General features: G+C 39.7%; 5 protein-coding genes and 1 non-coding gene across 13 annotated transcripts; 1 reads left to right on the top strand and 5 right to left on the bottom strand.

The window, feature by feature from the left end:
* Window positions 1-10,475: 10,475 nt before the first annotated feature.
* On the bottom strand, window positions 10,476-11,078 carry LOC124212263 (uncharacterized). Its single transcript, XM_046612148.1, has one exon. It carries the CDS (start codon window positions 11,076-11,078, stop codon window positions 10,476-10,478), a length of 603 nt encoding a protein of 200 aa, XP_046468104.1.
* A 20,382-nt stretch (window positions 11,079-31,460) lies between these two features.
* On the bottom strand, window positions 31,461-32,375 carry LOC138190384 (uncharacterized). Its single transcript, XM_069133166.1, has one exon. The coding sequence runs from the start codon at window positions 32,373-32,375 to the stop codon at window positions 31,461-31,463; it is 915 nt and encodes a 304-aa protein (XP_068989267.1).
* Window positions 32,376-41,769: 9,394 nt separating this feature from the next.
* Window positions 41,770-43,206, bottom strand: LOC124212262 (uncharacterized). Its single transcript, XM_046612147.1, has one exon. It carries the CDS (start codon window positions 43,204-43,206, stop codon window positions 41,770-41,772), a length of 1,437 nt encoding a protein of 478 aa, XP_046468103.1.
* Window positions 43,207-58,873: 15,667 nt separating this feature from the next.
* Window positions 58,874-114,612, top strand: LOC124211850 (sodium/potassium-transporting ATPase subunit beta-2-like). Of its 2 annotated transcripts, XM_046611336.1 has the most exons (8): window positions 58,874-59,213; window positions 105,391-105,531; window positions 105,868-105,984; window positions 106,863-107,044; window positions 107,666-107,767; window positions 112,966-113,137; window positions 113,861-113,974; window positions 114,374-114,612. In XM_046611336.1, the coding sequence occupies exons 1-7, from the start codon at window positions 59,057-59,059 to the stop codon at window positions 113,971-113,973; spliced, it is 984 nt and encodes a 327-aa protein (XP_046467292.1). In that variant the 5' UTR covers window positions 58,874-59,056; the 3' UTR covers window position 113,974; window positions 114,374-114,612. The 2 variants fall into 2 exon arrangements, with proteins under 2 accessions (XP_046467292.1, XP_046467296.1); XM_046611340.1 differs by lacking the exon at window positions 105,391-105,531.
* On the bottom strand, window positions 66,947-76,483 carry LOC124211851 (uncharacterized). 7 transcript variants are annotated; one of them, XM_069133596.1, is made up of 7 exons: window positions 75,377-76,483; window positions 72,978-73,051; window positions 70,470-70,683; window positions 69,587-70,000; window positions 69,268-69,524; window positions 68,910-69,066; window positions 66,947-68,697 (listed from the first exon to the last, which is right to left on the bottom strand). In XM_069133596.1, exons 5-7 carry the CDS (start codon window positions 69,415-69,417, stop codon window positions 68,579-68,581), a joined length of 426 nt encoding a protein of 141 aa, XP_068989697.1. In that variant the 5' UTR covers window positions 69,418-69,524; window positions 69,587-70,000; window positions 70,470-70,683; window positions 72,978-73,051; window positions 75,377-76,483; the 3' UTR covers window positions 66,947-68,578. The 7 variants fall into 7 exon arrangements, 5 of the variants coding, with proteins under 5 accessions (XP_068989697.1, XP_068989698.1, XP_046467297.1 ...); XM_069133597.1 differs by having other exon boundaries at window positions 69,268-69,431; XR_006881528.2 differs by having other exon boundaries at window positions 69,268-70,000; window positions 73,000-73,051.
* Window positions 114,613-129,469: 14,857 nt separating the features above from the next.
* Window positions 129,470-129,542, bottom strand: TRNAK-CUU (transfer RNA lysine (anticodon CUU)). Its single transcript has one exon. It is a non-coding gene; the product is annotated as a tRNA-Lys (tRNA).
* Between the last annotated feature and the right edge of the window lie 9,125 nt (window positions 129,543-138,667).

Genomic DNA, 138,667 nt, shown 5'->3' with positions numbered 1-138,667 from the left:
ACCAGACGCGAAATGACAGTCAACGCTCACAACAATGTAACACACCAAATCCTTCACGATCGAACTTCAGGGTTAATTACGTAACACAAGACTACTCGAACGAGAATTGCGATACAGGAATCCACCCGGAAGTTTCATACGAAGCAAAGCAACATCGCGAATATTCAGGCAACGCGAGCCATTTAAACGAGTTCAGGGATGGTCGCGCGGACGCATCGACCTCCCTCAAACCGGAGCAGCGTCCAAACCAAACGTCAGCTCCGTACAAATAGAATCTGGCCCTCCACAGATTCGAACACAATGCCCGCAGTCTTTGAATGGGTACGTGACACTAATAATAGATACTGGCGCTAATATTAATTTGTTAAAAATCGATAAAATCGACCCAAGAGTCCACGTCACAAAGACGGACATTGGGCAGATTTCAGGGATAACGGAAGAATCCATTAGAACAATAGGAAGTCTCTACATCGAGTTAGCTAATACACGCCACGAATTCCATCTTGTCGATAACTCCTTCCCTATCATCGATGACGGTATACTGAGTGCAGACTTTTTACGTTCGGAAAAGGCGACTATCTGTTTCAAAAACAACTACCTTATCTCTCGCGAAACCGGCGTTATTCCCTTCAACAAGCATAGAACCAACACAAAAACACCACCGCGTATCCTCATAACATCTGTCACACAAACACCGAAGGTTCGAATAACCACCGGTGAACTCACACGACAACCCAGCACATTTATAGTTGACACCGGTGCTGACGTAAACATAATTAAACTCGGAGCAATACATCCGCATGTTCCGTGTTAATTACTCGAAGGTCAGATCCACGTTACCAGTGCTATACATGAGCCAATAAAAGTAGTAGGAACAACTAGCATTCGAATCGGTGACAACCTTTATATATTCCATATAGTCGACGATCTGTTTCCGATACAAGAAGACGGAATCTTAGGATCGATATTTTTACGGAACGAAAATGCAACGATATCTTTCGAAACAGAAAAAATAATACCGAACAATACTAGCAAACCATTCAAACTCCTAAACGAAGACTACATATTGATACCACCACGAACGGCTCAGGTGATTGCACTAAAAATTTCGAATCCCTCGGTAAAAACGGGATTCATAGAACAGTTGGAAGTAGGCGCTAACATATTCCTAGGACAGACCCTGGTTACCAACCAACAAGGGTTTGCTTACGTTTATGCAATAAATTCCAACGAATCAGCAGTGGAAATAAGAAGACCAGTCGTAACACTAGAAGAAGTCGATGAACTTGCGAGCACCGCCACGCTTAGTGCAAAAACACACCTAACGCGTACAAGTACTGCAAGCAGCGGACAGGTCTTACTAGCACAGGTCTTACACGAAAAAAAAAAAGGATCGAGAATCGCGTTCTTCCCACATCCCCAAATTACGATTCGAGACGCCTTGAGATTTTGAAAGAAAAGTTACGATTGGATCATTTGAACGACGAAGAAAAACAATTAATAGTTAATCTTGCTATCAAATTCAACCATTTATTTTTCCTCCCGGGTGACACCCTGGGACATACAAACTCAGTCAGCCATACGATCCCTACTACCAATGACGCACCAATTCATACCAAACAATACAGACACCCAAGAGTACACAAAGACGAAATACAAAAACAAGTGACCAAACTCCTTGATCAGAACATTATCACACATTCTTCATCTCCTTACAATTCTCCGGTTTGGATCATCCTCAAGAAATCAGATGCTAGCGGCGAAAAGGAGTGGCGAATGGTCATTGACTCCCGGAAACTGAACGAAAAAACCATTGGCGACGCTTACCCGCTACCAAATATCGTCGATATCCTAGATCAGCTAGGCTCCGCAAAATATTTCTCAACGTTCGACCTGGCTTCCGGGTTCCACCAAATTCCAATGCATCCCGATCACAGCGCAAAGACCGCTTTTCCGACTCCTCACGGCCATTTCGAGTATACTAGAATGCCATTTGGCTCAAAAAATGCCCCATTCACCTTTCAACGTCTAATGGATCAGGTTCTATCGGGATTACAGGGTACAGATATGTTTGTCTATTTGGATGATATAGTCATTTACTCCCGATCCTTGGAGGAGCACGAAACCAAATTTCAGAAACTCATGAAGAGATTGTCTGATGCAGGACTAACCCTGCAGCCAGACAAATGTGAATTTCTGCGTAAAGAAGTAGCATACCTAGGTCACGTCATCACTCAAAATGGATTGAAACCTAATCCCAAGAAGATATCAGCAATAAAAAACTACCCAGTTCCCAAGAATCCTAAACAGATCAAACAATTTTTAGGCTTGATAGGCTACTACCGAAGATTCATTCCTAACCTTTCAAAAATTGCTAGACCTATTAATAATTTGCTAAAGAAGAATAGCCCTTTCCTATGGACAGCAGAACATCAATTTGCGTTCGAAACACTACGCGATAGTCTGTGTCGAGAACCGATACTGCAGTATACAGACTTCGAAAAACCCTTCATCCTAACAACCGACGCTTCAAAGTATGCAATAGGAGCAATACTTAGTCAAGACAAAGATGGCGAGGATTTACCAATCGCGTATGCATCGAGGGTGTTACAAAAGGCCGAAATCAATTACTCGGTGTCCGAAAAAGAATTCTTAGCAGTCGTTCATGCCGTCAAACATTTTCGTCCTTACCTTTACGGTAGAACCTTCACCCTGGTAACAGACCACGAACGACTGAAGTGGATAAAAAACGTACGGGACCCGACTTCTCGTCTAATGCACTGGAGACTGAAGTTGGAAGAATATTCGTACGTCACAAAACTTGAAAAAGGAATAGCGAAGTCCAACGCAGACGCGCTTTCCAGAAATCCACCTGTCGACAATTTCCGAATTCTACCTATTACCTCAAAACGGCCACGACCCGATACAGAATGCTCATCTACTGACGCCCACAAGCGCGCCAAAGTAGCTCACCAATACCCAACACGTGCTCGCGAATCAGATACGCTGTCTTCGTCTACCAGCGCTCACAAACTCACCAAAATAGCTCACCAACATCCAACACGCGCTCGCGAACCGGATACGCTATCTTCATCTACCGGCGCTCACAAGCGAATGAAACATGTAGACCAGCACCCAATACGAGCGCATGGATCTGCACATGAATCCACCAGCCCTTCCCCACGAAGACGAAACAAAGCATTACAAGACACTTCGAGTTCTACTGTTACCTCTGACTCAAGTGCCAGTATGACTGACAATAGCAGCGCAACGGAGGCACCGATCGTAGTCGATAAAACGATCAAGCAAACTACGGAACGAGTTCAACCACTCACCTCATCTAAATCACACTAAAACTCCGGTAAGCCCCAGGGTCGTAGTGTTAAAATACGTGAAGAACAGTTCGACACACTGAATAAGCCGACACCCGAAGCCACTACCAGTAAAGCACGAAATTACGCCCCTCGATTCATGGAATTCGTAACAGATCTCAACCACCTACCATTAACGCATAGTAAATTTATTCAAGAGATACGCGCCAATCTCCTCGACAGACAAGAAAACCTAGCCCACTGCATCTCGGCAGACTGCAAGACATCACGAGGAGTCGCGGGACGACTAATCAATAGGAAAATAATCACCCAAGATCAACTACAACAACTAGACCCTGAAGTAACGAACGTATTGACACTGCCACATGATAACCGCCTCATTTACAATCTAGTAACCAAAAAATACCACTACCAGAAACCAACTGAAGGAACACTGTTCAACGCCCTAGTAAATCTAAAGAATTGTTTAGAACAAGACAAAGTCAAATCGCTCTCGATTCCAAAACTAGGCTGCGGCTTAGATACGTGTGACTGGAACCTTGTTAATCGGATGATCCATTACATATTCAAAGACTCCGACATAACGATCACCATTTGTAATTATCAAAACCCGACTTATGACTCGACATCTTCTGAATCTGAAGCAGACGCATCAACACCCAGAATCCCTGCTCCCCCTTTAACTCGTCGGCCAATGCGTCGGACCGGCACTAGATCAGCTCCAAGACATGCTCCGGTTTCTACTCCCTTGCGCTACCCAACTGATATCTCGGAGAGTGACTCCGTGACAAATGATCCAGAGTCAGCTGTTGAAAACACGGATAGCGATGCCTCCGTTGTACCTACGCCAACGCTACCACCTTTAGGCTCACAACGTCGCGACAATCCCGAAGAGCGAAAACCGGACCGCCCCCATATTGACAATGACAACTTTTGTTGCTTAGATTACTTCATACAAAATCAAAATGACATATTACCAACACCCAACGTAACCGAAACTAATGACGGACTTTTCATGTTGTGCGATAATTACGCTCATTTCGTATCAGCTAATTGTGGTTGGACAGAAGGACTAGAAAAACAGTTGATGAACGGAAATCTAATAAGCATGGAATCCTCTCAAAACCAGAATCCAGAAATATCCGACGTAATTAAAACTCGGTTGGAAAACAACAAATACATATTTACCCTCGTAGTGAAACCACGTCAATCAGACCCGGGCAGACTTGACGACATTTTCTACACGTTAGTTAACTTGAGGATTATCTTGTCCGGACTAGACATTCGGTCCATATAATTCCCCATGTCAGGACCAGGAGTTGATGATATTCTACGATCTATCTTTAAAAAACTCATTTATCACATTTTTGCGGATTCAGACATTCGAGTAACACTTTGTAGAAATACTACAATTATACCAGACGAACGATTACGCGAAGACATGATCAAAGAGTACCACGAGTCACTGATCGGAGGACACCAAGGCGTTACAAAAATTTTCAATAAAATAAGAGCAAAATATTTTTGGCCAAATATGAAAAAGCAAATTCAAAATATCATCAGATCTTGCGGCAGTTGCCAGAGGAAAAAACTAGTCAGGATCAAAACAAAATTACCCATGGCAATCACTGACACGCCCGCAGAGGCCTTTGACAAAGTAGCTCTAGATTTGATTGGTCCACTCCCTGTTACGAAATCGAATAACCGCTACCTTTTGACGATCCAGTGCAATCTGACCAAGTTCTTAGACGCCATTTCAATTCCCGATGCTACGGCAAAGACGATAGGGACAGTATTCGCTAAAGAATACATCACGCGCTATGGATCTCCACGAACTATACTCACTGACCAGGGACGAAACTTCATGAGTACCGCTTTCAAAAAAATATGCAAGCTCTTCAAAATTAAACGACTACGAACAACCGCCTATAGACCGCAATCAAACGGCTCATTAGAAAGAAGTCACCTTGTAATTACCGAATACATCAAACATTACACCAACGAAGATAAAGATTGGGATGAATTCATACGTTTCGCCATTTTCTGCTATAATACAGCGAAACACGACAGTACACATTATTCACCTCACCAGCTGATCTTCGGCTCGGAAGCTGAACTACCGACAGATGCGATACTAAGCAACACATCCACGCATACATACGATACATTCCTCCTCGATCTAATAGCGAATCTCACAGACATCCGTAAACGCGCCGCGTTGAACCTGAAACAAGCTAAACAGAAAAGTAAAGAACACTACGACAGAACGATTAACCCACAACGATTTGAAGTAGGACAAACTGTCTACCTATTAAACGAAACAAGGTCAAAATTCCAAGATCATTATAAAGGCCCGTATGTAATCAAACGAATCATAGATGACGTTAACGCCGAAATATACCTCACGCTAAACAAAACAAAAATAGTTCATCTTAATAAACTGAAAATCGTACATACATAGTAAAATCCGACATTATCCCTTCAATAGCAAACACAGTACAACCAACAAACAGGGTATGGCAATCCAATCGAGCTAAATATTATCCACCCACCTACTTCTTCTGTCCTACCCATTCCCAACGAAGTAGAAACCCATCATGCAGTTCCTCACACATCACCTCCGCTTCCTTTAAACCCACCAGTACTTAAAACCTTACAAAAACCTTATTACAAGTAGGCAACTACTATATTGCTACCAAGATCTGCTGTTGCGCTGTCAAACAGACATAAGTAAAATAAATACTTGTGTACACTACTGCACTGAAATGATTGTAATGACGATCTTATACCCTTAGTTTACAATTAGCCCAAAATATATCTACACTCATAAACGATATCATTGTACGAATAAGTCAAACTCTGTATCTCGATATACCAGAAAAAAAAAAATATAGTATTACTTAGTACCCAGCGAATCAAAGAAATCATTGTTGTTTAGTCTTAAGTGTACTAACCCGCTTCCATGCGCATTAACCCTAGGCGCCTATCTTTAAACAACATTATGTAACCATAGTATTATAACTATATGCCTTACGCTCATACGTAATCCAGAATATAAACCATACTATCTCAAACATAAACTTACTATTACAAACACTTACCCTCAAATATCCAACTAATTTTGCTAAACGCATCAATCAATATTCAATCTACATTCGTACTGCGACTACATACTTGTAAACACACATCAATTATCATTTTCATATATACGGACAACATATTATATTCAGATTATAAATACCATACACTACCTATAATAAGAAAAATTATAAAATTAATTTTAAGCTCATACTTTGAGATCATGTTTCACTACTGTATATGACATTTCCACCTTCTTGCTTCCCATATTCGGGACCATATCTACCGCTATGCTCCCTCTGACGGAGGGGGTGTTACGTCCAGCATACCACTTCCCTCTATTTTTCCTACTCGCTAACTCTCTCACAGTTCTTACATTAATCTCATGGCCTCTGTCCTGTCCTCTTATCTCTACGCAGTCTCACGCTATTCACTATCGCGCTTGCTCTGTGACGTTGCACCTAGAGTGCAAGTCACAACAAAGCCCAAACCCGCGGGGAAGAGCCGAACGGGTGAGTCCCGGCCCGTCGGGAAACACCCGAAGCTACCCGAAGCCCACCGACGCTCGGCTGAGCCGAGCGCCAGCCAGCAGTACGACCGCGTCTCGCAAAAAGGAACGACGTAACCCGGCACGAACCCCCAAGAAAGAAAGAGAGAGAGAGAGAGAGAGAGAGAGAGAGAGAGAGAGAGAGAGAGAGAGAGAGAGAGAGAGAGAGAGAGAGAGAGAGAGAGAGAGAGAGAGAGAGAAGGAAAACGGAGCGATAAGCAGGACGTCCCCCTCCACACAGCCACCCAGCCACACCGACCGACGACACCAGGTTAGCCTGCGATCTACAGCCGATCTGCACCTCCCCCCTATTCCTCCCCCCGCAATACCGACCCTTCCTCCCTCACACTCCCCGTCACCCTACACCGCCCCCCCCCCCCCCCCCCGCGCGCACCACTAAGCTAGAATTAAGCAACGCTAAGGGCTGAGGCGTGATCAGCCACATCTAACGTCTACAACCACTTTATACCTATCTTTTATAGTTTTAAGTCGACTCCACCCCCCCGATCTCAACACATCTATTCTCCCCGGAAATACACACACAAAGTTTTACCTATTCACTCAGTCTGGACTTTCTCGCCCCGTCTCTCATTGCTTCTCCCTTCCACATATTTAGTGCGAACTCAAAACCCGTGACAACTCATCAAATTCCATTCCCTACTCCAAGTATTGTCACACCTTTTCTGCACCCGTACGTTTCACTTCTCGAGGAACACTCCTATTCTAACTCTCAACAACGTCACATCTAGACTTCTTACATAGCTTCATACAGCACACTTCGTTTTTACCGCCATCTGAGCTTCCTCGAAATAAATATATAAGTAATATCTCAAACAATCCCTACGTTATTCAATCCTCATCCTGATTTCCGGTTGACCTGGAACGTAAAAGCGAAGCCAACCAGTTTACTCTTACCGCTCAGGAGTAACTCTACTTACGGACGTAACAATGAAAAAAAAAGTTCACCAAAAAATAAAATGAGCATAATCGTATCGAAAAATTATAGATTTTCATTATTATTATTATTATTATTATTATTATTTTTTTTTTTTTTTTTTTTTCCGAGGAGTTGCGGAATCCAAGTTACGGATTCGCGCCAGTCATACGGGCTAGCGCGGATGTGGGACTCCAGGGTGGCCTACCCACTAAACCGCCACCTCCTGTGCAACGCTCCCAGCCAGGAACTATGGTGATATTACTTCTAGCTGTGAGCTCTGTCGGTGTGTGTCTCGTCAGTCTGTCCGTCCGTCCGTCCCGTGCCGGCAGTCCGTCAGTTGCGTTACGTCAGGCAGCCGTCCGCGTTCTTACGTCGTAGGATTGTCTCTGTCAGGTGGCAACAAGTTGCCACCTTTCTGTACTATGGAGCATCACCCCGACAACGTTGTCGGGAGTGATGCCTCCCACGACCGTCTCCAGTCTATGTCTTAGTTCTGTCCAGCGGTCACATTCGAAGAACGTGTGTTCCGCGTCGTCTCGTTCGTGTCCGCAGTACGTACAGTTAGGCGTCCGTACTCGGTTCATGTTGTGTAGGTAGCGTCTGAAGTAGCCGTGGCCCGTCAGAAGCTGGGTGACGTAAAAATTCACATCCCCAAACCCCCTCTGGATCCACGGTCTCAGGTCCTTAATGAGTCGTCTCGTCCAGTTTCCCGTTGTTTCTTCCGTCCACCGTTCCTGCAACGTCTGTATCGTCGCGTCTCTTTCCGTCGTTGCCGCGTCCCGTCGGGTCACGTCCGCGTCTCTTCCGTAGACCCTCTTGCGCTCGAACGCGAGAAGGTCTATGGGAATCACGCCTGCCACCACCAGAACGGCCCGTGCTGAGACCGTCCGATAGGAACAAGCGATCCTCAACGCGCTTCGTCTCTGTACCGTCGTCATTGCGTGACAGTATTTCTTAGTCTTCAGGGAGTCTGCCCAGATCTCCGCACCGTAGAGGAGGATCGAGTTCACCGTCGACAGCAGAAGTCTCCGTTTCCCTGGTCTCGGTCCGTTCGTGCTTGCCATCAGGCGGCTTAGGGATGCTATCCTTTCAGCAGCCTTCTGAGCCGTTCGTCGTATGTGAGGCCAGAAGGTCATCTTCGTATCCAGGGTCACCCCCAGGTACTTGACTTCCCCTCTGGTCTCGATCTCGTCCGTCCCGACCGTCATGCGTAATGTCGTCGGTATTCGTCTCCTGGTGAGAAGCACCAGTTCTGTCTTTACCGTCGCGAGTTGCAGTCCGTGGTCAGTCATCCACCGTCCGACTCGTCTCATCGTCTGGTTCAGTGTGTATTGTGCCAGATCTGGAGTTCGTTCGACTATCACTGCCGCCACGTCGTCAGCGTAAGCGACCAGGCGAACGCCGAGTGGAAGCTCCAGTCTGAACAAGCTGTCGTATATCCCGTTCCAAAAGTCGGGTCCTAGTATGGAACCTTGAGCGACCTTCGCGGTAATCTGTCGCGTCACTTGGCCTTCGGTCGTTTCGTACGTCAGTCGTCTGTTCCGAAGGTAGTCTTCAACAACCCGGAGCAGGTAAGGCGGGACCCCGAAGTCGCCTCTCAGCGACCCTAGGATATCCACCCACCTGGCCGAATTGAAGGCGTTCTTAACGTCAAGTGTCACCAGCAGCGCGACGGATCGCGCAGCGTGGCAATGTCTGTCTGTCGACCGGAAGGACTCTATCACCTCTTGGATCGCTCCAATCGTTGATCGACCCCTCCAGAAGCCGAACTGCTGGTCAGAGAGGCCTCCGCCGTCCTGGATCGCGTCCGTAAGTCGTGGTCGCAGAAGCTGTTCGTACAGTTTCCCTGTCGTGTCCAGTAAGCTCAGCGGCCGGTAGGCCGACGGCGTGCTGGGGTCACCCCTACCCTTTGGGATAAGGACCAACCTCGCCACCTTCCACCGGTCGCTGAATGTCCCTGTCGTAAGGCACGTGTTGTAGAGGTCGAGAAGTATCTCCGGCCTCAGGCTCGCCATCAGCCGAAGAACCTCCGCCGGTACCCCGTCCGGTCCTGGCGCCTTACCCCTCGTCATTGCTTTGGTCGCTCCGACGAGCTCCTCGGCGGTGAAGACGGGGGGCGCCGCCGTCCCGTCGTCGTTCGTCGCGTCCGTACGCGTCGGGTGCGTCGGGAACAGTCCGTCGACGATCCGTCGTGCGGTTTCAGAATCCTTGAGTTCTGGCGGGATCCGGGCCCCCAGCCTACCGGTCACAATCTTGTAACCGGCACCCCAGGGGTCGCGGTCCACCTCCTCGCAGAGCTTCTTCCAGCATCGCGTTTTGCTGTCTCTGATGGCGTACGTCAGTCGTTTCCGTTCAGTCTTGTACTCGGCCTGATGGGTTTCCCTTTCGGGTCTCCCTCCAGCCGTCGTAACCCGTTGTCGTTTTGCCAGGCAACTCTTCCGCAGCTCGGCTATCTCGTCCGTCCACCAATATTGTGGTGGTCTGTTACGTCCGTACCGTCGTTTTGGCATTGTGCTGTCGCACAGCCGCGTCGTCAGTTTGGCCGTCTCGTCCGCTAGTCTATCCGCCCTTTGCCGGCCAGTCAGCTCTGGGGGGACGCCAGCTCCGCCGAGAACTTCAGTACGTCGAGTTTGTCTACGTTCCACCGCGGGGGGTGCCGGGTCCTCGTCCGTGTCGTCCTTGTCTCTCCTGCCAATTCAAAGGCGATGTACTGATGATCGCTGGCCGTGTAGCCCTCGAGCACCCGCCACCGCCCTATCCGTGGCAGAGTTCTGTCCGTCGTCATCGTTACGTCCGGGATGGAGTCTCCAAATCCCAGCCGTCTGTACGTTGGTACGTCTCCCGTGTTCGCCACAACTAGGTCCAGCCTTGCGGCCATCTCCAGCAGCAGCCGTCCGCGTCTGTTCGTTGCCGTCATGCCCCACTCGACCGTCCTCGCGTTGAGGTCCCCCGCGACCACGAGGTCCCCGGGCAGGTCCCTGAGTCCGTCCTTGAGGAGCGCAACCTTCGCCCGGAACTCCGCCGCAGCGCAGTTTGGGGTCAGGTAGACGCTGACATAAGTGACAGCGCCCACCCTAGCCCAGACGTAGTCGTCCCCGACACCACGAGCGGTTATCCGGGCTCGGGCAGCGCCCCTCACCCAGATAGCCGCCGTCTTGGTCTCGTTCGTAATCCAATCCTGCATTTGTTGTACGGCTTGCACAGGATCAGAATGTCGGCGTCGTGTTCGTCTGCTATCTGTGGTAGTAGCATGTCTGCTGTCCTACTACGGTTCAGGTTGCCCTGAACTATCCTGTCCGTCTTCCGGCCTGCTTCTTGCACTCCTCCAGCGCAACCCGCTACACCGCGCACCTCCCGGAGCTCGCGACATGCGCCGCATCGCCGTGTCCCACCTCGGCGCACAGTGGGCAGGCCGGTCTGTTTTCACAGTCCGTGGCGTAATGTCCTGTCTCGCCACATTTCCTGCAGCACTTCGTCCGGTCTGTATTTTTGCATTTTGCCTTCGTGTGCCCGTATCCCAGGCACTTGTGGCATTTCGTCACCGTCAGTCGTGGTCAGACGCGGCAAGCTACCCATCCAATCCCGATCCGTCCCCGGCCGAGCAGCGCTCTGGCTTCCTGCGACTCTAGGTCGCATATGGCCATAAACTGCTCTGCCCGGTTCGGACCGAAGATATGGACCCCAAAGTCCGCGTCTCGTCCCGTCTCCCGTCGCAGTGCCTGTATTACGTCGTTTCTCGTCGTGACACAGTCAAGATCCATGATCTCCAGTTGAGCCCTGGAGGTCCCGGTCCTGACGTTGCCTGCGTCGCCGACCGCGTCCTGCAGGACGCGTCGGAAGTCGTCTCGTCCGTTGGCGTCTGTCTTTATCTTCAGGAGACACAGACCATTCTTCGTCTTCCTGAGAGTCGTCACTTTAACGTGACTCTTCGCAGGGTCGACCGTGGTCCGTATCTTCCTGACGATGTCAGAGTACGTCGTGTCGTTCCCGGGTTTGACGAGCACCGCCGTCCCCCAGTGTTTGGGAGCCGCTCTGCGCCCCTCAGCCCCGGCCGTCGTGTCCGTTGTCGCGTTCGTCTCGTCCGTCCGCGTCTTCCGTTTCTTTTTTTCCTTGTTTTTCCTTGTGACTGTCTGCCAGTCAGCGACCGGTTCCACGACCGTTGCCCTCTTCTGAGAGGATTCCGGAGTGGTTCCAGTCGCCTCCCGTTTCTGTTTCGTCCGCGGAGTGTTTTGTGTCCGTTGGTCAGTCTCAACGTCCGTCTCCGTCGTCTCGTTGTCCGTCTTGTGGTCTTTCGGGGCTGCTTTAGCGCGCCTGTTAAGCGCAACGTCGGCAGCCTCGAGAATAGTCTTTATGCCCAGTTTGACGGACATACTCATGTTTTTTTGGATGGCCGCTGCCTCGGCCATCCTTGTCGCCGTACTGTGGATCAGTGACAATAGGTCCGTCAGGTCCATATTGTCTGTGATTCGTGTCTTCGTGCCGATCGTGGATACAGCGGAAGCGCAACTCGCTCCGCTGCCCTCGCTCGACACGCTGTCCGTCCTGTCTCGTCGTTGGTATCCCAGTATCGTCCTGTCCACTGTTCCAGTTTTCGTGTCCGCTGTCTTTGTTGCCGTCTTTGTCACCTGGTCCTTGCACAATTTGCGGCCCTCAGAATCCGTGCCGCTGCCATGGGCCACCGGGGCTTTCACCCGATCGGAACCCAGGGTGGATTTCCCCTGTGCTGAGGCTACCACCCGAGGTATGTCGTTGTTTACCTTGTGCATTTCCATAAAAGTTCCCAAGTGCTACGGGTCTCTCGGGGGCGCGACTCCCCGTAACGCGCCAGAACATAGCACGGCCCCTGAGGTCGCCTCGGGGGCCTTCCGTCGGACTTGTGCCGACTTCCGTCCCCTCCGACTTACTAGAAAACCCCGGGGTCGTCACTTCTCGAGCAGACCAGGTTTTTACGCCCAATCTGCCTCCTGAGGCCGCCTCGGGGGCCATCTGTTGGGCCTGTGCCAACTTCAGTCTCACTTGACTCACTCGATGTACGCGGGGTCGTCACTTCTTGAACGGAGGATTCAACCCCCCCGCCACCTGCAATAATTATTATTGTTGTTGTTATTATGACAATTATTAATATCATTATTTAAAGGCCTTTGATCATGGCAGGCGATGGTGGAGGTGCCCCCTGTCACTAGGATCAGGCGCTATCGACACCGCCTGCAGCCCCTCTCTACTGTCTAGGAGGACCTCGCCCCTGTGGTGGTGGTGGCAGCGGTGGCGGCGGCGGCGGTGGCAGCGGTGGCGGCGGTGGTGGCGGTGGCGGCGGTGGCGGTGGTGGCGGTGGTGGCGCTGGTGGCGGAAGACGGACAGGATAGTTCAGGGTAACCTGAACCGCAGTAGGACAGCAGACATGCTACTACCACAGATAGCAGACGAACACGACGCCGACATTCTGATCCTGTGCAAGCCGTACAACAAATGCAGGATTGGATTACGAACGAGACCAAGACGGCGGCTATCTGGGTGAGGGGCGCTGCCCGAGCCCGGATAACCGCTCGTGGCGTCGGGGACGACTACATCTGGGCTAGGGTGGGCGCCGTCACTTACGTCAGCGTCTACCTGACCCCAAACTGCGCTGCGGCGGTGTTCCGGGCGAAGGTTGCGCTCCTCAAGGACGGACTCAGGGGCTTGCCCGGGGGCCTCGTGGTCGTGGGGGACCTCAACGCGAGGGCGGTCGAGTGGGGCATGAAGGTAACGAACAGACGCGGACGGCTGCTGCTGGAGATGGCCGCAAGGCTGGACGTAGTGGTGGCAAACACAGGAGACGTACGAACGTACACACGGCCGGGATTTGGAGACTCCATCCCGGACGTAATGATGACGACGGACAGAACTCTGCCACGAATAGGGCGGTGGCGGGTGCTCGAGGGCTACGCGGCCAGCGATCATCAGTGCATCGCCTTCGAAGTATTAGGAGAGACAAGGACGACACGGACGAGGACCCAGCACCCCCCGCGGTGGAACGTAGTCAAACTCGACGTACTGAAGTTCTCGGCGGAGCTGGCGGCAGCGCCGGCCCCAATTACCGACGTCCCCCCAAAGCTGACTGGCCGGCAAAGGGCGGAAAGACTAGCAGACGAGACGGCCAAACTGACGACGCGGCTGTGCGACAGCACAATGCCAAAACGACAGCACGGACGTAACAGACCACCACAATACTGGTGGACAAACGACGACGGGTTACGAGGGCTGGAGGGAGACCCGAGAGAAAAACCCTGCGGGCCGAGTACAAGACTAAACGAAAACGACTGACGTACGCCATCAGAGACAGCAAAACGCGATGCTGGAAGAAGCTCTGCGAGGAGGTGGATCGCGACCCCTGGGGTGCCGGTTACAAGATTGTGACCGGTAGGCTGGGGGCCCGGATCCCGCCAGAACTCAAGGATGCTGAAATCGCACGACGGATCGTCGACGGACTGTTCCCGACGCACCCGACGCGTACGGACGCGACGAACGACGACGGGACGGCGGCGCCCCCCGTCTTCATCGCCGAGGAGCTCGTCGGAGCGACCAAAGCAATAAAGAGGGGTAAGGCGCCAGGACCGGACGGGGTACCGGCGGAGGTTTTTCGGCTGATGGCGAGCCTGAGGCCGGAGATACTTCTCGACCTCTACAACACGTGCCTTACGACAGGGACATTCAGCGACCGGTGGAAGGTGGCGAGGTTGGTCCTTATCCCAAAGGGTAGGGGTGACCCCAGCACGCCGTCGGCCTACCGGCCGCTGAGCTTACTGGACACGACAGGGAAACTGTACGAACAGCTTCTGCGACCACGACTTACGGACGCGATACAGGACGGCGGAGGCATCTCTGACCAGCAGTTCGGCTTCCGGAGGGGTCGATCAACGATTGGAGCGATCCAAGAGGTGGTTGACTCCTTCCGGTCGACAGACAGACATTGTCACGCTGTGCGACCCGTCGCGCTGCTGGTGACACTTGACGTTAAGAACGCCTTCAATTCGGCCAGGTGGGTGGATATCCTAGGGTCGCTGAGAGGCGACTTCGGGGTCCCGCCTTACTTGCTCCGAGTTGTTGAAGACTACCTTCGGAACAGACGACTGACGTACGAAACGACCGAAGGCCAAGTGACGCGACAGATTACCGCGAAGGTCGCTCAAGGTTCCATACTAGGACCCGACTTCTGGAACGGGATATACGACAGCCTGCTCAGACTGGAGCTCCCACTCGGCGTTCGCCTGGTCGCTTACGCTGACGACGTGGCGGCAGTGACAGTCGAGCGAACTCCAGATCTGGCACAATACGCACTGAACCAGACGATGAGACGAGTCGGACGGTGGATGACTGACCACGGACTGCAACTCGCGACGGAAAAGACAGAACTGGTGCTTCTCACCAGGAGACGAATACCGACGACATTACGCATGACGGTCGGGACGGACGAGATCGAGTTCAGAGGGAAAGTCAAGTACCTGGGGGTGACCCTGGATACGAAGATGACCTTCTGGCCTCATATACGACGAATGGCTCAGAAGGCGGCTGAAAGGATAGCATCCCTAAGCCGCCTGATGGCAAACACGAACGGACCGAGACCAGGGAAACGAAGACTTCTGATGTCGACGGTGAAATCGATCCTCCTCTACGGTGCGGAGATCTGGGCAGACTCCCTGAAGACTAAGAAATACTGTCACGCAATGACGACGGTACAGAGACGAAGCGCGTTGAGGATCGCTTGTTCCTATCGGACGGTCTCAGCACGGGCCGTTCTGGTAGTGGCAGGCGTGATTCCCATAGACCTTCTCGCGTTCGAGCGCAAGAGGGTCTACGGAAGAGACGCGGACGTGACCCGACGGGACGCGGCAACGACGGAAAGAGACGCGACGATACAGACGTGGCAGGAACGGTGGACGGAAGAAACAACGGGAAACTGGACGAGACGACTCATCAAGGACCTGAGACCGTGGAACCAGAGGGGGTTTGAGGATGTGAATTTTTACGTCACCCAGCTTCTGACGGGCCATGGCTACTTCGGACGATACTTACACAACCTGAACCGAGTACGGACGCCCAACTGTACGTACTGCGGACACGAACGAGACGACGCGGAACACACGTTCTTCGAATGTGACCGCTGGACAGAACTGCGACAGAGACTGGAGACAGTCGTGGGAGGCATCACTCCCGACAACATTGTCGGGGTGATGCTCCATAGTACAGAAAGGTGGCAACTTGTTGCCACCTACACAGAGACAATTCTACGACGTAAGAACGCGGACGGCTGCCTAACGTAACGTAACTGACGGACTGCCTGCACGGGACGGACGGACGGACAGACTGACAAAACACACCGACAGAGCTCCCAGCTAGAAGTAATATCACCATAGTTCCTGGCTGGGAGCGTTGCACAGAAGGTGGCGGTTTAGTGGGTAGGCTACCCTGGAGTCCCACATCCGCGCTAGCCCGTATGACTGGCGCGAATCCGTAACTTGGATTCCGCAACTCCTCGGAAAAAAAAAAAAAAAAAAAAAAATAATAACAATAATAATAATGATAATAATAATAATAATAATGATAAAAATAATGACAATATGCAATTTTGTCACACGATTATTACACATTTTATTTTTTGGAAAACCTTTTTTCATTTTCTGAAAACTTTTCTCGTGGTGAACGAATAAATATCAATAAGTGCTTGATATATGAATAATAATAAATAAATAATTAGTAAGTATATGAGTTCACATTTTCAAATCCATTAAATTTCGTATTGATGGTGAAACGTTTCCGCCCGATGGTGGGTCGTCCGAGGCGTCAAACATCAAATATTTACATCAATTCTACGTCCACAGTTTTATCATACAGCTATTGGGGGGCTGGGACAAACCCCCAAGATACGGTGTCGGTCTGTCTGGGTATCAATTGCCGCTTGTCATCCAGCCAACTCAGAGCCAATTTTTTTTGTACGATCGTGCTTACTTCGTGTTTTTTGCTGCGTATTAAAGACTGTGGAAGAGTCAACTCTTGGTAAGCCGTCAGACAGCGCTTATAATCATCAAACGTGATGCTATTTATCGATGAATTTCTTACACCCTTGGCGCGATTACTCACTTTTACGCCACTGTCATATTTTTCCTCATCCTCACCCACCGTAGTAAACTTGTACAGCTTTGCTCGCAGTCACACAAACTATGTCATAATTTTACCGTTATTTCCATTCTTCATTAACCCTAGTCGTTTCTTGTTTCTAAGGGGAATACCACACACATTGTCGGGCGGATAGTCCGAGGTATCAAACATTGTATCTACATCACGTTTGATGATATCGTAGATATTAGGCATACTGAATTGATAATTAAGGCTGTCTGTGTCGGTATACATCAATATAGCTTGTTTGTTCGAAAAGTTGGTTTTAATATAATTATAGTGGAAATCGTAGAGAAAAATTTCAGACAGATCTAGAACTGATGCGCCAACGTCAATAGGTTTGGCAAAGTGAACTTCGACACGATTCATTTCAATGATAACCATATCAGTGCCAAATACGGTGCAGCTGTGAAAGTTTGCTCGGGCAATAAACATTCTCGCACCACCTCTTCCCTCCCATTTTGTGACCAATTCAACATCTTTATGATTTCGCACATTCTCCATAGTCTTGCCGAACACAGCGTTGTTCATTAGTTTATACAAGTTTTTCTCAAATTCAGTTCTAGACTGCTTACACATGTCTGTGTTGAGAGTGATGTACGGCTCGAGCCGTGGAGATTGTGCAAAATTCAAAATTCTATGCACTTTCGTTAATTTCAATTCTAAACTCAAATACTGTTTCAAATTTCTATAGTGCAATATATATTTTGTTTTGGGGTGAAGGGTGGTCGCGAGTTTGGCATTTTTACCACCTGGAGGAGTAAAATGTTCGGGGCAAAGAGGTGAGTCTTGGTGATCCTCGTGGAGTTCCACAGGATAGTCCAAATCTATCTCCAGAAAGTAACCGATCGGCGAATCGTCCGGATGGTTTGTTATATCGATGTGCTGATACTCCCACCCAAACGAACCGATTGGTGAATGCACGCTCATAGCTGCACTGTACAGGTTATTCACGTCAAAATACGTGAGATACGATTCGGCTTTGTTTAGATCAAAATCTGTTCCCATGAATCTATTATTGGCCCGAGCGTGCCCATTAGAACATTGTGCTACGCCGCGTCAAATGGCTCTTTCGATAAATAACAACATTTCAGGGTTGTCTAAAAGTTGCAAATTTACATTAGTATGCTTGAGCATCGCGTTAAAGGCAAGTCCCGGTGCAGTGTAGTAGTGCAACGGATCTAAATCGTATGTTTTGAAGCAGCTAGCGCGAAAATTTTCTAAAATATCGGCAAGCAAAAGAACATCAGTCTTCAAATATAAATCTGAATAGTCCCCCAATGACTTTAAATGAAATTCCCTCCAAACAGTTTTTACGTGCTCGTAATCGGTGTCTGAAATATTTGCATCGCAGAGGTGCGAGTAGAAATGCTTCTTTGCAGGTAATCGCGGTTCATCGAGTTTCCCCCAACAATCGACGTATTCATAGGGAAAAACGCCTTTGCGGGTCATCAAACTGAACTGAGTCGGGTTATTATAAAATTTGCGTGTTATGCGTTTATAGGTATCGGTCAAATATGTGGAAAGTTTATCGATGCTGCTAGCCATAAATCGGAACGAATCGATGAATCTCAAGTGCATCATTGTTCCATCGACGCGTTTCGTAAAGGATATATATTTTTCCTTATTTATGGGTAGTAGTGTAATTTTACCAGGAAAAGTTGACGCGAGGGATTTTATTAAAAAGTGAGAATCGTAACCGGACAAATTGTGGAAAACTATTGGAATTGTGTGCGACTCTCTAAAATTCAAATTACACCGATTATGAGCAGGACCATGATATTTACCCGTGAAGTGACAGTGATCGTAACACTTTTTCTCTTCAGGGGTAAACGGTTTTTCGCAAATATAACAATTCTTTGCGCGCATGTGACGATCGCGTTGCACTTGAGTAAGAGACTTCATCGGAATTATGTTTTTGATGCGTGACTCTACTTGAATTGATAAATCCATAAGCTGTTTCATAAACCAATCTATGCAATCGACACCGCGTTCACCGTGAAACTCCGATAAAGTCTCATCGTACGCGCAATGTACATAGTACGCTACACTGTGCGGGATATGCTTCTGAATTTCACAAGTCTTACGAGTTTCAAATTCATCTACAGGTTCAGGGATTAATATACATTCGAGATCGGCGTATACGACAAATGGAACGGTGCCTTTGTTTTGAAAATTGGAAAATACTCAATCTTGACACTTGGGAAACTCCATGCGTACTTTATTTAGCATAATACAATCTTGTCGATGATTGTCGTAGACGTGTTCTACGCTAAAGTGGCACAAACAATTGTCACATAAAAACAGTCGACCATCATGATTAGACAATTGTTTGCTAACCAATCGGGAAAGATCTTTAATCCAAGCAAAGTGGAATCTCGGTGCAAACTCACCAGTCATATCGTCTTTCGGATTGCTTTCAATTATTAGAAGATAGATCGTGTCAATGCTTATGCTATGCAAATTTTTACTAAAATAAATTGGCACGATGACGCTTTTATTTGATTTTGCATGATGCGAAAAAGTTTGAGATTCTATACCATTTCCATTGATGCGCAAATTATACAATCTCTCAAGCTTTTTCACATCATGTAGAGTAGCAGGGAATTTGATACCTGTACAGTCCAACTCGGAAATATGGCGACGATAGTTGTGAGTCCTATCGGTGTTGATCTTGCCCGGGTGAAGGGCTGCTATGTCGGACCAGAAAAGACATCTTTCGACCTTGTTCCTCACGTTCACCACCGCTTTCTTCCATTGAATGTCTTATGGCAGCTCGATGAATGTTGAAGCTCCCGCGGCGAGAGGCTGATAGCGATTGATATTCACAGCGATGTTGAGGATCTAAATCATACACCAGCCGGAATCACGTTGCTCGAAATCTTTTACCTTTGATAGCAGATCACCCCGTGCACGTGTAAGCCGACCATTCATATCGCTCGATGGGAGAAGAATCGCTACGTTGGAGGTGTTGAAACTCTTAACTTCGGTGGAGATCTCTTCGTGCTTGGCATTTTCGAATTTGCACGATAATATGAGGTCAACCTTCACATTTCCCTCCTCGCGCAGTATCAGCTCCAACTTCTCGGTGACGACGCGCTGCACATCGTACAGAAAGGCGTCCAAATTTTTGTGACGGAGATTTGTGACAACCTCCGTTCTGATTCGGCTGTTAAAAACACTATTCACATCGTCCTACTGTACACCCGCAGAAGTACCGATATTTTCACCCGTCACCACTGTGCGCTGCTGCAACTGTTTGATCTTTGTCACCCAAGATTGCAGGAGTGCGATCATATGTTGGATCCGTATTTTCGCACCAACAGTCGTTCCTCGTTGCATAAAAATATCCCGTAGAACTTGGATATTCGCAATTCCAATATCAGCCCAATGATTGATGACAGCGTCATTATCTTCTCCGGGTGGTTGCTCTCTCAGCAAATTGTACATCCCCTCCATCTTCTCCACAAGTCCCATATACGCTTCGACAGTCATAACTTTAACGGTTATAGGCAACAATTGTATGTCAGAGAAATGAAAATTATAGGCTTTTTACTTGCACGTATCGTGTAAGACTGATGAGTCTGCATCGGATGCGTTGAGCCTATATACAGGATGTCCTTAAATTGGGGGACACGGACCAGCCAGCGTAATACCTGACTGAAATGCAACCGAGCATTTCTTTACCGGAAGCTCGTCCGACGCATAGTTTTTGAATTATAATCGATAGCGCTAGGCCAATCAGAGTGCACCATTTTATCTGGATTTGCCGCCACGGAAATTGCTCTTTTGTTCGTCTGGGTGAATTATTATTATTCGTTGACGAATTGAATATCGGCACCTCCCCTCTCTCGCTGTTGTACCCCTTCTTGAGCGCTGACCTCGGTATTGTTGCCGCGGCACACGCTGCCGGCCGCACACCCACGGACGCACACTCGTGTGTGTGAAAATAAGCGAATGCCCAGCTACACAATACTACGAAACACACATCTACGAGTGAAAATAAAAATAAATCTCGAAATAAATCAGCGGATTTAAGATTTAATGTTATAAAACACTTCCAATCATCGATGTATGCATAAAACTAGAGATTTTAGATGATTGATATGCCGTTAGGGTTCATAATTAGTCATTCAATCAATCTGAATTATGCTTTCCGAACATTTTTTTGTGTCTTTGCAACATAACTTTTCCACTAGTTTGAAATTCATCATTGACATCCGATTTTTCAATAATGCGAGGGAAAAATAACTCGCTGAATTGACGTGTCAATAGGTTTGTAAATCAATTACAATTCACCTGAGTTAACACAAAATAACTGAGTAAATGAGAATTCACTGAATCACTAAAAATGATAACTGAAATCATTGGAATTATTTGAGATATAACTGAATTAGGAAGAGTTGTGATAAGTCAAGTTACTTTGAATAACTTTAGATTCGTGCCAAAATTTTATGTTTGGAGAGAAAACCAATTAAATTCAAATAAAAAAGGAATTTTAAATCAAGAAGAAGAAAATTTTCAAATACCTGAATTCAAATGAAGCAATTTGAATTTAATAAATCTATCCGAATTTGAGGAAAAATAAAAATTATTATTTGGACCAGAAAAATGAAGTCAAATTACATGAATAAAGTCAATTAATTCAACTTAAAAAAATATGGTGTCATTCAAATTCCCAGTTATTCCCTCGTCGATTCAATGTGGGTCTGGAGTGGCAAGTAACGTTGAAATCGTTGAGATCAATGCTAGTGATGGCCACTTATCTGAGAATAATCAATGTATCGATTAATCGACTTCAACAAAATAATCGAACACGGCTCGATTGAATTGACAAAAATTAATCGATTTGGTAAATTTCTGCGTGTAGTCATAATATCAGAAGAGATATTTTGATAATTCATAGTCTTATTCAAAATATTTTTAAGTTTGATAAATTTTGAGTAATTAATACTTAAACCACATACATCGATACTGTATTGCATCGTTCGTATGAGTAAACAAGCGGCTTGAGGCTGACCGTGAGCCAGCGCTCGAACGTCCCGTTTTCACACTGCAAATTCAAGGTTCATGGAACAAATAAATATTAATATCCAATTCCAATTTTCCAACTACGAATTCAGAGTCGTGATTGACGATTCAAAAGCCCTCGCATATCATATTACATAAAAAAATATTACGATTTTTTTCATTTTGAACCACTAATAATGGATCGACCATCATAAATTTTGGAAATCTGACCTTGGATCGGTTACTGATGACCGGAAAAATCTCCATTTTCCAATTTCCACCAAAATCCGAATATTTTAAGATTTTTTTTCACCATGTGAGTTCGCCATTTCGAATTTTTCAAATCTAACCCCAGATTCGTGATCAGCGACCCCAAAATCCTCATGGTACCAATTTTCATTCAAATCCGTGAATCCATTCTCAATAATATGTAAATTTCCTTTTTTAAAAATTACCTCAATCAAAGACCCATCCGATGAGGGGGGATACCAACAAGATTTTTCATAGAAAAAAGAACATCTAAACATCGAATTTAAAAGCGAAAAGCGATGAGTCTCAGTATCCCTTCGTGCTTTTGCAGCCTATTTTGCGACGAAAAATGTATTTTATAGCCAGACAAATTAATGCTCGAATTAAATGGGATTTCGTAATTTCGACAATGCTTCATTTTACATGGAAACATCTTTTCTTATACCCGGACATTGCCAAATTTTCGAAAGAAATTTCGATTATGTAGACAGAGAGAAGCATTTTAGGGCATAATATTCTTTCACGGCAAAGAAGGAATGAATTCAAAGACACGAAAATTTAGATAAACCAACTGACTGATAAGTGAGTTATACTATACATTATTTCACTGAATAAATTATTGATAAGTCGGAAAAGGTTAATTTTGTTAAATTCATGTTACATAGATTTATTTGCACTGTTTTCGGCAACACTCAATTGTTCCATAAATCAGTTTACGGCGCTACAAATGTTATTGGATAAAAAAAATTCTCATGTTTTTCCCATTAGAAGTCACAAAAAATCAATGTACTCCAATTTCAGAAACATAATTTCAATCGTGTACCATGATTCTGTGTTATTATTACTAGGAAATGAGAAACATCGTACGGCACTCTGTTTTGTTTTCGGTGTTGACAACTAATCGTTCCATTCAGTATTGATTTGCGGCTTCGAAAATGCGGCTTTTCGCTTATTCCTACGGCAGCAATTTCTCCTGCAACATTCGACCAGCTGACCGATAACTTTTCGACCGACGTCCGGAGTAGCCGTTGTCGTTACCTTCACGATTTTTTTCTCCAGGGCTTCATAGAAATAAGGTGGATCCTTGTATGTACTTCTGAGTCATGCTCTACACGAAAGAATTTAACGGATTAACATCCGCTGATCGTAGTGGCCAAGCGATCGGCGTCTACGGCGTATCTTATACCTCTCCTGAAATCTGTCGTTCACAAATTACCATGATCAACGAATATCTGTGCTCTACGTTTAAGTAGACGATTATTCAGCAGATCTGGAAGCTTGATTTTCAGAAACTTCAGGTAAGTTCTTTAATACCATCTTGCGCGTAAAAAGCAGAGACCAATCTGTCGTACGAATAACCCCGCATTGATTGAATGTATAATCAATCCATAATGCTCGTTGAATCATTGATTGGTCAAATATTCCATATGAATTTTTCCGAACAGTCATAAAACAGGTCTCCACTTATGAAGTTCAAAATCAAGCCAATGTGATGATAGCAATTTATGTCTGTATTGAAGAACTATTAAGCAAGCTTTTGTAACAGATCCATTTGTTACTATAAAATAAATACTCATGAACTTATCTTTCTTTCTTTATTGGTCGTTTTACATTGTTGAGTCGGCCCCGGGTTCCTTTATACTTGATGCTTCCCTCACAGGGTTCGTCGCTTTTAACGTAAACGTAAAATATGCTCGTTCGAAGGGATACACGATGATATACATTAAATCAGACAATGTTGCGTTACCAAGCTTATATGTCTTATTCCTGGACCGGCGGGTGACCGACTGACTCTTACCACGGCTCTCTACTGAGCCGTCACACTTTCCAACTCGTCATCCAACATGCTGCAAAAACACATTGATAATCCATCGAACTTCATGGCTCGACTTACGAACATTGCGTGGATTTCATTTGGCCCAGTGATAAACGTTGTGGACGTTTAACATTCCGTCCAGATCGAAATTCTACTTACGTGCAAACAAAATATGAAACATGAACAGCGGTTCCGCTTTATGCTGCTGTAATGCGTTGTCGCAAGAATTTATTCTTTCCGCATGGTCTGACCCATACAGTGATTGAACCTTTGCCAAGAATGGAAGACTAACTGATTAAACCCAGATTATTCAGAAATAATTCTTCAAGTACTACTTTCCGGGTAACTAAGAATCTCAAATGAAGCTGATTGGCCGCGAATTCAAAGTTGCAGTGCACAGAAAAAAGAAGAACGGAAAATTCACAGTTTTTGATGTAACGTAGCACTTCGAAAGCTAACTTGAAAAATCAAAGTTTCAGGTGTAAATTTTGCATTTTCTGTCGAAATTACATATTAAAAATGTGAAATTACATTTGTAACTGTAAGAATTCATTTTTAAAATTGAATTCATAAAAATGTTATCTCAAACTGTAATTTTTCCAGTTTTATTTACGAAGCGCCACTTATTACAATTGTAATTTTTCCATTTTTTCCGTGTAGTTACTCATGATTCAGATCATAGATTAACGACTTTCAGACATTTTCAATATTATGCTGCTGAAATAAGTTTAAAGTCTTTCGTTTTCAATCGAATTCGTATCTATTTTACACCCGTTGTGTACGGAAAGTAATACGGCTGCATAGCAACTCGAGAGTCAATTGTTATAAACAACGCGCTTTGACTGGCAACTGGCAAATTTTGCTTATATTGTCTTCAGCATCGCTCGAGTACAATTGTCTTTACGATGGATTTTTCAAATCGCGAGATGTACGATATGGTGCTGATGATGGGAAGGTGTGACAACGTTGCGGGGGACGCAGCTCGCGAATACGCGGACCGGTATCCGTTGAGGCGGCATCCGTCTGCGAAGGTCTTCCGCCGCTTGGAGCGAAGCCTGTGCGAAACTGGCAGCTTCGTCTCGGATCGTTCTAACGCTGGACGTCCGAGGTCCAGACGGACGGTACAGTTCGAGGAACGTATCCTCGACGATGTTGAGAGGGCGCCTACTAAAAGTACTCGGGTTTTGGCCGCGGAACACGAGACTGATAAGTCAACCGTACACCGGGTCTTGCAAACTAACGAGCTGAAACCATTTCACTCGCAAAAGGTTCAAGCACTGCACGGTCCAGACCGTGTGGCAAGAACCGCTTTTTGCGAATGGATATTGGAGCAGCATCAAGCAGACCCGATGTTCGTATTTAACATCTTATTTACGGATGAGTCGAATTTTGATCACGACGGGGTTTTCAACAGCCACAACATCCATCATTGGGCGGAAGAAAACCCGCACAATGTTCGGGAATCAAGCCACCAAGTTCGCTGGAGTATCAACGTGTGGTGTGGCATGCGAGGCGATGAGTTGGTAAGCTTGTTTGATAATGCATGGAAACAGATATAATTTGAGTAGATAAGCAAGGCCGGTTCTGGATAGAAACACCTTCTTTACCGACCAAGCCGACCAGCGGTCATTTCGACGGCAGCCATTTTTTTTTGATGGCAGCCATTTTGATTTTTTTCGATGGGCGGGCAATTTTGACGATGGCCATTTTGACGGCGGCCATTTTTGATGGCGGTCATGATTTTTTCGATGGCGGCAATTTTGACGATGGCCATTTTGACGGCGGCCATTTTTGATGGCGGTCATGATTTTTTCGATGGCGGCAATTTTGACGATGGCCATTTTGACGGCGGCCATTTTTGATGGCGGTCATGATTTTTTTCGATGACGGCAATTTTGATTTTGTGATGGAGGCCATTTTGACGGCGGCCATTTTTGATGGCGGTCATGATTTTTTCGATGGCGGCAATTTTGGCGATGGCCATTTTGACGGCGGCCATTTTTTGATGGCGGTCATGATTTTGTGATGGCGGCCATTTTGACGGCGGCCTTTTTTTTTTTTTTTTTGATATATAGCCAATAGTTTGCCCCAGGCGAAAAATAATATTTTCCACGTACTTCGAATACATTCTTTTACGTTAATGGACCGGATGGTGACATCGCGATTAGATAGACAGGGAATGCCGATGACGATCCGTAAACTTTCACGCTAATAGTACGTACTTCGAATACATTCTTTTACGTTAATCGACCGGATGGTGACATCGCGATTAGATAGACACGAAAAACAATATTTTCCACGTACTTCGAATACATTCTTTTACGTTAATCGACCGGATGGCGACATCGCAATTAGATTTCGCGCTAATAGTTTGCCTCAGACGAAAAATAATATTTTCCACGTACTTCAAATACATTCTTTTACGTTAATCGACCGGATGGTGACATCGCGATTAGATAGACACGAAAAACAATATTTTTCCACGTACTTCGAATACATTCTTTTACGTTAATCGACCGGATGGCGACATCGCAATTAGATTTCACGCTAATAGTTTGCCTCAGACGAAAAATAATATTTTCCACGTACTTCGAATACATTCTTTTACGTTAATCGACCGGATGGTGACATCGCGATTAGATAGACAGGGAATGCCGATGACGATCCGTAAACTTTCACGCTAATAGCCCAGAGCGGAAATTTCACATTCGAAAAAAATATTATTAGAATTTATTGTAAGCCAATAGTTTGCTCCAGGTGAAAAACAATATTTTCCACGTACTTCGAATACATTCTTTTACGTTAATCGACCGGATGGTGACATCGCAATTAGCATAAAAGAGACCGGGTCAGCGTAGAGCGGTCATTCTAGAGGAAGCTTCGCAACTCTATCTTTGTCAAGTGTGTGTGAGATCGAAAGAAGAAGAAACATGGATTCCGAAAAGTGTTTGAAATTAATACAAATTATGGAAACGACGTTCAAGATTTTATCTGAAAAATCGTCACTGGCAGAAATTGCAAAATGGATTCGATTCGGAACCCAAAATACCAGGCTTTTGAATAAAATCTTACGCAACAACGCCTCAACGATCGGGGAGAAGACAAGAATTTTGACTACAATTGGAATTCTGAAATCGTTGACAGTCAAATTTCAACAATTTCAAAAAGTGGGTGACGGATTACGTGCGATAGGTGTCTGTCTCATTTTAATTTCGAAAGATGTTTGATCAAGCACCGAGTTGATTGCATGAATTTGAATAAAACCAAAGTTATCTTGCCAACAGAAGAGGACAAGATTCTCAAATTTAAAAATTTCAAGCACAAAGAAACCGTTCCGTTCTGCGTTTACGCAGATCTAGAATGTTTACTGCAGCCCACACATGAAAGTTTTGGGGAAAATAGAACAATTTATCAGAAGCATCTTCCGTATAGTATAGCTTACTATCTGCATTGTGCGTTTGACGATTCGCTTTCAGAATTCAAAATTAATCGCGGAGAAACTTGCATCCAATGGTTTGTAAACGAGTTAAAGGAATTGGCACTTTCGTTAGAGGGATATTACAAGACTGTTGTACCGATGGAACCACTAAATTTCAATCAGATCAACGAATTTGATTTGTCGGCGGTCTGTCATATTTGTGAAAAACCGTTTACGCCCACAGACGTGAAACATCGGGATCACTGTCATTTCACGGGAAAGTACCGTGGTGCTGCTCACCGCAGCTGTAATCTAAATTACCAAAATTCGCACACCATCCCAGTGATATTCCACAATCTTTCGGGTTACGATTCGCATTTTCTGATCAAAGCCCTGGGTACGTCATTCGAAGGTACTGTTAAACTATTACCTGTCAACAAAGAAAAGTACATTTCCTTCACTAAATTCGTTAAGGGAACGGATGTAACGTTCCGTTTCATAGATTCGTACCGTTTCATGCCTAGCAGCCTCGATAAATTATCATCGTATCTGGACGATTGCCGAAAAACAATAACACGTAAATTCTGCAGTAGCTTGAACAAATTTCGGTTATTGACTAGGAAAGGTGTCTTCCCGTACGAATACATAGACAGTTGGGAGAAGCTCGAGGAGAAACATTTACCAGCCAAAGAACAGTTTTATTCAAAATTAAACGACCGGAATATATCAGACGACGATTACGCACACGCGTGCGACGTATGGCAAACTTTTAACGTCCAAACTTTGGGAGAGTATTCGGACTTGTATTTACAGACGGACGTGTTTTTACTGGCTGACGTTTTTCAAAATTTTCGACAGAATTGTTGGACGACGTACAAACTGGACCCGTTACATTACTACACAGCGCCCGGTCTGTCGTTTGATGCAATGTTAAAATGTACAGGCATCGAACTCGAGCTTCTCACCGACATAGACATGGTTATGTTTATCGAAAAAGGTATTCGTGGTGGTGTATCACAGTGTTCGAACAGATATGCAAAGGCCAACAACAGGTACATGGGAGAGGAATTCGATCCTGAGATCGAAGAATCTTATCTCATGTACTTTGACGTTAATAATTTGTACGGTGCAGCTATGAGCTTTGCTCTGCCATACAGTTCCTTCGAATGGGTATCAGACTTCAGACAATGCGACGTTCTTACCATCTCGGACGATGCAGAGTTTGGTTACGTGCTGGAGGTAGATTTGGAATATCCTGCGGAACTGCATGAAACTCATAAGGATTTACCATTGTGTCCGGAGCACTATGTACCTCCGATTTCGACCAATAAACAGTCAAAATTGACGCCCACGCTATTTTCCAAGAAAAACTACGTTGTTCACTACAGCGTTTTGAAACAATGCTTACAATTAGGCTTAAAATTACTTTAAATTCACAGAGTTCTCAAATTCAGGCAAACCCCGTGGCTCAAAAAATATATAGATTTAAATACCGATTTGCGAAAAAAATCTGACAACGAATTTGAGAAAAATTTTTACAAGCTAATGAACAACGCAGTTTTTGGCAAAACTATGGAAAACGTGCGAAAGTACAGAGATGTTCGATTGATCACCGAATGGGATGGACGGTACGGTGCGAGAGCTACCATAGCCAAGCCTAATTTTCACAGCTGCACCGTTTTCGACAAAGAGATGGTTATCGTCGAAATGAATAAGACGAAAGTCAAATTGAATAAACCATTGTATGCAGGTTTCTCCATCCTGGATCTATCTAAAACATACATCTATGATTTTCATTACAATTACATTAAGCAGAAATTTGGCAACCGAGCAAAATTAATGTACACGGATACCGACAGTTTGATTTACAATTTTACCGTCCCCGACATATACGAACACATGAAGGAGGACTTGCACAAATTCGACACGTCGGATTATCCTCTTGACAACGTTTACGGAATACCTCGAGCAAACAAAAAAGTTCTCGGCTTGATGAAAGACGAGAATAACGGGAAAATCATGTCGGAATTTGTAGGGTTACGAGCTAAATTGTACGCATTCCGAGTCTTGGGAGATGAAAAAGACAACAAACGTGCCAAAGGTGTTAGAGGATCAGCGTTAAGAAAAATAACCTTCAACGATTATTTGGACTGTGCGTTGAAACGTGAAAATCTATCCTCAAATCAGCATTTGATCATGAGTCGAAAGCATGAGGTATATACCGTAGAACAGCAGAAAGTAGCACTGAGCTGGAATGACGACAAGCGGATCGTGTTTCAAAACACGACCGATACGCTTCCGTGGGGTTACAAGCCTGCACCGTAGCTTTATAAATTACCGTAATCTGTGTAAGACTTAATTTATAACTGTACCATGATGTATTATTATGTAGAGCTTAATTTTTTCAACTGTACCATGATGTATAAAATATTATTATGCAGGATGGTTAATAAGAACGCTCCGAAGTATAAAAAAAATTTGTACAACGATGCATATGTCTGTTGATTGTCTAAAAAAACAAAGATGTATACTTGTCATGTGTCGGGTATAAAATAAAGAGACACACACGTTTTTACAAAAAAATTCATTTATTCAAAAGTTACATGTCCGATTCGTTTATCCAACTGTTGTGTGTATTGTCAAAACCTAACCATTTAACGTATATTTTTCTTCCACGCTTCTTGAGCACCTTCTCCACCAGATAGATATCCGGATGCTTAACCTTGAGGAGCTCTTGTTCGTAGAAACCACCAGCGATGGGTTGATCTCGGTAGTCTTTGAGCTTGTACGTCACAGGATGAGTATTTTCCACTCGACTTATCGTGAATATTTCAGTCGTCCAATTGGGAGTGTAACCTTTTCTCGAAGACATTTTTGAATTTGCTGATTCGAACTTTTGTCGCCAGATTTGAATTTTTGCCGATATGGTAGGTATCGCTCGAAGCCCTCCGTACGCCTGACGTAATAACAGCCTCTCGTTTGCAACGGTGACATCCGACGGTTTCATTCTTATGGTTCGGTGTTTGGTGTTGTTGTAAGCCGAAACCAAATCAGATAAGATATCGAGCCACTTGAAGCTTCCTTGCATGCTGAACCGTGTCCACATTTTAACTTTCAGCGTGCGATTGAAACGTTCACAGATCGAAGCCTTCAAATTACTGTACGTGGAGTAAAGTTTGATTCCGTAGCGTATCATAAGCGATTCGAATTTCGAGTTGTAAAATTCCGTTCCTCTGTCGACGTGTAAATTTTTCGGCACCCGTCCTTCGACAAGCACAGATTCCATTGCCTTCGTAACATCATCTCCAGACTTGCTCTTTATCGGTACAGTCCATGCATACTTTGAAAAGATATCAATGACTGTGAGCATGTACTTGTAACCTTTGTTTTGTCCAGCGTACGACGTCATATCAACAAGATCCGCCTGCCAGGTCTCGTCGATGCCGCGCACGTCTACACGTCGACGTGGGTAATTCCGGCGTGCAGGTTTATGCAGTTCCGTCACCAGTGCTTGCTTTTTCTCGTTCATATTCCAACGCTATTAGTCTGGTGTCCAATTTGGAAATGATTTCCGCGTTTCGAGTCGACAAGTCTCTGTCTGTTTTAAGGTCTGTGTAGAAGGTATCCAAGGCTTTCTCCGTGGTGATCTCCAAAGTTTTGGTCATTTGATCGAGGTTGTCGATTTGTTTTTGCAGCACGTTGAATTTTCGTCTCAAGATTTTTAAAGTTACAGCACTGTTCGGTGCTGTGGGTTCTGCGACGTTGCACAGTCTCTTGTTCCATATATCGTCATGCCCATCCGCTGTTATTTGAAACCCGACACCCGGAGGGCCGCGAGTGCTCGCAGCTGTGTTTTTATTCAGCTGACGTCCAAACACGTCGATGCTCATCTCGTAAATGATTGCAGAGTCGACGAGAATTGGCTAATAAATGATTCCGGCTTCCCGCAATTCTTCCAGAATCGACATAATTTCATTGTTGTGACTTGTATTCCCAGCTGCTTGAGATGCCAGGAGTAAACGAAGACGTTCTACCAGCTCGTTAGCGTCGTCCCAGAAAATATAATCTGTTTTAACACCTTGTCGAGTAACCCAAGCCTGAGGTAGCAGAACACCTTTGCCCGTACGATTCGACATCTGTGACGATGGTGATACGTCTTTGCCTGACGTAGAAATATTCAGCAGCTCAGCAATTAAATGTTTGAATTTGACGCTCTGAGCGTTTCGGATAGGCTCGGTGGCGCTATAGTACTTTCTGTGAGCATTTGTTGCGAGAAGGATATTTCTATAATTCTCCCTGTCGTTGCGGGTAACGTGAGCGCTGTTGGGCGTCTTATTAAACAGCAGCTCCAGCAGTCCTTGAGTTTTCGGATAGAGCGTGTTGCCTATGCGAACGGAATCGCGCTCGAAGCTTATCGGCGAATCACCAACCATCAGCCCGGCAGTAGAAAGACTCCGTACCCCGTACACGGTATCCAACTCCTGCTGTCTTTGTTTATCGTTGAGCATCTCAAGATATTCATCCTCTGATCTCACCGACGATTCCGTGACGGTTTGATCCTCTTCCTCCGCAGTTGCAAAAGAATCTTCTATTTCGTTCTTCGGCTCATCCTTCGTTTCAGTTTTGAGTTCTTCCTTCACCTCTTCCTTGACAAGTTTCGTACCTCGAGAAACATTGACTAATGCCTGCAGCGGGGTTACCACAGGTTTGAAGACATCCTTCATTGTTTCCTGCAGCGACTCTTTTCCCGTCTTGAGGATTCTGTGCTTACGACGAATCGCATTACTCGCTTGAGCGATACGATGCAAGACTTCTTTTTCCTTACGAATTTCCTGCATGTTGACACAACTAGTTCTGGAAAGCTACTGTTCCGTCGTCTTCGAAGATCGTGTATTTTATTCTTTTGTCATGTTTATGAAATTGTCAAAACCTCTCCTATACCGACCATTACCGAGCTCTCTATCCTTGTCGATCACTACGAAGCCATATTTGTCACCGTTCCAGCACGCCGCACACAAGTCTTTAAACTCTACGTACGACATATCGGTGTTTACATGATCGTTGTACACATGTCTCAGATTCATCTCGTCTTGTTTGAATAAGACCAGCAAGTTGGTGTTGTCGCGCACGAGATGCTTAGGGATTCGAGCGTACGTCTGACAAAGATAGAAACAGTCTACGTCGTGATGTCTACCCATACAAAAGTACGCGCGTATGTTATCCTGCTTCTCGCACGCTACGTCATCGAATATCATGATCGAGTTAGGTTGCGCCTCGTTCGGTGCAATGACGTGCTCATGCTCGTTAAAGGGGTAATACTCAACACCGTCGACATTTTCGAGCACTTGACTCAGAAACTTGTATTTCGGCTGATTGAGAGATTTGGAGTAAACGTACAGGTTTTCGAACCTCAAGCCGTTCGGATGCGTTATAAGCGCAAATAATGCGTTGGTTTTGCCGCAGTTGGATGGTCCGCAGAATACCGCACGTACACTACTCGGCAACAATTCGCCATCACGTTTTTTCCGTTTTGTACTCTGCTGTGTAAATTTGTCAAAATTCATCACGGGCAGCTTGGCCGATTGTGTCTCGAACCTCATCTCAAACGTGACTGACTGGATTTTTCCATAAATGCATCGTTTATAACAACTTTCTCTCAGTCGCGGAGCGGACATGATTGTGCACACACGTGATCGTAAGCGATCGTCAAAAAAGCGATCAAGTGGGAAAGGTTTGGTAAATAGCATTATCAACAAACTTCCGATCGAGTTGCATGTTCCCGGTTACCAGTACTGCGGTCCTGGCACCAAGTTGTCGAAAAGACTCGCGAGAGGCGATTCCGGTATCAATCCTCTCGATGCAGCGTGTAAGGAACACGATATAGCGTATTCGAAACATCGTGAGAACCTTGAAGCTAGAAGCGTTGCGGATAAAATATTAGCTGAAAAAGCTTGGAAACGGGTTCTCGCAACGGACGCAAATTTGGGTGAGAAGGCAGCCGCTTGGGCTGTAGCTAACATGATGAAGGTGAAAACAAAGTTAGGCATGGGGTATCGAAAACCTAAGAACGTTTTCTTGAACAAAATCATACGAGCGGCAAAACAGTCTATGATTCCAAGCTATGACGCAAAAACGAGCATCAAGTCTGCACTCAAAGGTGCTCGAGAAGCTGTGAAAAAAGAAGGTGGTAAACATGAAGTTCGATCACCGCGCGTTCTACCGGTACCCTCAAAAGTTGGCGGATTTCTACCTTTTCTCATACCTATTTTTGCCAGTCTCAGCGCTACGGGTGCGTTAGCGGGAGGTGCTGCGGGTATAGCAAAGGCTGTAAACGATGCGAGCGCGGCTAAACGAGAATTGGAGGTAAGCAAACGGCATAACAAAACGATGGAAGCGATCGCTTTAGGTAAAGGTCTCCATCTCAAACCTTACAAAAAGGGTTTTAGTCTTCATCTTTCAAAAAACTAAATGTCAAGCTACCACGCCGAGCGTTGACCAACTGGGATTTGCTGAAGTATGCAAAAATCATGAAAATTCCATACTTCCGAGGTGTCTTTATGCGCAACGAAATGCCCAAAACCGGGCCGCGTAAAAACGAAACAGCTGTAGTAAATCTCGACAATAAAGATGGTCCTGGGACACACTGGGTTGCGTATAAGAAACGCGGCAGCGATGTAGTTTACTTCGACAGTTTCGGTCATCTTCAACCGCCGTTAGACCTCGTGAAATATCTCGGTGTTGGTAGCGTTAAGTACAACGACGAAAGGTATCAAGATTACGGTACATTCGATTGCGGACACTTGTGTCTGAAATTTCTAAGCGATAAGCTATATAAACATGACACGTAATTTAATAACGTCAGTCGAGCACTCGCAGTCATGGATGATTCGTTTACATTAACGATATCGGGAACGTCGTCGATTCTCGAAGCGCAATATTTTCCTCCGATCGAACTTGCTCTGAACAAAAATTATGTTCTCGGTCTCGTTGAACTGTTAACCTTCAATTCCATTCCCAACGTCGATGTCGGTCGCAATAAAATTTACGTAGCCGACAAGGTAGTCACTATATCCACTGGCAGCTACGAAATTGAGGATATTGAAAAGTATGTTCAAGACGCGTTAAAAAATACCGACATTGAAATCAGTATAAAGCCTAACAATAATACGTTACGCAGCGAAATCAAATGTAACCATATCGTAGATTTGGAACCTGAGGATTCTATTGGTCAGCTTCTCGGATTTACACCGCGCGTATTGGCAGCTAATCAAACTCACCATTCGGATATGCCTGTAACTATTCTCAAGGTCAACGCGTTGCAAGTCGAATGCAGCATTACAACGGGTGCCTACGTCAATGGACATAAAGTGCATACTATTCACGAATTTTTCCCTATCGTTCCACCGGGATATAAGATCGTGGAAGTACCGTCGCACGTCATTTACCTTCCGATCACCGTCAAGACCATAGATCACGTACAGCTTCGGTTAGTCGATCAAGACGGAGATCTGGTTAATTTTCGCGGAGAAGTTATAACTGTGAGACTGCACATCAAATCGCAATAAAAGATGAGTATTGTATATAACAGATTGACCAAAAAGAGTTATATCAGTAAGTCAGCATGTCCCGATCAAGTCAGTCATCGATCGATTCCCGAACCGCTAACACGTCGAAACGTGGAGTTCCTGATAGCTCTGGGTCTAAAGCTGACACCTTTTGGAAAAGGAATTTCCGGCAAATAAAACTGCGATTCTGCTGTTTCGTTGTATGCTCCGTACCATGGAGGAGGAAATATTGAGCATTCAAACACCTGTCGTCTTTGACGAATCAATCGCACACCAAGAAATACACGCACACAAACCGTACGCATCGTCAACTTTCAACAACAGCGATGAGATTCGAATCACCGTTCAGCATCAGGATTTATGCGTATTACCGAGCAAGAGTTCGCTGCATATCTCTGGAAAATTGCTCAAATCGGACGGCACCGCAGCAGCGATCACAACTTTGGTCAATAACGCCATCTGCCATTTGTTCGAAGATGTACGGTACGAACTCAACGCCGTAGAGATTGATAAATGTAAAAACGTTGGTCTGACCAGCCTGCTGAAAGGTTTCGCTTCGCTCAACCCTGGTCGAAGTTGGCTTATGGAAAATGCTGGATGGCTCGATGTTCAGGAAACGAAAAAATTAACTGATGCCGATGGTAACTTTGACGTAGTTATTCCCTTGAGCATGATATTGGGCTTCGCTGAAGACTATCGCAAGATCGTCGTTAACGCGAAACACGAGCTGATTCTTACAAGATCAAAAAGTGATTTGAATGCCATCGTTCAAAATCAAGACGAAGACTTTAGAATCGTGATCGATCAGGTGGAATGGTTAGTACCCTACGTGAAGCTCTCGGATCAACGAAAAATCGCACTGTTGAATTTCATTGAGAAAGATACACCAGTCTCCATGAGCTTCCGCAGTTGGGAGTTGTACGAATATCCTTTGCTACCGGCAACCACGAAACACGTTTGGACTGTGAAAACGTCCACCCATTTGGAAAAACCGCGATTTGTCATGCTCGGTTTTCAAACGAATCGAAAAAACAAAGCCGGCAAAAATGCCAGTCATCTTGATCACTGTAACATTACTGACGTCAAGCTCTTCTTGAATTCCGAGTATTATCCGTACGGTAACCTGAACTTGGACATGAGTCACAATCGCTTTGCATTACTGTACGAGATGTACGCAAACTTTCAAGCCACCTATTACGGCAAAGAACCCGAGCCTCTGTTGACGAAGAGCAAATTTCTACAGTACGAACCTTTGATTTTCATCGACTGTTCGAAACAAAACGAGGCTCTGAAATCTGGACCGGTAGATATTCGTATCGAATTTGAGGCGAAGAATAACTTTCCTACCGGTACATCTGCCTACTGCTTGATTTTACATGATCGTATAATTGAATATAACCCGCTGAGTGGTGGGGTGAGAAAATTGGTATAAAAACCTTGAACGTTGTGACAATCGATTCAGTATTTTTTTCACGATGGAGTTCATAGTCGACGTACAAGGATTCAGAAGACAGGGTTCCGGTTTTACACCAAAAGAGTTGGCAGTTGTGTCACTCGACGAAGAGGCCAACCCGTCAATTTTTCTCTTCGAACCTCCGTACGATTGGAATTGTTTACGTGCTCCGTTCAAAAGCGACAATTTGTGGCTGTCGCGGAATTATCATGGACTATCCTGGGAAGGTGGTGATTTACCTTTCGAGAAGCTCGACTTCGCCATCGAATGTACGCTGCTGCGTAAGGCTTCAACAGTTTACGTCAAAGGTTTGGAGAAGAAAAGTTGGCTGCAGAAACTTCTGGGTGAAAAAGTTGAAGTCGTTGAAATGATGGATTTGAGTTGTCCGTCGTTGCAGAAGTTGAATGAAATGTCGGACACGAATTCAAACTGTACGCATCACGCTATATTACGTCCAAACTGTGCAGCCCAAAACGTATTGTTACTGCGAAATTTTTTACTCAAACACAAAAGACAATCGGTATCTCCTCGAACAGTTATTCATTCTCATTGTCTAAAGCATGGATGCGATACCGTTGAGTAAGAACACTCATACATTAGCATTACGAATTTCATGTAAAACTGTAATCTTGAGTTGTTTTTTTCAATAAAATATTTTTTATCGTCAATAACAACCGTTTATTCAGAACCTCTGTCCCGCTAGTTAAGAGTTTATTTCAGAACCTTCCAGAATTCAACGCCGCACCGCAATCTGTTGTCCGCAGGCCGCTCGCCGTCAAGTCGAAACTCGTCGAACGATTCCGAGTATTGTTTGTCTCAAATTCAACGTCGCACCGAAATCCTTTGACCGCGTGCCGCTCACCGTCGGACGATTCCGATACAATAAATTCTATTAATATTTTTTCGAATGTGAAATTTTCGCTCTGGGGGTAAACTATTAGCGTGAAAGTTTACGGATCGTCATCGGCATTCCCTGTCTATCTAATCGCGATGTCACCATCCGGTCGATTAACGTAAAAGAATGTATTCGAAGTACGTGGAAAATATTATTTTTCGCCTGGGGCAAACTATTGGCTATATATCAAAAAAAATCATGGCTGCCGTCAAAATGGCCGCCATCACAAAATCAAAATTGCCGCCATCAAAAATGGCCGCCGTCAAAATGGCCGCCATCACAAAATCATGACCGCCATCAAAAATGACCGTCGTCAAAATGGCCGCCATCAAAAAATCAAATTTGCCGCCATCACAAAATCATGGCCGCCATCAAAAATGGCCGCCGTCAAAATGGCCATCGTCAAAATTGCCGCCATCGAAAAAATCATGACCGCCATCAAAAATGGCCGCCGTCAAAATGGCCATCGTCAAAATTGCCCGCCCATCGAAAAAAATCAAAATGGCTGCCATCAAAAAAAAATGGCTGCCGTCGAAATGACCGCTGGTCGGCTTGGTCGGTAAAGAAGGTGTTTCTATCCAGAACCGGCCTTGCTTATCTACTAATTTGCTACAGTTTTATTGCTTTACTTGGAAAAATTTCATTAAAGACGTGTTTCATTGCCTTTGATGAAAATGACTTTGTTGAATTACTACAGCCAAGATATTTTATTAATAATTATAATATTTGAGCAATCAGTGATAGAGCAAGGATTATGGTTTAATTATGCAATCACACAATACGGGGTAATTTTTGACACAGATTGGTCCCTGCGTTCTACCGGCAAGATTGGATGGAAACTCGTACCGCGAGTTTCTTGAAAATCAGCTTCCGGAACTGCTAGAGGACGTTCCGCTTGATCGCCGAGCCGCCCTGACTTTCCAGCATGATGGTGCACCAGCGCACTTCAGTGCGCGTACGCGGCAGTTTCTCAACGAACGGTTTCCGGGGAGGTGGATGGGCCGTGGGGGTCCCATCGCCTGCCCACCGCAATCACCTGACCTGAACCCTCTGGATTATTGTCTATGGGGCTTGATCAAAGAATTCGTGTACAAGGACCCACCGAATTCTTTGCAAGCTCTGGAGGCTAAAATCGTGGAAGCGACAGCGACGGTGACTCCGGAAATCGTTCATGGAGCGATGAAAAATTTAGTTAGACGCTGCAGGCTTTGCATCAAAGTAGGCTTCGCGGCCATTTCGAGAACCTGCAGCCCCTGTAACGAGTCGTCACACTGACCCGATGAAAAACGGCACTTTTCAGAGCCACCAAATAATTTCGCAAAGAACGATTAGTTGTCAACACCGAAAACAAAACAGAGTGCCGTACGATGTTTCTCATTTCCTAGTAATAATAACACAGAATCATGGTACACGATTGAAATTATGTTTCTGAAATTGGAGTACATTGATTTTTTGTGACTTCTAATGGGAAAAACATGAGAATTTTTTTTATCCAATAACATTTGTAGCGCCGTAAACTGATTTATGGAACAATTGAGTGTTGCCGAAAACAGTGCAAATAAATCTATGTAACATGAATTTAACAAAATTAACCTTTTCCGACTTATCAATAATTTATTCAGTGAAATAATGTATAGTATAACTCACTTATCAGTCAGTTGGTTTATCTAAATTTTCGTGTCTTTGAATTCATTCCTTCTTTGCCGTGAAAGAATATTATGCCCTAAAATGCTTCTCTCTGTCTACATAATCGAAATTTCTTTCGAAAATTTGGCAATGTCCGGGTATAAGAAAAGATGTTTCCATGTAAAATGAAGCATTGTCGAAATTACGAAATCCCATTTAATTCGAGCATTAATTTGTCTGGCTATAAAATACATTTTTCGTCGCAAAATAGGCTGCAAAAGCACGAAGGGATACTGAGACTCATCGCTTTTCGCTTTTAAATTCGATGTTTAGATGTTCTTTTTTCTATGAAAAATCTTGTTGGTATCCCCCCTCATCGGATGGGTCTTTGATTGAGGTAATTTTTAAAAAAGGAAATTTACATATTATTGAGAATGGATTCACGGATTTGAATGAAAATTGGTACCATGAGGATTTTGGGGTCGCTGATCACGAATCTGGGGTTAGATTTGAAAAATTCGAAATGGCGAACTCACATGGTGAAAAAAAATCTTAAAATATTCGGATTTTGGTGGAAATTGGAAAATGGAGATTTTTCCGGTCATCAGTAACCGATCCAAGGTCAGATTTCCAAAATTTATGATGGTCGATCCATTATTAGTGGTTCAAAATGAAAAAAATCGTAATATTTTTTTATGTAATATGATATGCGAGGGCTTTTGAATCGTCAATCACGACTCTGAATTCGTAGTTGGAAAATTGGAATTGGATATTAATATTTATTTGTTCCATGAACCTTGAATTTGCAGTGTGAAAACGGGACGTTCGAGCGCTGGCTCACGGTCAGCCTCAAGCCGCTTGTTTACTCATACGAACGATGCAATACAGTATCGATGTATGTGGTTTAAGTATTAATTACTCAAAATTTATCAAACTTAAAAATATTTTGAATAAGACTATGAATTATCAAAATATCTCTTCTGATATTATGACTACACGCAGAAATTTACCAAATCGATTAATTTTTGTCAATTCAATCGAGCCGTGTTCGATTATTTTGTTGAAGTCGATTAATCGATACATTGATTATTCTCAGATAAGTGGCCATCACTAGCATTGATCTCAACGATTTCAACGTTACTTGCCACTCCAGACCCACATTGAATCGACGAGGGAATAACTGGGAATTTGAATGACATCATATTTTTTTAAGTTGAATTAATTGACTTTATTCATGTAATTTGACTTCATTTTTCTGGTCCAAATAATAATTATTATTGATTATTGTTATTCTTGGATATGAAGGTCACAACTCAAAACACTTTTTTATCGTGTTAACGTTTCGGCCCTGGTGGGGGCCCGCCTCAGAACATTTTATTTAAATATCTGTCACGAACAAAAATAAAATAATGTACAACTAGGTTTTAACAAAATTAGACATAGTGGTATAAATAATATGCAAGGATGTTTGAGCACGTATAAAAGAGGAATTACCTAGTATGAGATGACACTTCCAATTACATAGAATGCGTGTTGGTAATTAATGAATAAATAGCAACAATAAAAAACAATAAACAAAAAAAAAAAAAAACCAATAAAAAACAAAAACCGAAACACACTATATTCGCGACACGTAATTCCCACGAATTCGTATTTGTTATTAGTTTGGTAAAATGAAATAAAACACACCGCCGTTATAGGTTGAGTCCAGAGCACATAAGCACAAGTGGAACGTCCAGTGTGTAGTGGGGGGAGATCGATCTCGATAGTTATCAGAGCAAACGCAGAGTCAACGGGTTAAAAGGAAACCAAAATTTTGTTAAGGAGGTAAAATCGAGAGCAAGCTCAGTCGGTAATGGACAATTACAATGGTCGTATCACAGAGGTGTAAATATTACTTAGATGTTCTATGTCTTGTTTACGGTTGACAGAATTGGGATGTGCAACAATATTGCACATTTCTAACAGTAGCCTATTGTAATACAACGGTTCGACGTCAATAATGCTGGCTTGAGAATAATTAAAGGAGTGGTCGAAATCGATGGCATGTCTCGTCAATGCAGTAAAATTATCCTCGTGTTCATGGATATTGCGTTTATGCTCGGTTATCCTAGTGTGTAGTTGCCTACTAGTTTGGCCTATGTAAGACATGTTGCATTGGTTGCAAGGTATTTTGTAAACTACACCAGAGTGCATACCCAGGGGTAAGGGGTCCTTACCCGAATCAAACATCGAGGATAGATCATGTGCACATTTACCCACAAATTGAATTTTGTACTTAGAGAATGTTCTGTTGAGTGACTCAAACAACCCCGCGACGTATGGGATGGAAATATAGCTTTTTTGATTGGTTTGTGTAGTAGTTACATCGATATTATTGTTAGGGCTGGTCGATGACAAGATGGAATCGTATTTGAACTGTATATGTTTGTTGAGCAGGCGAGGTGGATGGTCGTTTTTACTTAGTACCTGCTGAATCAAGGACAAATTTTTTTTGTGAAATTCTATACTTGAGAGTCGGATCGCTCTGTCAACTAAGCAATCAATCGTTCCAATTTTGTATGATCTGGGATGGTGAGAATGGTAATTTAAATACCTTTGTGACCAAGTAGCCTTATGAAACCAATCAGTTTTAATGAACTGGTTATCATTGATGATCAGGACATCTAAAAAGCTAATTCGGTGATTAGACTCTAATTCAGAGGTAAATTGTAGTCTCGGATGGAAACTGTTGAAGACAGAAAGCATTTCTGCAACTGTATCCGAAGGGACAGCTTAATTATGTCGTCTACATAGCTGAAAAAGAATGAAGGCTTGAAGTCCAGTTTGTTGAGACAATATTGTTCAAGATCATCCAAAACCAAATCCGCCAAAATTGGAGAGAGCGGTGAGCCCATCGGTAAACCATAAGTTTGAGCATATATGTTCTGATTAAATTTGAATATGGCAGCCTTAAAACATATGTGCAATGCTTTTAAGAGTTTGTTAAGTGGGACCGGAATTTTGTCCACCAACTGATGCCAGCGCTGTTTAACAGCGTTGATTGCAAGATCTTGTGGAACATTTGTAAACAATGACACAACATCCAGCGAAACTAAAATATGATCAGGTGGGAGACGAAAGTCCCTAATAGCATTAACCAGAGCAAAATTATCTCTTACACGTGACAAGGGAGGTACGATGTTGTTACCTATACATTGACTGAGGAAACGAGCCAGATTAATAGTCAGACTATCAGTGAACGAAACTATAATTCTTACCGGTGTATCCGGTTTGTGAATTTTCGGTAGCCCGTAGGCTCTAGGTGGTAGGCAATCAGTTTTTGCAATTTGACGTCTAAGTTGATCAGAGATGAGTTTGCTTTTAGACCGATCCGTTGTTAGTTTTTTGACTTCTTGTTGCAAGGTACAGGTGAGATCGTATCTAACAACTTTGTAAGAGTTGTTGTTGGAGAGTTGTTGCAACATTTTATCCTCGTCTATTTGTTTGTTCATCACAACAGTCGTGTTTCCCTTGTCAGCCTTCAAGAAAAGTAAGTCCTGGTTGTTATTTTGAAAGATCTTAGTTTCTTTAATTTTGTGAAGGATATTCTTGTCCGCGTGAAGGGGAGAAGGGGTGTTGATGAACTTTTTTATAGTGTTGGTAAAATCTTGGCGGGCCGTATTACGAGAATCAGAAGGAATGAAGGAAATCTTTGATTCGAAATCAGAGATAAGTTTGTTGGTTGGGATGCAGTGAGGCTCAAAAGGAATGCCATATTTGGGTCCCTTTTTTAGCACGTCGGTAACATTGACAGAAATATCCGTATTGCTAAGGTTCACGATCCAATTTTCAAAGGTTGAGTCAATTGGATTAGAAGTGGGACGTTTTTTGTTATTAATCAGATTAGCTAACTTGTTGATGTTAGCCGCCTTGTAAGCATTGAAAGCCGGTTCCAATTTCAGGTGTTGTGTGTCGAAGAATTTTTTTGACACTTCAACAGGTAATTCAATTAAAATATCATTCTCAAGCGACAACAAAATATTTTGATATTTGATGATGGTCGCGTGAGCGTCACTGATCTCGAGATTAAGTAACGACCTTTGAAATTTGTGTACATTATGTTGGTAAACAGTACGCGACTTAGACATTTTAAAACTAATAACGTTCGAGATAAGCTTAGGGAATTTTAAATGGGTAGGTGAAATCGATCGTTTCTTGCAGTTTAGAAGAAAGATGCGGTGGTTTTCAAGCTTCAACAGAGACTCGGATATGGTGGCCCAACGTCGCAGCTTCCCCGCCAAAGTCTTTCCATATGCAAGAGAGATATCATGAAAAGACCCCATGGTTCCCACGTTTTATTCCGTTGATATGATGAAGACGATTTATCTTGACCTTGAAGATTTGTTGATTAATGTTATTCTTGGATATGAAGGTCACAACTCAAAACACTTTCTTATCGTGTTAACGTTTCGGCCCTGGTGGGGGCCCTCCTCAGAACATTTTATTTAAATATCTGTCACGAACAAAAATGAAATAATGTACAACTAGGTTTTAACAAAATTAGACATAGTGGTATAAATAATATGCAAGGATGTTTGAGCAAGTATAAAAGAGGAATTACCTAGTATGAGATGACACTTCCAATTACATAGAACACGAGGATAATTATACTGCATTGACGAGACATGCCATCGATTTCGACCACTCCTTTAATTATTCTCAAGCCAGCATTATTGACGTCGAACCGTTGTATTACAATAGGCTACTGTTAGAAATGTGCAATATTGTTGCACATCCCAATTCTGTCAACCGTAAACAAGACATAGAACATCTAAGTAATATTTACACCTCTGTGATACGACCATTGTAATTGTCCATTACCGACTGAGCTTGCTCTCGATTTTACCTCCTTAACAAAATTTTGGTTTCCTTTTAACCCGTTGACTCTGCGTTTGCTCTGATAACTATCGAGATCGATCTCCCCCCACTACACACTGGACGTTCCACGTGTGCTTATGTGCTCTGGACTCAACCTATAACGGCGGTGTGTTTTATTTCATTTTACCAAACTAACAACAAATACGAATTCGTGGGAATTACGTGTCGCGAATGTAGTGTGTTTCGGTTTTTGTTTTTTATTGGTTTTTTTTTTTTTTTTGTTTATTGTTTTTTATTGTTGCTATTTATTCATTAATTACCAACACGCATTCTATGTAATTGGAAGTGTCATCTCATACTAGGTAATTCCTCTTTTATACGTGCTCAAACATCCTTGCATATTATTTATACCACTATGTCTAATTTTGTTAAAACCTAGTTGTACATTATTTTATTTTTGTTCGTGACAGATATTTAAATAAAATGTTCTGAGGCGGGCCCCCACCAGGGCCGAAACGTTAACACGATAAAAAAGTGTTTTGAGTTGTGACCTTCATATCCAAGAATAACATTAATCAACAAATCTTCAAGGTCAAGATAAATCTTCTTCTTTCAATAATTATTATTTTTCCTCAAATTCGGATAGATTTATTAAATTCAAATTGCTTCATTTGAATTCAGGTATTTGAAAATTTTCTTCTTCTTGATTTAAAATTCCTTTTTTATTTGAATTTAATTATTTTTCTCTCCAAACATAAAATTTTGGCACGAATCTAAAGTTATTCAAAGTAACTTGACTTATTACAACTCTTCCTAATTCAGTTATATCTCAAATAATTCCCATGATTTCAGTTATCATTTTTAGTGATTCAGTGAATTCTCATTTATTCAGTTGTTTTGTGTTAACTCGGGTGAATTGTAATTGATTTACAAACCTATTGACACGTCAATTCAGCGAGTTATTTTTCCCTCGCATTATTGAAAAATCGGATGTCAATGATGAATTTCAAACTAGTGGAAAAGTTATGTTGCAAAGACACAAAAAAATGTTCGGAAAGTATAATCCAGATTGATTGAATGACTAATTATGAACCCTAACGGCATATCAATCATCTAAAATCTCTAGTTTTATGCATGCATCGATGATTGGAAGTGTTTTATAACATTAAATCTTAAATCCGCTGATTTATTTCGAGATTTATTTTTATTTTCACTCGTAGATGTGTGTTTCGTAGTGTTGTGTAGCTGGGCATTCGCTTATTTTCACACACACGAGTGTGCGTCCGTGGGTGTGCGGCCGGCAGCGTGTGCCGCGGAAACAATACCGAGGTCAGCGCTCGAGAAAGGGTACAACAGCGAGAGAGGAGAGGTGCCGATATTCAATTTGTAAACGAATAATAATAATTCACCCAGACGAACAAAACAGCAATTTCCGTGGCGGCAAAACCAAATGAAATGGTGCACTCTCATTGGCCTAACGCTATCGCTTATAATTCAAAAACTACGCGTCGGACGAGCTTCCGGCAAAGAAATTCTTGGTTGGATTTGAGTCAGGTATCACGCTGGCTGGTCCCTGTCCCTCAATTTAGGGACATCCTGTATAATAGTATGAACCCGAATATTTGAAACACGTTTTTAAAATTGCTCCTATCGATTGTTTACATGTAACATTAATTATTTTCATTGACACTTTGTAGGCGCAAATTTTTTTGCTTGGAACTTGGCGCGAGCGTAGAGTTTGAAATAATATATACCTAAATGGTCTGCCTTTGGAAATGCAGCGCTCTGGATGTCTTCCTCTTCGATTTTCTTCGTTTTTGGGATGATTTTGACCACAGTCCAAAGGACAGACATGATCAAATAATTTACCACACCTTTTTTTTTTACATTTTTGAAGCCATGCAACTCAACAAGTCAGCCTTACCATGATGGCAGACTATTTTTTTGTGGTTTTTCACATTGTCTTTAATCGAACAATTAAGGTCTGCTGAGTGTTCATTTCATATACACTTTTTCAAATCATAAAAAAAAATTAAAAAGTCGATTACTACTAAAGTTATAGGTCTGTATGTCCGCCTCTTCGATTTTCTTTGTTTTTTGGATGTTTTTGACCATCAGTACAAACCGCAGATATGATCAAATAATTTACCACACCCTTTTTTTTTACATTTTTGAAGCGACGCAACTCAAAAGGTCAGCCTCACCATGGCGGCAGACGCGGTCCTTAATGTTTCCTATGATACAAACATCGATATTAATAACGTCTGCCACATGATCAGATCATATAGAAATTTTTGCACCCAGCTCCCTAACTAGAAGGGATTTCTTGTAGTGTTAGTCAGGGTCAAACAGAGAGTGTGAAAAGTAATCCAATAACCACACGTCGTTGTCGAGAAATTAGAAAACCAACCTACCTAAAAAACAATTGCTTCAAGTTAAAGTAAATAGATCAGAGCGTTTAGTACATGCGAGAAATTTTGTACAGCTAAAATCATCTATAATCAGCAATGAATTGGAAAGGAATCAAAATAAGCGCAAGTAGTCGAACTTTGACTCGCAAGTTGATGGATGGAGCGGGAAAAGTACATGATTGTTGTAAGTACGATCCAATGTAATCACGTATTTTCAATGTTCGTTTATCATACTGTGAACTACAAGGTTGCAATGGGAAGTCTGAAAGACATGCATAAACATTAGTAGAAAACTGTAATATTTATTTGTTGAAACATGCGGCTAATTAATTATAATTTTGAATACGCAAATGTGTGTCTACTCCGGACAGTTCATTTTGGTCCTTAAATTGTATATTATGTTACTAACGCTAAATTGTCATCCGTTAGCATTTTTTACTGTTGTATCTTGAGACATATTGTTAGTAGAGCAAGTTATTTTTAGGAAACTGTAAAAGAATATTTTATACTAGAAAAAAGAAAAGGATGTTGTATATGTGTGATCTATGTATGTGACTAGAAAGGGCCGTCGAATGATAAGGCAATTGGTGCCAAGATAGCTGAGAGAGAGTTTGTATATTATATAAATCACCCTCTTGTAATAAAGTACAGTAATTAATACTAGTAACTTACATCAATTATAAACATTCCTTTCAAATATTACAGGAAGGAGTTCGCCATGGGGAAACTTTATTGGGGATTTGTATTTGAACTATTGTAAGTGGACAATTACCTAATTTACTACTATGAGATATTTACATGATTTTCAATCATCAAGACACTCAATTCGTAATTCTTATTCATAAAAGCTTTTGGATTTTTATAATGTTTTGATTTATTCATTCATTTGTTTATTTTACTAGAGCTTTTTTGACCTCAAAAATTCGTTTTTTTTTTATTTTCCTCATATCCAATGTGACTTGTTTTTACTGTTAAATTTTTCAATTCCCATTGAATAATTGCGCTTTTGCAGCTTGTACATTTTTTTTACTTTTTATATCAATCAGTTTATTATTCTACAATTTTAATCGTAGATTTTTACATAATTGTTACTAATTTTTCAAGCAATCTTTGTGAGTAATAAATTTTTTTGTACTGATTTATTTTTTATTTTCCACTATTTTATAGTCTGGTTGACCAATGGTACCAATAAATTTACACCCTATGTGTTACTAAAATAAAATACTTCAATTAATGCTAAAAATACAAAGTTAAAGGTCCGAAATTATATTTCAATCGTCTATAACCAATATCTGTTTCTCCGTTAGAATTATATCTAAATCGGCTATGCAAGCCTTTTAAAAGAACGCATTTTTTGGTCAAAGTACAGTTTAAGTGTTGTGGAGGTAAACACATGCTGAATGAAGTACACATATTTACTTGAAAGATTTGGTCAACGCGTCAACAAACTAATTGTAAGCGTAGGGGAGCCCAAGCGGGGATTTCGGGATTTACTAAAGCGCGGCAGATTAATATACAGTGGGATACCTTGTACCCGGTTAAGTACCTCCACGAAACATGAGGCCCATATATAAGGCTGCCCGTGAAGGATACAGGATCAGATTAGTAAAAAAAAATTGACCATCAGAAATTCTCGAGCGCGTCAGATTAAGGTAGGGTGAGTTAATTACATCCTAAAAAGTATATATTCCACTAATCTGACAATTTGAGAGTGACGTAAAGAAAGGGGAGGGCAACAAAGTTGTAAAAAAAAAACGTTATCTCGACATTCTCGAGCGTAGCTATTTTTTTATTTTGAAGGAAATAATTCAAGAATAATGAAAAATATATAATCTGATGATTTCCGCAAGCCGAAATAACAAAAATTCGTCGATAAAGTTAAATGCATGCAGCTGCGTGATGCCTACATTTCCTTCTCCGCGTTTCTATTCCTCTCTCACTCTTTCTCTATCTATTACTCTCTCACTCCGTCCCCACTCTGGTTTCTGCTGCCATGACGCCATCACAGCTGATCATAAAGACTCGTTCGTGGCATACTGTTTACAACGTGTTTCCAACGTTTTGGCTTTTTTTGCTATTTTAATATTATTTGTGTGAATTAAAGTTTATAAATATTTAATATGAGTAATATTAATTTAAAATGTGTATTTTGTGGTGAAAGTACCTTACAAAAAACAATAAAATTTACGGTAAAAACATTAAAAAAATGTGTAAGTGTTTTGGAATATCGTCGGAGCAAGCCGGTTTTCCGACAGTCTCGAGGAACATATGATGACCTCGAATTGTCGATGGAATCATCATTAATTGATTTATATCACGCACAGTGCTATAAATTATTTACTGCAATTAAAATACCGCGAGACTTTTAGTATTTACAAGATCAAAGTGTAGTGGAACATGACAATACACCGGAAGTTTCGGGAAATAGCTCCAAAACACATGCTCCTGATTCTGGAGAGTGTTCCGAAGCACATCGTACTGTAGATTCTTGGTCTACTGAGGTTGCTGGTACATCGACAGATGAGTAAGTGCTAATATGACTTCATTTATTAAATATTTATAATACTGAAATTGAGAGACATCTGATAATTTTTAGAATTTTCTTAACAACAAAATTTTAGTAAGATAATGTTATTAAAAAACTTCATTTTTAGAAGCTCTGAAAAATTATAAATGAGATTTTTATAAATAATTTTCTATGTCTAGTTTATTTTTAAAGAAAAATCAAACAATTGTCAAGTGTCTGTTAATTTCAGTCTCAAGTATTTAAAGAAAATTTTTTTCATTGAAAAAAATTATTTAGTTAAACTTTTATACAAAAAAAAGTGGTGTGTGTAATCATGTACACGCGTTAGAAGTTGTACTTCTTTGGCACATAATAAAATATTGGCACACATAAAATCATTAATTATCATATGAATTTAATTCAATATTATTTAAGATTTTTTTAAATCAACTAATTTTGGAGCTGCAAAGTATCAATAGTTTACAATCGATAATTATAAAATATTTAAATTAATATGAAAATTAAGTTCGCTGACATATAAAAATTTTTAGAATTTTTTTTTATTGAAAAAATGATTACAAAAGAATAAAAAAAAAATTTCACTTGTAAAAAAACTTCAAAAACTGTAAGTGCAATTTTTAAAAAATATTTTTTTGTTCTAATTTAATTATTGAAAATAAAATCAAAAAATTAAAAACGTCGGCTAACTTTAGTATCATTAATTATTTATTTAACATATATGTTTCTGCTTCCAACAAAGTCCCGGAAAATTATTAAAATGTTCTATAATATTAATTAAAAAAAATATGGATAGAATTACTATATTCGATAAACAAAATGATTAAGTTTGTATTAAAAAATTATGAACTCAATAAAAAGATACCTAAATATAATATTATATAGGTACTACAATATTTATATTTAAGTTCTAATATTTTAATTCATGAAATTACTAATATTTTTGAAAAAATATTAATTTAAAAAAAATTATTATCAAGTTAAATAAAAACTAAAATATTTAATTGACCATTTTTTACAATTGATTATTAATATAAATAAATTATTTCATATTAAATGGTATTTCTATCGAATTTGAAATTTTTTACTAATATTTTTATTTTATGTTATACTTAAATTATTGTTATAAAATTTTCAGAGCAGGAGAGTCGAGCAACGTTCAGGAAGGCTTTGAGGATTCTAATAATTCATTCAGTACAGATGAGCCTGTCGCTCACGAGGATTCAGCATCACAAACGTGCTTCATTTGCCAAAAACAGCGTAAACGGCATAATGGTCGTGAAGTTCATTTAGCTGTCAATAGATTAAATACTATTGAGACTTTGAAAGACGCGGCCACGGAACAAAATGATGTACTAATGTTGGAAAAGCTCAGTTCTTTCTCTGATGATACCAAAATTCCCTACCATAAATGTTGCAAGGATCAATACGTACGCGATGTTTATAAGAATGATAATAGCGAATTTCTAAGGAAAAAAAGGTTACCAACACTGCGTATACTATTCTTTGTGAAATGTTAGAAGAAACAGTGGTCAAGAATAGTGAATGCTTGTTTTTTGATTTCGTAAAAAAAGAATATCAAAAATTGGTGGAGCAGCAATGCAGTTTATTATCTAATTCCATCAATATTTCTTCGTTCTCAGACCGTCACTTGGAAAGAAAATTGATGGAAACTTTTAACCGTAAGATACTAATAATTTACGCTGAAAAAAAAAGTTTCTTGCTCCATTCTCCACCACTGTTTTAACTTACACGGATTTATTTAAAACGATGGCAGTAAAAGAAACTATCCGTTCGGTTGCAACACAACTTCGTGAAGAAATTCTTAACTCAACCAGAAGAGAATTGCCTGAAAATTGTACAGCTGAAGATTTGATATTGGGAGAGTGCGATTACGTGCCAGAACTTCTTGTTTTTTGGAATCTTTCATTTGTGGTGATGTTTCTCATCTATCTCGAAAAGCACGTGAAAATAGAAAAAAAAAGAACTTTCTATTTTTTCCATTGGGCAAGATCTGATTTATGCAGCTTTTGGTCACAAAATTAAAACTTCGATGCAAATTACCCTAAGTCTGGCTGTGAAGAGCTTATGCAACAGTAAGAAAGTTGTTAACATACTTTAAAAATATGGGCACTGTTGCTCCTACACAACTTTAGAAGAGCTAGAGACTGAGCTGACATTTTCAACGGTAAATAGTGATCACGTATGTCCTGAAGATATTCAACGTCGCCCGGACTTGAATACTGGTGTCGCATTCGACAATTTCGACCGCTTCGTAGAAACCCTCAACGGCAAAGATACTTTGCATGATACGGTGGGAATAATTTATCAGGATATCATGCAGAATCCGGATCCGGTGTCATTGGAATCTTTTAGCCCTTCTGCAAATGAAAATTCAACAATCGATGAGATTGTGCACGGTAGTTTTCCAGAATTTTCCATTACTACGCCAAAAACTAAAAAACGAAAACGCAGGGCTTTTGAAGAAGTTACTTTTGAAATGCATCCATTTACTAAAAAATTAAAAATTACTACCTGGAGTCAGCTAGACATCTCAGAGCTTAATAAAGTTCCAGACAATTTAAGTATGTCGAAACAGCTGGACGTTACGTGGATGTTATTACATAAGTATAAAATATCGAATGTTCCAATGTGGGGAGGATTTCACAGCAAGATTTTGATTGACGATTCACGAGTTCAAAAAGTTTTATATCTTACTCCTATTAATGAATCTCCCACCAACAATTCAACTGTTTTGAAAACTCTAGAATTGAGCCAGGACATTGCAAATGAGTGTCAAGCTCCCTACATCCAGATCACCTATGATCTAGCTATTGCTCGCATTAGTTATTGTATTCAAGCACAAAAATTTCCAAGATTTGACAATATTTTTATTCATTTAGGGGCCTTTCATATTTAATTGGCTTTTTTTAAGGCAGTTGGCACTTTTATTGAGGATTGTGGACTGAGCAATATCATGACTGAATGTGAATTGATCGCTAATGGTTCAGTGCCAGGTTTTGTTAGCGGAAAAAATTATAACAGATGTAAACCGTTGCATTCTCTCATGGCGTTGGCATTGCAACAATTACATTTCGAAGCATTTTTGGAAAACAAGCAATTGACAGTTGACGAATCAGTGTTCGAATATCTCACCTCATTTTTGGCTCATGAAGATGTCTCTCCTCAAGTTCAGCATGCAGAAACACAACGTCTCATTCAATCTTATGAAGAATACACAGAAGACACATTAGACGGCAAGCACGGAAGAACAGCGCAATTTTACGCAATGTACATCGATTTTATAAATCTTTACCACTTATTCATTAAAAGTATTAGAGTTGGAGATTTAGAATTGTACATATATACCATTGCGAAAATTGTCAGCTTATTCTTCTATTAGTGAAGAAGGCTAGTGTACTACATAAATTTACTGCAACATGTAGATAACACACATCCAGGCCTCCGATCTGAAATGGCTAAGGGTTCGTTTGGAATCAGAAGAACCAGCAAGCCTTTCTCACGAATTCCTGTGGATTTCACGCTAGAGCAGACGATAAATGGTGATGCTGCTCGTCGTCTTACTGGAATCGTTAACCTCACAAATTCAATTTCTGCTAGACAACGTTGGGCTAAAAATCATGGAGCGCGAACCAGAATCATATCTCATGTGCTTACTCGTGCAGGGCTTGACAGAAACTACCATGATATTGCTGCTGATCTACACCCAGATCGAATGAAAAATCAACACATCCAAATTGAAGCTTTTTCGAACATTGTCCTGCAGACCATCAATCCATTCTCTTCTTCAATTGATAAGGATCTGTTGTTTAACATTTCAAGGGGGCAAGCTGCTTTTCTAGAAATTACAAACTGTTTACTAAATACAGTGTCTGGAGGAACATTTCTGCGCGTTCAATTCATAATGGAATGTAATTTAAATTCAGACAGGTTTCACCAGCCAGTAAAAAAAAATAAGGTGCTAAGTTTTGCAAGCCTCAAGAAAAAAAAAAATGAAAATTGGTGAAAAAGTGCACGAAGTTACATTGCAGCGGGATTTATTCGGACGGTTATTAGCTCTATCTCTTGACACGAGTATAGACTTGGAGAAAGTACTTTGTTTTCCCATAACTCCTATGCCGTTATCACTGTGCCATATAGATGGTTCTTTAAACAAGACTGATAAGTCAGTACTAATTCACGAGTTAGAGAAACAAGTTGAAGATATGGACCAACCGCCACCCCAAGTTGACCTTGTAATTATAGATGGCTTCTTTTTTTTAAATACTTTTAAAGAAATGCCCCGTAGTTTTGGAGGTGTGTCAAAGAAAATATTACAATGCCTTGTCAATAACGCTGCAAGTAAAGTTGCCATTGTATTCGATCGCTACTTCACACCCTCTATCAAGGATTATGAGCATTCTCTTCGAGGTAGTGTAGATGATAAGGAATTCCACATTTCCGGTCCTCAACAAACACGAACAGCAGAATTTACGAAAGACTTAAAAAATATAAAGTTTAAAGAAGCTATTGTTAAGTTTTTGATCGATCATTGGGCTGATCAGGAGATGGCACCGATTATCGGTAGTAAGGTAATTTACATAATACATGATTTGTGTTATGAATATTCTGTTACTAATAATAAAGTAACACGCATCATTAATAATGAGTTGTCATGCCCTGATCACGAAGAAGCGGATACGAAGATAGCATTTGTTGCTTGCCAACAAAATGAAGATTATACCATTACTGTCAGAACTTCTGATACTGACATAGTGGTCATCATGTTAGCAAATATGGAACACCTGCAAGCAAGAGTAGAAGTTTGGATGGATCTTGGAGTTGGCAATGCCCGCCGATGCATTGACGTATCCGCTCTCTACAAAAAATTAGGTTCAAAAGTTTCGAAAGCGCTTCCAGCTTTGCATGCATTCACTGGTTGCGATTTCAACCCAGCATTATACCGACGAGGGAAAAAGAAACCATTACAATTATTAATGAATTCAGAAATTTTCCAAGAAGCATTTCTGGATTTGGGATCAAAGGAGCATAATGTGCAGGATTCTTTCAACATTATACAGTCTTTTACTTGCCACTTGTATAGGTTGAAAAAGTTAGACGATGTCAATCAAGCCAGGATTGTCATCTTCAATAGGACATACAAAGTAAGAGACAAATCGCAACCCTTCTCCTTGAGTGTCCGGAATTACGATGCGTGCAACTTGCCACCCTGTGAATCGGAGTTACTCCAGCAAGTGTTACGCACAAGATTCATTGCATGCTTATGGAGTAATGCCCATAATGCAAAAATTACTGATCTTTTACCAACGGACTACGGATGGAAAATTGTCGACGGGAAATACAAAATGATCTGGTTTGCAGGTGACCAATTGCCGAAAGCGTACGAAGATGTAGTCATAACACCTGATATTCTTGAAGATACTCCAGAATCAGGTATTTCTTTTCTCCAATAATTAAAAAAACACGTTGTTCACAAAAAAAAAATTATTTAATATTTTAATGACTTTTTGTTACAGATACGCAATCTGAGGATGAAATAGAGCCAGAAGAGGAAGATGATTCTACTGATGAAGATGATGATTAATCAATTAATTATAAAACATTAAATTTTTTTAAGCTTTTTTTTAAGTTATTTTTTTATAAATACATGTATTCTACTAAAAAAGCATACACTTATTTATTTGCATGCTATTTCCTGAGCTTTTCAACTAATTAAGTTCAATGATTTAAAAAAATGAAAAAAAAAATTTTCTTGAAAGTGGTTTTTTTGGAATAACTTTTGAACGGCTCTACCGATCGATTCCAAAAACTAATCAGCTCTTAATATCAAAAAGCCACGTCGATTGCCACCAAGCTGGTCAAAATCGGTTGATTCGTTCGAGAGATATCGTGAACGAAAGAAAACCGAAAAAAGTGTTTTTTCGGGATTACTCCGAAATTTTCGGTTCGATCAATGAAAACCTGAAAATCGCTTATGAGGATGATAAAACTGCGTCGAATGGTGCCAACCGCGTGAAAATTGGTTGATCCATTCAAAAGTTATTGCGGTTTGAAAATTCCAAAAATAGTGTTCTATTATGAATCTTCTATCAGACTTTCGAGCTGAGAGAGCTCAAATGCATAGAAATATTATTTCTTTGAACTCAGCGAGCTCAAAATATCACATAAATTATATTTTGAGCTCAAAAATGTCATAAGTACGATTTTAAGCGCCCAGGAATGGAATTAGCGGGAAGTTGCAGGGATGGCCTTTAAGGTGAACCGTTTTTCTAATTTTTTTTTGTCAGATCAGTCGAATCCCTCTAGATAATCGTCAGATTATGAGACAGTACGTTTAGAACATGAAGATGAACCATATATATCTTAATCTGACGCGCTTGAGTATTTCAAAATGGCGAATTTTTTTTGCACATTATGAAAATGGCCGCGAGTTTGCGTCCCATCGAAATCGTCAGATTAGTGAATGAGAGCTTTTTTTTGGTGCACCCAATAGATCTTTACGACGCTCGAGTAAATCCCCATTTAGCATCGTGGGCTCCCCTACTCATTGCGTCATGACTATAAAAGAATGAAAAATATCGGTTTTTAATTTTTTTAACAATGACGCACCTTTAGGAAAAATCTAAAAAAATCACAGAAAATCACACAAGACTTGACGTTCAAGATGTCGAAAAGAGAAGGTGGTCACTTATTAGTATCCACCGGATATCAGCAATCTAAATGTTCAACAATTTTTAGACTCTCGAGTTTGCTACCGAAAAAACTGAAAAAAAATCCTTCACACGTGTACAGATGTCTGCTAGATTTGTGATTTGTTTCATAATTTTCGGAGTTAAGATGGCGGATTTAACGCGAGAAGACTGAAAAACGCGTGTTTTTTTATGATAACTTCGGGTAAAATGGAGTTAGAAAGCTTAAATTTGGTATGGGTCAATCATTCATCAGCAGAAAACTTGCACTTCCATTGCAGAATTCATTCCGAGCGGGGGCACTTTTGACATGCTTACCCGGCTATGCCCTTTTCCATTCGAACAATTACGACATAATTAGTTGAAACATTTTGTTTGCGGACATTTTTTCTCAGTATTTCCCAAAATCAAATAATAATGAATCGCAAAAAATTTTTAACTATTCATGTCGAAATTACAGCGAAAAAAATTTCAGTAATGCAATTAAAAAAAAAAAAAAAAACGATATCTTACCCTCGTGTTGGTTTTCTACTCGTTGTTTCAAATTACAGAATTCGTATTAATTTTCTCAAAAATTAGAATATTGTTTTCCAGATGGCTTAAACGACTAAAAAACCGAGTTGATAAATAAATATGAAAAGAATCTCTCAGGAGTTTTTTGAGTGACGAGTATCATCAAAAATGAAAATAAAGTATACATAATGGTCAAGGTCACAGGCGGTGTTATTTTGCCTGGAATGCCCTATATGTATTTCGTTCAGCACGGAACTATTCGACCAATGCTTAACTCCTTTTTTCAATATTCTTGATATATTGCTGAAAATTATTTCATTTCAAACATTGAAATTTGTTTTTACATTTATGTAATAAATGTTTCAAGAAATAAGAAGGTATCCAATAAACATTTCGAAGGTGCGCGAAAAAAGTCGTTCGATACTCGAATCTATTCTATCATCTTAACATTACGAGGTCTCCGGGATACACCTACTTGAAATTTATTATTGTATTATCTATGAAATGTTATACATAAAATTGAATTATGAGCAATTGAGAGAGAATAGCTTGAATATGTTTACTAATTGAAAACATAGAACTATAAATAAAACAAAATAGAACCTAAAAAAATTAGACAAAACCATTCGTTCGATCGCAAAAATTTTGATGTATTCTGGAAACGGTAAATTAGATAATTTCTTCAATAAAATAATTCTCGTATGTATACAAATGGCTTACTAGCATTAAAACTTCTCCACACTCGTTACGTTGATCGTGTACATTATCGTATAGTGTCTGCAAGCTGATTATCTGTATGCGCAAAATTCGCGTGAAGAAATGAAAAGTATACGGGGCACTGAACTTCTAAGCGAATTATGATAATCCCAGCACTAACGTCAGTGTTTGTGAGGTTATAAGGAAACTTCACGTAACCAGTTCATTTGCTGGCTCTTATACTACATATAGCGAGAATTTATCTTGATTTACAATGCTTTTGAATAATTGAATGTTCATTGTAAATTATTAAAAATTATTATCGTGTCCCCTAACAATATATTGATTGAAAATCACAAAAAAGAATTCGGTTGTAACTGAAAATTATAATTCATCTAGTTCTGCATTCACGAATACTCGGCAAGACAATGATGCAATTCGAGAATTAGAGAATACTAAATTCGGTATCTAGCAGTCAGAGATTTTGAAACAGATGCCATCGTTTCATGTCGCGAATGGAATAGTAACTATTCGCGATGGCCACTGAGTTAATGTGAGAATAATCGTTACATCGATTAATCGAGTCCAAAAAAATAATCAAACATGACTCAATCGAATCGGTAAGAATTGATCGATTAATCTATTATTTCGTGTTTGTTTAAAATCAATTTTGAAACCAAAATTTCGTAAATTTCAGCATGTAGTCTGAAAAGAGGAAATTTTTATTTATTTTTTCTCATAATTTATAATTTCATTCAAAATATTCTTTAATTTCAGGTAAAAATATTCATTTATTTTTCACTTATTATAACAAATAGGTACCTAGTAAGTAAGACAATGATAATAATCGATACTTTAATCACGTAAAGTGATATTGTATCGTTCGTTGAAGTATAAAACAAAAACCGATTGTGAGGAAAAACTACCCAGTCAGTTGATTAATGGGGATTGAAAAATAATCGATTACACTCGATTAATCGGGAAAAAATAATCGATTAAAGGGGAGTGGGCAGCGAAAATAGGTCGAAACTGGAATAAAATTCAAATGTCATTTGTGAAGAACGGAAACAATATGTACATATATTTTATTTTCTACGATATTTTTATTGGAGTTTTGGCTATAAAATTCAGTGGTTGCAATTTTAAAAATATTAATGTTTATGGGAGGTATGGGCGGATAAAGAAGACCACGCGTCTCATGCGCTGCTCCTTTATTTCCACGATTCTGAGTGAACGCTAAAAGTTTTCGACAAATTTAAAGCACCATTCTTCTTCAGGGGATGTTCCTCTACAGACTGAATGTAAAATTTTTGAAAAAACATGAAAAGCAAACAATTGGCGGCTAAAATTTAAAAAAAACATTAAAAAATTAATGACCTTTTTGTAATAACAACGAAATTTAAAAAAAAAAAAAATGACATAGACGTTAGCTCACTTTGTAGAGATAGTTGATATCTTCATATAAAAGAAAACTCAAGGCGATATCTTGAAGCGTTTTTGAGTTATCGTGGCAAAACTAATGACAAACTTTGATTCGAGAAAGACGCGTGTAAATATGAACTGCACTCGAACGCACGGTTGTCTCCAACGCTCGCAATATCTTGCTTTATTATTAATATTTTTTTACGTACACCACTGATTTTCACCGACAAAAATGTGACAAACAAGTTAGAAATAATAAAAATTGCGTATGTTTTTTCAATTGTTCATAAACGCGAATTGAATGGTCAACCCTTTTTGAAACGTCAAAGCCTTTATAGTCCCGCTGACGTGAGCTTAACTTTGCGAATTTTGCAGTTTTTCTTACCACAAAATGTTTGGAAGAGATTGTAGTAACGTAATCCAAAAAAAAAAAAAATGAATTTTTCGATGCCTACTCCCGTTGATCGAAAATAATAATCGAATAATTGGAATAATCGAATAATCGAAAATCGATTATTTATGGTCATTCCTAGTAACTAGAGCCTGCCCTCTCGCGTTGCTTGAATACGCTGTCGGCTTCAGAGAAGTGTCCGCGACCTACAAACTCTATGTACGAATTTGCAGCAGTGGCCTGTGGCAGTCAGTACGTGTTTGGCAACCGTGGGGCTTACGTCCGATAGTGGTGATTTTCTTACTATTGCTCAAAACGCGATATTGGCAGATGTTAGTGATGTCAGAACAATTATTCATTTCAAATTTTCGATGATTGACTATCGCCGTTGAACATTTCTCATCAAAATATCATAGCCCAAACTTGTGCACCAAATTGACAATTAGTGTTATCATGAGTCACCAGGTGAAAAGGTCTGAGAATGAAACTTTCAAGACAGCAGAGCGTAGCAGACGTTCTCGGGCCAAAGTCCCTCGTTGGAAAGCATTGCGACTAGCTATATATGATCCATCGACAAAAAAATTTCTAGGAAGAACAAAATCTAGCTGGGGTAAATATAATATACGAAGCTTCATTTAATTTTTATTTTACTCTTGGAACACGTAAATGTAACTCGATAACATATCAACGACAGCACAAAGTATTCATTCAAGCATCAGCATGAATAGAACAACCGCATCTTTAGGCTTACCGTGAGCCAGCCCTCGAATTCCCGTTTTCACACTGCAGGTTCCAAGATCACACAACAAAAAAATATTGATATTCAATTTGAACTTCGAATTATAAATTCAGATGCGTGATTAAAAATTCAAAAACCCTTTGATACCTTATTACATGAATATATGACGGTTTTGTTTCAATTTCAAACCACTGTAATGAATTTACCATTACAAATTTTGGGATTTTGACCTTGGATTCGTGATCAGCGACCCAAAAAGCATACCGTACCAGTTTTCATTCAGATCCATTCTCGATACATCATTTTTATTTTATTTTCACACTAGGGAAACGGGAAGTTAAAAACATTGTTCCGACCGAAATATTGTAGGATGATATTCCAATGTTTTAGTTTTACTTTTTTAGGTAGATTGTTTCATTCTCAGTACGTCAACCTACTTTCCTTTACGTCAACAAGAAAAAAAATGTCACTGACAATAGTGCAGTTTGACTTATTACGGTACATGTCATTTAATTTACTCGGACACTCATTTGTATCATTAAGAGTCGACCTTTCCAGATATTTTTTATTATGATACAAAGTTACACCTATAATCATTGAAACTAAAAACGTGTGTTATTTTCTTGAACTGCTGTACTCGTACACCGTTTTACCTCAGTTGGAATATACAGCTTATTAGGAACATACCTTCACTCTCAGAGTATGCTGGAAAATTCTTAACAGAGATTTGGTTGTCATATTTTCTTGATTTTCCCTGGTCCCAATAACAAACTTTGGAATCGCTTTCTTGTAGAATTCATACTTCCATAAGATGTTATTTTTCGAAAATTTACTCACAATGTCACCGTAATATTGAAAATGTCATTACTAATGAAATTGATCGGCAGCTGAATGAATTGAGTTCAGTGACAGTTCATTTTCGTTTGAAATTGTAGATCAGTGACATGTAATGCAGTACAGCACTTGTGGATTTTGGTGGTACAGGAAGACACATTGGAATATTTTACTGTAGCACATTATTGTTATAAATAAATTATCGCATTATGTGATAGCTGGGGGCTTAAGTTACAAGATTCAACAAATCGGATGAGGTGCAATATACCAAGGATATTTCTTGTATTGCATCGTCTGTTTACAGTTTGTTGTATGTGGCTCATTCCATGTGAATTCTACCTGGGTCTGACTCTTGACCTTTCTGATTTAAACATTTTTGTATGTAATACCAGATTTAAAAAAAATTCGGATTTTCGGAAAATATTTTGAGTCTTCAGGTTGAAAAAATTGCAAATAATCAATTAGTTTGGAAACATTTTCAAAAAATTCTAAAAAATGCAGTGTTATATGTAAAATTGTTTGAGCAGCCGTTCACAGTAAACTAACTTTTCATTTTATTTTTTTGTTTGTTTTGATAAAAACTCGAAAAAACTGAGAAGGAAGCGCTGGTTCACTTCAGCCTGAAGCTCAATTTTTTTTTTATTTGACAAATGATTTTTCAGAATTGTTTCGGATTTTTAAATTGTGTCGATCAGTACGTTCATTTTTAAAAATTGTCATTAATTCAAATAGATTCGAAAAATTAAAAAAAAAATTGAATGTCTTTGAGAGTCAAAACAATCACCCAAAAAAATGCGAACCAAATCCGAAAGGTCAAGAGTCTCAGGTCGAGTTCGTATGAAACACCTTCATACGCATCTGAAAATAGTTAACCGTATTACTTATTTGATAAACGCTACTGAAATGCAACAACTTGTCAAGGGTACTTTTTTGTGATTGATTCGGCAAATATAATGTGTAACCCATTCGAATGATGTCTTGTCGTTTGACTATTTTTATATTTTACCATATAGAAAAATATAGTTCGAGGTACAAACTGAAAATCAGTTACACACGTCCATAAACTACGAAACGCACTTATGGAGGGGGGAGGGGGCGCGCATTTCCCGAAAATACAATTACGTAGCTTGCGGATGGCTTCATGTATGTATGTGTTTAGAGAGATTACAATAGAGACTGGACCATTGACATGGGATCCGCGAATTAGTGATGGATGACTATAGCGAGGAAGCGGGATGATCGATGACGATAGATTATATTTGATTATCAATATAGAATACTTTATTCGAGGAAGATACAGAGGTGATGCGATCTGTATCGCAAGAGAAGAGAACGATAACTGATGATTTACAGTCGAGAATACAAATTGATGATACACATACACGATTTTGAGACAGTAGACAATACATGAGATACAGCTGATTTGTTTTGAGTCACGACACGGGCCAGCGGCGAGATTTGACGCAGAAACGGCAAGTAGACATTGCACGCGAGTGTGCGTCCATGCGTGAGGACGATTTTGAGTGTCGCGAGACACACATTTATCTGATTCGACACTTTGCTGAAACAGTATGTGTTACGATTCTTTTTAATTATGTTTGCTCGTACGATATTTTCTCGTGAATATTGTGGTAATTTGATTTTGGTGCAACGGTGAATTGTTTTAAGGCCTTATTGAAGTGAAGAAACTTAGTCAACTAAACAGACAGACTTAATTTGCAATAACCGGACAATGTAGTATTGACAACTATATAATTATACTAAATAGTTACTTATACTACATTCTTGTATAATGCTATCAATATTTAAATTGTTGTTGCATCGGTACTCATTTTACTATAATGTTTCAGTCACCGTAATACAGGAAGTTACTCCTATTGTATTAATTGATCTTTCATATTTGAATGTGAAAATTGAACATAATTTTATGGTGTTAACTACAATCAGAAAAAGACAATTAAAGACATATGACTGACAATGAGTGATTTTTTAAAATCTGGATTGCCTGTTATACATAATTCATTGCCGTAACCTGAAATATATACATTTAAATTCATATTTCGTGACAAATAATTTCACCACAGCAATGTAGTACGTAAATAATGATTTTCGTTATTTTACTTTTGAGCAGAATATTTTTACCCTATATTTCAGAGCTATATTATACAAAAAAAGTTGAGATTTCACTCGATTGCATCGGGTTGAATGATTTGAAGTTATAGAATGTTAGATTTATGGGAGTCGAGAAAAAAGTACCGTTTCAAACTTTCAAAAGTGTAAATTTGCTAGCAAACTGAATTTGGATACGTTCATTGGGTGACTCCTCTAATTACCACCAAGAACGGCAAAAAAGAAATATTGCGGCCAAACCTTCGTTAGAACATTAAGACATATTCTTTGTTATACCGATCAATATTACGACACTTGAAGTGTGTTACGCAACTACCTGTGGCAGTATTCGGTAGGTTATTTTTAGTTACTGAACACGGTCACGATGGTGGCATACTCACAGAGGCATCACGTAACTTTAATGCAAATTATCCAACTCCAGGTTACCTGCCGCTTTCAACCAACTGTCACACAGTTATGAGAGCCGAAAAATCTATTCGGTGGAAATTAGTACCAGTGTGGTAATTAGGTGTTCAATTTCATGAATTCTTCTTCTCCTTTACTTTCATGGTAGGTTTCGAATTAATATCTTTTCACATAATGTATATTTAGTCTGTACACAGATGAATAGACGTTACCTCACTGCAATTATATGTAGAATGAAAAATAAAAATGTTATCATCACCAGTTTTATGTAAAGCTTCGGTGATCTCAGAAATCCACTAACACTAATTGGTGTGTCTATGAGAATATACCTAATATGTAAAAAGCGGCATTCATTAATCATGTGATACCTTTCTAATCAATTTTAGACCCCCTCCCCCCACCGTGATCATCCATAAGATTTTGGTAAACCTTTTGGTTCGCTACCCCCCTAGCTCATTACAAAGTGATTTTTCTCACCAATAGCAATGATGATAAATATGTATTCGGAAAATATAAATCGGATGGTTATTAATCCAGGGATTCTCGTTGCTTTTTTTTACACTGACAATTAAAGCTGTGCTGTCTTCATTTTGAAGGCAATTTCTTTCAAGTTGATCAATATTGTTATCCTGTATATCATTTGGCTCGGTTACCTCATTTACTCCTTCGCTACGAGCTGGGTTAACGCACGTTTTTTTGTTTACCAGTGCATAGAAGTTTTGTGCATTGAAAGCTTTTTTAAACTAAAAGTTCAACCCACATTCTTTACACGTTCTGTTTGCAACTAATTCAGGTTTCGATCTTAGACTTGGATAGTGGATATCGAAATGAAAAAAAATCTCTCAATATACTTGGTGTTTTGAGAAAAAATTCACTAAAAATATACTTGATATTGCCTGAAACCCCGCCCTACTCCGATGTGATCAATCGTGATATTTTCAAGTACCCCTCCCTCCCATTGTGAGTCTCACGTGATCAATGGGTGCCCTCAACGGGCTAGCTCAAAAAATGAAACGCACAATCGAAGCTGAGATGAATATGATAATAAAATCATAATGTATCAAAGGGGCACTATTCAACATATTCCCTAGATCTAACCTGACTACCAATGAATATGCTAATCATTACTCATTGGTCGTGATTCGTTATTTTAAAAAGGCGTTTTGAAAGAGGTTGCGATGTTAATTTGTATTTTACTAACAGTCTTAGGTTCTTTAGTAACTCAGCTCGTAGTTGAACATACTATAGGTAGTACAAATTAATTATTTACAAAGACAGTATAACACTTTTTTGTATTAAGGATTAATCGATGCTAAAACTTCAAAAGATTTAGAATTCCATAAGACAATTATGATTTCAAATTCCAAGAACTTTTTATCGCATGAAAAAATGAGTGCATGATAGGATGTGAGATATCGTGGTGAACTGGATTACTGTGAAACAGTCGAGGAATATCTAAAATATTGAATCAATTATTTCACCCGCAAATACCCAATTAAATTAGCATTGGTCTAACTTACAATAAGGAAATGCTTCGGCACGCAGACTCGTTGGTCTAATGTCTTTCGCCAGAGTATTCTATTCCTGACATTATAACTTCAAGAAATTCCCATGATTCGTTGACTTGACTCGGATTTTAGTTATATTGCCGTGTTCTTCTTCGTATTACTTTGTCCTGTTCACGTATTGTTACTTATTATCACAAGTAACTAAACAGAAAACACAATTGGTGCATTCATATCACCGCAACATGGCATTGTGAAATCACTGATACATCGATGGACTGTTATGCGTTGGCTTTACAAAACGTGGGTAGCTATGTTTCTTTTTTATGGTTTATTAAATGTTGGACAATACCAATGTTACGAATTAACGATTTTTCCTCAACATGCATCGTTGCAGTAACGTTACTAACTTCAACTTCGTCTGTGAATTATAAGCATTCGTAATTATTGTGTAACCGAGTGACACTAGAATCGAAGTGTGTAGCTGATGTCTGGTTTATACGTAAAATTGACGTCACGGAGTATTAACTGTTTCCCACAAAATCAATGTAGTGCTCAAGATGAGTAAAGTAATACAGGCATATCGCATTGTTATATAACCAGGGAGGCACAATTGGTACTAAATGCATTTTATATTATAGTATTCCATGAAGTATCGATCAAGATAAGGAATTGATATTTCCGATGGATCCAACAAATTTCCTATAAAACTACTGGTCGAAAAATAATGCTCCGCCCTTTTTCAAATTTTTTCAACCACTAGGGGCTTCGCCCCTGCGCGCTTCGCGCGCCAACCCTACCTCGGTGCTACGCGTCTCGTTGTTCGGCGCTTCACGCTTCACTACTTCCTTATACAGTGTCTGTTAGACAGGCGAATTTATTTGTGCTGATTTGATGACAGGTCCGCAACTGTTGATCGGTTGTTTCCGATCAACCCGACATTGCTATTGGCTCCATATGCAGGTCTACTCAGATTGTTTTCGTAAACGAATCCACTCACATGTACAAAACCCCCGACGCCATGCATCCTCAATTGCATTTGGCGACTTATTTTGCCATTGTTATTATTTTCCCCATAGTAGAAGAAATTCATAGCTTTGCTATAAGTAGAATTTCTATGGCTTTAGACAAATTGCAAACTCGTTATGATATTCGAGCCAGTGATATAAAATCTAATCCCGGATATTCTGTCTGGCTCTTTTAACCTCGAAGACAGAAAAGACGATGTCTGAAACTACAAAGAAACTGGGAAGGCCCTTACTTAGTGGTTAACCGTATCAAGGATTTACAGGATATAACTCTCCTCGAGTTCTGTTTCATTACTTCTACTGACGTGTTTGCCAGTATGATTTATTTAAAACGATACTTAGTCTCACCTCTGCGTGTCGATCTTGAGTGCCGTATACACAATACGCCAGCGCGCGAAAACGACAATTCCCGTCGGAAATCATCTTGATAATTCTCGTTTGCATGTTTATTTTTTGCGTGTCAGAAACAGATACCTACAAAAATATATTTCAAAGACTGTCATAAACAGCCGATGACAGCTGTCAAAGGAAGTTTTGTTTGCTAGATGCTTTTTGTTTTGTTTTTGGCATCTCACCCCACCTCCAACTTTATGCGTATACTATTGTTATTATAATCTTTTTCATACTATTGTTATTACAATATTCTTTATACTATTGTTATTATAATGTTTTTTACCTGTTCATTTGTTCAGAATTTTTTTATTAGATAGAGAGATTTGTTATGTTTCCGGAAAAAGTCTACGAAAGATCTTCGTTTCGGTGCTTAATTCAGATTTATATTCGATTCACAAATTTTTTTATGTCCATGCGTACGAAGTCTGTTTGGTTTGTTTAGGTTTCTTTTTCAGCTCGTCACCATCTGTGAATTTGGTTATTTTGGATTGTGGGCGATAGAAATAATTCTATTAATACAACACTGTGATTCAAAATACTCATTTATTACCAAAAAACAAGTTCATCTGATCAATTCTTAACGTTAGGTTGTAACAACCCAATAAACATTGCTGGTAAATAAATCGTAAGAAATTCGTCGAAAAATAACGTTGTATATAGTTGAATAATCGTTCAGCACATACGTTTTTTTCTCATGAAAAATGTCCGCCCTGATATAGGTTTTTTCGACTGCGCTCATCAACGTTTTCTGTTAGTGATTATGATCCGGATATTCCACGGTTGAAGTAAACGTCGAAATTACGGTTTTCGGAAACGTAATGAAACAAGTATGAAAGAACGCAATTTAAATGTTAACGTAGACGTTTAATATATACCTGTTATAGCCACCATTTTTCGTGGTTCAAACACGTTTAATAAGCGTGTTCATTGGAAAATTTTTTTATAATAATACACGTACTTAATGTGTGTTGATTAAACGTAAAAACAATATCCGTAAACAATTATTATACGTTTAATTGAATACACTTAATCGAATATCACGCGGTTCCGATAAACGTGTAACAACCAACTTGAGAATATGTTTTCGGTATAATTTTTCATGTACTATATTAATACACAAGCTGTTAAAAGCTTCTTGTATGGTCAATATGGACGTATCTCAGGGGTTAGATGATACAGCAACGCTCACATTCTTAGCTATTTCAGTAATGGTAACTTGCACCAATTAAATGATATTAATTATTTTACATCCACACCTATGTATTCTTATGAGAAATACAGGACAACTAAATGAGATAAAGCACACACCTTTGCGAAACATGATATATATTTATTATAAGGTACTTTCATCCAAGGCAACAATGACAATAGTTACATTGCACACGTATCGAAATATCCGCTTTAACAATGTATCCGAAACATAACAGTAGTTTTTTATATACCAGTTTGTCTGTATCGTTGATGCGGACATTTTATTATGCCAACGATGTAACTGTGTGAATGTTGACTGGGATGTATAAATAAACATACAGTCTTTTACATATACGCATACCTCAATTGTACAGATGTACTCACAAGAGTATAGAAGTATAGCAAATAGTAAAATTAAGTAAACATGAACAAACAAAAACTTATATCCGATACAAGAGGTTTGATAACAAATAAAACATGAAACAAAATAATCATACAATGATTATACCCTAACGAGGAAAATTGTTAACTTTCATCTCGGGACTAGGTAAAAAATCACAATCCTGACAAAGTAAAATAATAAAAAGTATTGGCACATTATTTCAACACAGAACACAGATGCTATAGAGGGCGTCTTCTAGGTACGCAGTACGCAAGTTTTAACCAATATTGGACCGCAGTTGGAGTATTAACTTTCCTGATATCACTGCTAATCCGTGAAACTTGACTGGGATGTAATATATACACAGTCTTTTACAAATACCTACATTGCATAGATATACTCACAAGAGTATAGTAGCTATAGCAATTGAATAGTAAACTTGAGTAAATATAAATAAACAAAAACTCGTATCCGATACAAGTAGTTTGATAACAAATGAAACATGAAACAAAATAATCATACAATGATTATACCTCAATAAGGAAAATCGTTATCTTTCATCTACTCCGGATTTGAGTATAGAAGTACAACATACAATCAACAGTACAGTAGTATTAGTAAATCTAAATACACAAAAACTTGTATAGGATACGAGTGGTTTGACAACGAATATAACACAAAACAACATAATTATACAATGGTTACACCTCAATGAGGAAAATCGTTAGCTTTCATCTCGGGACTAGGTAAAAAATCATAATCCTGACAAAGTAAAATAATAAAAAGTATTGGCACATTATTTCAAAAAAGAACACAGACGCTATAGAAAGCGTTGTCTAGGTACGCAGTACGCATAAGTTTTAATTATTATTCGACCGCAGCTGGAGCATTCACTTCCTCGATATCACTGCTAATCCGTCAAAGTTGACAGGGATGTAATATACACACAGTCTTTTACAAATACGTATACTTACATTGCATAGGTATACTCACAAGAGTATAGTAGCTATAGCAAATAGTAAACTTACGTAAATATAAACAAACAAAAACTTGTATCCGATACGAGTACTTTGATAACAAATAAAACATGAAACAAAATAATCATACAATGATTGTACCTCAATGAGGAAAATCGTTATCTTTCATCTACTCCGGACTTGAGTATAGAAGTACAACATACAGTAAACTTAAGTAAATCTAAACAAACAAAAACTTGTATCGGATACGAGTGGTTTGACAACGAATGAAACATAAAACAAACTAATTATACAGTGGATACACCTCAATGAGGAAAATCGTTAGCTTTCTCTTGGGACTTGAAAAAAAATCACAATCCTGGCAGAGTGAGTTAGAAAAAGTATTGACACATTATTTCGAGGAGTATCGCGATCGAGCGAGTTTCAACCAATCTTTAACTGCAGCTGCAATATTCGCTTCCTTGATATCGCTTACTAATTCCTTACCATGGAAAGTAGCTTTAACAGCATCTGAAAAAAGGCAAAGTCACCAAAATGTGACATGAAAACTTTAACTGCAATAAATTTCAACAATACATAAATAAATATTATTAATGTATATCATTTACACTGTACGTACACTTGGTTTGTATATCAATGAAAGTTTTTGTTCTATATTTATTTGAGAGTACCCTATAAGTAAAGTCGAAATTTTTATGGAAATCAAATTATTTTTGAATTACCGTAAATAACTTGCATCACCAGTGTCTTTTGGAAAGCAATTTTATCTCTACCAGCCCAATTGAACTGCATGGCTAATTCGTTTGTTAGTAATGACTTGAGAACAGCCAATACGCATTGACGGCCACTTGTGCCTCCAATAGAGGATAGTTTTTGTGTCTACAAAGAAATTCAGTAGTTACCCATCTCAATCAAGAAGTATCTCGATATTCTGATATGACTTTTTATATGCTGAGACAGATTGCACATCAGATGTATTCCAGATTCTGGAATAATGAGCTCACTCAGACTAAATATTTGAAATAATATCCCCATTCATACTAAATTTTCATAACCGTGCATTCCATAAGCACTACTCACCAGGTATATTCGATGCTCATTCGATTTGAGAAGTTCTTCGAGGTTCGCAAATTCTTCCATTGTTTCAATTGGAAGCGTTGGAAATACCTCTGGCCTTTGTACGCTGTCCACGTTAGTTGCTTGCTGCCTCGATATGATTTTCCTCAGCATGAGTTGATTCTGGTCTACACAAGATTTTATACGTTCCAAATATTGTAGAGCTTTCTCGTCAATGGGCCTCAGTGGATTTCGGGATGCAACTACAGTTGCAGCTTCAGCTACCAAATTCGAGGTTGAGGCTAAAGTTTGTGACGTTGATAGGTCATATTCAGTTACCGACCTTGTCAAACTGTGGGCTGAAGGGCGAGCTGTCCCATTTACAGAAACGATAACAGGTGATGCATTGGATATGTTGAAATTCTGTCGTGGGTTCGAAGTGGGATGGTGTGTTGGTGGAGAATTTTCATCAACTGATGATGTATCATCTGCAGTATCTGAAGACGTCTCACGTTGACGCTTTACCTTCTTTTTTTTTTGCTCTTCTTGGATTTCTTTGTATGTTTACGCTTTTTGGATATATTTTCACGTACGACAGCTTCATCATTGCCCTCTTCATCTTCATCATTGCTCTGCGACTCTCTTTCATAACAATGCCCTGTGGATTTCTTACTAATGGTGTAAACTGTGCCATCTTCCTCGGATGTACCGTGTTCTATGATGTGCGTCATCGTCTTTTGTAGTGCGTCGAAGCTTTCTGTTCAGGAAATATCAGTTATGAAATACATTGGTATATATATTAATAATTAAGAAATATCATCTTAACAACACACCGCAGTGAAGAACAGTAACACCAAATGTGATACAAAAGACATGATACGAAATCGATAATTGATGGTCAATTAGAGATGAGCACGACACAAAATTGAAATGAATATCATGTTGCTCGTTTTATGTGCCTTATAAATCATGCAACATATTGAACAAAATTAATTTAACAGCCTGAGACATGTAATTGTGTTTTATATATTCATTTTGAAAACAAATATCATGCAATTTTTGATGAATGACTCACTATATACATATATATACACGAACATAAATTATGTACTTATCAGTATTATATTAATATCACTTTGAATATGAATGAATGAATAATATCAAATCAAAGAAGTAAGGAATATGGCATCAAGCATCAGTACTAGTGAATAAGTGTTAGCAATCACCTCCAGTATGCAGAACGTTGTGAACAGGATACTTGGGCCATGTTTTCTGATATATTGCCTTTGATTTGACTAATTTTAGGAAATGCTCCTCATTCTTCGTGCGTGGCCAGTAGCAGATGGTATTATTATCCACCAGCCACAAAACTGGCACTAATGCACATTCTCGCTTCTCGCCAACCACGAATTCAACAATAGCATACATCGTTTTACTGCCCTGAATACAAGTGTTGAAAGTATAAAATTTTATGTTTGGTGTTATAATCAGCTATGATTTGTAAGTGATGAGATCCACGACCTTTCATATTAACTGATTGTTAAATTTGATTAATGTATTAGAAATGATGAATTTTTGTAGAACACGGGCTAAATCAGAAAAAGCTAACTTTTGGATTATCATTGCTTATATTCTTTCGTGTAATATCGGGATAACAGTAAAGCCATCTTTAAATGGGAAACAAATGCATTTGTGGGATATCTCACTTACAGAAAAAGACTTTGCACGATTAAAGCTTCTGACAAAAAAAATTCCCAGTTTCGACGATTTTATAGGTTTTTTGTAAAAATCCCGCTTATATTTGAAAGGAGTACCCACTATTCTGTAGTCTCCATGAATATTAACAATCGATTTTACAACGAGTATTTCTTTACCACAGACCACTATATTATCCGGTTGTTTTATTGATATTTTGAATCTGCTAGTTTGCAATGACTGACATTCCTGCGAGTTGATTGAAGATTTGAATTTGGCAACATATTTTTTTTGGGATCTAGTCTCACGTACGCAATTCAGTTCTGCGAGTCGATTACCTAATTGCTGCAGTGGAGACCGTTTTGACCGAATAAGACGCTTCAAATGGCCTAAATAATTTTCATATACAAAGCAACTATATTCCTCTAGTGGGCCAAACCGTTTAACATCATCTATTACGTGCAGCAGAGAATGAACATTGTATACGACAAAGTGAGGTCCGTATAACTTAGCACCCTGAGCGACAAATTTTTTCAGTAACGCTTTCGCGATTTTACCGAACTTTGAAAACAACTTTGCATTTGACAGTATGTATATAGCGACAGACAACGACAGAAAATGCTTATACTTTTTTGAGCTTAGCACGTCTCGCACAAGAACCGGTCCGGAATATAACACGAAAAAGCGAAATTCTGTTGCTTTCCATCTTTTCAATTCTTTCAATTCTCGGGGCTTCCGAGGAAACTCCGCAGGAACATATCGAGCCAACTTTTTTATCAAACGTTCAAGAATCGATATAACTTGCTTGGATAATTTACTATCACGTGAACCCTCGACCCAATATTTGAGAATCAGTCTTTTTACAACTCCCAAATAGAATAAGTGCATGGGATCTAAAACAAATTGCGTCACTAGCGCTAGGTATAAACGTAAGAGAGGTGAGCGTCCTTTTATATGACGATTGTGTTTACGCGACGAAAAAAAGTGACGACCTTTTCGCCTCCGAAATTTCTTACCAACAGGATAACAGAGCTTATTGCCAATACGAATAGCACATATCTTACATCTCTCGCAAGCAGTCTTACCGGAATGACCTAAGCACATTTTCAACATAGATCTTGCAGGAGCATCGCACGCAAAAAGACGAACTTGCAAGACGTATTTTTTACCATTAAATTCAAATCCATTTTCGGTTAAATGTAATGTCTCTTGAATAAAATTTTCCAAATACGAAGATAACGGCATAGGTTTACCCATCCCATAAAAAACGGCAATTACAAACGGACTATCGTCGATCAAATTGACACTACGTCCCAAAATCGGCCAGAAAGACGTTCCGCTACCTTTGAAAACAGGAATACCATCGATATTAAAATCGACTTGCAATACATTTACAGGCTGTATTTCATTTTTAAGACCTCCTTCAAGTTTGCTCTTCAAACCATTCTCTAATCCGAAATAACACATTTCACCGTTTTCAAGATGTAACGTACTGGTGCAAGCTGGTGTTTGAAGGAGAGTTCTCGCAGTTATTGGTAAAACAGAGTGCATTGGTTTTAATAACACAAGCAATTGATCTATTGCGGTATGCGTAATGTTATTCACACATGCCCAGGTTCGTAAATTTTGAACAAAATCGCATTCATTATTACAACGTGATTCGTCACTTTCACAGCTCGAAACATTTTCAGAACTGAGTAATGATAATCCAACGCTTTCATTGTCACTAAAATAGCTATCTGACTCTACACTACTGTGATCATGATCCACGGTTTTTCTATTATCGTTATTTTCAACAACGCGAACAACATTATAATCATGACAAATAGCTGCACCTTCAGCTTCTTCGGTATACATAGCATTCCTATCCAAAAGGGTTTCATGAGATTCCGATGTTAAAATGTGTTTTTTCGCGATGTCATTGTTCGTGAGATCAAGAAACGCTCTATTTATATTTTCGGCTTTTTTCCGACGCAACTGTCTTTTGCTTAAGACTTTCAAATCAAGAGGCATATTATTATATAATGATCTGTACTTACATACACCAAACTAAATTCTTACGTTAAAATGTACCAGTCAGTCTCGTATTATATCCACTTATATTTGTGCGCCCCTGTGAACAATAGAAAGAAAAGAACGTTAATAATCAGCCTTCAGAAAATTCACCATACTTTTAGGCTGACAATGAACTCATTGTACAATCACATATATCTACAATCTACATATAATATCCCAATAATTCAACCAAAGTTCTATATATATATTCAATAACCGGTTACGCAATAGTGGTAAAGTCGTGTGAATAAATCAAATTCAATTTTACATCGAAAAGATGTTTGCACAATGACGAATTCAACGGCATTAAAACGTTTATGAAACCCTCAACAGTGTTTATTTATCCGGTAATTAATCCTCCGTCTGTACACTGGGTCTTTGAGGAAACTGTAGAAATTATGATCCTAAATTTCTCATGCATTTTTGGGAATATTACAATTTTGATGAACAAAAATTTTCAATCCCGACAACTTTTAGATAATGTATAGTAGACATACTTTGAGAGGTAACCCCAAATTTGTTCTGATTTTGCAAAATCCTGAAACATATGGAAAATCTGGCTGTTCCATAAAAGACCCCGTGCACAGACGGAAAGTGGGAAAAATAAGTTAATCGTAGGGTTAATTGCGTAATCCCGATAAAGATAAACCTCCCTAATCAGGGCAATTTCATTCTTTTGGTATGTCAATTTTTTTCAAGAAAACTTTCTAACATCTGAATATGAAAATTATTTGACATTTCACTAGAGATGTGAAACACTATCTCTGAAATTTTTTGGGAGAATTTCAAGAAACGTAAAGCACTGAAAAAGTTTGAGGTCAGCGAATCGAACTTGAAAGCATTACAGTATTGTAAAAAAAAAAAAAAAAAGCGGCTACCACACCATATCACGTTCATTGCTGAGTATTTACGTATAATATACGCAAATTTGATTAATGTAGAACCCAATAAACACACGTACGTTGAATAGACGTTTAAGAAACGTGACCGCTGTGGAACTGAAGTGGATGTCGATAAATTATTCGTGTCCCACACATCACTTAACCCTTCAGGACATGGGTTATGAGATTTTCTCTCATGCTCAACGTAGATCTCAAATATCTTTTAAAATTCAAATGGAAAGACTACTTGAAAATTTTTGTATCTTCCTATAATTTAGTTTTCTAGATACACATTCACTAAAAATTGTTTTTTTTTAAATCAAAATTGCGAAAAAAAATAATTTTTTGGAGAACATGAGATTTTTTCTCATGGCCAGAGTATTAAAGGGTGAGAGATTTTAGCTTTCGTTTCTTTTCGGCCTAGTTCGGGTCGTTCCGTAGTATGCGTCCGCCATACTTGTTTACATGATACATATACCTAAAGAATAATTGTGCAATGTTGTGCTGTGTTAAATGTAAAATTTATAATTTAATTGTTGATATTCATTAAATGAATATTATTAAGAGGACTGTTAATCTTGAAAAATAAAATAACTACTACTTTTAATTTCAAGTAACACAATAAAATGATAATTATTAATAATATTTGTTTCTATTATTTTTTTTTTAATTGATATTACTTTAATAATAAATTTGAGCAATTATTTTACCTTAAAAAACATTGAAAATTAGAAATAAATGATATTTCTTAAGAAAGCTGTATTTAAAATATACTGAGCGCATGCGCAGAAGCCATGAGATTTTTCTCATGGCCAGAGTAAATAATGGCAATCAAAACACCCATGTCCTGAAGGGTTAAATAAACGTATCTGTATATACGTAGAAAACACGTGAATATATGCCGGTGAATTCCGCATTGGACGCGGAATAGGCGTATAATTCACGGGAATTGTACGAATTTCATGAACTACAAGAATCCCGTATAACAGGCGGATATCGTACCTGAAAATACATAGTATTTAACACCTGTATTCTAGGTAGAATAATCTTTATGTGCCATTTCAACGTTCTCTCAACGTGTCTTGACAGGTCTATTATATATCATTTCAACCACTGTGTGTTTATTGGGAAAAGATGCAGCCACTAAATGATCGTTCATTCGTACATGATACGTATGTGTTAGCGATCTATTTCACTGGATAACCTTATAAAAGAAAAACGATGCCTGCACAAGTAAGAGTGAAGCTAACAATAAATATCTGCGGCTTCTATTTGCAATCAGTATATATTCCATACCATACACATGCTTCTTATAGCATTATCTACAAGCAATTCTATTCTGCCTACATCCTTTCGGCGACGTTCAAAAGCAAGTACGACGCAATCACAAAGTATTTGTTTCTTCTTTTTATTGTCAGGTTATTTACGCCTGTATTGTCATTTTCGTCTGTATTGAATCATCGTGATAAATTTTTCCAAATAGAAAATACATTTGTACTTACCAGCTTATGAAGGCTCACATAAACACGGACGTGCACTGACCTCGGAAGTTGGTCAAATTAGACTGATTCACTGATCGCGTGAGCTGAGAGCCTTCGCGAACGGTCGTGGGGGGGCATTCTGGCGCGTCGTCCTCGGCTCTCAGCGTGCAGGAACCGTACGAGTTACAACACGCTGACCTAGCGAGCCAATCAGAGGCAGAAGAAAAGGCGCGAGTATTTCACGCTAGGACATTCTCGATTCTTCGCGACCGCTTGTCGTTTGACACATGCGCTCATTATACGTATATGTAACATCCATGGTACACGAGCTTCATCTACGGCCACTCGCTTTCCTAGCATGGGTTATTCCAATATATACATTATGGTATAGGAAAACGTATGTTTTACAATTAATAAAGACGCCGCGAAGGGATGCACTTATATGCTCAACTACGTAATTTCTTGGTGACCTTTGTAAAAAAATCTGTTCATCGATTTTTCAACTTTTTTTCCTATGTTGGGGAATTAACAATAACACAAGGAAAAGAATTTGAAAAAATGGAGGTAACATATTGTTCTACTTTACAATATTACGTAGAATAAAATTATCACTTCTAGTGTTATGTCACCTGAATTTTTTCATATTTTTGATGATACTTACTAGTTTATCGAATGAAAAAAAAGATTGGAAATCGAATGACCAGTTGTTTACAAAATTTAAGGTAATCAGAAAAACGTGCTGAGGAGGATAACAAAACGTTGAATTTTAGTCACTGCTAACATGAGAAAAACTTGAATATAATGATTATAGTTCCAAATTCAAACATCGCAATATGTAAGTAAATGATGTAAAAGTTGATTCCTGCCCTCACTATGTTGAAAAGGGTAGTATTCTTGGATATGAAGGTCAGAAAGGTACGAAACAAATCTTGTTTACGTTTCGGCCCGAGTAGGTATATAATTCTGTGTATCGATATGACAAGTCTATGTACGACGTAATTTTCACGTATTACATGTGATCAGTAGATCAAAAGTGTATTGACTTAATTATTAAACAATTAATGAGAACATATTGGCAAGGTATGGTAACTATACGAAACGTTAAACTTGTGTTACTGGTGAAGGAATAAAATATGCATATTAGCTGTTCATGAGACTAGAAATATAATGGATTTTACCACACGTTTATACTACGGATCTCGCTTACCACAATAAAACGTTGATGATGGAACGCAGAAATTTTGTATTTTAATACCTACAAATATACCGATTTTTAACGAATTTAAATTGACAATTGAGCTAGTAAACAAAACGTTGATTATTAGTCTAGAAACCGTTGTTTAAATGTTGTAGAAAAGCAGTGAATGAAACGTTAAACTTGTGTTACCGGTGAAGGAATAAAACATGTATATTAACTGTTCATAAGACTATAAATATAAACGGTTTTACCACACGTTTATACTACGAATCTCGCTTACCACAACAAAACGTTGACGATGAAACGTAGAAAATTTGTATTTTAATATCTATAAATATACCGGTTTTTAACGAATTTAAATTAGCAATTGAACTAGTAAACAAAACGTTGATTATTAGTCTAGAAACCGTTGTTTAAATGTACGTGTAATGAAAATCGTATAATATTTGTGGAGAGACAACGATTAATATTTTACTGAAAAATTACCGTATATCGAACACGGTAATATTTTCTACCTATACCATAATTATACGACCTTAACGTTTCTTCAACCACATTTTAACCGGCTCATGTTTACTGGAAAGGTCTTATTCACTCGCAAGGTTGTTTAATTATGGTTACAGTAGCAATACTTGGACGTCGGAGTTTCTGAATCTAAGAATTGTTTAATTTTAGTTTATTAACTCTGCACCTGTATTTGGAATTGGTTTTAATTGTGTTCTAGATTTAATTTAGTTGTGTACTGTTCGATCTTGAATTATGTTCTTTATTGTCCGATATTTAATTGTATTCGTTATTGTTTGATGTCTAAAATGATTCTTCTTTAATTTTGTGTTGTACTATTCGATGTTAAATTTCATTCTGCTTTCTGAGTTTGAAAATGAGCTCTTTGATGGTGAACTAGGTATTTAGATAAGTCGACACAAGATGATTGGTTTATATTGTCTATTCACGTTTTTAGGAATAGAGAATATTGTAAAATGCTTATGAATTTCCTATCTCACCATCTTCGTGTTTCATTTTGCAGGTTTAACTTATCTGTATTATTGTGTCTAAAATCTGTTGTAATATACATAGTATACTGTTTAGCAGGGCACAGCTACGAGCTTGGTTTTGCTTAATAACGTATGGTATGGTGCATAAGAATTCAGAATGCAAGAATATTGTACACTAGTAGTTAGGGAGCTGGCTGCCATTTTGGTATATGATTTGTTCATGTTTCATATCGATAGGGATGAAAGTTTAGATCAATGTGAATCGATTTGGTCCAGTTAATGAAGGTCCTACATCGCTGCGTTTTTGAGTTACCGCGCTTCAAAAATGTAAAAGAAAAAGGTGTGCTAAATCATTTGTTCGTGTCTGCCTCTTGGACTGATGGTCAGAATCATCCTCAAAACGATGAAAATCCAAGAGGCAGACATGCAGGGCTCTGCATTATCACGGGACGTAGTTGTAAAAATGTAAAAAAAAAATCTCTACTAAATCATTATTTGTTCATGGTTCTAGTTGCGACCATTCGATTCGTTAGAACTACACGAATACAAAAAAAAGTTGGCAGACATTTTGGTCACTGATTTTGAGTTGTACCATTATTTGAAGTTCACGCAGAATCAAGGGAAAGCGGGTATTACGACTCATTATTGTTAGTATTAATAGTTGTAGTATAATTATATTGTTTAATGTTTATATATACATGGGTATGTCCAATACTTTTTGACTGCAGCCTGCGGGCTTGGGTCAGCGATTCGGCTGCTGATTTTTTTCAAGAAAGTAGGTTATAAAAAAAGACAATTCTCCAAATTTGAGCTTAATGTAAGAAAATCTGGTGGCTGTAGATATTTTTGAAGTTTTTAATAATTCAATTTTTTAGTTATTTTCACGACTTTTTCATGCGAGCTCTATGGGACTTAAAGACTCGAATTAAACGGCATTAACCTTCTCTGACCTTGTAGTTTGAGGAAAAAAATATTTTTTTTACTCCAAAGCAAAATCCAGTTTAATTAGGACCCTTTTCATGAACTACTATTTTAGCAAAATTTCGCATAAATTTGAAACGCTGCCAATTCAAGAATTTCCCAAGTAGACGGCCAATCGACGGCTCAAATTTTTCGTCTAGGTTTACTTTATCACTACCTACACGAATTATTATTAATTACCACGTTCCTTTTTATATACGGCCTCGCAAAACCATCTGATTTTTGAAAAATCGCTGTTTGCAGATGGCTGTAACTTTTTTCTATCAACTCGAAATCGCTTGAAATTTTCAGGGAAGATACTCCATTCTATCCCCAAACAACGCTGAAAATTTCCAGCTAGGAGTCGAAGTTGTTAACGAGCTGTGAATTTTCAAAATGCTCAAGTTTCCCACATAATATTTCGTATTTCATGACATTATCACCCGTATAACAAGTATTGAGTACGACTTCATGGGACACAAAGAAACAAATATTCAATTTAAAATAAATAATTACGATATGAATGATAAATGAAATTATTTTATACTGCTATAAATATCCTATTCTCGCAGTCAATGAGTTTTTTTCTTAAAGTGATACAAATTATAGAGATGTAAGCCATATTTTTATAACATTACTTCAGTATGTAGTTTTGCAAGGTCTTCATTTTTCTTTTTTTTATTTAAGTTAATAATCGACAAGTGTAAATTTTCCACGCGCAATTCAAGAAGTCGTTGATAATGCCATGAAATACGAAATAATACGTGGGAAACTTGAACATTTCGAAAATTCACAGCTCGTTAACAACTTCGACTCCTAGTTGGAAATTTTCAGCGTTGTTTGGGGATAGAATGGAGTATTTTCCCTGAAAATTTCGAGCGATTTCGAGTTGATAGAAAAAAGTTACAGCCGTCTGCAAACAGCGATTTTTCAGAAATCAGTTGGTTTTGCGAGGCCGTATATAAAAAGGAACGTGGTAATTAATAATAATTCGTGTAGGTAGTGATAAAGTATACCTAGACGAAAAATTTGAGCCGTCGATTGGCCGTCTACTTGGAAAATTTTTGACTTGGCAGCGTTTCAAATTTATGCGAAATTTTGCTAAAATAGTAGTTCATGAAAAGGGTCCTAATTAAATTGGATTTTGCTTTGGAGTAAAAAAAATATTTTTTTCCTCAGAATACAAGGTCAGAGAAGGTTAATGCCGTTTAATTCGAGTCTTTAAGTCCCATAGAGCTCGCATGAAAAAATCGTGAAAATAACTAAAAAATTGAATTATTAAAAACTTCAAAAATATCTATAGCCACCAGATTTTCTTACATTAAGCTCAAATTTGGAGAATCGTCTTTTTTTATAACCTACGTTCTTGAAAAAAATCAGCAGCCGAATCGCTGACCCAAGCCCGCAGGCTGCGGTCGAAAAGTAATGGATCTACCCATACACATATTTATAATGTACACGGTAATACATTATATATCTATGTATAGGTAAGCCCCAACTGTCCACGGAGTTATAACGTTCTCTCTTCTCTTTAAGAAAGAAAGACAAACTATACTGTTACTCACGGTCTTACATACAGGTCTTGCGACTCAATAGAATTCCAATGGTAGACAGTGGCTCCTCTGTTGAAGAAAAATCCAGATGGAGCTGCGATCGAGGGATGCATCAACATAACCTACAATGTTTGAATAAGCCTTTGACGACTGATTCCACGCCCATGTGACGTGCGAGCGCGACTATCGTCATCCTTGTCGCACCGGGCATCCCTCGATCGCAGCGACGCTAGCGGCTTGACACGTTAAGAGGCCCACGTCGAAACTCAGAGTCGCAAGACCTGTATGTAAGACCGTGCTGTTACTCTATACCTGCGGGACGACAGGTAACAGATTTAGAACCCAAATATTTGAAATATGTGTTACGTCCGTGAGTAGAGTTTACTCCTGAGCGGAAGGAGTAACCTGGTTGGCTTCGCTTTTACGTTTCAGGTCAAGCGGAAATCAGGATGAGGATTGAATGAACTTGAGTATGTTTGATATATCGATTATATATTTACTGTGTAGAAGTTGAGATACTGGTAGGAATGAATTGTGTTGTGCGAGAGATATATAAGAAGTCTGCATGTGGAGTTGTCGAGAGTTAGAATAGGAGTGTCGCTCGAGACTTGAAACGTACGGGTGCAGAAAAGGTGTGACACTGCTAGAAGTAGGGAATGGAATTTGATGAGTAAGCGGGATAGTGAATAGCGTGAGACTACGTAGAGATAAGAGGACAGGACAGGGACCATGAGATTAATGGAAGAACTGTGGGGGAGTTAGCGAGTAGGAAAAATAGAGAGAAGTGGTATGCTGGATGTAACATATATTTTTAAAATCGCTCCTATCAATTGCTTATATGTAACATTAATTATTTTCTTTAACATTTTGTAAGCGCAGAATTTTTTACTTATATATTCAATTTCACATTATATTTAAATTGTCTGCCTTTGGAAAATCAGAGGTCTGGATGTCTGCCTCTTCGATATTCAACGTTTGTTGGATAATTCTGACCATTAGTCCAAGAGGCAGACATGAACAAATGATTTTGCCACCTTTCTTTTTTAAACTTTTTTGAAGCGCCGTCAATTGACAACGCAGGCTCGCCATGGTGGCAGACGCAGTCCTCAATGTTTCTTATGGTACAAAAATCGATATTAATAATGTCTGCCACATGAACAAATCATATAGAAATTTCGGCAGCCAGCTCCCTAACTGTAGGATGGTAACTGTGCAGATCGATATGGATTTAGGAACTTACGGCAAGAGCGTGTAAGATGTTGTTATGGTAATTGCGAGTCGGTAATTAGCGGCTCAGAGAAGACGCTACCGCGATTCCCGGCTGGCACGTAACACAGTCGTGACTGAGATATTGCCATTTTGAGACAGCGCGGTCTCTAGAATCTGAAATAATTCAGAAAATTTTATGGAAATGTCTAAACAATTTTTAATCACATTCAAATAGATAAATTTCATCACAGGAAAAGTTGCATTTCGAAAATGATTCGACTTAAAAACGTTTTTATATTTTTCTCGAATCTTCTGAATTTTTCAGATTTTAGAAATTTCGCGGATTTGAAACAACCATATCTCGGTCACGAATGGTTATAACAATTTTAAAAAATCGAGGCTTTGGTTTTCGACCAGTAGTTTTACGGAAAAAAATTTGAATTAAATCGGAAATATCAACTTCCAATCTTGATAAATGCTTTGTGGAATACTGCGTGACAGAGTGTTACCCTTACGGGAAGAACCCCTAATTTTACCCCCAAAATAACCCCCAAAATAACCTTCAACCTCTAAGGGGTAAATTCGTACCCTTTAATTCAGGGTTAACCTCGAAGTCAAGGGTTAACCCCCAAGTCAAGGGTTTACCTCCAAATTGAGAGTGAACCTCCCAATCGAGGATTCACTTTGAAAGAATTCTCTAGTCAAGAGCTTATTATATCATTTTATTGGGGTTATAGATGTAACGGTATTACAAAAGTGCATTACGCACCATTAGTAAATACGATAGAAACTGATTAATCAAGAAGTTGTCTGGTTATTTCTCATTTGATTATTGTAAAAATTTTGAAAATTATTATTAATATTATTAAATTCTTGTATATCTAAACGAATTCGCGTTTAACACGTTAACTGCCACGCGTGTTTACAGCGAAATCCCCGTCAGGCCACCCGTGCCACTGTAAGATGCATGCTCTGCTACCGCATGTCTGTTTGCATTTCTTTCGGTACTCTCACCCTGATATCTGCTACGATCCTCACTTATCACGTTATTACTCTGCACGAGCAGTTGTAATCTTTGCCGTGTACTGATCGAGTAGTACTATTTAAAATCTCTATTCATAATTTTTCAATGGTAAAAAAAAAGATGAAAAAGTCAGTGTGCAGTAATTCACATCGCAGTGAAAGGAAGATTAGTCACGCTAGTTGCTCAAACTCGGATAGCAGCGATGAGGAAGTGATCAAATTTCCTAAGAGAAGAAAAGTAAATCGAATCATATCGTCAGATTCTGATACGGATACGGATAAATGCAATCTTAGTGATAATGAATGTTATGAAGATACTATTGACGAGATGTTACGAGATTTGGTCGTGGAAAAAAGGAGCAACGTTGATGATACTGAGGAAGTTCCAATTCAACAGAGTGAATGGAGTGAATTTAGTGGTCGGCAAAAATCATTTTCTTATCAAGAAACAGGCGGTCTGAATACGCAATTATCTGACGATATAAATCCGTGTGATGTGTTTACGTTGTTCGTCGATGATGAAATCATAAACTTGCTGGTATTAGAAACTAATAGATATGCACAACAAAAACTAAATAAATCGACGCTGATTCTAGGTTCACGAATGCATAAATGGAAACCAACAAATCCTGAAGAAATAAAACAATTCTTGGGATTATTGTTGTGGATGGGACTTGTAAAAGTGAGCCCTATAGCCAATTATTGGGCCAAAAACGAATTGTACAATTTCCGGCTACCGCGTCGAATTATCTCACGGAACAGATTTGAACTATCATTGTGCAACTTTCATTTTGTCGATACTATGTCCATTGCCCGTGATGACCGGCTTGGTAAAATACTTCCATTTTTCAACAAATTGCACGGAAAGTATCAGGAAGCTAACACGCCTGGAGAAGATATTGTTATCGATGAAACGTTAATTCCATGGCGTGGAAGACTCATCTTCAAACAATACATTCCAAATGAAGCGCACAAGTACGGAATCAAATTATTCAAATTATGTTCAAAGGAAGGATACACACGGGCAATGAAAATTTACTCTGGTAAATCAGCAGAAGGTATTAGAGAAACCGTATTGGCACACAATGTGTGTCTACAACTGGCAGAGAAACTTTTCGATCACGGAAGAACATTGTACATTGACAATTTTTATACAAGCTATGAGTTAGCTATATCATGTCTAAGACGCAAGACTCATGTAGTTGGAACACTTAGATATAACAAGACATCTATTTCAAAAGATGCTCTTAATTGCAAACTAAGAAGGGGAGAAATGGTAGCTAAAGAGGATGATAACGGGATTGTGATACTCAAACGGAGAGATACACGTAACGTGAGAATATTATCTACGAAACACGTTCCTATCATGACACAAAGCACAAAAAACATTCATACTGCTTCTTCACGCCGACAGCCATTCGCAAGACTCAAACCTCTGGCTATCCTCGAATATAATAAGGGTAAATGTGGTATAGATTATTCAGACCAAATGGTTTCCTATTCCACGACGATGAGGAAAGGAATCAAATGGTATAAAAAGCTTGGTGTTGAACTTCTGTTGGGGACGTCCATTGTAAACGCTTTGGTCCTTTACAATATTGCGACAACAAAAACTGTGAATATTACACGATTCAGAGAACTGATTGCTGCAAAGTTACTAGGACTGAGTGAAGATTTAACCGTGCCTTCTGATCGACTAAATACGCATTGCATCGCCGTTCGCAGAAATAATTCGGGCAAAAACCTTAGACGCACATGCAAACGGTGCTACGCAAATAAAAGAGAAGAACTGGAACGATCAAAGGCACGAGCAAATCTCAGAAAACCTACTTTTTGTCCAAGGTGCCTGGACAACCGCAACTTTGCAGTGAATGCTTAAATATTTTTCACTGTAAATAATTTTGTTAATAAGCGATTTAAAAAAAAATTCAACAGTATTATTATCTCCTGTTAAATATTTATCTAAATACGTTCGAAAATCCTTTGGAAAGAGTCACGGAAGTACGGGGGAACCGGCCCGATGAGAACTCTTGCTGTCACCCGAATACGGGTGACGTGGCCTGATGAGAACTTTTGCTGTCACCCGAATACGGGTGACACGGCAGTCAACGTGTTAATATAGAAGGAGGGTATAATGTATCCCCACGCAGAAGAATAGTCGAAAATGAAATTTAATGTACGTATATATAATTCATACAGACAGGAAGAATTATTTATACCTAATGCATTCCATTCATTAATATATTATAATGAAGATATATGCGTGCATGTAGATACACTATATGAAAATATATAAAATATATAAAATATTCAGATTCGATAATTTTCAGATAATTTCCGAGAACTATCATATAAAAAATCACTGAGAAAATCGAAGAGGGTCAATGTTTTTGATTCACCGAGTTGACGTGGGAATCCCCATATATAGTGTAGTTTATGATTTCTAATTTCAACCCTGAAAAAACTAAGTAGTATTCTTATAGAGCGTTGCATAATGGCATGCAGGGTAAGTAAAATGCAATATTGTTAGAATGGTTGGGAAAAAATGAGGCTCCAATAATTCTATTGGTATATTTATTATATAGAAATACGTTAAGAGTTAATATTTGAATATTCGGGACAACACCAGACATTCGAGGCGCTTTGCCTGCGATCTTGTTTTCGACTCTGTTCGACTCTGTGTACAGAAAAACAACACTCTTGCTTTTCACACACTCACTCGGTATTAGAATACATACGTGTAGGTCAGATTCGGTTTCCTCAATGTCAGTATACAATACAGAGTGTAGATATATGTGTGTACAATATAAATGTATAGTAATAAATAAATCCTCTTGGGAACTTGGACAGAATTGATAAGATTCAACTTATCAAAATTTGCAACGTTTCGTTGGTTTATTTATTTAGTGAAGTGTTAGTTATTAGTTATTTAAGTTATTTAAGAAGTGAAGTCATAGTAATTATTTTCATTTTACTTAGAGTTTGAACTCTCGCGCACAATATGAACAGTACTAGTCATAGACAACAGAGTCATGTTGACAATCATAGATAATGCGAGCTCCACACGTACTATCACACTGTGTGAGAGGAGTACAGTCTGTGATTTAAGAGTCACTACGTTTGACATGTGTATTTGTCCATCATTGTTTATATTTGTCCATTTTATTTTATTTAAATTGACTTATTGGCACAATGAATTTATAATTTTTCATAAAATGTATATATCTGTCTAGTCTTATTTAAACATATTTTTGACTTGATGTTATGGACCAAAAGATTTTAACGAGGATTTAACCTCAAAAGTAAATATTTTGCAATTTTGTTTAGTTTATTACTTCTGAATTTGTAACTTACATGTATCATGTCTATTGTTTTATGCAACTTAATTTTAAAGTTTATGTACACCTGTTACAGCTTGCCTGATGAAGTTGGAAAATAAATAAACCAACGAAACGTTGCAAATTTTGATAAGTTGAATCTTATCAATTCTGTCCAAGTTCCCAAGAGGATTTATTTATTACATTTAACATGGATGAGAACCAAGATTTGGATAAATGTATAGTACATACATCACACGCCTCCTTACATTTGTATTGTACACTTGATCATTTTCATTTTAACTTATACGATATTCATCATTATTCTAAACCTTTCAAATTTTTCCCTACATAAAACCTTTGTGAATATATCCGCAATGTTTTCATTAGAATCGATCTTACATACTTCGATCAGTCCTTCTTTTACGCTCTCGTGTACATAATGGTAATGAATTTCTATGTACTTCGAATTTTTTGTAAAGTTCCCATAATTTGCAATATTTATCGCGCCAGTGTTATCCTCAAAAATCTTTATCGCTTCAGAAATTTTAACATTAAAGAAATTTAACAATTCTTTGACAAACTTTATCTCGCTCACCGCCTCTGAAAGAGCTATATACTCAGCATATGTTGACGCTTTCGTTACACCTTTTTGCTTTCTCGATTTCCAGTCGATCACATTTCCAAACAGTCTAATAACATACCCGGAAGTGGACTTTCTGTCAATAATATCCCCAGCCCAATCCGCATCTACGAAGCAATCAATTATTTCACTATTCTTATTTCTATTATAGTTCAGTTTTAGGTTTTTAGTCAGGTACAAGTATTTCAGTACACGCATTGCATACTTCTAATGTGTTTCGTTATATTCATTCTGATACCTGCTTAAATAATTTACACTGTGTTCAGCATCGGGTCTTGTTTTCGTACTTATGTGAGACAACTCACCTATTAAATTTCTATATTTGATGTGTGGTTCACAATCATTAGCCTTTTCTAATTTCAAATTGGTTTCCATAGGAGTGCTGTATAGTCTGCTGCCTTCTAGCTGATATTTACATGCCAATGACTCAATATACTTTTCCTGACTTAGTTTCATATCACCTCTTTTATAATCGTACACTATGTTTATACCAAGATACTCTTTGACTTCTCCCAAATCCTTCATTTTAAATCTTTCTGACAGCAATACTTTTGTTTTTTTTTAATTTACTCTCGGTTTTACAACAAATCAGTAAATCATCAACATAAACTAACACATACATAATATTTTCACCCACTCCATGACTGTACAAGCAATCATCAATTTCACTCCTTTTAAAGTTTAACTTTGTCAAATACTCATCCAGGCATTCGTACCAAGCTCTTGGACTTTCACGTAGTCCATACAGTGCTTTAATCAGTTTACATATTCTTTTTGTACCATCTTCATAACCTCTAGGTTGACGTACATATATCTCTGAGCTTACTAAGCCGTTAAGGAAAGCAGCAGCTACATCTAATTGTTCAATTATTAATCCATATTGGCAACAAAAGGAAAATAAAATCTTCATAGTTGAGCTTTCGCTACAGGTGCATATATATCGTCAATTACATTTGTTTGTTGATATCCTAATACAACCAATCTTGCTTTATACGAACCATTAGATTTCCTCGTATAAACCCATTTTACATCTAAAATTTTCATATCCTTTTTTTTCGTTTACCAGGACCCATGTTCCATTTTCATCTAGACTTTCTATCTCTTTGTTCATAGCTTCAACCCACGACTCCTTTTCTTCACTATTAACCGCCTCCTCAAATGTGTGAGGTATATCGACTCTACAAGAATTTACTTGAATGCTATATGCACTATTTAAAGGATATCTTACCGGAATCTTTCTTTCACGCGCAGGTCTAAGTGGAAGTTGTAATTCTAGCAAATTATCCTTTTCTGGGCTTTCAACTATAGTTTTATTCAACTCATTTTCATCCTTCAACATGTCATCATCTGAGTTCACATCTTCATTAGTATCATACTTATTATTCAGATCATTATCATCATAGTCAATTCCTATAAATTTTACATCCTTTTCAATTACATCGACATTTCTAGCAACTATTATTCTGTTATTGAGTAGGACTCGATAGCCAACATCACTGTAACCTAATAATACACCCATTTCGGCCTTCTTATCAAATTTTGAATCCCTACATTGTTCAGGCCTTTTCACAAAAACATTACTCCCGTATACCCTCAAGTTCTCTATATTTGGTTTTTTCTTAAAGAATATTTCATACGGTGTTTTTCTTTCGACTGTGTTTGTCAAGGTACAATTTTTTAAGTACGTTGCTGCCATAATGATTTCAGGCCAAAATCTTTTATGTACATTTGCTTCTGTTAACAGACAACGTGCCATATTCATTATTGTCCTGTTAAATCTCTCAGCCGTACCATTTAGTTCATGCACGTACGGTGGGCAATTATTTAGTGTTATTCCCTTTTCTCTTGCATAGCTATAAAATCTGTTATTTAGGTATTCTTTGCCATTATCGCATCTCAAAATTTTTACTCTCTTTTCTGTTATGTTCTCGACTTCATTAATGTATTGAACTAGACCAGGGTTTCCCAACCTTTTTTGTGTCAAGCCCCCCCGTAATATAAATAACGTTTTTATGCCCCCCCCCCCACCTCCCATAATATTTTTCGTGGCAATAAAACAAACGCACTTTATTTTAATATGATTTATTTATCAATTACAACTTTTATGTATTTTCAAATGAATATTAATATTATTACTAGTGAGATACTTGAGCTTGCACGTTCTGTACTAGCTTGTCGATTCTAGGTACAGTTTTTGCCAAAGTTATTGTCAGATCGCTGTCGACGGCAAGACGATTTCGCTGCTTAGTTTTAATTAAAACCAAAGCTGAAAAACCTGTCTCACACATATATGTTGAAGAAAACGGAAGAAGTATTCGCAAAGCAAGAGAAGCAACTTTTGGATTAATAAGGAATCGTTTTATCCAAAACTTCTCCAATGTCAAGAGATGGAAGTCATCTTTCATGGTCGAATCAGCTTTCATTTTTAGAAATTCTTCCTGTACTTCTTCTGGTAATTGTAAAACATCGACAACAAATGGGTTTCTGGTCATGTGCCATATTGGTGATTCTGAATTTATGTCTCGATAGTAATGTTGGAATTCGCTCACCAAGGTCTGCAAGTGAGTAATTATTTCAATTTTCAAATCTTCGTCCAGTTTTTTATTTTTAATTGCTTCGTATAGCCGAGAAAAACATTATAAATTTTCAGCAGACACCTTTTGATCCCAAAGTTGAAGTTTTGATATGAAACCTTGAATATGATCATAGTTACTTATTAAAGTGCCGTTTTGGCCCTGAAGCTTCAAGTTTAGCTGATTTAAGGTGTCAAATATATCAGCCAAATAGGCCAACTTACATTGAAATTGTTCATTTTTGAACATTTGCAAAAAAATATTTTTTTCCTTGAACTCAAGAAATAGGATGACCTCTTCTTTCAATTCGTAAAGGCGAGCTAGCATGTTGCCCTTGGACAACCAGCGTATTTCTGTGTGAAAAAGAAGAACTCTGTGATCAGAATCGAGATCCTCACAAAGTAAAGTAAATAATCGACTGTTCAAAGCACTGCTCTTGATGTAGTTTACGATTTGTATGGCCGAGTCTAAAATCTGGCGTAAATTCTGTGGCAATGTTTTTGAAGCCAAAGCTTGTCTATGAATAACACAATGTGTGCTAACTATCGAAGGATTCTTTTCCTTGAGTTTTTGAGCTAGGCCCGATCGGACACCTATCATTGCAGGAGCCCCATCTGTGCAAAGTCCAATGAGTTTATTCCAATCCAAATCACTTTTTTTAATGAAGTCAGATATTGAATTAAATATGTCTTCAGATTTAGTGCCTGCTGTCAAAGATTGAGAGTACAAAATCTCTTCTTCAATTATATCTCCGCTGATGTACCGAACATAAACGATTAACTGTGCACAATTAGTTATGTCTGTGGATTCATCGCAACTAATGGCAAAAAATGGTGACAATTTTAGTTTGTTAATTATTTGTGACTTTATATCTGCTGCAATATCATCGATTCTACGCTTCACTGTGTTGTTCGACAGAGAAATCGATTTAATTTTTTGCTCTGATTCTTCTCCTAATATTATCTGTGTAGCTTTTAAAACGCATGGTTTGATTAATTCCTCGCCGATAGTATGAGGTTTCTTTTGCTTCGCAATCAAATAAGCTATTTCAAATGAAGCTTTGACATGTTGTGACACTCCTTTGTGATAACTTCCTGACTTATCCAATTTCATGCGCTTGAGTACTTCAGCTTTAGAAGAAAGAAACTCTTTCGACTTCGCTGTCAGAGTAGGATGATGCTGGGTCAAATGTCTTTGAAGGCGATTGGGCCTCATGCTATCATTACTTAAAACTTTCATACATATAACACACTGAGGCAATTGTATGTCGTCTTTTTTAATAAAAATGAATCCATATTTAATATAATCTTCAGAAAATTTTCTCTTTTTTGCTGCCATTTTGAGTCTATAAAAATAAATTGGTCATTACATTCAATTAAATATGTCTGCTACCTAACTAATGAACTAATATTACACAAACTTACCTTTTAATGACAGATGTGTATTAAAAACAAAACTTCAATATTTATTAACTTGTGTATGCAATTAACAAATCACTTCGGGCCGGAGCGGACCGAAGCGAGAAGCGAGAAGTTCCGCCGGCCGCCCGGCGCCCGCTCCTCCCGCGATTACTGGTCGAAACTTGTCCAGCAGCGACGCTACGTGGCTACGTTGATACCGACTAGTCCGGGAGTTAACGACAGATTTCATTGCACCATTTCCGCAAGCTTCATTTTTTTTATATGAGTTATATTTGTAACGTATAATATTAATCTGAACGTCTGCCAGCGCACCCCCGCGACAGGGGGTTACAGGAGGGTTACAATTGCAGCAAAAAATCGATAAAAAAAATTTATAGCCGCATACGCGAAACTGATTTTATGTACCAGTTGAAACATAAGAAGCTTAGAAATTATCGTCTGCCACCTAAATTCCGCAACAAAATTCGTCTGCCACCCACGCAAGTAAGCGCAAAAAAAATAGTAAAAAAATTTATGCCCGCAAGGATGAAATTAATTGAAATGCTTCTTTTTATATCAGCAAACACAAAAATAATAGTCTGCCACTAATAAGATACCGCGAAGGTCGTCTGCCAAGCGTATGAAGTTGCGTTCGGCATGCAGCGCGCGAGCACCGCGGCCGAGACCGCGGCTACGACGCTGCATCTTTATCGGCCTGAAAGACGATCGTTGTTATACGTTCACATTATTATTATTATACGTTACAAACATAACTCATACAAAAAAAATGAAGCTTGCGCAAATGACCCGGAAATTTCTGTCGTTAACTCCCGGACTAGACGGAATCAATCACTGTGATATTATGACGTTATAATATACGCGTTAAAATCCGTTAAATTAATTTTCTTTCGAAATTGCAAACGCGTGTTGCGCCCCCCTTGCTATTTCTCTACGCCCCACCAGGGGGGCGCGCCACACCGGTTGGGAAGTCCTGAACTAGACAATCAAACACTTCACGCTTGGTTTTAATGCAATACGCTTTAGCTACTTTACTGTAGTCATCAATGAAGGAAACAAAATATTTTTCTCCGTTCAAACCCGCTGTTTTGAAACTACCACAAACATCAGTGTGGATAATTTCTAATACGTCTTTAGCCTTAGTTCTATTGTTATTAAAAGGTAAACAGTGCATTTTACGCTCAATACAGGTTTTGCATTTCATGTATTCGGATTCCAACTCACAAGGGATACCTGTTACCAATTGTTCTTTACTTAATGTGTTCAGATATCTACCCAAAATTAACATGGCCTAACCTCCTGTGCCATTTCTCTTTTGAACTCATTTTATATGTATTATTGCATTCGATATTGTTAACATTACCCATTTTATTTTTTAATGTACCTTTTAGTTTCAGAATTTTATTCTCTCTGAACCCTACTGCAATTACTTTATTATTACTATCAATAATCTCCGACGTATCACCCTTTGAGACAATTACGTTTTTTTTCCATTATTTTTCCATAGCTAATTAAATTTCCATGCATTTTTTCCGCGAGAAATACATTTTTCATATTCACTTCATTTTTTGTTCCATACGCATTAAAATAACACACTCCGTTCCCTATCTTCGTTGCTTTTATTGATCTATTATCCCCCAAGAAGATATCAATCGGTTTCTTTAGTTTTATACTCTTTTCAAAATATTTCTCATCGTTGACAATGTGATCGCTACATCCGCTATCTAGTAGCCACAAAATTTCATTGTTACATAACTTTACTACCCATGCGCTTGCGCCCGAATCGTTGCTGTGATGTTGTTGTTGACCTATGTTGGCTCCCTGCCGATGAGAGTTTCCGTGCCCTCTGCCATAGCTTCCTCTTCCTGCTCTGCCTCTGGTCCGACCACGTAGCGAGCCTCTTCAACTGCCGTTGCTCCGTCCAGAGCTGACGCCATCTTGTCCCGCATAGCAATCGCGTGCGAAATGCCCAAATTTTCCGCACTTGAAACAGCCTTCCCTTTTTTCCTTTTTGGCGGCAAATACATTCGATTTTCTTTCTCCTAGATCATTTTTATTCTTTATTTCTGCTATTTGAATTTTATTCTTCACGTAAGCTGCTGTCTGATCTTCTTCTTTCAGTGCATCGATCAAGTCACCAATGTAACTGTACTGACTTGGTAGCGTATTCAACATGTAATTCAATTTTTCTCTTTCATTTACGTTTGCGCCCGCACTTTTCAATTCGTTCACGCATTTTCCAAATTCACTAAAAAATGTCGCCGAGTCTTCATATTGCTCAAGCTTCATTTTTTCTAGTTTATTTCTATAAGCAATTTGTAGCGCCGTAGATTCTTTCAAGTATATTTCATCGAACTTTTTTATTATTCCATGAGCCGACGTCTCGTCGCACACGAACTCCAACTGCTTGTTTGAAATCGCACTGTAGATATAGTTGATCGCTTTTAGATCGTTTTCGTCCCATTCTTCTTTATCTGTACTTTTTCTTTCTCTTTTTATCACCTCATCACACTTTTTCATTCTTAGGGACATCATTACTCTTTTCTTCTACATGTTATAGTCTTCCCCGTCAAACACTGGTATGGTGGTCCTTTTTTCCTCCATCTTGGATCTTCTCCAACGTTCTCGAATGTTCCTTCGTGTTCGAATTTTCTGCGTTTCACATACGCGCACTTTCTCGTTTCACTTTACTTCAAGCCAAGAAGGAACCACGCTCTGCTACCATGTTAGAATGGTTGGGAAAAAATGAGGCTCCAATAATTCTATTGGTATATTTATTATATAGAAATACGTTAAGAGTTAATATTTGAATATTCGGGACAACACCAGACATTCGTGGCGCTTTGCCTGCGATCTTGTTTTCGACTCTGTTCGACTCTGTGTACAGAAAAACAACACTCTTGCTTCTCACACACTCACTCGGTATTAGAATACATACGTGTAGGTCAGATTCGGTTTCCTCAATGTCAGTATACAATACAGAGTGTAGATATATGTGTGTACAATATAAATGTATAGTACATACATCAACAAATATCAATAGTGATCCTTATACTATATGATGCGATGGCCTAATTCCAGCGAGCTGCTCGAAACTTGAATTCAAATTGGATCATTGGTTTTTCTATAAATTATATATAGATAGATCATTTCAGATGTTGTTGAGAATAATAGAACTTCAACGAATATCATAAAAATTACCATGGAAATTTCACGGGTTATATTACCCTGCAATGGAATGAACAGTTCATTACCAATCTTTTACATATTATATTTTCGCGTTGACACCCAAGTTTTAGAGTTTACCCTCAAGAAGAGTTAGGTGTATCCCTTGGGGTTGCAGGGGACAATCCCTGCAATGTTGATAGTTCACCCTCACATTTAACATCAGTTAAATTTTGGGGATACGAATTACCCTCATCGTTGAAGGTGTACCTTCAACGTCGAGGGTTCACCTTCATGTCTTGGGGATTGAAGCCTCAATTGTTAGTAATTAACCTTTATCGTTATGGGTTTACCTTCAACGTCGCGGGTGCACCTTCAACTCTTGGGGATGAACCTTCAATTGTTGAGGGTTTATCCCCAACAGTTGGATGATTGTATTTGATTTGATATTATATTATATTAATGATGGTTTACCTTCAACTTTTGGGAAGGGTTTATCCTCAACTTTGAGGGTAAACCCCTAAATTTTGAGGTTTACCCCCAAAAATTCAGTGTTTTTTTCTGTGAGGGTACATTTATGTATGGGACTTATCACGTCGATTTCAACCTCCAGAACTCGGCCCATTTTATTGTTTCCCTTCCTGGGTTTTGGTACACTACGTAAGAGTAGCTTACCTGATTTTTGTCAAATCTTTTTGGTTCTTCACTTTTGAGTTTTCTATTTACTATGAAATAAGATCACATTTTCTTTAACTTTTTTTCACAAATTATGTTATTTAGAAAAACTTCGAAACATATCTTCGGATTCTATAGGTTTTTTCAAATTTGATAAAGTCATTCCAGCGATGAATCAATTCGATTTTATCAAGTCTCACTAATTACAAAGAACACAAAAAAACTAATACTGTTGTGGTAATTAGAAATAGAGTTTTTTCATCTCTGAGAAGACGTTATCAAATGTGAGAAACTGTATAGAATCTGAAAGGAACTATATGAAATTTTTATAAATGACTAATTCATAAAAAAGTGAAAATAAGTGATATTGTTACTGAGCGAATTCAAGAGAAAAAATCGAATAAATTGAAGGTGTCACAATTTGCGAATATTTAATTTGTTTTTCAAATATATTGAATCTTGTCATACTCTGGTTGCAATAAAAAAAATCAAATTTGGTTTGTCAGGAACCTGGTTGTCTGTAATTCGATATTCGATGCTATAACGTAACGTATTTTAACGCAAAACTTCGCTTGCGCGCTAACAACCTAGTATCACCAAGATTCCTGGTAGACCAAACAATTTCGTCATATTTGCTACGGACTTACAATGAGCTCACGTTGTACGCAGTGTTCGTTATTATAATTCTACATTTTATATAGGTACACGACAAATGGTTATACAGGGTGTTCCATTTAAGTTGACAAACGTGGATAACTTGGAAATGAAGCATTTTCGACAAGGATGTTTCAACCAAAAGTTTCGTCATTTTTGAAGCAGGATCTAATGGATATAATTTTTTTCAGGTCAGCTTAGAAGTTCAAGGGCAAATGAAGGTCGACTTCGATTTTTTTAAATAGACACCCCCATTTTTTTGTCTTGACAGATTCGTATTTTATGTGAAAAACGTGTGCGGTCGGGGGACCCCGCCAGGAACGAAGTTCCTTACGATTTTTCTTTAACACCGAATGTGATTAGATATAGAGACTTACATCGTTTCTATCTGTTAATTTTCGTGACGTTCTGAAAAGCGTTATGCCCCCTCCATGTGACTTTCTGTCTCTGTCTCCCTCCCTCTCTCCCTCTCTATTTCTTTCAGTAGACGAACAGTGAGAGGGAGAGGGAGAAGGAGAGGGAGAGGGAGAGGGAGAGGGAGAGGGAGAGGGAGAGGGAGAGGGAGAGGGAGAGGGAGAGGGAGAGGGAGAGGGAGAGGGAGAGGGAGAGGGAGAGGGAGAGGGAGAGGGAGAGGGAGAGGGAGAGGGAGAGGGAGAGGGAGAGGGAGAGGGAGAGATAGATAGATAGATAGTTTAATATGCCCTAGCACGCTATGGGGCAACATATAATACATAGATTTATACAGAGGATATTCTTAATGACAATAGATGATTATACAGGTGTAATAACAACTTAAAACTGAACTTAAACTAAATAACTTGGAAAGAACTGGATATGGAAATAACAAGATAATAATGATATATGGGAATCGAATACAGAGTAATATAGTAGAATGTTAGGCTCATAGGACTAGAAATCGAAAGAAGGATATTGCAATGATATATTGTTAATATACTCAGACCGGAGCCGAACCAAGAAGAAATCAGAAATAATTTATGCTGAATTTAATGAATGAATTTCTTATGTCTGAGCACTTAACAAACCCTGCTCTAGTTGCAAAAAATGTGCAAAAAATTGTGATTTGAACGTATTGTTACGAAACGGAAAATTGAGAGAGGAAACGGATTTATTTAGTGATGAAGCTCTCCTTTTAAAGTCTCGAGATAGACTGTTTTCACAATAATGTAGGTTGACGCAGCAACCTTATTTTTTTGGAAGACATAAGAGGTTTATAAACGTCTTTTATCTATAATGACTACTAGATCATTTAAAAGGGGACAAAACGGGTGATTTCACCCTTTGTAACATTACTCCCCCCCGAGGAAAAGAGTCGACCCGACTCGGAAAAGTTAAACAATTGCAAAAAAAGTGATCTAGCAGTCAGTGCTCAAAGGTGGGTTGGAGCTGTGGCTGTAAAAATTAAAAGACTCCCTTTTTACTATCTGGTATTTGCCCACAGTCTCAAGGTAAACCACAGAAAACCTTGAGCAGATAGGTGAGCGTTCAATTGAATTTCAAAATTTATGTGCCTTGTTTTATAAAGGTAAGTGTTAAGGGTGAGTTAGTGAGTTCTTCATGAGATTCCTTGGCCGAAGACACGAGACAGATCGAAGGGCAGGGGACAGAACGGATCCCAGAGGAAGAGATTTTCTTTCAAAGTTCTTGCGGGGACCAAGATAAGGGCAGGTGAACCGACCCGGGGTTTCCTCCGGACACAGCACACCCTAGAGTTGGGAGGACAAAAGTGAGAGGAAGCGGATGATTCCCAATTCGCTAAGCAAATTTGGGGGAAAAATACACGATTGATTGGATTTATAACTCATTCAATAAAAGAAAAGGGACGATCTTATCTGAATATCCTGAGAACCCAGGCTAAGACCGGACAAACAGTACAGCTGGAGGTAACATCGGGAACAGCCAAAGACGGCAGATTCGTCGGGGAAAATCTATAAAAACTCAAAGAAACTGATATATTGGTTAGAAACAAAAAAGAGAGGATTGACCAAACACTCACTACTTCATCCAAGCGCAGAACCGAAACACTCTTCAAGCCAAAGAAATCGATGCATCAAAATTTCCCGTATCGAACAACATCGAACTAACCTTAACCTGTCAACGAACTTTCTAACCTTCAGAGAGCTACTGAAACGATGCTCTTGACTGATAAGGAGCTAAGCGATCCAGATGAACGACTTTGGATTTGGAACGAGGGGAACGGCTCATTCTGAAAACAACGTCGTTAATCCGGTCAACAATAAAATAAGGACCTTCCCAATTACTTTGGAGTTTGGGACAACGCCCTTGTTGCCGACGAGGTTGAAATAACCAAACGGAATCTCCCTTCTCAAATTTTAAATTTCTAGCTCTAATGTCATAACGATCCTTAGTCTTATCGGAGACCATACGAATTCTTTCCCTAGCAAATTCATGAACCTCGTCCAATTTTTGACGGAAAACGGAATTAAAAATCACCTGGGACAAAGTTACGGAAGACGCCCTTTTCTAAATCTGACGGAAGTCGAAGATCCCGACCTGTCAACATCATGGCTGGAGAAAAACCGGTGGTGTCGTGAATTGCAGAGCGATACGATAAAAGAAATAAGGGAATCCACTCATCCCAATCTTTCTGATCCTGATCAACGAAAGACTAAAGATAACGAAGAAGCGTCCTATACAATCTTTCTACCATTCCATTAGACTGCGGATGCAAAGCGGTAGTACGAGTTTTTCTAATCCCTAAAATTTGAAGGAACTCCTTCATCAAATTCGACTCAAAATTTCGACCCTAATCTGTGTAATTCAAGAGGAGCTCCGTAACGACAGACGAATTCTCGAACGAAAGCTCGAGCAACGGTGCTAGCTTCTTGATTCGGAATTGGGACTACTTCTAACCACTTTTTAAAATAATCTGCTGTCACCAGGGCATACCGATTTCCTGACCTAGAAAGAGGAAGAGGGCCTAGGATATCCATTGCGACTCTTTCAAATGGAGCTCCTACGTTATATATTTGAAGAGAACTCTTCCCTTTTTCAGGAGGTCCCTTCTTGGCTAAACAAACCGTGCAAGTTCTGCACCAATTTTCAACGTCAGCTCGGCAGTGAGCCCAAAAATACCTTTCTCTGATCCTACCTAAAGTCTTATTAGAAGCGAAATGGCCACCGACAGGTGAATCATGAAAGCTTGACAAAATCTCGGCTATCTTTTCTCTAGGCACCAGAAGCTGCCAACGTACCGACCTGGAGTCAGGTGATTCCCATTTCCTATAAAGCAACTGATCGAGGAGAAACAAGGAGTCCCACTGCGCCCAGTAAATTTTCAAAGACTGACTCACAGAAGATATTTTTTCCCACTAAGACCTAACTCCTGTGGGTTTTCAATTCCGAACTAGGAGGAGATCTAAATCCTTCTCCTGAGCGATGATTCAGTCTTCTTCATTATCAACGACGGAAATTTGTCGAACGTTAAGCGAGGGATCTTGCTGTTTATTTAAACGAGAGCACTGTTTGCAATCGTCCCCGCACGGACGACGAGAAAGTGCATCAGCATTACCATGCAGAACTCCGGGACGGTGTTTAATTTCGAAGTCATATTGACCTAACCTCTCCAACCATCGAGTTACTTGGCCTTCAGGTGATTTGAACGAAAGAAGCCAAGTTCAGGAAGCATCGTCCGTACGAATCAAAAATTTCCTTCCATAAAGATAATGATGGAAATGGCAAATAGATTTTACCATCGCCAATAATTCCCTACGGGTAACACAATAATTGCGTTCCGGTTTAGACAAGACCCGACTGAAGTAAGTAATAACGCGCTCTTGGTTATCCTGTATTTGAGACAAAATCCCACCTATACTACAGAGAGAAGCGTCAGAATCTACGATGAATTGAGAATCGGTGATGGGATGAGCTAATATCGGTGACGAAGTTGATAATTTTTTAAGGAGATCAAAGGCTCCTTCACATTCGGAAGTCCAATCAAAAACAACTTTAATTCCTGTAAGAGCATGGAGGGGTCTCGCTATAAAAGCAAAGCCCTTAACGAAACGTCTGTAATAAGTACAAAGTCCTAAGAAACTTTGAACCTTTGCTTTTGAATCGGGACGAGGCCAATTCAAGACCTTTCCTATTTTAGAAGGATCTGTCTTAACACCTTCTGCTGAAACGACGTGTCCGAGAAAAGTTACTTCCTTTTTGAAAAAATGACATTTTTTGGGACTCATTTTTAGACCAGCTTGGAATAAACGACTAAAGACCTGCTCAAGATTTTCCAATTCTTCCTCAAAAGTCTTACCAAACACAATGATGTCATCGAGATAAACTAAACAAATCTTGCCAGTCTGACCTTGAAGGGCGAATTCCATCGCTCTTTCGAAGGTAGCTGGTGCATTACAAAGGCCAAAAGGCATAACTTTAAATTGCCAAGGTCCACCTAACCCTGTGACAAAAGCTGTTTTCGCTTTGTCTAACGGATTCATTTCGACTTGCCAATAACCACTCTGTAAATCAATCGTAGAGAACCAACGGGCACCAGAAATTAAATCAAGGGTATCCCCTGTCTGAGGAAGCGGATATGCATCTTTCTTGGTGATCTCGTTCAACTTCCTATAATCTATACAAAACCTCTTGGAACCATCTTTTTTATTGACCAAGACAATGGGAGAAGCCCACGGACTAGAAAACGGCTCAATAACATCTGCTGTTCTCATATCCTCTACTAATTTTTCAACTCCCCTGCGACCATATAAAGGAAGCCGTCGAGCTGCCTGTTTAATTGGAGCGTTATTCCCTACATCTATTGAATGCTTAGCTATGGTACATCTCCTGATGTCGGCAGAGTCTTTAGCAAAAGTCTCTTTGAAATCGTTAAAAAGGCAAACGAGACTGTTAGTCTGAGCGATATCTAAATCTTCAGAAGACCTAGTAAGGAGTTCCGTAAGATAAGAAGGAACGACTAAAGAGTCCGAAACATGTTCTAAAACGCGCAAAGACGAGAGGGTTTCTTTCTGTTGAGAAGAGTTAATAAACCTAGACGTTTCGAGGTTGATTTTACGGTAACCAGAACAGAGAGTCGAATCCCCGGTAGAAATGACGCAGTTGTGAGCGGAAAAAAAATCTACGCCTAAAATGCCTTCATTTTTATATCAGCTACTAGAACTTCATGTGGGGATTGAAGACAATCCGCTACTTTTACCTGCACGACCATCTTACCTAGGACAGGGGTAGTTGCTCCGGTAGCAGTACGAATAGACACAGAAGAATTAATTGAAGCAAGAGACGAAATCATATCAGGACGAACAACGAAAATTTCGGCTCCGGTATCTATCACCCACAAACAACCTAGTCCATTAACGGAACCTTTAGCATATAGGCCGGTACGGCGCAGGCCTCTAGCCACGAACTGTGAAGCAATAGGGCTAAGGAACTTGGAAGAAACCGATGATATCCGCCCTTTCGATACATCGGTAGCTAGTTTCCCGAATTCTGAGGAACAGAAGGTTGAACCGGATTAGAGGGTGCTCTCTTGGAGGCATTATTGCGCCACGAATCTACCACAGTCTTCAACTGACGGTCGAGTTTGAAACAATTCTTCGCGATATGTTCCCTTACGCCGCAAAACTGGCACTCTGAGACAGGCCGATTGGAGTTTGATCTATTATGGTAACGAGAGAAATCACTATTTTTCCTTCTTGGAAGAAAATCTAAGCTAGGCTGATTGACTGAAGGACGGGACGAAGAATTTTTCGAAGGTTCAGCTTTTCTTAATCGATGAAGTTGACACGAACCTCAATCGGCCTCGTTTATAGCTTCTAATTCTAAGCCCTTAATAATTGCTTCATGTAGAGAAGTTGGAGCTGCGAGCCTCAGATGATACCGAAGCTCTGGATTCTGAATTGTATTTATGAATTTCGCCCGAGCTATCTGATCTCTAGCTTTTTCCGCACAATCGGTAAGGGAGTATCGAGCGAGACGTTCGATGTCGTTTCCGAGAGAGGTTAAATCTTTCTTGGGCCCCTGACGTCTATTTTCAAACTGAGTGAAATAAATAGAAAGTTATCGTCTCTGGAGCACCTGATGTAAGAAAGTATGTAGATGAATGTTTACATGTTGGAATCTTACGCTTCTGATGGGAAGCCACGCAAGATGGTCAAAGCTGTCTAATAAATGATATGCGGATGTGCAGTATCATTAGTTACGAGAAAATTCATTGTTGGAGATATAAATTTGAAAAACTAGTGTTTTCGTAAAATTAAAGACGGAGCCAGGAATCGAACCTGGTATCTAGAGATGCTTGACGGGAGCCTTACTCCACTAGACCACCTAGCCGCCTTGACTCTGTTGTCGTTAATTCCTCTCATAACCAGTGAGTGAAATAAAGTTTGGAAAGATGTTCTTTGCCTAACTGAAGTTTAAGAGCCGCACAAATGCTGTCGAAGTTTTCAGAATCCGAATCTGAAAGCGATCCAAAAACTACCAAGGCCGGACGGACAAAGAGGCTGTCAAATTAGGTGCTTTCTGGGACGGACTCCAACCATCAACGTTACCTATCATGTTGAACTGACGTTCGTATAGACTCCAAGCAGACGAACCGTGATACGAACCGGGCTTTAAATTCGATTGTTCCGAAGGCAACTCTACAATACTCGCGGCAGGTACAGAGACCTGATTGAGTCCGAACGAGCTCTGAGTCTGCGCAGAGAGACCTTTGACAGTACCGAGCGATTTTGAGAAGGCCAAGAACCCCGACTGAATATCCACGCTAGGATGAGACGACGCGACAGGAGGCTCAACTACTTTCGAAATATCACGTGACGGAACATCGTGGCATTCCGGAAAAGAGCTAACCTGAGCTTGTCCTGAGACATGAGTAGGTGGAAAATTATTAGCAACAGGGGGAATTTCGCCTTCCCCATAAATAGCGACAGACCTTGATTGATCCGGAGTTGAATGAATGGATGTCCTCTTTGCTGGGACCGGGACTGAAGGAAGAGAAGTCCTTCTACTTTGGGACGGGACTGGGGGAATTGGGAGTTCCCGTGGCCGCTCCTGTAGCCTCTGCACACCTTGCAGGATCCTGATCAGTGCCTGGGACACGATTTCCTGTTGTTGACGTTGTTGGGAGAGTAGTTCTTGCAGAAGATTCAGCTGTTCTTGTTGCTGCTATTGTTGCTGTTGTTGTTGCTGTTGTTACTGTCGCATCAGTAAATCTTGATTTCCTTGGATAAGCTCTGCCAAGAGAGCTAGTTGGGGCTGGGGCTGAACCTCAGCTTACAAACGAGGAGAAAAAGGAAGAAACGCCGGTTCAGGAGAGCGTTAGCACGACGAAACACGTCCGGTAGCTCGTCGCTTCACGCGTGATGCTCTCATCAGAGGAGATCTTTCCATTTTTTTTTTTTGTTCACTTCCTTTTACTCGAAATCCACTTAAAAGGCACAGAAGAGATCCCACTTCTGACACCAGTGTAACAACGAGGAAAAGTACGAATGGACTGAGAGAATTCTCTGTGCAAATTAAGCGTACGCCGAGCCAAAGAAGTCTCACGAAACGAGGATTATTTGAGAAGGAAGCGGATATATTTTGATACGAAGTTCTCTTTTTAAAGTCTAGAGACTGACTGTTTTTACGATAATATTTTTTGACGCAGCAACCCTACTCATTTTATGCCATATAAAAGCTTACAGTTTAAGATGACTACTAGATCATTAGAAAGACGATAACACGGGTGATTGATCATTTCACCCTTTATAACAATATATATATATGTGTGTATACACATATGCACTCACACACACCGGCGTTCGACTCTACATTTTACCGTGCATATACGTACCTATGCAGAGTATACTGTAAGTAGTGAACGCGAGCGCGTGTGCACACACACACACACACCCAAGTAAACTTCGTGTGGACACCAGGCGGATGAAAAAGATAAACATATTTCAAATGATTTCACCATTTTTATTTTATTTGTATTGCACTTATTACACGTGTAGTTATAAAAATAAAATATCACATCCAATTTTTATTTATGTAGTACTTTCCATCGCTTAGTTTATTCACGTATGAAGCAAAATCATATTTTGTGTCTTCTCTTGTGACGATTTCTCAAGTGAAATTCTGAGTATCGTATACCTTATACGATCTAGTGTGTTAGCGATGGTGAAAATTGATGAAAAGACTTTTTATATACCTCTTTTGTAAATAAAAAAACAATATATAAAAAACCGAAATTTCCACAAAATTTTATCGATGTCCCCTTTTCAAATTTCAAGTGTTGGAAATTATTTAACCCTTCTGATAATTAGAGTATTTGAAACAAATTAAAGTAATGAATATCGAAATAAGAAAGTAATAAACTGAGAACCTTCAACAGGATTTCAAATTTCGTATTTTACTTACTGTTAGTGGGGACTGAGACAACCTCGGAGAAAGCCGTTGTTGTTTATTTGCATTTATGCTTCCCCGAATCTAAGCTCTGAAGGACATAATTCTACATCATCATATTTTTGATAGAATGCTAAATCATTCAATACACTTTATTCCCAATTCCTACCGCTAAGGTTTTAATCTTAATATTAAAGTTTATTTGCTTCAATCGACGATATTTGCGACTTACTATAGATTGAAACTGTAAGTCACTGTAAGGACGCTCACTTAGACCTCAGGTTCGAAGTCACCGACCAGATCACCGAACATTTTTTAGGTAAATATAAATTATTAAAGCCTCGATGTACTTTTCAATATTTAAAAACCAATACTACCTTCAACATTCGGCCTAACAATCATCAGAATTTCTTTTATATTATAAAAAGCCAGTATTTGATGTGACGTTCCTCACCTCAAAAACTACACGTGTTTTAGTAAGGGTATAAGCTTTCAAATCACAGACTTTCGTAATCCGTTAATACTTACACTTCTTTCATAAGAATAATTGCAACGCAATCCAGTTAGCCAACCACCACAAATATATTTGAAAAATAATTGTTACTAATCGTGTACGTTCGAAAGATAAGATTCATACAACTAGTACTGAGTACACACAATCCCAATAACACAAGAGAACGCGTGTCCTCGATGTAAGGGCGGTCTAGTCCTTCGGTTGAATTCGGGACAGCTCGGAAATATTTGGCCGTTTTCCGTATAAAGTTTTAGAATTTCTCTCAACCCCAGTAGCAGAGAGTATAAGTGTTACCCACTTCGTCACGCCTTCTTATAGAGAATATTAAAGTTTAGTATATATTTTACAATTTCTGCTCCTTCGAATATTTATATTGAGAATAACTTTTACAAAACTTCTTATGTTTAGATCGTTTGACCAGAGTTCTTCTCTAACTTCAATCGGGATGGGATGAGTGAGTGAGAGGGTGAATAAATAAATAACACGATTTCGCGGGAAAGACAAGACGCTTGCTTCGGCATAAAAACCCTCACGGTGCAGAGGGAAAAGCCGAAGCAAGACAAGTGTTCATTAACTGGAAATCAGATTATCATAATACAGGATGATACAGTCGCTGGTGCGTTCCTTGTCAACTAGATTGAATGATCATTCAATAATCTTAAGCCAACTTATCTAAGTCTCCATGAGAAACCGTGATCCGCAACTTCTAACGCTAACGTGGAAGCGGGTAAGGGGAAGCGTGCAAGATGGCCCAATGCCGTGTACTCGTATGAGTAAACCATGAACCGCAACTTCCAACGCTAACGTGGAAGCGGAGAATGGGGAGCGTCAGGGTGGCCCAATGCCGTGCAAACAGCGGTCCCGACGTCTCGGGAAAGCAATGCTGAAGTGCTCGGGCGACAATGTATGTCGCCGCGATGACGCTCGCCCGGGAGACGGGCACCTCCGGTCTAACCGGACGGTGAACCGCGTCTCCCCCGACTAACTTAAACGGATAAATCTTAAAACTACGCGAAACGAAATAATCGACGCGCGTGGCTAAGGAAAACCTAACACGTCCTACCTATTCGAGCGCTCAAGACTAACTAACTTTCGCTGCGCCCTCACCGGTCAAGCGAACGTACGTAACTGCCGATTCGAGTATCGGCCCACGAATTTCTGGCGCGGACAATAAGTACTTAATTTGAATTACTATAACGTAGAACTACTTGTCATGTGGAATAAGAAAGTAAATCTACTGTTGTGACCCTTTAGTCACCTTATACGTGGTAAATAGGTACAACATACGAATATAACAAAACTAAAATATTTGTTGTTATAAATTTACAAACTAACATAATATTAATAAAGTTGCGCGAACATCTTATTTATTGTTATCATTTTTCAACACTTTCAAATATCTAAGAGTAGACAGTACAGTTTATAAATGTACTATACTAATTCCTACTTATATTATAAATATTCAGATAATGCGTAGAGAAATATCATAATTTCAAATTATTGTAGACAAGATTATAACAGTGACTTAATTATCTCTAAATTCTCATATCTTATGTCAATTTTCCATATGCAATAAAACAAATATTTACCCTAAAAGTCCATCTGCGTAAAAGTCTTCTAGTTATATAGGAAAGCTTTTGCTTGAAATGTTGGGCGAATAAGAAAAAAATACAATATATGACAATCATAATCTAATATACCTAAGTAGATACTGTCCACGAATTTTGATGTATAACCTTTCAAAAAATTCTACTAGGTGTTGTCGGTCTTTTCTACTTGGTCTTCTTCACCGTGCTAGTAATACTCTGTGCGATTTGCTACAAAGGATTGATGCTATCGATTGATTTGAAACAACCAACATACATATTAGAAGATAGTCTCATTGGTACAAGCCCTGGTAAGATATGGTGATAGTATTTTAGTCGAGAAGCAAGGCATGATTTTAAAATAAGTATCAAAGTTGTGTTGTATGGTCAATTTTGTTAAATTTTTTGGTAGGGAATCACTACCTTTACTCGAAGTATTCCATTTCAATAACAGTATCTTTAGACATGGTTTGGGATAACTATAATAGAAGTTGATAACAAACTAGGCAAAGTGTTATCAAGAATAAACTCAATAACGATAGTTGAGGCACAACAAATCTCTTGCAAAAAAATTCCCATAGCAACATTAAAATAAATAGTGTTTATTTGAAATATACATTTTCGTTTCAACCCTTCTTCATTTTCAGGCCTTGGTTTTCGTCCGATTTCGGATGATATAAATCAGGGATCTTTGGTCTGGTACAACACGAGTAATTCAAGTGACGTCAAAACATGGAAGAAGAGAATTGACAAATTTCTGGATGGTATGAATTATTTTTACCACTATTTCTCGTACTATGAAATGAAAAATATTTTTGTGTGCTCACATTGCATAGATTTAGAAGTGAATTTAGGAACTCTCACTATGAAAATTGATGTAAATCGATTCATCAAAACACAACTTTGTACTGAAGCGTGTGATTTGATTCAAAAATTTTAATACCATACAATCAACTCTTGATGGAATTTCTGTTTATTGCTAATGCTGCATTCTAAACGATTTGTGTTGAATTACGAAATAAAAAAACAGCATGAATGTGCGATATTGTATTGTAAATACTAGTAATTATCTGAAATTTATATTATGCAATTCTTCAATCGATGACCTGTGTTCCGAATAGCTTTCAATTCGGAAGGCATACGACTTCCTGCGTATAATGGTTTCAGTTAGGATTGCATTATACGCTCTAGACATACGTTACTTTAAAGTTTTGGTAGTAGTTGTGATAAAATTTTTACGGGGTTATGTGAAAGACATGGTCGAATCAAACTCAACGCGTGCAGATGAATTTTTATTAAAAGTTTTAGTCGTATTGATAATGACCATTATCAGTGTATTTTCAATATGACGTTCATATAAGGGTTTTAAGCTAGGAACGTGCTTTTATAATTGCATTTGGTTAACATTACTTGTTATGCCATTGTCAATTCTAATAAGCTTCATCTGCAGATAAAACATGATATTGCCAGTAACTAGTCACCATTCATTTCGAGGTACGATTACTATTCCAGGCTTCGCGGGACTCGATATAAAATCGACACGAATGGAAAAAGCCTCACCGTAAACAATTGAATCGCAAGCTAAATTATGGTAAATCGCAAATCACTATCAAAGAATCTAATTCGTTATTTCTATTTTCAGTGTACGTAAATAGTTCGCTGTTACCAACACGAGGTAAAAACCAGAGATTCTGTACCAATATCCAACCAGTTTCGGTAAAAACTGTGTGCGCTTTTGACGTTACCGGTTGGGGTGACTGCTCCCCGGGTGGTAACTATGGTTATGACAATTCAACGCCATGTTTCTTTATCAAGTTGAACAAGGTTAGTTTTTATGATGATCATTGAATTCTGCTGATTTGTGCAACTAATCAATGCCATGATTGCATATTACTTCGTAAAAGATGATCAGTCATGTTACTCAAAATATTGATCAATGAAATGTACTTCTTACGATCATGTAGTACTCTTACCTCTACTGACCGTACAAACTCAGTTTTTTCTCCCTATATCAAATCAACAAACGAACGGAAAGGTTTCAAATTACGACGGTGCATCACTCTTTTTTGTAACAGAATTCAGGAAAGTCATATCCCGAAAATCGTCAGGAAATGTGTGGTTTTTTTACACGTTTTACTATTCCAACGTTTCTCGCATTTTAGGAGTCAAAAAGTGCAAAGCTAACTTACTTTGCGCAATTCTGGAAAGAGTGAGGAGTAAAATCAGCAATCGTGAGACTGTTTTCATACAACATTGAGGTCGCTTGACGTGAACTAGGAATTACAATAATTTCGTAAACAAAAGATGCTCTCATGATCAGCTGGGCGCACGGCTGGTTCCTTAGCTTAACTATGCACTTTCTGGCATTCTTGTGTAACAGAAATTTTCAGTATGCAATTAATACGATGAATCAATTATTAAGCATGTTATAATTTCTTTTTTCAGATATATGGATGGGTACCGTCTTATTACAATGGAAATAAACCTTTACCCCTGGACATGCCACCGAATATCAGGGATAAGATAAAATCAACTAATTTTTCAAATGTAAGTGCACGATAAAAATCGGAAACGAAGAAATGTTCTAGAGTCGTGAAATCCCAATGAAGAGACACAAGTTTCGAAGGAATCTTTTTTTAATTTTTTAGTTTTTCTATCGCGGGTTCATGAAAAGTCTTCGTCTCGAGGTTTACGATAAGCAGATATTTCTTTCGCAGCAAGAAGGCTTTCCCTAAAAAGTCACACCGGTACAATTTCATACTAGCCACACAAGAAGTGTCATTTTAATAGATTTGTCCATGAGATAAACCTGTTTATTAACGCGTTTTTTTTTGTTTTACAGTAAATCCTTGATTTGCATACCAAAATTTGAAGACAGTAGGTGGATAGCCAATTCTAGAGAGCGATTCTATTATTCATATTATTACCAACATCTAACTAAAACATAAACCTTTGTCTAGAGTGTTTAATGGCGTGTGGTTCTGTGAGAAAAGATGTGAGTCGATTCCAATTCGCTGTGTGACTTAGTTGTATTCTTGAATCACCTATTTCGATGTGTATAAATCTCGAAAATCTGCTGTTAAGCTCATTAGGTTTTTTCGTTCAGCTCATCAATACCTAAGAGTTTGTTAGTTGCGTCGTGCCATCTATCACTATGTGTGATTGAAATAATTATTGGTAACAACACTTGGGTTAAATACACATGTATGTACACAATTTCATTCAAGTTCTCAATAGTAAGGTGAACAATTGTTGAATTAATTGACGGTTATGACTTATCACAGTCACATAACTGTTACTAAGTCTCGGAGCTTCTGAGTTTAATAATTCTACGATTTTAATTTCTAAAAGGTTCTCTTTTGTGTAAAGTATAATTTTCTTCTGTTCAATATATTAATATCTTCTGTATCAGGGTGGAATTAATGAAAAAGTAAGTGGAGTGCAGAAAGTGTCGCGATTTCTCGCGGGACTATCATGATTGGACATAGAGGGGCCTTTCCTATAGTGAATACACGGAGAAACGCATGGCTGGCTGGATTGAGAAAGAGGCAATGCTTCTATCTCTCTCATTATTACCAGACAGGAGATGCGCATGCGTTGAAGATAACGCAGGCGTACGATGATTGTTTACAATTGGGCAAAATACAGAGGTTATGGGTGGTCTGTTTAGGTTATCGTAAATGTGTTATTCCGTTTCCATATAGTGCACGTGTGAAATAGATATACAGTGAATAAAAAATAACAAAATATAATAAACTTGAAGTATTTACAATGTTTACATGATAATTTTTTTGCATCTACAATAATTAACGAATCCCTTGTTCAGGTAATGCAAGTTATAGTGCTCCCGTGCGACCCGAAATACGTGTCCAGTAATAGTGAAAAATACAGAATAGAATATCCAGCCCTCTCTCTCTATCCAACCGGCCACACTGCCCGAGCGACCAAGGACCCTACTTTTGCTTTTCTTTTTATTTGTTTATACCGTTAGGTACTGGACATCGACCATGTCCCAATACACTCTGAAAATTTCAATCTGGATATCTAGTTGTTTCGTGAGTGGTAACAGACTTCCAAGAACCTTCGCACTTTATTCCCACCCAGGATTTTTGCAAGAACACCACCCCATGTACCTGACTTAATTTGGTGTATTTTGGTTTCAAAGGTGGACGGCTTGAGACAGGGGCGAATTAAGCCTAACCACTGCCCTAGGCTTGCGCGAAAAAGCCGCCCTTTTCACGCAGACGTGGGATAGGTGAAATGAAATACGATGCCTGACAGATCGAAAACGATTATTCTTAGTTTTTCTTAATAGCTGAAGTTGGGTTCTAGGTTACATGTATCCAGTTTTCACACGCCGAGCTCTTCTGTTTGCAAAAGTACCAATTAGATCATCACAATTCAATGATCCCAATACTTGTGCCTCGATGCTCAGGATAGCAAGTGCATTCAGTCGATCTCTAGTCATTGTTGAAAGCAAATGTTTTTCACCGGTCGTCACCACGAAAAGCTACGTTCGCCAGAACAGTGTATAATAGGAGTACAAACGCAAATACGTAGCGCTATATTAACTTTTGGATATTCGTTACGTAAGTCTTCCTCTTGCAGCCACTTCGATAAAGTCAACGCAGTATCTCGGTTTTTCCGAGTCACAGATAAATGAAACTGCAGTTTAAGACATTCCTTGACAAAATTCTGCTCGAGATCAGCAACGTAGCAATTCTTCAACGCACTTGCTTTATCTCTCACTTCTTTCGTGCTGAGGTTCCTTAGATTTGTGAGAAATGCAAACTTTTCGTAAAATCGATGATACACCTCTCGTCGCTTTCGAAGCTCTCACAGAAGCCTATAAACGATGGCAAAAAATGTAAAGACTCGTAGTGTTTCTCTGCCAGTTATATGTACTCCTTCTTCAGACTGGTCCGGTCGGAGCTTTCCCTTCTTTTGTTTTTTGGTTTCGTCTTCGAACTCTTGAGCCACGGATATCTTCATTGCCTTCTCTTCTATTTCATCAAATTTTTCACGAGTGTCAGAAACTAGAGCGATCAGCGAATCGTAGAGCTGGAAAACGTTGTGTTCATTCATAGCTTATAAAGCTTTATTCACTACGCTGAAAGGCTTGAGCAGAGAACTCTAAAAAAATGTCATGAAAGCGGTTTACAAACGCTCAAGCTTCAATCGGCTGCCTTCAGCTTCGCATTTAACTGTTGCTTTCTGTTGTTTACCGCTTTCGATGTAAAGGAGTGCATTATGAATTTCTTCCCAGGATTCGTATAGGCTCCTGCAAGCATCTGAGCGAGCTGACCAGCGCGTCGCCGACAAGCTCATGACTGTAACTGCTTGCTTTGAACATTGCTTAGATCAACATTCAGATGATAAAATTTCCCAACGATGTGTCGACGATGTGAAAAATAACGGTAAAGTTCCTGCCACAGTGCAAAGAATATACAACCCTCTTCTGAACTCTCTGCAGCAGACTCCCCGATTTAGCGAGTGAGCTGCACATGGAACGTATTCTGCTCGTGGAGTGATTTTTTTCATTTGGGCTTGCAGTACGTTATACATATACGTTAAAAAGAAGCGGGCTCAAAATCAATCTTTGTGGAAGACCTTTTGCACATTTTTCCCATATTTTCTTTCCTTTCATAAAGCCTGTACGGATTCAATTCTTCAAAGTTCATTTCAAGTCAGAATTTTACTAGTTTATCACAGCAGAACTTTCCTCTCCTGATACCACTGAAATTTGAAGGTAACTATTTTTTTAACTACACCCACCACATGAGCCTATCGTTGATGACTATTTCCATAATTTTCATCAGCTGCCATGACATAGCTCATTAATCCCCTCCATGTCTATAAGCTTTATGGTTGAAACTGTTGAATTACTTGAAGGCAAAGTTTGTGATTAGTGAGTGGTGTCTTGGCGGGGTGTTAGCGCATGATGATTATGTTAGAAAATGAGGTCTGGGGCAACATAAATAATTATTTTAGACACTTCAATAATTTAACAGGGTTATTAGTAAATGATATTTATTCCTTTTATTGAAATGATTGTATCTCTTCTTTAAGATTACGTTTACAGGTGCGTTGATTAGCTCTCTTCTACTCGCCATTCGTCTCTTACTCTTTCACACCTTTCGCGTTGCGCGCGCATCCTTCTCACACTCATACGCATACACACCATACAGTTGAGCTCGATGTAGCATACAAAATTACGCATATTTCAACAGATTAGTTCAGAGAAACAAGCGATGAAGCGCTAATCGGTTCCATCACGGTTAAAACAAAAGCTATCCCTACTGCTGGGAATAAGGGCTTTTCTGTTTGTGAACAGTCCATGATTCCTCGTTCAACGTTTCTTCAAATCAGTCTATGAAATTATCTTAATTAAGTGATAAGTTTGAAATATATAGCAAGCATTTGTTACTTTGAGTTATTGCAGCTGCGATTGTAACTTAAGGGTTTTATATGAGGGCTAAGGTTAAAAGATACAACGGTCGAATGTGGAAAATTATATATACGCTGCTCAGCGCTTCATAGATATGAGCTTGGCTAATAAAACAATGTGGCGTGTAAGAACTATGGTAAGAGTTGCAATAAGGCCAGCGAAGAGGCATACGTGTATAAGTCGTGTTTCCCTCGCTAAGTCACCGATTGAGTGACAGGATCGAATGCAGCGGTTGCTCTCTCTTTCTGATTATGGCTTCAGCTCAGTGCATAGACCGCGCAGTCTATCTCTATAGGTCTATAAGAGAGTGCTGCTGAAGTTATCGGCTAGGTCATAAAAATGGCAACGTTATCTTTGAAAGTTATGCCTACTCGGATTGATTTTATCATACATCCGATGATTCCGTTACCTTACGTCATTGACTTCACCTATCATCTGATAGGTTTGCTGACTAACGTTATCGACTGTCCGCTCTTTCCACAAGTGATTCGCTCTGCCTTACCATAATTTTGACGCTTTCCGTGGGAACTTTCCGCTTCCTTACAATACTTTTGACCCAGGTGCGTATCTCATCCAACAAAAACATTCCAACGAATTTTAATTCGATGCAGAAATAAAGAAATGTCAAATGAAAATGCTTTGGAGTGTTTTGTTCAAATTGCGTATAGAATAGGGTTATCAAGCAGTTTTTCACGTTTGAGATAAGTGGACTTTGATATTTGGAGATATGTTGAAGAACGTCGAAATCGACCAGGGCACCCCTTAATCAAAAGTGGCGGCCTTTACAAAATGTGTATTTGTGTGTGTGTGTGTGTGCGTACGCGCAAAAGCAATTAATAATTGGAATGGGAAAGGACCGTTTATACTAGTACGTTTCCACAATGCACATGCCTATAAGTTCGTTTTTACAAGTGGCAATCGTACACGTTTGTTTCTCCTGATTCGCCTCGAAAGATTCGTTGCTACAGGTTGCGATCCTACATATTCGTTTCTACAAGTGAAGATCAAATAATTTAAATTAAATTAAATTAAATAAAAATTTTCGAAAGTGACAAAGAAACGTATTCGTTTCTATAAGTGGCGGTCAAATAATTTAAATTACATTAAATTAAAATAAAATGTACGAAATTGATAATTGAATGTGTGAGAAACGAACTTGTAGGAAAGCCAATTGGAGAAACAAACTAGTAGAAACGATACCCTCTCATAGGAATTCTTCCTACTACAATTTTCACAATACTGATTATAAATATGATAAATTTTATGATGATACCATGAACATTCTTTGTACCTATAGCTCAATGTGGTGTGGGTTTCTTGTCAAGGTCAAAATCCAGCTGACCGTGAAATGATAGGCGATATTAAATACTACCCGACACACCATGGATTTCTTGGTTATTACTTTCCTTTTACCAATACGCCTGGTTACCTCAGTCCTCTAGTAGCCGTGCAATTTTCCAGCTCCAAAAGTAAGTGTGATTCTACAAATTATATAATTAATAGCTAAATTGATGATTCTTTTTACTGGGTAATGGGTAAACTATTTTGGAGAACTATTTCAAAATACTGCTGTCAAGACGAAGATCAAAGTATAAAAACGGTTACGCTTGTTCCGTAACTTGCTGCGCGCAATTTCTGAGCGATGCTACATCACTATAAGTACGAATAATCTACTAAAGTAACTCTGCAATTCCAAAATAAAAACGCGTCATTCAGCGGTCGTCACGAAATCATAATAGTTACTCTGTACGGCTCGTAAACTTAGACTTTGAATTACTTCTGGTTAATAGTCACTTATTTTCTCATCTTGTAAGCCTTAGACTTATAAAAATGAGTTGTCTTTTGAAAAACTCAAAGATATGTGACGGAAGCTTTCCGGTGTTACGGAGGTTAATCAGTGTGTGCCAATCCTCTTTGTAGAAGAACATGGATTATTCTGTAACATGAAAAACTATGAAAAGTTTTTGTCTGCTCTAACCACATTTCCGTGACTTTGCATAATAAATTACCGTTGACCTCGGCACCAGTGAAATCGTTACTATTATAAATAAATTAATTTAAGCAGTCGCAGTTATACAAGACAGCTGAATCTGTCGGTAGTTTTTACTTTGTTTTTTCACGTGAAAATGTATTTGTTTAAATTTGAGGGTCATGAAAGTTATGTACAAAGTTAAGAAATACGTTTTTTTCAGAAAATGTTATTATCAATGTTGAATGTCGAGCATGGGCTGAAAACATCCGATATAGTGGCCGTACTCAAAATCGAGAAGGATCTGTACATTTCGCATTTATGATTGATATTTGAGGTAAAATAAAGCTAGTAAAAACTGTGAATTCGTCCAGTAAATGAATTATCTCTTGCAAATTTGTGCAATATAGGAAGGTTGAGGGTAATTATGGTGCACGAACATTTATTATCAGCCTAACGTTGATATATTCTGGCCAATACTGTTCAAGTTCAATAAGACACACCCAGAGAAATAATTGAATTCAGTTGACAAATTTATTTTGTTCACTTCATTTATTTTTTATTTCATGGATATCCGATCAATAACGTGACGAAATGAACTAGGTTGCCTAATTTCTGTTTACTATCAGTAGAAACGGGTGTTTTTAACTGTAAAAATTTTGACTAGTAATATTTTCCATTTTCTCTCTCCTGTGAAAATAGAATTTTGTTAATCAATGTCTAAATTTGCTTGCAGAAACAAAGTACACTGTTTCGGCTTGTGCATCGCGACATCCTGAATGCCCCATCTACACACTTACTTTCCTATGACTTGATCCTAAACGTAGTGAAAAATATTGTATCGAAATATAAGTATATATGTTATTCCAGTCAGAGTTCATTTATACTAATCATTTATTATATTCGAATGTAGCGAATAATAAAAAACTATCCTTCTGAAGATGTGAGTCGGACAGTGTTTGCAAACATTTGACGACGTATGTATAGATTTCAGAATGAAAACAAAAAGATGTTATGTGTCTCTCAATAACCATTCATTTCATTTTTACCTCATTCTACATATCGTTTACTTACTTACATTTTTATTTGTTATTGGTAGCATTACAACAAAATGAGAAAAGTCTGAAAAATCCATGCTAGAATTGAATATTTTGTTCCACAATATTATTTTATTTCACTGTCTTAGCAAGAAATGTTTACATGAATTTAACCAGATTTTTACCAATACATGTAGTATAAATAATGATACTGACTCTATAGTAATATTTTTCCTAATATAGGTATACTGGCTTGAACTTGTTCAAGTAACGATTGGAAATTTTTTTCGAAGTCGAAGGTTCTGACCTCTACATGCCAGCCCTAGATGATGGTACTCGATGTCCTAACTTCAAAACCCCCTTCAACCCTAGTAAGATCTGGACCGTCAGAAAAAAAAACTAGTTAAGGCATAAAATAAAAACATATTTTGCTCAAATGCAAACAAAAAGGCATTACCCGTAAATTTCTTAGTATCATTTTCAAAGGTCCATCCCATCTTAATAATGACAGATCTTTTATATTTGCTGTTAACAAATTGCAACGAACAGTAATCAATGCGAAAATCAGTATTCCGTATCGATCTCTGAGAAATTTATGAACTTTAATTACCAAAAAATCTACTCAATTTCAATCGGGCATAGCACTGTCTCAGAGATAACTAAATTCATCTTAGACATTAATAGAGCCGAAACATTATTTCAGCTAGTCAAATCCAAAAACATTACTAAACTCCATAAACTTGAATGTGCGCAGCTTCCAATCATATACCTGACAGATGGCTTGTCTATATGATTAACACTGAAATACGACAACGTATATTGAAAATAGTTTGGCACTAGGACCGAGACATAGTATTTCTTACAGCAAACACAAAATAGAGGTCCATGAAATAATTTGTTCCTTGGAAACAGCAATTTGGGATAAGCCTACTACAGCCGAAGATAGAATGAGATAGAACGTAGCTCGGCTTATTAAGAATAAACAGACTGCAATTACTAATAAAGACACCCTTCTGGACATATCTAAGTTTACCTAACAAAGATTTTTTTCAAAGATCATGATGATATATTCGTATTTAATGCAGATAAAGGTAACGTGACAATCCTAACGGACAAAACCGAATATGAAAATAAAGTATCTACTATCCTAAATAATACGACAATACAGAAATTGCTAGCTAGAGATCATACCAAATGAAAAAAAAAAAAGAAACAGAATAAACCGTCAACGATCTTATGAATCTGTGGCACAAAAAGAATTATATAGACTTCGCCACTATGAAGGTTCTTAAAATCACACAACTCGTTTCCACCGAAATTCTGTTTCGTACCAAATATTCCTTTAAGGTGCTTTTAAAGACGCTTGAAAACTCCGATAGAGTCCCTTTCCAACTCGATAATGCAGAGCAGAGTACCAAAGTACATCCGCACACCGCTAGGTGGTGCAGCGCGCACTTCCAACCGGGTTCAGTAGTAAAAACCTGCGTAGACGACGCCCGCTGCATTATGAAAATTCGTGAATCTTTCACAACAATGCTCATCAGCATCGCAATGTATGCAACTGGCTGCATAAGTTCATGATCCGATTGCTTCGGAAATTATTTACGTACATGAATGTACCTTAATTCTGCATTCGACGAATGTCAAGTTGACGAGAAACCAAACTTTGATTTCATTAGCAAAAAATATCAACTTTTTTCTAGGAGAAACGTTCCCCGCACAACTGACGAATCTTTCGTCTCTCGCCCTATGACAGAGCGGTTGTTACCAGTGAAAAGTGAATTACTTTGTATAAGTGACGAAACTTTCGTCTCTCGCTCTTAGACAGACCGATGATTACTGGTGAAAAACTTATTTCACACTCTATTACTTATGACAAGGCACAGAAACTATGAATCAATACAGAGGTTGAAAAGTAGTACGGATTACCCATACAACTGACAATACTTTCGTCTCTCGCTCTTGGATAGAGCGGTGATGACTAGTGAAAAGTAACTTATTTCACTCTGGTTATATCTACGACAAGGCATAAAATCAGTAAATCAATACAGAAATTGAAATGTAGTATGGATATCCCATAAAAGTTCCAAGACGTTCATCGTATTACCGATTTCCACGTCATGTTCAATATTAAAATACAACTCGAATTCCAGTGATGTCCAGTGATTTAGAATTAATTCCTCAAGTCAATAGTCCCTCGCTGCTGATGTTCGATCCTGCGTTTGGTTCGTTCATATTTGAAAAATTAGCTGCCCATGCTCATGTCACACCAATTCTGCATGAGTCAAAGCCGTTAATGTCTAAAATATAGAAAGAATGTGTTAATATTCAGGATAGACAGAAAAATAGATTACGTAAATCAATGTACTATACTCGTACATTTCATATAGGTTTTCACTCAAAGTAAAGTCTCGAAGAATACATTAAACCATAAATAGTGTTTAAGTGATTATCTGTGGACCTTATAGCTTGCATTATGTAGCACAAAAATGTCCAACCTCTTTGATGATAAAGAAAAGAACAGAAACCAAGTAAAAATATATGACTTCTTCATATCTCTCTGATGATCGGCCGGGTCCGGTCTAAATGGCTTAATACAAGAGTGTAATGAGTTACACTCACAGACACGCCACGATTACACACTGTCTTGAACTGTGCCTTTTGCGATGAATCCTTCAACTTCTATTAAGCTAATACCTCTCTATTTTCTATCTTTCGTACCGCATCACAAGAGCACCTGCCAAAAACATCGCTTCGAGAGAACCATATATCGCAAGGCAGAGGTCACGGACCAGGTCAACAACGTCCTACCGGCAGCCAGAGGACAGATTATCGCAACCTAACTCCAAGTGGATGCCTGCAAGGATTGAGAGTAGGGTCATGTTTGGTAACAAGTGCAAGGTGTTAATACAGAGCTCCAATGACCAGACTTATCGGTCAGGAGCCGAACCGCCAGATTATCGCTACAGCCGCTTGGACGCGTCACCGACGTATACGCGAACCGTCCACGACACTTATCAGCCAAGAGCTGAACCAACCCCAACGCCTATTTCGCCATCAGCCATCAAGTAGGAGCATGTTTGTCTGATGCACATGTCTCATCGAAGTGTTGCAGCGTGGCCGTCAAACCCGAGTAGCTGGGGATGGGCCATCTCAGATTAGTGAGTTTTGGATGAGAGGTCTGTGTGGTAATCACCACCACCACGGCGTCTCGGTACGGTGGTGCCACCGGGCGAGTACCGAGCTGCGAAACCGGAAAAATAAACTGTGCCGGGAATACCAGCATAGCGAAGAGCAGGCATCGTCTTTCGACCTTTTTACTATTGACACCGCAACATGAAGTAAGATCATCATTTACCGCCAAGATCTATTTCTGCATCGATACCGCAGTACCATGGAGCCTAGAGTAAAGGAGCCTGAACGCTGTACTGCGGACGTGGGCTATGAAAGCAGCGAAAATTTTTACTGAAATACCCGCTGGTGCTGCTGTACCCAAGAGAGCATGACAGAGACGGAATGAGAAAAGGGAGAGAAGAGAATATTCATATTCGTAGCGCAGTTATACGTAAACAGATGAGGAAAACAGTACCGTATTGTTCCGAGTATAAGTTGACCCTGCGTATAAGTCGACCTCTAATTCTAAGCTTGGATTAGAGACATTTTTTTTAGAGTCCGAATATAAGTCAACTTCTACAAAGAAATTGTCATTTATAATTTCATGTTTAATAATTAATATTGCTTCTTCTCCATTAGTGAATTCTAATAAATATGGATATCATAATAGGTATATTCAGGTAAATTGATACATTCTCAACATCGGAGTCTTGGTCAGTGCCGCTCTCATCAGAGCCGTCTTCACTCTCTTCATTTGAGGTACTATCATCTTCTGTAACATCTCCATCCTCCCAAAGAAGATCGTCTTTAGTTCCCTCCATGGAATTGCTGATGCAACATTTTTTAAACCCTCTAACAATGGTTTCAGGCTCAATGGATTGCCAGGCGCCTTTAATCCATTGCAGTAATAGGGTTACTGATGGTTTTTTTTATTTTCCCAGTTGGTGTCAGGGCGTGTTCTGCTTCCAGAGTCTACTTATTGTTAGTGTAATAAGATCTTAGTCCGTCTTTAAATGGTTTATTAACTACAAAGTCCAGCACTTGTTGCTGTGAAGTCATGCCTCCTGGTATGACAATCAGGTCTATGTTCAGTTCCTGAACCACATGTTTCACACCCTGGGTTGTGTGATCTCGGAATGCATCAAGCACAAGCATTGCTCTTTTTTTCAATAATGCACCAGGTCGTTTGTTCCACACTGTTTGTAACCAGTCTTTCACAAGCTCTTCGGACATCCACCCGTTGTCTTGGCACCGAACATGGATTCCGTTTGGTAGATTTTCTTTTGGTAGGCGCTTTCGTTTCAATATCACATGAGGTGCTAATTTGGTACCATCTACCAATACTGCTAGCATGACGGTGATCCTCAACTTATCATTGCCGTTAGTTTTTATTACAACACTTTTCGCACCTTTTGCGTTGACAGTTGTATTTGATGGCTTGTCAAAATACACCGGTGCTTGATCAGCATCACTCATCTGACCAAGCAGGTAATTATGATTCCTTCGGAGGTTTAAAATATATCTTTGATATTCCACCAGTTTTCCAAACTCGCCTTGAAATTCGCATGAGAGATATTCATGTTTCTTGCCTTTTCCAGTACTTTCGATTGTATTACTTGGCGAGTTATGACAAAGCCTTGGTTCCGTTTCTCTTTAATATAATTGGATACAAGATCGTCAATTTCTGGATATTTACCGATGCGTCAACCTCTAAAACTCAGCCGTATAGAACACGCGCTTTTTAATTTTTGTTTCATTCGCCGCCAATCACGAACGTCTTTTTCTAACACACCATATTTCTCTGCGGCTCGACAATTGTTGGTTGTTTCCGCATCTCGAACTACAGGTAATTTGAAATTCACGTCGTAATTGTTACGAATGCTTTTTTTCACACGATTTTTCTACGAACCTCTGGATTCAACTCTATTGCAACTTTGATGATCCATTTCTCTCACAATTCTCAATAATCGCACGAAACCTCTTGTTTGCAATCTGTTTATAAATGTAACCGATGCTATCTAAAAAAAAAGTTGCGCGAAACAATTGCTTTTTGAAAAAATTGAAATCCGAATTTTGGATATATCGCAGATTACGCGCGCATCTTCGAACTATCGATAAAAACCGATCGGTCGATAAAAATGTTCGCTTAACTGGTAACGTAAATTTATCATATTATCCCGAATTCAAGTCGACTTCGCATATAAGTCGAGGGCGCATTTTGGAAGGGATATTTGTGACTTAAAACCTCGATTTATACTCGGAACAATACGGATATTTGTTCATTTGTCGATTAATTCTGTCATCATGCATTTGTTAATTGGATAACATTTTTGGGCATAATTCAAAGTCAAGTTGAGCTACACCCTAGGAATATTTATTGATAAAAATTATTTTTATACAGTGCGCGTCAAATCCAAACGAATTAAATAACAACAACAAAAGGTCCGAATATTGATTATTTAGTGCACAATAGGAATGTGTTTTTTTTTTGTACAGATAGGAAACATGAACATTTTCAAACAATGAAACAAACATTTTTTGACAATAGATAATATTAATAAGGCGATAAACTGCGGAACTGTGGAAATAAATCGATTTTTACCGAAATCGAAGTTCATCCAAGAGCGAAATTTTCATCGCAGACCCTCGACGATTACCGCATTATCATAAATTGTCCAGCTTCGGATGGCCCGATGAACTGAAGTGTATTTCTAGCCGACGCGATGAAACTAATGTTTCCTCGGTGAATAATTTATATGGAGCATTCCACCCGAATTCGACCAGGCTCGGACCCTCACCCTTTTCGCTTCGACTCGAAATTTTGTATGTCGTTAGTAGTGTATATACGCCGGTTCTGGATCATACAATGGCGCCCCCCCCCCCCCCTAGCTCCCACTTAGCTCCACCCTAGCTCCCCTCGACCCTCGGCGCTCTCACTCTCTCTCTCTCTCTCTCTCTCTCTCTCTCTCTCTCTCTCTCTCTCTCTCTCTCTCTCTCTCTCTCTCTCTGTCTCTCTCACGCTCACCCCCCTTGTTCCCCCCTCGCTACCCCCCTCGCCCTTTGATCATTTACGCGGTTTGCCGCAATATGGCTATTTTCATAGGATTTGACACACACACACACACACCTACACACATGCACACACAAAATAATTCCTGTCGAGACCTGTTTTCCGCCGAACGTCATAAACGTAGGTATTCGGAGCAAGGGCTCTGGGCCCCGATTTTTTATACCTGCACCGCTCACTACCTGCACTTCGTTGACCGATTTCCATTGCATGCTTGGGAAACTATACATTGCTACTTTACTCACAGCATTTGCGCAGATTTTTATACTTAGGTGGGCAACATGAGGAACGAGGACGATAGATGTCTTCTCTGGTCCGTCATAGCAGCCCTCCACCCGGTCAACATCAACACCGATAGGACTCACAACTATCGTCGCTATATTTCCGAGTTGGACTGTACAGGTATCAAATTCCCTGCTACTCTACAAAATGTGAAAAAGCTTGAGAAATTGAATAATTTGCGCATCAATGTATATGGTATAGAATCTCAAACTTTTTCGCATCATGCAAAATCAAATAAAAGCGTCATCGTGCCAATTTATTTGAGTAAAAATTTGCATGGCGTGAACATTGACACGATCCATCTTTGAATGGTTGAGAGTAATCCGGAAGACGATAAGACTAGCGAGTTTGCACCGAGATTCCGCTTTGCTTGGATTGAAGATCTTTCCCGATTGGTGAGCAAACAATTGTCCGTTCATGAACAGAAAACGTTTTTATGTGACAGATGTCTGTGCCACTTTAGCGTGAAACACGCCTACGACAATCATCGACAAGATTGTATTATGCTAAATAAAGTACGCACGGAATTTCCAAAGTGTAAAGATTTAGTATTTTCCAATTTTCGAAACAAAGGCGCCGTTCCGTTCGTCGTATACGCCGATCTCGAATGTATATTAATCTCCGAACCCGTAGATGAATTTGAAACTCTTAAGACTTGTGAAATTCAAAAGCATGTCCCGCACAGTGTGGGGTACTACGTACATTGCGCGTACGAAGAGACATTATCAGAGTTCCACGGTAAACGCGGCGTTGATTGCATAGATTGGTTTATGAAACATCTTATCGATTTATCAATTCAAGTGGAGTCATGCATCAAAAACATAATTCCGATGAAGGCTCTTACCCTAGTGCAACGCGGGCGCCACATGCGAGCAAAGAATTGTTATATTTGTGAAAAACTGTTTACCCCTGAGGAGGAAAAGTGTTACGATCACTCTCACTTCACGGGTGAATATCGTGGTCCTGCTCATAATCGGTGTAATTTGAAATTCAGAGAGTCGCACACAATTCCAATAGTTTTCCACAATTTGTCCGGTTACAATTCTCCCTTTTTAATAAAATCCCTCACGTCAACTTTCCCCGGTAAAATTACACTGCTACCCATAAATAAGGAAAAACATATATCCTTCACAAAACGCGTCGATGGAACAATGATGCACTTGAGATTCATCGATTCGTTTCGATTTATGGCTAGCAGCATCGATGAACTTTCCACATATTTGACCGATACCGATAAACGCATAACACGCAAATTTTATAATAACCCGACTCAGTTCAGTTTGATGACCCGCAAAGGCATTTTTCCCTATAAATACGTCGATTGTTGGGGGAAACTCGATGAACCGCGATTACCTGCAAAGAAGCATTTCTACTCACACCTCTGCGATGCAAATATTTCAGACACCGATTACGAGCACGCGAAAACTGTTTGGAGGGAATTCCATTTAGAGTCATTGGGGGGCTATTCAGATTTATATTTAAAGACCGATGTTCTTTTGCTTGCCGATATTTTCGTAAATTTTCGCGCTAGCTGCTTCAAAACACACGATTTAGATCCGTTGCACTACAACACTGCACCGGGACTTGCTTTTGACGCGATGCTCAAGCATACTAATGTGAATTTGCAACTTTTAGACAACCCTGAAATGGTGTTATTTATTGAAAGAGCTATTCGAGGCGGCGTAACACAATGTTCTAATCGACAACAAACATCAAACAACAAACCATCCGGACGATTCGCCGATCAGTTACTTTCTGGAGGTAGATTTGGACTATCCTGTGGAACTTCACGAGGATCACCAGGACTCACCTCTTTGCCCCGAACATTTTACTCCTCCAGGTAGTAAAAATGCCAAACTAGCGACCACCCTTCACCCCAAAACAAAGTATATATTGCACTATAGAAATTTGAAACAGTGTTTGAGTTTAGGATTGAAATTAACGAAAGTGCATAGAATTTTGAAGTTTGCACAATCTCCATGGCTCGAGCCGTACATCACTCTCAACACAGACATGCGTAAGCAGTCTAGAAATGAATTTGAGAAAAACTTGTATAAGCTAATGAACAACGCTGTGTTTGGCAAGACTATGGAGAATGTGCGAAATCATAAAGATGTTAAATTAGTCACAAAATGGGAGAGAAGAGGTGGTGCAAGAACGCTTATTGCCCGAGCAAACTTTCACAGCTGCACCGTATTTGGCACTGATATGGTTATCATTGAAATTAATCGTGTCAAAGTTCACTTTGCCAAACCTATTTACGTTGGCGCATCAATTCTAGATCTGTCAAAAATCTTTCTCTACGATTTCCACTATAATTATATTAAAACCAACTTTTCGAACAAACAAGCTAAATTGATGTATACCGACACAGACAGCCTTATTTATCAATTCAGTGTGCCTAAAATCTACGATATCATCAAACGTGATGTAGATACAATGTTTGATACCTCTGACTATCCGCCCGACAATGTGTATGGTATTTGCCTTAAAAATAAGAAACGACTAGGGTTAGTGAAGGATGAAAATAACGGTAAAATTATGACAGAGTTTGTGGGACTGCGAGCAAAGCTGTACACATATACTACGATGGGTGAGGATAAGGAAAAATATGACAGTGGCATAAAAGTGAGTAAGCGCGCCAAGTGTGTGAAAAATTCATCGATAAATAGCATCACGTTTGATGATTATAAGCGCTGGCTGATGGCTTACCAAGAGTTGACTCTCCCACAGTGTTTAATACGCAGTAAAAAACATGAAGTAAGCACGATCGTACCAAAAAAATTAGCTCTGAGTTGGCAAGATGACAAACGGCAATTGATACCTGGGCAGACCGACACCGCACCTTGGGGGTTTGTCCCAGCCCCCCAATAGCTATAGGATGAACTGTAGACGTAGAATTGATGTAAATATTTGATGTTTGACGCATCGGACGATCCACCATCGGGCGGAAACGTTTCACCATCAATACCATATTCAATGGATTTAAAAATGTGAATTCATATACTTAACAATTATTTATGCATTATTTTTAATATATCGAGCAATTATTCATATTTATTCGTTTACCACGAGAAAAGTTTTCAGAAAATAAATAAAATTTTCTGGAAAACGGAGACAAGTTTTGAGAAAATAAAAAAAAGTTTCCAGAAAAAGAGAAGAAGTTTTTCGAAAACTTATTTTCCATTTGATTAACACGTAAAAATAGTTTCCAGAAAACGGAAAAAAGTTTTCAGAAAATGGAAAAAAGTTTCCGGAAAACGAAAACAGTTTTCAGAAAATGAAAAATAGTTTCCAGAAAACGAAAAAGTTTTCAGAAAATGGAAGAAAAAGTTTTCTGAAAATGAAAATAAAGTCTTACAAAAAATAAAATGTGTAATTGTATTATGTTGTTGTTGTTACAAAAAATAAAATGTGTAATTGTATTATGTTGTTGTCGTCGTCGTCGTCGTCGTCGTCGTCGTCGTCGTCGTCGTCGTCGTCGTCGTCGTCGTCGTCGTCGTCGTCGTCGTCGTCGTCGTCGTCGTCGTCGTCGTCGTCGTCGTCGTCGTCGTCGTCGTCGTCGTCGTCGTCGTCGTCGTCGTCGTCGTCGTCGTCGTCGTCGTCGTCGTCGTCGTCGTCGTCGTCGTCGTCGTCGTCGTCGTCGTCGTCGTCGTCGTCGTCGTCGTCGTCGTCGTCGTCGTCGTCGTCGTCGTCGTCGTCGTCGTCGTCGTCGTCGTCGTCGTCGTCGTCGTCGTCGTCGTCGTCGTCGTCGTCGTCGTCGTCGTCGTCGTCGTCGTCGTCGTCGTCGTCGTCGTCGTCGTCGTCGTCGTCGTCGTCGTCGTCGTCGTCGTCGTCGTCGTCGTCGTCGTCGTCGTCGTCGTCGTCGTCGTCGTCGTCGTCGTCGTCGTCGTCGTCGTCGTCGTCGTCGTCGTCGTCGTCGTCGTCGTCGTCGTCGTCGTCGTCGTCGTCGTCGTCGTCGTCGTCGTCGTCGTCGTCGTCGTCGTCGTCGTCGTCGTCGTCGTCGTCGTCGTCGTCGTCGTCGTCGTCGTCGTCGTCGTCGTCGTCGTCGTCGTCGTCGTCGTCGTCGTCGTCGTCGTCGTCGTCGTCGTCGTCGTCGTCGTCGTCGTCGTCGTCGTCGTCGTCGTCGTCGTCGTCGTCGTCGTCGTCGTCGTCGTCGTCGTCGTCGTCGTCGTCGTCGTCGTCGTCGTCGTCGTCGTCGTCGTCGTCGTCGTCGTCGTCGTCGTCGTCGTCGTCGTCGTCGTCGTCGTCGTCGTCGTCGTCGTCGTCGTCGTCGTCGTCGTCGTCGTCGTCGTCGTCGTCGTCGTCGTCGTCGTCGTCGTCGTCGTCGTCGTCGTCGTCGTCGTCGTCGTCGTCGTCGTCGTCGTCGTCGTCGTCGTCGTCGTCGTCGTCGTCGTCGTCGTCGTCGTCGTCGTCGTCGTCGTCGTCGTCGTCGTCGTCGTCGTCGTCGTCGTCGTCGTCGTCGTCGTCGTCGTCGTCGTCGTCGTCGTCGTCGTCGTCGTCGTCGTCGTCGTCGTCGTCGTCGTCGTCGTCGTCGTCGTCGTCGTCGTCGTCGTCGTCGTCGTCGTCGTCGTCGTCGTCGTCGTCGTCGTCGTCGTCGTCGTCGTCGTCGTCGTCGTCGTCGTCGTCGTCGTCGTCGTCGTCGTCGTCGTCGTCGTCGTCGTCGTCGTCGTCGTCATTGTTGTTGTTGTCTTAAATACGTACATAATTATATTATATTCTATTCGCTCCCTTACAGTAAGAAAACATAACGCGTCCAGCATATTATTCACTCTCGTCCAACGGCAACACTGTGATATTACACGCATCACTGTGTTCTGTAGTTTCTGAATTTCATCAATATCTGTTTTATTTATATTAAGCATCACCGTACTACAATACTCAATATGTGGTGCTATTATAGTCTTGTACACTGTACATCGTGGCATTGGTGATAAGAATGTGCCCAGCCTATTTAAAAAACTGACTTTTTTCCGACTTTTTTAATTGTGTAATGATGAATAAGAATTCTCGACCTCGTATGTAATCTATTATAGAGTCTTGGTGATCGGTCAATTAAGATTGCCAAATTACCTTAGCCAAAACAATCAACTCATGGCTCACCACCAATATCACACCTCCCATCTCGAGAGTTAAGGATAGCTTTTTCTTAGTTGATAAAATTAAAACATTGATTATCCCGGACAATTACACGTTAATATCTTTAGATGTAATTTCACTCTTTACCAACGTTCCTACAGATCTCGCATTGCTTGCAATGAACAACCGGTGGGCTTCGTTGGAAAATAAGATCCCAATTCCCCTTAGTGAACTTGAAAAAGCCTTAAAAATATGTTTTGACTTCGCAATATTTGAATTTAATAACGATACTTATGCACAACAGTATGGTTTGCCTATAGGATCTCCTCTTTCCCCAATCCTGTCAGACCTCGTCATGGAAGACTTGGAAACGTCTTGCATTAACGATCTTGGTTTTGTTTTACCGTTCTATTTTGGATACGTGGATGATATTCTCACTGCCGTTCCAAATGAAAAAATACATCACACTCTTAATATTTTTAACCGGTACCATCCTAGATTACAATTTACTATCGAAACAGAAGAAAATAACGCCATCAGTTTCTTAGACGTATTGTTGATACACAACAATAATAATATCAAGACAGATTGGTTTCACAAAAAAACCTGGTCACAAAGATACCTGAATTTTAACTCTCACCATCCTTTGTCCTTCAAAATAGGCACCATCTTTAACCTAGTTGACAGAGCTATCAAACTAGCTAGTACAGAGTTTCAAGAAAAAAACCTGTCGCTCATATACAATGTACTAAGATGGAATGATTACCCTCATGGCCTATTACACCAACAAATTAATAAGAGACGCACCTACATCAACAACATACCTGACAATAATATTGACTCTGCTCCAGCTAAAGATAGCAATAGACCCGCTACTACATATATCCCCATCCCATATGTATCCGGCCTCTTTGAGTCACTTAACCGCTTATTCGCCAAATATAATTTCAAGTTTGTTGGAAAAAATTCAAAGGATTTACAACTAGTTTTTGATACAGGCAAGGACAAGATCCCCATAGGCAAACGATCTAATGTCGTGTATAAAATACCATGCAATGACTGCAATCAAGTCTACATACGTCAAACTGGTCGACATCTCAACACTAGAATTAGGGAACACCAATGCAACATACATGAGATTGAAGAACGTCACACAGCTCTAACGAAACATAGTATCGATAAACAACACACTTTTAATTACGACAACACAAACATCCTTTGTGAAGAACACAATTATTATAGAAGACTGTTATTAGAAATGTGCAACATTGTAGGTCATACCAATTCTGTTAATCTTAGACAAGATGTTGAACATTTAAGTAATATTTACAAACCTCTAATCTCCGCCACACAACAAATATTGTTTAACCTTAACTACATACAAAAAATTATTTTGTCCCCATTATACAGTCCTTTCTACATAACTTTTCTTACAAAATATTTATTGTTTTTCTGTATAATTGTTTATAATAGGTTCACCTTCACTCTGGATTACTTTGTTTTCTCCCATCAGTCGTTATTCACCTGTTGACTCAATTGGTTCAACCAACAATATTTCGTTAGACATGTAGAACTTAATTATAAAGAGCCTACCTCCACTTCATTGACACCTGTGAATCAATTTCATTGCTAAAAAGACCTTCTTTAATAACCTTTTAACACAATGACATACTGACTGTGAAGAAACATAGTTCTTCAATCTTTTTAATTAATGACTACCAACTATTAACTCCCACATATGAAATAACTTGAAGATTGACATTGTCTACCGTCACTCAAAAGAACACTGTTTTCACCAATTGTAATTGTGAATTCGACTACATCTTAGTCCACTTACTTAATTCAAAAGGTAAATAACACTCAAAAACATCCTTATTTCAATTATTCATAAGGTTCTTACTATGAACATAATAGCTCTAAGAGTATTACATCTACAATATTTAAGTCTGATTACTTCTAGTACTATTATTTATTTTACAAAAATCTTTTTGTTATTTTTCACAGTTTAAAAAAATAAATCGTTCTGAGGAGGGCCCATATCCGGGTCGAAACGTTAACTAAAAATACGTTTTCTTAATTGACCGATCACCAAGACTCTATAATAGATTAATTGTGTAATCCTTGTGTGCTGTCAGGTTGAGTCTCGAATCTATCATTATTCCCAGATACTTTATCTCCACTACCCTTTAAAGTTCTTCTCCATTTTTACATACAACTTCAATTTCACCTCCTTTCCTTTGTCGTGGTCCTCTTATGATCATAATCTTTGTTTTTTTGGCATTTACTTTCAGTTTATTCTTGGACAGCCATTTCTCTGTTCGTTCTAATTGTTTAGTCAATTTATATTCTAGTTCTGCAGATCCTTCTGCCTTCGTGTAAATGACTATGTCATCAGGAAATGATATGATATTAGAATCAGAAACTTCGGCAACAATGTCATTTATCTACATAATAAATAATAAGGGTCCAAGGACTGAACCTTGCGGCACGCCATATTTTGTCCTCATTTCTTCTGAATTAGTCTTATTTATAGATACTGTGACGTTGCACCTAGAGTGCAAGTCATAACAAACCCCAAACCCGCGGGGAAGAGCCGAACGGGTGAGTCCTGTCCCGTCGGGAAAGGCCCGAACACAACCGAAGCCCCCCGACGCTCGGCAGAGCCGAGCGCCAGCAGCATTACGACCCCGACCTGCGAGGCAGTATCACGTCGCCGAAGCACAGTCCAGGAGAAACGAAGAGGGAGAGAAAGAGAGAGAGAGAGAGAGAGAGAGAGAGAAAGAGACCCCGACACACACACACACCGTCACACACACCCCAGTCTACACCCACGCCAACGACGCCAGGTTAGCCTGCATTCTACCGCCGATCTGCTCCTCCCCTCGCAATACCAACCCTTTCTACCTCACGCTCCCCGTCACACTACACCACCCTCCCCTCGCAACACCAACCCTTCCGACCTGGTATTCCCCGTCACCTTCCACACTCCCCCCCCCCCCCCCCCCCCCCCCCCCCCCCCCCCCCCCCCCCCCCCGCGCGCGTACCTGTAAGTTAGTATTAAGTAACGCTAAGGGCTGAGGCGTGATCAGCCCCCGCTCAAGTCTACAACCCTTCTGTACCTCCTAGTTTAAGTCGACCCCCTTTTTGCAAGAATACACACACCAAGTTTTACCTATTACATCCGCCCCGTCTCTAATTGTCTCTTCCCCCCCCCCCACATTATTCGTGCGGACTCAAACCCGTCACAAATTGGCGCCCAACGTGGGGCCCGAACCCACGACCCTGAGATTAAGAGTCTCATGCTCTACCGACTGAGCTAGCCGGGCAAGAACAAGAACTCACACAATCACAACACACACAACTACAGACGACAATACAACAGAAAATCTCAACACTAACAGGCCAACTCGGCCTAACACACCTAATTAAACACAAAATAGACACACAAGGACACGCACGCATAAAACAAAGATACTATATGGTATCACCAAAAATTAGAGAAGCCATCCACACAGAAATACACAAAATGCTGAGAGAAGACGTGATAGAACCATCAGAAAGCGAATGGTCGAGCCCAATTGTCATGATAAAAAAACCAAATAACACATATCGCTTCTGTCTAGACTTTAGGAAGGTTAACTCAGTATCAAAAAAAGACGCATACCCACTACCATACATGACAGCAATATTAGACAAACTACGGACAGCACAGTACATATCAAAAATCGACTTAAGCCAAGCATACTTCCAAATACCACTCGACAAAGACAGCAAACACATAACAGCCTTTACAGTCCCGGGAATGGGCTTATTTCAATTTAAAAGAATGCCATACGGACTGACAGGCGCACCAGCGACATTCCAAAGACTACTAGACAGACTCATAGGCCCAGAATGCGAACCATATGCATTCGCATACTTAGACGACATAATAATAGTAACACAAACATTCGACGAACACTTACAAAGACTAGAGCAAATACTCAAAAGAATTACAGACGCAGGACTAACAATAAACCCAGAGAAGTGCGAATTCGGATGCGCACAAGTAAAATATCTCGGATACATAGTAGACAGACACGGACTACACATAGACCCCGACAAAACACAACCCATAGAAAACTACCCTAGCCCAAAAACAATAAAACAATTACGGAGACTAATTGGCATGGCATCATGGTACAGACGCTTCATACCTAACTTCGCACACATTACAGAACCACTAACACGACTACTGAAAGAAGACCAGAAATGGCACTGGGGGGAAGAACAAGAAAACGCAATGAACACAATCAAACACGCACTCACATCACCACCCACGCTCGCATGCCCAGACTACACACAAACATTCACACTACAAACAGACGCTAGCGGAACAGGGATGGGTGCCGTACTAACACAATCTCTCGATGACGAAGAGCATGTCATAGCCTACGCTAGCCGTGCGCTAAGCGAGGCAGAACGTAAATACTCGACAACTGAGAGAGAATGTTTGGCGGTACTCTGGTCCATTAAAAAATTCAGACCCTACGTGGAAGGATACCACTTCAAAGTCATTACAGATCACCACGCACTGAAGTGGCTTAGAGAATTAAAAAACCCCACAGGCCGACTTGCACGATGGGCATTAGAACTATTAGAATACGACTTTGACATAACACACCGAAGAGGTACAATGCACGACGTACCAGACGCACTTTCAAGACGACACGAAGACGAAGAACACATAGACACAATAGAAGACACGACAGACAAATGGTACACATACAAGAAAACACAAGTACAAACACGCCCAGAGAAAAACGAATCGTGGCGAATCAGAAACAATCAACTATACTTCCACCGCCCTAACCCCCTACACTCAAACCTCCTACCAGACACAAACCCATGGAAACTAGTCATACCCAAAGACAAAATAACACATATACTACACGAAAACCACGACGTAACACAAGCAGGCCATTTAGGGATCGAAAAGACATACCAAAGAGTAGCAAAAAAATATTATTGGCCGGGGATGTACAGAGACACAGTAAACTACATAAAAAAATGTGACACATGCCAAAGAACAAAAACAACACAAGCGCGACCGGCAGGACTAATGGGCATTAGAATTATCGAAGAACCGTGGACAGTAGTAGCCTCCGACATCATGGGCCCACTCCCACTATCAAAAAAAGGAAACCAATATATCATAGTGTTCGAAGACCTATACACCAAATGGGTGGAAATCATACCTATACGCAAAGCAAACGCCAAAACAGTAGAACAGACATTCCACTCACACGTAATATCACGATGGGGTACACCGCGCATACTACTAACAGATAACGGCACACCATACATAAACAAACTCATACGCGAACTGACACAAAAATTCAACATAAGACACGCAACAATCCCCCCATACCACGCACAAGCCAACCCCGTAGAGCGAGTCAACAGAACCGCTAAAACAATGATCCAAGCCTACGTAAACAACGACCACACAGAATGGGACATACACTTACAAGACTTACAATTCGCAATCAATACATGTACACACACATCAACTAAACACACACCAGCCTTTTTAAACCTAGGAAGGGAATTAAATCCCACACAATGTCTAAGAAATCAGGTAGAGAACGACGACGAAGTAGAATTACAAGACACAGACAGATGGACAGACCACTTGAGACGACTACAAATACTTAGAGACGAAGTACAGAGGCACTTAATAGAAGCAAATGAAAAACAAGCACACTACTACAACCTACGAAGACGAGACATTCAATTCAAGGAAGGAGACAGAGTACTGAAAAAGAACCATACACTCTCATCCGGACCAGAACGAACGACAGCTAAGTTAAGTAAAAAATTCATAGGCCCATACATTATCACTAGAAAAGTCTCACCCACAATATATGAATTAACAACAGAGAGCGGTAAAAACATAGGAAAATGTCACATAGAAGACCTAAAATTATACACATAATCAAATAGGCAATAAAAGAACCACGCCCAACAACACACCCCGAAAATAAACTAACATGTGTATTCACCCCACAGAAACACAACATGGAAAAGCAGCAACCTAAAATACCGGCCCTGATGACACTGCGACTGACGAGATCGACAACAACGACAACACAGACAGAAAGAACACCACTATTGCAAACACCAGGACAGGCCCCACGACCACACCGATACGGACGCGACGGCACACACCACCCTGAGACCCGACGAACCCTACTACCGACACCCACCACATACATACAGGTAACACAAACCACCACAACAACAACACACATAACAACCACTGCACCCACAGCCACACAAAGACACCCACAAACACACACACCGATGACCACACACACAATTACACCCTCCGGACCAAGGCAATGCCCGAAATGCAACGGGCTGGTCCGGGGCACAAAATACACAGAACACATACAAACCTGCACACAAGCTAACACAGACACACCACACCCACCACAAATTATCACACACCCACCAACAGTTACCCACACCACACGAACCACGGCCACGCACACGACTACACACCCACCCAACAAGAAACAAACACCCCATACAACCACACGCCCCACACCCACACCAACACCACGGCACACACCACCCCCCGCATCAACCCCTCAATGGGCACGCACCAGATTCGCGAGACCACAGACGACAGAGAACAGGATCTTACAGACATTCGCCAACATGGACAGACACACAGAACCGACACAGACAAAACAAACATGCAAACAACACACAGGACCACACCCCGAAATAATAGCCATAATTGCAAGTTTACAACCAGCAAGCACCCTAGACGAAGAATTACGAGCACAAAGAGAAAGATACATGACCAGACGGGCACACGAACGCACAAACACTGACGAAACAGAAGCCAGCACCTCAACACACCAACCACACACCACACATCAAACAGCACCACACAAAACACAACCCCCCAACACACCAGACACCGACAGCGACACAGATTCCACCACCTCCACCGCAGAGACAGTTATACACATCGAAACCACACACACAAGCACGCTACAAACACAAACGACGGACAACGACACAGACAGTAACACCGACACCACCTCACTCACTGACACAGTCGAACATACACAAACACCCCAACCAGCCACACACACCACACGGGACTCAAAAAGATACAAAAAACGAAAATCAATACGGAAACAGAAAAAAGAACAAAACAGGAAACATTAGACAAACTAACACCACCAAACCGACGGACGAACAACGACAGACGGAGGCCAAAGAAACAGAACACAACCCAAAAAGAGAGAAGAGAAGGGAGAAGAAACCACGAGCCACGAGGTACAAAGAACAACGCAAAAACTCACCAAGACCCACACCGACGAGAGCCACCAAACCAAAACCAAAAGTTCAAGTACAAAATAATATAAGAATAGAATAAGTTTATATAAGAGAAAAAAAAAAAAAAAAAAAACATGATTTTGATTAAGACTCACGAGACCAAGTAGAATAAGTAGATATAAGACGACCCACAACCCACACCAAACACACATCCCGCAAATACAACCCAACCTCCATCCCTTAACCCCGACAGATCGGAGCAGACAACACAGAAACAACAAAAATAACAAAAGGAGAATACACAGACGAAAGGACCACAAAATCCGTCACCGAAACCGGCTCACCCTATAGGCCTCGCCCCGCGTGGGGAGGGGGGAGTTGTGACGTTGCACCTAGAGTGCAAGTCATAACAAGCCCCAAACCCGCGGGGAAGAGCCGAACGGGTGAGTCCTGTCCCGTCGGGAAAGGCCCGAACACAACCGAAGCCCCCCGACGCTCGGCAGAGCCGAGCGCCAGCAGCATTACGACCCCGACCTGCGAGGCAGTATCACGTCGCCGAAGCACAGTCCAGGAGAAACGAAGAGGGAGAGAAAGAGAGAGAGAGAGAGAGAGAGAGAGAGAAAGAGACCCCGACACACACACACACCGTCACACACACCCCAGTCTACACCCACGCCAACGACGCCAGGTTAGCCTGCATTCTACCGCCGATCTGCTCCTCCCCTCGCAATACCAACCCTTTCTACCTCACGCTCCCCGTCACACTACACCACCCTCCCCTCGCAACACCAACCCTTCCGACCTGGTATTCCCCGTCACCTCCCACACTCCCCCCCCCCCCCCCCCCCCCCTCCCCCGCGCGCGTACCTGTAAGTTAGTATTAAGTAACGCTAAGGGCTGAGGCGTGATCAGCCCCCGCTCAAGTCTACAACCCTTCTGTACCTCCTAGTTTAAGTCGACCCCCTTTTTGCAAGAATACACACACCAAGTTTTACCTATTACATCCGCCCCGTCTCTAATTGTCTCTTCCCCCCCCCCCCCACATTATTCGTGCGGACTCAAACCCGTCACAATACTATCTGTGATCGATTTGATAAGTACGACTTTAACCAATCTATAACTTTACCTCCAATACCAAACTTTGTTAGTTTATTTATAAGCCTCTTACGATCTATAGTTTCGAACGCTCTCTTGAGATCTACAAATATCGCTTCAACTATCTTTCCGTTACTAATGTCTTTGTTCCACTCCGTTAGTATTTGCTGTATAGCGTTCTCACACGATTTTCCTTTCCTAAATCCGTATTGCAGCTTCGTGAGTAGGTCGTTTCGTTCTAGATATTCCATTATTTGCTCTGTCACTATGATTTCTAATACCTTTTCATACCGTGGCAACATATTTATCGGTCGGAATTCATCTGCCCTTCTAGTTTTACTCACTTTCGGTATCGGTATAATTTCCGACCTTTTCCAACTTTCTGGAAAGTATCCCTGGCGCAGGAATTGATTTATAATCAGTGTCAGTTCTCGACTTTAAATGCTAAGGTTAATATTTTGCTCGATATCCCCTCTTGTGTCCCAGTTTTCTTTGGCATATTTCTTATTTTGATACCCAATTCTTCTTCGCTAAGCTCTTTAAATTTTGTAAACGTCGTGCTTACATGTATCATTTCTTCATCACTATTTTCTACAACTACATCTATACTACCTACAATCTCCTCGATACTGTCTATATAATATCTATTGAAACAGTTTGCTATTTCCTTTACGCCCTTTATTAGTGTGGTATTAAAATAAATGCCCCCCGTGTAATCGATTTCTTGCTGTTTACCTTTTATGATTTTTTTCAGTGTCTTCCACATCTCGGAACTGTTATTTTTTTTACTATCGGTTTTTCTCTCATAATATTCCTTTTTTTCCTTTCTCAAAAGTTCTGCCGCCCTATTTCTACTTTTTCGATATTCTTTCCAGTCATATTCGGTGTTTCTGTTTTTAGCTACTTTATAATATGCGTCTCGCTCCCTTAATGCTGTTTTTATTGTCTCATTTATCCATTTTTTGTCGTTCTTATCGCTGATTACTTTTATTCCTTTGTACGGAATCTCTTTGTCCACTGCCTCTATTATTTTATTTATTGTTTCATTTGTGTAGTCTTGGTAATTTGTTTGGCTCGCATCCAATTTTCTTAAATACTTTTTACTCTCTTCGAGCCTTTTTATAAACCTTGTGTCGTCAAAGTTTCTCACATCTCTTTCCATCGCATTTGATTTGATATTGTTTTCCGTTGTTAAATTTATTTTCACGTCCAAGATTTCGTGGTCAGAGAGAGAGAGAGAGAGAGAGAGAGAGAGAGAGAGAGAGAGAGAGAGAGAGAGAGAGAGAGAGAGAGAGAGAGAGAAATGTGGGGGGGAGTGAGCGCCGCGGGTCGAGAGGAGCTAGGGGGGAGCGCGCCATTGTATGATCCAGAACCGGCGTATATACACTACTGTCGTTCACTCACATTAGTAGAGGCTACCATATTTCTTTTTACATTTTTTTTTCATCCCGTTCTCGAGTAACAATATTTTGAAAAAATCCATGAAACCCAATTCAATCAGTGATATGTTCTGATTGAAAAACGGCTTCCCGACTCCAAGTGTATTGCCTAGTGATGTCTTCGATACATTCGCTTCCGGGCTCCAATTTCGTCTTGTCCTCGTATGGAAGTCGTTTTTTTCCGAATATGTACTGGAAATATTGTAACATTACGTTACGATTGTACAAGCTTGTGAAGAAAATTTTATTGTAATTAATATGAAGATACAGGTAAAAACAAAGCGCGTCTAAATTTTATATACGACAAGTCATTGAACAAACATATTTTTTTCTATCGGCAAAAATTGGTATGCAATAACTTAATATTTCGTCAACAAAATATACGCGTTGACTTATTCAACAAAGAGAAAAAACTGTAACCGGAGATTTACCTTTGGTACGTTGAAGACAGACAGCTGCCGTTGTCCCAAACGCTTGCAATTTGCGCTGCTGGCATCTCGTCCAGTTCGACAGTCTGGGGATAAGAACAATATTTCCCCATTGTGCACTCTGCTACCAGAAATAAACTCAAAATAAAATTTGTGATTACACATGACAATATATGAATTTTAACCTCACTTTCATGCTCCTTTCATTCAATCCGTAAATTACAATTCAATAAAGTATTGAAAATAGCATATGTATTTAAAAAAATACCATTTTCACACCTGCTTAGGTATAATGTGGGGCAATCACTCACTTCACCTTACGACGCTGATTATTATCTCAAAAAAGAAATCTTTAGAAAACTCGTTTATACATGCAAAGACGAAAAGCCAAGAATGACGTGTAAATGCGAACCCATCTTCCATCTTTGGAGCACTGGAGCTTCCCGTGGCTGTATTTCGAACCCAACCTTTCGTCACTTTCAGGGTCCACGTTTATAATACTTTTCCTATAGGCGTTCGGGCTCCTTTACTCTAGGCTCCATGCGCAGTACCCTGAGGGGTACACCTTCCCCTCTCACGCGTAGCGCGGGGCAGCCGACGGCAAACCCCCTCTACATATCGCTCAACGGATCGATAAATTCATATATGTCAACGAGGTAGCAGATGGATTACCGCCCATCTTACCTGTTGACCTGTCTACGTGACCTGCCGGCCCAATTGTATGGAGGGTGGAGGTAAGGAGGGCAGTCTTATATAGGGGACAAGTTGAAAAAGTGTCCAGCGTAAACTGCAAATGACAGTTCCAGAACCCACCAGAATAGCGCTAGCGCTGCAATGGGGTATGATGTGAATTTAGCAGTTGTAGTCGGAGTGAAGCGTGCTAAGTTAAACAATTTAATATTTCCGGTGAGTAGTGTAGTTAATGAAATCGCAGTATACAAAACCTGAACGATTTACGTAGGCCAAAATAATGTAGTAAACATAACTCATAAAAATGCTGTGAAATAATGTGGAAAGTGATTTGATTTTTGTGAATTTTTGACATGAATGTTTAGTGATTTTATAGTGTATACGGTTATGAAAGTTTTTGAAACAACTGGTCAATAATGGGAAAAACTTGTATTGTTAAAAGTTTTGCAAGTGGGCGAAAAATAAAGAATAAAAAAAATTATGCGTCTCAGTCTCTGTCTTTTTTTTGACCAAAGGCACTCCGCAAAACACCTCTTTTTCTTGTGGTTAACATAGATCCTGGTCGTCCTCTTGCCTGGTTATAGGAATATTTGTTTATTATTATTCTCTGGCTTATTTGGTTATTCGCACTTACAATTTTATTTTCCTTTTTCTTTTGTGATACGTCCGACCATCCACCGTCTCCATCGCCTTGTCTGCTGGTTGAAATTCCTCCTTTCTGTTCGTTGGTTGAAAAGCCAGTATGATATTTTTTGTTCGCTTCCCTATATTTTTGCTGCTGTTCTCGTCGTCTAATTTTTCGCTCTTATAAATGTACGAAAAGTTCAGCATTGAAGGAGAGCTCAAGATTTTTCCTATAATGAAAAAAATACTATGAGATGAAGCTTCGCCGACGAACGAACTTCAGTGTATTCCCATACCAGCATATGAGCTCCAAGTAAGAATCATCATACATAGTATTAAAGTTCAAAACCAAATGTTGGATGTTCGGATGTACTGATGTTCAGAAAGTGACGTCACCCAAAATTTTTTCTCACTTGACTTCGTCGATCTATAGTAATCGTTGATGACGAAAATCAGATAGCCGAATTCCCCAGTCCGGAAACAACCGCGCAGTGGAGAGGACGTATGAATCGCACTCCGCGGATTTTGAGTACCGGGTTCTGCAGCTTCTGGATCCCTGCGCTCCACGTCCGCTACCTGCTGAAACTCGACTCCCAGGACAAACGCTCCGTGGCTCTTGCGCTCCCGGTCCACTACCTGCTAAAACTCGACTTCCAGGATAAACGCTCCATGGTTCCTGCACTCCAGGTCTGCTACCCGGTGAATCTCGACTTCCGGGACAAGCGCTCCGTAGTTCCAGCACTTCAGGTATGCTACCTGGTGAAACTCGACCTCCAGGACAAGCGCTCCATAGTTTCGACTGTCCAGGTCCTGGACCTGGTGACTTTTGACTTTTAT

Source organism: Neodiprion pinetum, chromosome 2 (assembly GCF_021155775.2).
Source record: "Neodiprion pinetum isolate iyNeoPine1 chromosome 2, iyNeoPine1.2, whole genome shotgun sequence".
NCBI lineage: Eukaryota > Metazoa > Arthropoda > Insecta > Hymenoptera > Diprionidae > Neodiprion > Neodiprion pinetum.
This window is presented reverse-complemented; position numbering and strand designations above follow the sequence as displayed.

Excerpts from the sequence above, each read along its gene's own strand:
- LOC124211850 (XM_046611336.1), top strand. The coding sequence starts at position 59,057 with ATGAGTCACCAGGTGAAAAGGTCTGAGAATGAAACTTTCAAGACAGCA. Across the intron at positions 59,214-105,390 it reads AAGAACAAAATCTAGCTGGG|GTGTTGTCGGTCTTTTCTAC; the intron begins GTAAATATAATA and ends AAATTCTACTAG. Across the intron at positions 107,768-112,965 it reads AATCAACTAATTTTTCAAAT|CTCAATGTGGTGTGGGTTTC; the intron begins GTAAGTGCACGA and ends TTGTACCTATAG.
- LOC124212262 (XM_046612147.1), bottom strand. The coding sequence starts at position 43,206 with ATGTCTAAGTCGCGTACTGTTTACCAACATAATGTACACAAATTTCAA.
- LOC138190384 (XM_069133166.1), bottom strand. The coding sequence starts at position 32,375 with ATGCAGGAAATTCGTAAGGAAAAAGAAGTCTTGCATCGTATCGCTCAA.
- LOC124211851 (XM_069133596.1), bottom strand. The coding sequence starts at position 69,417 with ATGCTGAGGAAAATCATATCGAGGCAGCAAGCAACTAACGTGGACAGC. Across the intron at positions 69,067-69,267 it reads ATGAGCATCGAATATACCTG|ACACAAAAACTATCCTCTAT; the intron begins GTGAGTAGTGCT and ends ATTTCTTTGTAG. Across the intron at positions 68,698-68,909 it reads GGTGATGCAAGTTATTTACG|ATGCTGTTAAAGCTACTTTC; the intron begins GTAATTCAAAAA and ends GCCTTTTTTCAG.
- LOC124212263 (XM_046612148.1), bottom strand. The coding sequence starts at position 11,078 with ATGCAGGATTGGATTACGAACGAGACCAAGACGGCGGCTATCTGGGTG.